This window comes from Prosopis cineraria, unplaced genomic scaffold, assembly GCF_029017545.1.
Source record: "Prosopis cineraria cultivar Desert tree isolate PC_DT_omini unplaced genomic scaffold, ASM2901754v1 PC11, whole genome shotgun sequence".
NCBI classification, from domain to species: domain Eukaryota; kingdom Viridiplantae; phylum Streptophyta; class Magnoliopsida; order Fabales; family Fabaceae; genus Prosopis; species Prosopis cineraria.
This window is the reverse complement of record NW_026555342.1, coordinates 39343894-39479837: the sequence shown is the minus strand read 5'-3', so window position 1 is coordinate 39479837 and position 135944 is coordinate 39343894. Positions and strand designations below refer to the sequence as shown.

At 29.6% G+C, this 135944-nt stretch overlaps 3 protein-coding genes and 2 long non-coding RNA genes across 38 annotated transcripts; 1 reads left to right on the top strand and 4 right to left on the bottom strand.

Moving 5' to 3' along the window:
* Nucleotides 1-83164: 83164 nt before the first annotated feature.
* On the top strand, nt 83165-87137 carry LOC129285823 (uncharacterized). Of its 34 annotated transcripts, none has more exons than XR_008587351.1 (4): nt 83165-83553; nt 84728-84834; nt 85044-85127; nt 86596-87137. XR_008587351.1 is itself a non-coding variant. In XM_054921738.1 (4 exons), exons 1-4 carry the CDS (start codon nt 83349-83351, stop codon nt 86680-86682), a joined length of 261 nt encoding a protein of 86 aa, XP_054777713.1. In that variant the 5' UTR covers nt 83165-83348; the 3' UTR covers nt 86683-87137. The 34 variants fall into 34 exon arrangements, 2 of the variants coding, with proteins under 2 accessions (XP_054777713.1, XP_054777712.1); XR_008587348.1 differs by having other exon boundaries at nt 86296-87137; XR_008587343.1 differs by having other exon boundaries at nt 85978-87137.
* A 2163-nt stretch (nt 87138-89300) lies between these two features.
* Nucleotides 89301-91231, bottom strand: LOC129284887 (uncharacterized). The gene is made up of 3 exons (XR_008586996.1): nt 90851-91231; nt 89943-89986; nt 89301-89463 (listed from the first exon to the last, which is right to left on the bottom strand). It is a non-coding gene; the product is annotated as an uncharacterized LOC129284887 (long non-coding RNA).
* Nucleotides 91232-91264: 33 nt separating this feature from the next.
* LOC129286830 (uncharacterized) lies at nt 91265-99490 on the bottom strand. Its single transcript, XM_054922898.1, has 4 exons — nt 99218-99490; nt 96958-97626; nt 94389-95071; nt 91265-91562 (listed from the first exon to the last, which is right to left on the bottom strand). Exons 1-3 carry the CDS (start codon nt 99488-99490, stop codon nt 94910-94912), a joined length of 1104 nt encoding a protein of 367 aa, XP_054778873.1. The 3' UTR covers nt 91265-91562; nt 94389-94909.
* A 12-nt stretch (nt 99491-99502) lies between these two features.
* LOC129286504 (probable disease resistance protein At4g27220) lies at nt 99503-109304 on the bottom strand. Its single transcript, XM_054922458.1, has 5 exons — nt 106530-109304; nt 105084-105491; nt 103662-104330; nt 101526-102161; nt 99503-99901 (listed from the first exon to the last, which is right to left on the bottom strand). Exons 1-5 carry the CDS (start codon nt 109302-109304, stop codon nt 99503-99505), a joined length of 4887 nt encoding a protein of 1628 aa, XP_054778433.1.
* Nucleotides 109305-116393: 7089 nt separating this feature from the next.
* Nucleotides 116394-119630, bottom strand: LOC129285183 (uncharacterized). Its single transcript, XR_008587098.1, has 3 exons — nt 119526-119630; nt 116547-116705; nt 116394-116463 (listed from the first exon to the last, which is right to left on the bottom strand). It is a non-coding gene; the product is annotated as an uncharacterized LOC129285183 (long non-coding RNA).
* Nucleotides 119631-135944: the final 16314 nt, after the last annotated feature.

Genomic DNA, 135944 nt, shown 5'->3' with positions numbered 1-135944 from the left:
GCCACTCTAATTCATTAATTTAAGCTAAAAGAGGTGCTCACTTCTCACTTACTCAAACTCTATGGCAATCACAACTCAAGAATCATGGTTCAAATCCAACCAACTCAGTCATTAACAGCTTCAAACAAAATGAAATACAACTTTTTTTTTCAAAACAAAATAAACGAAACAAATATTTAGTCCTTCCATGAATCATATAAACGGATCCTTATTTAAAGTATTGTGATTGGTATGTATAGATGTACTGTATTGGAATAGAACTCTGATTGTTGCTCGAATATTCTTTTTGGCAGGGTTCTAGAGATTTTGGAAGGACTAACTTATAATTATATGAGAGACTCTATTGAAATTTCTACAACAATGCTTGAATATTTTTGTTACTATTAGTATTTGTTTAATACAAATGATGGTTAGATGATGAGATTGGATAATTAAAATGTTAGACGTTATATGGGTTTGGACTTATGAAATATGAGTTTTTTTTTATTACAGCCGATCACAGTTTGAAAGTTCTAGGGTGTGACTATACAATATTTTAAAGTTGTTGGCGAGAGAATATAAATTTAAGTATTCAATGACAATATGTATGCACAAGAAAAGATGTAATGGATTCTGTCGTTCAATGTGAGGCATTCTTTCTAATTATTCTTAAATTGAATAATTGGCAACTAGTTATTTAAAGAACCTGAAGCTGTATTGCATATATTGCAGGTATCTTTCAACTATTATTTTTCCCAAATATTTGAAAAATACTATCATCCAGGACGTCATCGCAAAAAGTCCAGGGAAATTGAAAGATATTATGCTACATATTCTAAAACTTGATTCTCTGCAACAATTACTTCTATTTCAAACTCTTCAAGGTGACCCACATCCTTGGCTATAGATGAAGGAAAACATATACTTTCACATTCAAAAACATGTATCTCCAAAGCTTAAACTTTATCCAATGGATAACCACTGGTGGCTGTATCTCTTTAAAAATTACTCCAAATCTTCAAAATGAAACCCCACCTCCAACATGTCACATTCACTCACTTGCAGTTTTATAAATTGTTTAAAGATTTTAACACATGAAAGGGCACAAAATTTCTCAAAGCCTCAGCTCTCCGCCAAAACCAATGACTTCAAGTTCCTAATGAGTTGTGTGAAAATTGGTCTTCCATAACAATGGAATCAAATGTTTTAATTTGGGTAGGAAGCAACCTCTGTTTGAAAAAAAAAAAGATTAAATATACAAATATCACTATTGATCTGTAGGCTTGTTAAATGTTTAAAGATTTAGCTTTCAATCTCATCCACAATAATATTTTTCAAGATATCGATAAAAGTTTAATTTAAAACATATAGTAGATATAAAAATATAAATATTCAGGAAAAATAAGTCCCTGTTTCATTTTAACAAACATCAATTCCATAATTAAAAAGTACAGAACATTATCATTTGCTTAAGAAAAATAAGTGTTGTGATCCAGTGAACAAGTTATAATTAGTTGTTGTTTTTTGCGCGCACGTGAGAGTGAGAGTGTGTGTGTGTGAGAGAGAGAGAGAGAGAGAGAGCATATTCCTCATGCTGCTAAAACCGAAAAGAATATTCAAGCAACCTTTAAAATTACAAACATGGAAATCTATATAATATCATGTCTTGAAACTGCATACAGCAAGTTAGCAAAAAAGGAAAAATGCATCAACATTTTCCACGAAGCACAATAAGCTGGTTAATTCCAGGCATGCATGTTGAAGACCTTCTTGGGTATGGCATAGCTATTGGAAGGTTAAAGAGGGTTGTGATGGACAAAACCTGTTGGAGAGTAGGCAGTGGACTAAAGATCAAAAACTGGAAGGTAAAGGTAATATGGAACCACTGAGAGTTCAAAATAAAGTGTCCCCATTGATGAGCACCATTTTTTTGGACTTATCTGAGCATTCATTTCATCTTCAATTGATCTATCATGTTCATCTTAAATTAAATTTTAGATATTTTTTGATATTGTATTATAAAAATTATATAAAAAATTAATATTAAATCTATATTGTCCATATTATATTTAGATAGTTAATTATAAAAATTATAAATTTCTTAATATTAAAGTTGACCGCCCATATTATATTTGTACTGTATAAAGTACATTTGAATAATTAATTTATAAAATTATAAAAATTTTAATATTAAATCTATACTGCCCATTACATTTAGTTAGTTAATCTATAAAATTATAAAAAAATTTAATATTAAATTGGATCACTCAAATTATATTTGTACTGTATAGAGTACATTTGAATAGTTAATTTGTAAAATCATTAAAACAATTAATATTAAATTAGGTAGTTCAAATTGAATATGCAATGGCCAAATTGAATATAAGCAGATTTTTTTAAAGAGTTTTTTTTATTTTTTAATTTTTATTTTTTTAAACATAAAATAAAAATAAAAAGGTTTAACTCTGAAAAATCTACATCTCATTAGTAGTGATGAGTACCATGATACTTATCCCCATGGAAGACTGTCCAGATTTAAATAATAAAATTTTCATGTTTTTTATACATTTTTATTCTACTAACATAATATTACAAATATCTAAAAAACTAATAAAAATGAACATAAAAAATCAATTGAAGATGAAATGAAGATGAGCCCAAACAAACATGCTCATCATTGTGATAAGCACGGAATGTGAACCACTCAAAATAAAGTCAAGCGAACACAATACTTGAGGTTTTGCTGTCAACGGATGTGTGAAGATATATGAGCATGTGCTGCTACTGTGCGATTGGGCCAACCTTGCTTCAATATTGCTTTCCTTCCCTATACGTGGTCAATATATATACTACTATTTGCATACTCTAGCTAACATAGTATTGCTGGTCATATTATGATAGACCACCTACAAATGTGGATGCATTTGGAACAGATATGGATGCATTTGGAAGGTCAAATAGTGAAGGTTGAATCTAAAGCTGATTCATGGATGCTTTTATCTGGGGAAGGTGCTTAATTGAAGATGAGATTTCTGTTCTTTTCTCGACAATGGCTTTAGCTGACTTTAGTATGCTTGACTTTCCCGACAATGAGCTGATTCACCATCTAGGGTGCACTTGTTTTTCCCTTTTAGGATTCAATTGAAATAGTGGGAATTAACTTGGATCTTCTGTAGATACCTTTTTACTAACATCTATTTTTTTTTTAATTTTTTTGCTTTTTTCCTTAATTTTTGGTTCCATCTAGGTTGATGATTGGGAAAGTGATACTGCTTATGGGATTCATATGATAGAGATGATTTAGATTGGGATGGGCAGTATTCTAGTGGGAGGAAGAGAAGGTCAGAGCGTGATCCTGTGGTTATTGGCCGCAGGGAATCAGTATGCTTAGGCTATTATTGTTCGATAAATTGATAACAAACTTGTTATTTGATTTTTTTAATATGATATTGAATGGGTTTTATTGCTCATGATCCGGGAAGCTAAAGACCAACCAAGCTTAAGATTAAAGTTGTGGTGTATACATGCAAAAAAAATTAAAGCTGTTGAAGGACAACTAGATCCTTGTGTTGTGTTGCTTCTAGAGAACTTGAATAAAGATAGTGATCATTTTTCTTTAGCTGTAGCAATTTTAGATACGTGATTCGCACTATTCATTCTCTAAACTAATATTCATTAGTGTGCGCATGTCATACCTTTTGGTGACAATATCATTTATAATGTATTGTTAAGGTCTTCATCTCCTTCCATTCCATTTATCATGTGCTCTTCTATTTCATAGGTGGCAATTATGACTCACATCCTTGTAAGTGCCCAATCAAACCATAAATCAATAGATGGCAAATATATATATATATATATATATAAATTAAACAATTCATGGACTTCTGACTGGAACCTAGTAGTAAGATAGAATAGGAGGACAAGAGAAATAAATCAAAGAAGGAAATCTAAAATTGTAATTGTGAGGTCGTTGGCTGAATCATTCTCCATATTTTGTCATGTGGGATGCTAATTAAGCAAAGTTTATAGAAGACAAGGACAAAAATATAAATGATACAGAGATTAACGACAGAGTTTTAAGTAATTTAAAAGTTCATGGGCTAAGTTACACTAAGTTCTGTTTAAGGGACTTAGTTTTAAGTGAGTTAAAACTTAGAGGGTCAAAAGAAGATAATTTTTCTTTTAGTAAATTCGGTCAAGATATTTTTTTAAAAAAATTTATTCTTATTTATTGAAGATAAAATATTTCATAATTGATTAGTGATTGTTTTTGATATTTTCTAATAATTATACCCTATCTGAACCACAATATAAGTTGTTTCTAAAAACTTTGCATGGTTCAAAATATAAGACATCGGGTAAGTGTTTGTCTATATATTTTTTTCATTATGATTTATCTTTATTGAGTAATTAATGAAAGTGTTCATAAGTTCAATTTTATATTATTACATCAAGACATTAAAAAAATCAAGAATTTTAACCAACTCTTTTTTAAAAACGTAAATTAGTTAACAATGACTTACATTTTGATTCAGAGAAAGTAGTTTTATCATTAATTTCCTACCTGAAATAAATTTGATACTTTAAAATAAAAATAAAATCCTTTAAATAATTTTAGTGCCCCCTTACATTATGTACCAAAGAATACTAGTAAGAATATAATGATCACAACTATAATAGGATAACTTGTAGCTTACCACATTCATCAGCCATCATTTGCATGCAATTGGAGTGGAGCCATGTAATATGGAAAGTTGACAATTTACAGGGGTCGAGAAAATGTTGAAATTCGAATATTTGCATGAAATATTTATGAAATGTGAAATTTTAGGGGTGAGGAATTTTTGAAAAGTGGAAAATAATAAAGCGAGTAGGTGTTTTTGCGTACTGTTGAGCAGTAAAGTGATGTTAGATGGTATTGTGAAGATCGCTCATCCAAATATCTTTAACTTGTCCATATATATGCACTTTAAATTCAATGGTTTTATGGCGTGGGGTATGTATAGCTCCAAGACAGAATGTTGAGAGTTGAGGACAATTTATATAGAGTTGAGGACAATTTCTACAGTCTTGGCAAGTCATGAAGTACCAAATGTTCCAATTTGCTGAAAATGATATCTTGGCCCTCATCATCCTCTCCCTCATGCTTTGTTATTATTTCCTTTCTCTAATCGCACTAGTCAATTATGAGGCGTGTGAGATGGACTAAGCTTCGAGCTGCTACTGATGTGAGCAAAGAGATCAACTCATGAGACAACATCACGTGAAGATGTGTGAGATTTGGTACTGGTAAAGAAATAAAGGATGGTCCCCAACTTATTGTGTTGGCTATATTTTGAGGAGTAAGATTCTGAAAGGGAATACGAAGTGCAACAACATCATGCCCTCCTAAAGGATCCTTAAACTCACCCCACAGCTAGAGATTCTCTTAAATTGGGAAGCAGTTCAACAATGATCTACAGGATAGAGATGTTGCTTCATTAGCAATTACACAAAGCTCCTTTACTCTGGGGAAGCAATGCGTTGGAAACTGCCCACTCTCCATCATCTCTGCCTCTTTTCCCCATAATACCAACTTCTCCAAATTGGGAATAACCTGCACAATACATAGAAAAGCATATGCTTTAATTTTTTAATTAACTTGAACTTGCAATTATTATAAAATAAAAGTCAATACGAATTTCTAGAGTGTCAATCTTCTATTGTGCCGCACCAATGTTTTTACTCCTTCATATTTCAAAACAAAATATAAAATCAAAGCTTATAACATTTAAAAAAAAACACTATCCCCTCACCCGATTCATCATGCACCTCATTTGTGTGAAGACTCATAAGTGAGAATTGGTGCCCCTCTTATTAAAAGAAAGGATAAAACATTATTTAATTATTTTACAATGAAAGAATAAAAAATTATTTAATTATTTTTCAAAATCTATTGGTTAATTAAAATATTTATCATGCAATTTACATTCTTTAGTTTTTAAAACCTAATCATCAAATTCTAAACTGCCTTTAACTAACTATTCTAGTCATAAGAATTATTCATATGTTTAAATACTACAAAGTATCAATTTCAAGAGTTTTTTTAGGTTGTAAATTTGGAGTTTCATTACTTCATTATTGGAGCTCATTAGAAAGGTACCTTGTTATGGGAGAGCTGAGGATATTGAGTCTATTGTACTCTCTTCCTCATGTATTTCCGATGAACTTGAAACCTCTTCAAATATCTATATTTCATCACATCCGGCAGTAACTAATTGTTGAAGGTGGGGCCATTCAAATGTGTGTATAGTTCCTGAAATTTTGAAGGCCAACAAGACTACGGGAGTCAGCCTAGGAAATACAAATGTAGCATCAATAGATTCTGGAACTTAATCTTATGAATAGTTACTTCTATATCATCACAATCTTGCACCTCAAGTTATTCAAGTTGATGAAGCATGCCTTTGGCTATAGGTGCAGGAAAACAAACTCGTGAGGCGTTTACAATAGATAACTTCTATCTGTCTTAGACTTTGGAAGGAGACATTTCCTTAGGGGTGATTCACATTCTTCAATTTTGGCAAATCCCATAGTCTTAACTTCTTCAATGGCATAACCACAGCTGATGATTGTCTCTCTTTATAATCATTCAAATCTTCTAAATCAAATACCACCTCTAAGTCCTCACACTCTTTCACTTCTAGTTCTTCCAAACTATGTAAGGATCTTAGAACTTGGAAGGGCATTAATATCACAAAGCCAAACCTCTTCACAACTAGTTTTTTTCAAGTTACAAAATGAGCTGCTTGAAAGTTGATCATTCCATAGTGAATTGTTTAAATCTGAGAGTTCCAATAGCTCCAACATTGGAAATAACACATATTTAAAGAAAATATAATTATTAAAAGAAATTCCCTTTTGATCTGTAGGATTATTTTTTGAGAAAGATTGTTCTCATGTCCAAACAAAGATTTCAGATCCACGTTCATATTATCAAGAAATTGGTAAAAGGTTAAATTCAAATATAAAACCCCTAAAATAATGGTAAAATTGCAGCATAAAAAATGTCTTTAAAAGAAAAATTGAATTCTCAATTAAGTTTTATTTTTAATTCACATATATTAATCAACTACTTTCAACACTTTCTCTTAGCATAACGCAATCATCTTCTTCCCTTAGATCTACAAATTTACGTGTCTTGAGTAGCTAAAAAAGCATAGTTAAATTAACTTTTAAAAAATTCTAATCCATCTTTGTGGCGATATGTAAAATTGAAATTTATGGAGCTACAACATTGTAGAGGCGACGTAAAATATAAAATTCGTAATAAAAAATAATTAAAAAATAAAAATAATTGCAAAATTCCATAATAGCCTAATAGTAAAGTGGTGCTAGTGAAAATGAATTTTGAAGATAAATCTCAAGTTTTTAAGTTGCTAAAACAAGGAAAAATAAGAACAAAATAATTTAAATAGATCTTTTTGATGAAAGTGACTTAAAAATTTTAAAAAAAATACAAATATAAAAAGAAAATATAAAATTTCAAGTAAATGCTATGCCTACTTCATCTTCGAAAAATAACTTCTATTTTTTTTTTTTAAAGTTTGGAGTCTAGGCTTTTTAACTTCCCAGAATTTTTTCTTTTCTCCTACATTAGCTTGCATTATACATTGCTTGTTTCATAAATAAAAAAGAAAAGAAAAAAAAAAAAAAAACTTCAGAACGTTGAATTCAAGATTTTTTTTAATTTAGAATGCAAAACAAATAATTTGATGTTTAATTTTTTTTTAATCTAATGCTTACAGTTAGTTTTTTCTCTTTCATTTGCTTATTTTAAGTAATTTAGAAATTAAAAGAAAACACGCAAAGTACCACCAAAGCCCCATAGCAAAATAATTCTAGTGAAAAATGAATTTCACAAATTAGGAAGTTAAAACAAGAAAAGGTAAGAATAAAATAATCCAAACATACCTTTTACTTAAAAGTGATTCCAAAGTTTTATTGCAATTCTTATTTGTTGTCTATCACAAAGTTAGTATGCGAAACAAATCCATTACCCGTTTCATATAAAAAAATAAAAAGAAGAAGAAGAAACTCTTCATATAACAAAATTCATTTATTGGTGTAGGTTTGTAGTCTCAAGAATTTTTTTTTTTTTTTTGCTCAAGAGCTTTCTCTTTTCTTAATCCATGTGTCTTTTTTGCTATGTTGTTGATCTTTCTACCGCTTAAAATTGGAGTTGTTTTTAAAATTTACTTCAACATTTCTTTTCTTAGTAGTTTTTATAATATCAACAAAAGCTTCAAATGTTAAGGGATGAAGCATGCATGTCAATTTTTCTCTGCTTCAATAAATTGTCTCCATTGTAGTTGAGTTGAATGAAAAAAGTGAACAATTTTTATTTATTTTAGAGAGACTAGCTGTGGTATAGAAAAATAATAGTTGGCACTTTTAAAAATAAAAAAAAGAAAGAATTTTTGATAATATTCTCCCAATTTTTAAACCCAATTTTCCCAGAACATATTTTCTTGCTTGATAAATGCAGGTTTTGTACGTGGCAATGTTAACCCTTGATTAAGTAACATGACCTGTGTTATGATTGTAAGGTTTTCATTCAACAATTGTGTCGTACGCTTATTAAGACATATTGGTATCCTTGACATGTGGTTTGGATTACTATAAAAGATTCTTGATGAATGCATGGAATAATATAAGCTAATGACCTTTTGTCCTTCCATTCAGATTATCTTTCCTCCTCTGCTTCTTTGTTTTTGCTCTATTCAACATTAAAACAATGGTCATTATAGAAATCATCTAATACCTTGCATATAATTATGATAAGCCTTAAATTTACCATCCTCTTGATAAAAGCATCAAACAAATCACTTGAAACTACATAACCTTAGTAAATGCCAAAACAAACCAACACATGAATAGAAGCCACAATTTAATAGTCAACAACAAATTACTTGATGGCCCTTACATATCTAAAATTGATACAGCTAAAAGAAAAATTATCACTATCTTTATTCACTACTACAAAAATCTGGATATAAGACGCTTACAAAAATGGTGGTTAAAAAAAATACATCATCTATAGGTGAGATGGGTGATGGTTAAACAATTAATGACAGGTGTTTAAAAAAATCATAATTTATTTTCAGATAATACATGATGGGTTTTTATAACGTTCCAGTTTCTATAATTAAAAAATTAAAAAAATTTTAAACTTTATATGATGGGTGTTTTAAACACTAGTCATATAAAGGTGGAACAATAAATGAAACACCTGTCATATAAAATTTTCAAATTCTGGCTATTAACAAAATAAAAAAATTTTAAACTCACGACAATAAACACTCATCATTTATTAAGGAATAAATGATTCAAATGCCTATCATTTATTTTGTTTTAAAGTTCTGTTTCAGTTTTATTTTGTTATTGTGCTTGATAGTCTCTTTTCTTCTCTTCACTTCTCTACTTGCACGTGAAATTAATGTGATTTTTGTGCATCCTACCCAAACAATGCCTCCTATCTAAACCAAACCTTCATCAACTTCTTATTTAACGTGTTATTCGTATTTTCTGACTTCTATTTGCTTTTTTTTTTGAAGGAAACCCACTTGCATGGGCTATATAGAAAGACCAAAATCAAAGCCCGCACCCACATCAGAACTCTAATGGAAGAGATTCCCTATGGATGTTCAACTTGTACCTATTGTAATTGGTTCGATTTCATCCTGGTCGTATCGATACAAGTCTCGTCTTGATCCAAAAACAATCGAGATAGGACTTTTGTGGGACGGGACACGAGATTACCTTGAGGATGTCCTATCCCGTCTCGAATATTACACACACACACACATTTTACTTTAAAAATATACATTAAATATATTAATTATATTAATATAATTTATGCTTATATTAATTATAATTTCAATATGTGCTATTCTTATTTAAATCTAAATTTTTTTATATTGAAAATTTTAATGACATAGAATAAGAAATACAGGGTGGGATCTTTCTTTACAATATACTAATTATATTAATATAATTTATTCTTATATCTATTTATTTAATAACTTTTATTTATATTATATTTCTCTCTTTATTTTTAGAAGAGTTACTAGCTTAACATATTAACTTGATGTTTTGCTAGGCTTGTCAGTTGTAGTTGCTCTTATAGCCTATATATCACTTGTAATTACTATCATAATGTATTATATCTTATGTGTACTTGACTTTAGTTGTATACTTTTAATTGTGATTAATATAATTCAATAATTGTTGTGATTTGTGTACTCGTGTTGTTTTAATTTTAAATTCCATAAGTTATGTGATTTAAAATTTTAATTAAAGAATTTTATTATCTAGCCCTTGCTCTCATATTGTCTGCTTTATCAAGATGGTGGGATGTCCCGATCTCATCTTGATTTGTAATAGGATGGAATGACTTTTAAGATGGGACGGGACATGGGACATGGGACAAAATTCAGTCCTAATATTTTTTCAAGATGGGACACGAGATAGGGGTATCCCGATCTCATCCCGTCCTGTGAATACCCCTAAATTAATTTACCATATAAAATAAGTTCTCTTTAACTATCATTGACTAGTCAAAGAATGATTTTCTTGTGAAAAATATTTTTGTTGAATTATTTGTTTTCAAACATCACAAATTTATAAGTAAATTTTGCATATTTATAGCTCAAAATTCTTCCATTAACAAGTATGCCTTTTACAATAGTAATAAGTTAATATTTATAAGTCAACTTCACATATACAAATTAAATTCCACAAATTTTACAACATCTTAATTTACAAGTGTTAAGATGTCTCCTATCTAAAGAAGAAAAATAATGACTTAATGTTGTGCTGGGCTTGTTAGTTGTTATTGCTCTTATAGCCTATGGATCATTTGTAATTACTATTATAATGGGTTATATATCATGTATACTTGACTTTAAGTTGTACACTTTTAATTGTAATTAATGTAATTCAATAATTGTTGTGATTTGTGTACTTGTGTTATTTTGGTTTTAAACTCAATAAGTTATGTGATTTAAAATTTTAATTAATGAATGTTATTATCCAAACATTTATCTCATATTATTTGCTTCATCAGGATGCTAGGTGATAAGATACATTGTTTACACACTTTATCCATTTATTTAGGACACATTTTATATGTTATATTCCTTACTTTCGTACATTCATGGTTTTAAAAGCAAGAAAATCACTTAAGGAGCAAAGTATGCACTAGAGGTATTTTGATCTAAAAATTAAAATTTTGAGAAAACGTACAAGAAAATTATTCAAAATGTGTTTGATTCCCAGGAGAATGAATATGAAATTAGATTTTAAAAATTCAATTTTATTTGGGGGATATTAATTAAAAATCAAAATGTGTGTGCGCATTGGTTTTCATGTAGGGCAGCCCTTGAATTTTATTTTATTATTTATCTCCCATCTAAGTAATTAATTTTATATTTCTAAATATGAATTATTATACATTTATTTGATTAATTTTGTTTATTATGTGACACAGGTGACACATGTACACTTAGACTTATTTCAATTGATCAAGGAAGTGTAAGAGGGGCATTTTGGACAAAAGTGGCATGCTAAATGGTTAAAGGATGGGTAGATTAGATTTTCTAAGTGCAAAGCATGAGAATATTCATATAAGCAAATGAATTATCACCCAACTAATGAGAAGGTGCCACCTAAGAGAATGTATGTTAAGTGTGAAGCTTTTCCTTTGATTTGAATTTGTTTTTGAATTATTTTTGGAGCCAATCTGATCCTCAAACACATCCTCCTCAACTCCTCTCATTAGAATTCAGATTCAAACACATCATTCATTCACCAAATTTCACTCTCTCTTGTTCATCTCATTCTTCATTTTCTCTCCATTATTCTGCATTTTCCAACACCATAACCTCCACTTCCAGCCATCAAACCTCCACAAAACCTATATTATTCTTCATCCCTTACCTATCTTGTCCCTTCCCTTCCATTCTCATAAGGATCCAAGATCAATTTCTTCATCCAAGCTTCCATGGAGTTCGGCCACTTGGTGTTCTTCCTAGGGTTCTTGAAGATGAAGATGGTTGGCTATGTTTCTTGGTGAAATTCTAGAGAGATGAGATGGAGGATGAATCTAAAGCTTTATTTGGCTAAGGTTCTTTTGTTTCCTATTCTCTCCTCTTTTTCCTTGATGGTTGGATGTCTTAATCTAGAGTTTGATAACATGGCTTGTAAAATTTAATATGATTTGATCTTGATGTAAAGAGAAGAGGATTGTGTTGTTAAATTCTTTCTTTGGCTACCATAGATTGATTCGATTTAATTTAGTAAAATACATGTTTTGATCTTACATAATCTTGTGATGTTAATGCTTTTGATGTTGAGTAGCTTGATATAATTTTGTGACTGCTCATCTCATTGCTTAACCATGGCACTTGAGAAGGTTTTTGACTGAAACACTTGACTAATCTTTTCACCAATTAATTAAATGAACTAAGGACTTTAATATAAGACTTAGAAAATTTAGCTAATTAGGTTAATTAACTTAGAATAATTTTCTTAGGTCAAGACAGCTTTGGTCAAGAGGAAATGAAAGCTGAATTTAGCTTAATGAAAACAGGAAAATTATTTCAAAGTCAACTAATCTCTAGGGTTTCACATTCTTACATAGGGAAATCCACACCATCCACTTTAGTTAGCATTTTTAATTACTTGTCGAGTAGGTAATTAAGTAAATAAACTTTCAACTCATTGACTCATTTATTCCATCAGATAGCCTTTTCATTGAACTCAAACTATTCCTTAGGAGATAACCTAGGTTGGCTCTATGTTACATTAGGGTTAATTCTAGTTTTATTTTGAGGGTTAAGGGACAAACTCTATTAGCAGGACATCCTGATCTTGTCCCTATCTCATCCTAATTCCTAACGAGATGTGAAGACTTTCAAAACGGGACGAGACATAGGATAAAAATTCAATCCCAATATTTTTTCGAGACAGGACACGAGACAAGGGTGTCTTAGTCCCATCCCATCTCATGAATACCCTTAAATTAATTTACCATATAAAATAAATTCCCTTGAACTATTGTTGATCAGTCAAAGAATGATTTTTTTTTTGTGAAAAATGTTTTTGTTGAATTATTTGTTTTCAAACACCACAAACTTATAAGTAAATTTTGCAAATTTATAGCTCAAAATTCTTCAATTTACAACTCATCCTTTTACAATAGTAATAAGTTAATATTTATATTGGTAAAAAAAAGTTAATATTTATAAGTCAACTTCACATATACAAATTAAATTTCACAAATTTTACAACATCTTAATTTACAAGCATCACTTGTAAATTTGCAAACTTTAATTTGTAAATATTAAAATAATAATGCTGCAAAACGTTGACATGTAAAGATAAGAAATTCTATCAATATGTAAATATAAGAAATTCTATTGATATGTGAATTATTGTTAAAAATTGCTCATACATTGGATCGGATGAAACATTTTTTATTAAAAATAAAAATGATATTTATATATGCTAATTAAATAGCTCATAATTGTCCATAAAAAATATCTCATTTATAATTGATGCAATGTACACTTGCAGACAGGCAATAAAGTCTGATTCTGATATACGTGCAAAAGCAAAGTTTGTAGATAAGTGTCATAATAAATATAGTCCTTTTGCAAAAGATGAAACCCAACCAATTTTGAAATTCAAAGTACTGTTTTATGTTTCTCTCTATAATTTTAGGTTCTTGTTACTTTTTAAAGAAAATATTGCTTCTGTCTTCAGCCACAAGACAAGCATAATTATGGAAACAACCTCTTAACTTGACCTAGAAATTAGGGTTTCATTGTTGGAGCAAGACATTATAGTTAGGGGTGGGAATAGGCAGGCCCTTAACAAGGGCCTACAGTCTGGCCTACTTCAGGCCTAACCTAGCCTACTTATTAAATAGACTTAAGCTAGACTCAAGCCTTTAATTAAGCCTATTTTTTTAAAGCCTAGCTTACGAGCCCAATAGGCCGGTCTATATATGTATATATATTATGTAATATCATAAACACATCAATTTCACCATATGATTTTTAATCAATTTATCCTTTACTACTTCTAGTTATATTTTCAATCATATTTGACTTATATATTAATTTTAATCTTATTACTTTATTATTATATTATACTATAGTTAGTAAGTCTTTTCAATTTTTATATATTGCAATTGATTAGTGCAAACGTTTTTAGATGCTAAAGTCGTGAAAATATTTCAGGAAGAGAGAGTAGTCAATGGGATGCTGATGGGAAAGAGAGTAAACTCACCCCCTCTTGAAACTAATGACTAGATTTCCCAAATCATCTCTGTTGCCAGTATGCTTGAACTAGACATTTGTGATCCATTAAAACAAACTCCTTATACTGGTATGCTCTTCATTGAAAAGATCTTAATAAGACAGTAAGCTATTTTCTTTCTTTTATATTTCCAAACCTTGATTTTTCTGTTGAGCTGTTGATATATAAGCTTTATGAAGATAACATAGTCCAAGTAGTTGGTATAGGCTTTTCCATAATAAAAATTAAGAATCAACCACTATTTTAATCAGTCCTTTTTTTTTTTTGGTGGTGCCTGACTGTTAAGGAATTCTGAGGCATAACGGTAACAAGGATTCAAACATGACCTCGAGAAGCAAAGGTACAGGTTTGGAAGCATGCCAAAGACTTTGGATACTTTAATTGTGTGTTTGAATTAATGAGAATTTGGATTTAAATTTTGATCAAATTTCATATTTGGATGCACAATTTATAGACAATCCATTTTTTATAATATTGTCTTTGTAATTTTAAATTTTTTCTTTATACCCTAAGTATTTAAAATTTCAGTTAACTCAAACCTTTTGTTCTGTTTGTATGTTCACTATAATAGCCTCTAGGATTTTCGTATCTTTTCTTATATCCCATTATTGTCTCTTGTCAATTGTAAAGTAGATGTAAACTCATCCCTTTTAATTTTTTGTTTTTGTTTCCAATATTAACTTAACCCACTTATTCATTTAAAATTTTTTAAACTATCCAAACAAAAAATTTAAAATATATGAATTTTAAATGTAAGACTTGAAATGTAATATTTTAAATATAAAATTAAAATCCAAATTCACAAATCTAAACACCACCTAGCTAAAGTTAAATTTTATTCTGATTCCTTGAAAGCATTCATCAACATGATATTCTTAAAGATATAATATTGTGGCAACTCATCAATGAAATAATGAGATTAATGCTATTCGTGATTTCATCTACAACTAGTCTTAATCCTGCGCATTGCGTGGATTTGTAATTAAAAAAAAGAATTATGAAAATAATTTAACAACTCTTGTTGAAGAGGGATATTTAATTCAAAAAGTTACATTAGAAGACTTACAGTATTGATAAAGCTATGACTTAAATATTTTGCCAAAAAGCAAACCAAATTGGTTGCTTTTTTTAATTTCATTAAGTTATTTTTTAAATAATTCAATTATAAGAACTCAACATTGGTGTTAACTTCTGTTCATGCCTAATTTTTTCATATCTGAAAATTTGCTTCAGGAATTTGTTGTGGGAAGAATGATATCAACATGAATGTTAGTCTATCTCTTTAATAAATTTCATCAGAAATATCTACTCGCTTCGTACGATGGTCTCATATGCAAAGAATGAATATAGATTGCAATCATCTTTTAAATTATACTTAAATAAATGTGAACAAGTCCAATGATTAAAAATGAAAAATTACAATGGGGGATTGATTTACAATCAGCGTAGTTGGATAAATTTGAAAAAATTATTTGTTTACCCCTTTTTTGATTGAACAATATATAATCCCAAATAACTTACAATCAAGATTCAAGAGAGAAGACAATTTTATAATGTAATTCATAAAATTTACTTCAAAATAATTTCAAAGAGATAGTTTAAATACATTAGAGAGGAGCGAATATGTTTTGCTTTAAAATATCATTATTTAAATTGAGAAAAATTTCAGAACAGATAAATTTTAATTTTAATTGCATAACATGATAATTATAAAAGTTACAAATTAAATAACAACATTTACAAAATTTCAATTTAAGTAATAATGTTTTCTTGTTTAGGAAAAAGAAGATTTGTTAACACACACACACATATTCAATTTTAAAGTTAAACAATGAATGAATATTAATTTCTTTTAAAATTTAACGCGTTCTGTCAAGGAATTATAGATTTGTTAGTCACAGCTCATGTTACAATGTCGAAGAAATATTTCGTGCAATGTTGGGGGGTGGGGGAATGCTAACCAAAAAAAAAAAAAAAAGTAAGAATGTCTTATAGATTGAATCCCACACAACGCACCCTTTAGACATCATGCAAAAATATGATGAATTTTGAAAGAAAATAATGAAATTGCTAAAATGAAGTCCTAGTTGCTATATTAGACATCCACAAGGTTAGACGTCAATCATCAAACGGAACATTGAAGACGAGTAAATTCAGTTATGAAATTTCATCTCTTTTAAATCTCTTACTGATGAATGAAAATGCTCCATGCTTAAGCATGAAAACCAGGGTTAAGAAACTATCTACTATTGATTTCAACAACCTTGTGGATTTCTAAACTTACTGACTAAAGCTACATATAAAAACATTACATGGATGAATATAACTACTTTGACTTACTTAATACTCCTTTTGTCTCAAATTATAAGATACTTTTAAGGAAAATAATTATGTTGTGATAAGAATTAAATATCATTCAAAAAATGCCTTATAATATGCAGTAAGGATTGATGATGATATAAAACATTTTTAATACAAAGCATTTGTCTAACAAAAATTGCAAATCATTATAAGTTAATGTTTTTTTTAATAATTTTTCATTCAAAAGAACATTTTGTCATATATAATTCGAACAATTTTTAGCTTAACAAACTGACTTTTGAAAAAAAAAATTCAAACACAAATTTTATTATAACAATTAACTTTTACTAAATTTAGGCTCATTTGAATTCAGCTAGTTAATGCAAGCAAGCATAGTAAAACTACCATGTGAATGAAAATAAAACATAAAAGATAACATAACATCTAGAATGCTAATTTCAACAATGAGAGTATGAAAAGTAATTCCAATACACTCGATGATCATCATCAATTTGTGACTACATGATATTTTCTCTGTCAATAGTAAACTTGAGAAAATTGGGAAATTGACTACTTTAAACATTTACATATAGATGCAAGTTACACAACCATAACCAAATAAAATCATACTACCACGTAAGCTATATTCTATTTCCATTTCCAATCTCTGCTCTTGTTGGATACGCTGGAGTAAAGGAAAAATTTTCTTAAGCAAGTAAAGCAAATTTAGTAAATTGATATCAGCATCTGATTCCACACTTGCGCAGACAAATCATTCATTTTGCATTAAAATTAAGCATGTTACATGTTAGAAATAATAAGAGGATCATGTGGTTATTTGTTAGTGAATAAGACTCATTTTCTATGTAGTTAAAATTTATCAAGCCTATAGCTGAAGCGGAACTGAACTCTCCCTTAGTCTAGGTTGGTATATAAGTAAACCGAAGGAGTAGATGTAGGCTGTTATTGAATCATTGAATGAATTTCCTTGAAGCCACTTTTTCCTAAATAGAAAGAAGTAGGACAAATGCAAGCTAAATTAATCCAAACTTGAACACAGTAGAAATGCCTAGGTACAATGATAGATATGGAAATTCCTACAAGCTGATATATCATATATCTACAAAAACATAGCAAATCTTATGTTACTCGCATAAAAATTGCACAACTCAGAAATGTGCTCGTGGCTCTTGAAAGCTAATAATTACAGAGGATACAGCGATAACATTATAGTGCATTGGAGGATGAGATGTTGTTCTAAAAAAAGCAAGAAATAGAGCATATATAACAACTATTCTTCAAATCAAGAACAAAAAGTAATGCTCTCGCATTCCTTCTCTCTTCATAGAGTTGAGGGCCCAATGGGGTTCTCTGAAACCATTAGGGTTTCTCTCTCCTTTGGGAGAGTCTCTCCATTAGGGCTAGCTTTCCTTATTATGGGCGGTGGTGAACTTTAAAGCTCTTCTCCGCAGCAGTTGAGGAGTCATATGGAAGAAGGTGTGCATATATGGGTTGGGTGTGTGGACGCATCGACCCATGGAGGTGGCTTTGGGGGAGAAGGAGGGTTTGGTGACTCCAGCATCAATGGCGGCGTTGGCGAGTTTGGTTCCATGGCCATTCTCCTAGATTAATTGAAGCTCTAAAGATTGCGCCATTGAAGATCGCAATGAAGAAGATGAAGAATCTGATAGGGTTGGGATCTGAGTTTAGGGAATGGCAGGAGCGGGATCGATCAGTGACCATAGTGATTTGCCTCTGGCTTGGTTTTCTTGTTTACATAATTAGCATGGATGACATGTGATGGGTGCCCCCTAGCTCAAATGATTGGGATGAATGTCAGATTTGTGCTATCACTGGTGTGCTCAGGGGCTATGGTAATGAGGTCAATGAGAGTTCCTGAGATGCAAGATTGTCAAGATAAGTTTAATCTCATTCCTTGTTCTCCCTTGTGCTGTGATTTTGCTTGTTTGTTTACACCTTTTGTTAGCAAAGTAATTGATGGTTTGACATGGGTTCCTCCTGAATATTGACAATTCTTTTATAATATCGTGGAATGATTTGGGTTGTATTTGTTTAGAATTGAAATGGTCAATCTAGGGCACAGTCTTTTTTGCCTAGGATATCATGAGCACAGCCATGATATGTGGTAGGTGTTTGGATGCTGCAAATGACATTTTGCAATTAGTTCTTGATGTCTTGAGCAACTCTTTTGGGGCTTTTGGTAGAGTTTCAGCTTGTTTCCCACTGGTTGATGTGCTTGATGAGAAATGTATAGGATCAATCTATTCAACCCTTGTGGTTTTTTTTTTTTTTGAACCTTGGCAAATCACTAAGCTTTTGTTGCTTTATGTGAAATCAAGTACTCTTTTTCAGGATGCTGTATGATCGCCGTACTATTGGGTTGTAATGCCCCTATCACCACTGGTTTCTCTCATAGATTGATCTGTTTAGGAATCTGGCTTTCTCTTTGTTATTGCCCCTTGTTTTCCTTCCTTTTATTTCTTTCGCCACTGGTTCTTGCTTTCTTAGGATTTGGTGTAATTGCTCCGTTTGAGCTTTTCTTTGTTTTTTAATATATTTCTCTTTGTGGCCCCAAAAAATAACAATGATTCTTCTTCCATCACTAACGATCTTGTTATACAAAATGAAAATAAGTGGAATGAAAAATAGAATGAGAAAAGTAATCTTGAAGATAGAAAATGACTCCCTTATCCCTACTTCTATAAAATATAAAATACATATATTGTTAAATAATGATTATAAAGATACAATAAACATTGTACAAAGGAATTTCCTCTTTCTAACTAAATAGGCACCCGTGATGCTTCACAAGTTTCGTCAAACCCTTATCGCATTGCAGAGGTTCTTAATGACCCTGTCTTTTGTAGATGCAAAGAAGGAAAGCATTACGAAAAAAAAAAAACAGAGAAATGAAAAATGCGTAAAGAATGAGACTAATGAATGAAGACAATGAGTTACCCCTACAAAGAAGAAAATAACTTCTTTGAATAAAAGGATGAGAAGAAATAGAAATTAGAAACAAAGATTGTTAAATAAATGTAATAATGTAATTCGCTACTTGAATTTATAGATGGAAGATAGTATGTGATTGTATGAGGATGAAGAGTTTGGTTGAAACGGGTTTTTATCCCAAGAGCACTTAAAATGATTAAATGTCATAAGAAAGACTCAACCTATGAATAAGGATGAGTTCATTGACGGCCGCCATGATGTGAGTACCTTTAAACAGAGGAGTGAAATGTTCAGGATCCATCTGAGTATTGACAAATATTTCATATCAAAGAAGAACATCATTGAAGATCATAACATGGATAATAAAAAGGAATACTTCTAATGATATAAATGATGAAAGGCTGCAAAATGCAAACAAGGATGTTCAAATCCTGTTAACTGAGAAGAGAAATGGGGGGAAACTGGAAGTTGGGACGAGCGCGTGAAAATTAACAAATAGATGAGATATAATGAAAATCTTTGCATTTCAAAAATCATAATAAAATGAAAATGGAAAGCAAACCTAATCAATGGTGGGAAAACAGAGGAATCCGAAAAATAAATGAGAACTAGATTGACAAAGAATTGCAATCGCTAGAGAGAGCATGATACTTAATAAATGGATTTTTTGAAGTAAATAGTCCTATGTGTAAGTAGTTATAAAACATAATGGTGCAACAATGGAGGAATCTGAAAAGGAACTTAAATGATTTGAAGTGCGAACGGAACGATGTGCAAACTAATAGAATGGAATGGGCCTGAAGTGAAGAAGCAAATGAATGAAATGCACCAGGGAGAGAACGTGAAAGGGAGAAATTGAAGAAGCATGGGGAAGTGGAGGAGACAAGAATCATATATAAAAACTGCAAAAACATTTAATGCTCCCGTTGGAAATACTAATCACATTGGAAATTTGAAAAATGTGAACAGATATGGATGCAAAAAACCGGAACCAAAAAAATTGCATAAATAATGAAATTAGCCAGCCAATGAGGTTAGAATATTAACATTAGACCAAAGTCATTGGACCAATGAGAATGAAGATTTTTATGGCCAATTATGATGCTTCTACGTACTCCCTCTGTCCCTATATATAACATGTTTTTAATTGAATCACGCAAACTAATAAAAGTTGATTATCTAATTAAAAGCATAGCAATATTTCAATTTTATTCTTAATTATTGTAAAAAAAATAAATTTCTTTTTTTAATAAATTAATGAAAGTACTTATTTTTTTAATTTACTAAGAATATAATGGTCCATTCGTTAAAATTTTTTTAATGAATGGACCATTATACTCTTATTAAATTTAAGAATAAAAAATAATTTTAGAAGATCTCTTATATATAAAGATGAATGGAATAATTTGTAAGGAATAGTTGATGATTGATAACGTAGAGGTCAAGATTCACCATCCTTATAGAGTAGGATTATGTTGCTGATTTTATAGTCAAATAAATCTAGGGAGCTGCTCCAAGAAGATAGGCTTAACATAATGCTTGGTAATATAAATTAATAGATCATGTCATGTCTGTTTAAAATTTTAAAAATAATTTGAATGTCAAAAAATAGCATATTTTTTATTATTTTAAGAAGCTATTGAAAATAATTTAATATGATAAATGGGAGAGAGTATTTTAAAAAAGTGGGATATGTGAAGATTTCATCAAATTTTAAAACAATATAATAATAAATTATTTTTATAAAAAAATCAAAGAAGATATCATAAAAGTTAAAAATAACTAATTAATAATCACTTTTTTATTATTGTAACCTAACATAAAATGTGCTTTTATAAAATATTTAAATCATTTAAAAATTACTTATTTTTTAATGTTAAATAAATGGGCCCAAAATAATTGATCTTTATAAGCTATTTTTATTTTTTTAAATTGATCTTTATATATATATATATATATATTTATAAAGAGGTCCTTAATAGAAATGAGGGGATCTGCCTAGACTTTGGATGAAGAAAGGTGATGAAAGGCTAATATTGATTCTAAAAAATGAAAGGCCTTAATTGCTTTGTCTTTTGTTAGATAAAGATAGTCAAACATTATTTATCTTCACTCACTCCCACTTCCCAAAAAGATACCAGATAAAGGGGACTGGCTTTGCTCCACTGATGCTCCTTTGAAGCTCCACTGCACATTAATAGAGTTTAAACAGTCTAAATTTAATATTTTTTTATTTTTATTAAAATAAAGATTAATAAAAAATAAAATTTTTTAATAAATTTGATTACCAATCTGAATAGTTTAAATTTAATATTAATAATATAAATTTAATATTTAATTTTTTATAAATTAATTATCCAAGCATATATACTCTAGACAGTGCAATTTTGACATGAATGGTCCAAACTTAATATTAAAAATTTTATAAATTAACTATTCAAATATATTTTGAACAACATAGTTATTTTTGAAAAAATATTTTCATTATAAAAATTGGATCATTAATATTAAATCTAGACTGTCATTACTAACTAGATTTATTAAAATTTTATTAAATTTATTATTTTTTATTTTAATAAAAAATAAAATATTAAATCAGCATCGTCTATGTTAAATTTGAATAGCCCAAATTCTACTATTGTGCAGTGGAGCCTCAGAGGAGTGAGGCATCAGCAGAGCAAAGCCGAGTCTGGATAAAGGAAGTGTTACTATTTTGGTTTGTTTTTAACTGCTACGAGAACCAAACTGCAATTTTTTTTTTTGGGCCAAAAAACCGACCTGCATTTACTTCTTTTCTTTTTAACTAGCAAACTACATTAACTTCACTCCTATTTAAGGTTTTAAAAACTGGACATCTTATTAAATCAAATTAGATATTGATTCACGGTTTATTAATAGAACTGGTTAATACTAAATTAATATATTTTTAATTTATATATCATAATCAAATAAGAAATACATGTAAATATATAGTTTTAATAAAATATTATAAATGCTTGGTAACATGATCTATCATCTTTGGTTGATGTATACATGTTATTAATCATGAATGAAGCTTCCAATTTAGAAATTAAGAAAAATGGTGAAAGAATGGTAGTGTTAGACACTTTTCTTTGTAAAAAAAACGTGATAGACATTTTTTTGAAAGCATATTTAAGCTAAATTTAAAGTATCAAGTTTAAATTAAAAATATAGATAAATAATAGAAAGTATAAAGATTAAAAAGATTGTTTACATTGAAAAAAAGTTTCAACATATAAACAAAAAGGAAAATAAACCAAAATCACAAGAAAAAAGAAAAATGAGGAAGAATGCATTGAGTTGGGTTATGTGTGTGGATAATATTTGTTACGAAGTTTACTAGTCCCATATCAGTTGTATCATAAGAGAGAGAGCATCAATGGAGTTAGGTCTAATAGAAAAAATTAGTCAATAATCACTCACAATGTGGTCAATTAAGATTTAGGATCCTTAATTTCAGTAACTTCTAAAAATAATATGATGTGGTAGATAAAGAAGAATATTTTAAAAATATGAGATACACAAAGATATTATAAAATTTTAAAATAATTAAATAATAAATTATTTTTATAAAATAATTCAAGGAAGATACCAAAAAAATTGATAATTAATAATTAATAATTAATTTTTAAATGATCATAACTAAATATAAAATAATATATATATTTTTATAAAATCTCTACAAAATAATTTTTTTTTCATATTCCACACTACAGACCATGTTATTTAATAAATACTCCAACTTCTCTTGTCATTATTAATTAACACATGTCTGATTCCCATGGTGCAGTGTCTGAAGGAGGTAGTGAGTGGGACTTGAGCTTTTTGAAAGAGGGTTTCGTTGGACACAGGCGAGAAGACATGGTTTATCAGACACAAAGAAGACAAAGTAGGGGTCAAAGACTGAAATTTTGTCCAAATGACATAAGCTACAAATTGTTGACGTCCTTTTCTCAGCCATGCCCACAGTACAATAATGAGGGCATGGGACCTTTTGTGATTTTGTACCGACTGCTCACACTATGTGGCTTGCCCCTGCAGTGAACACCAAAAAAAGGAATCTACTCATCAGCCTAAATGACCCTATCTTTATCTCGCCTCCTGATATCAAACAAATAAAATAATACTTCTTTTCTTAAAAAATAAAAAATATTATTAATTATATCTCATCTTTTAATAAAATATTAATTACTTATTTTCAAACTAACATCATCCTTTTATATTTATCCATATTTAATAGGTATTTCACTCTAAAATAAATATGAAGTGATTCCTTTAATAAGGGTTTTTTTAAAAATAAAAAAGTAATGATAATGTTTTGAAAAACTAAAATTTTTTATATTTTTAATATCAAACCTCTTAAAAAATAACTTATATTTTTAAACGAAGGTAATACTATACTTTTTGGTTCCAATTTATAATATAATTTTTGTTAAAATTATACATATCAATCAAGCTTATTAAATATACTTTACAACTTTACTTTTTCAAAATAATAATATAAATGTTTAAGAATGTCATTAATTTAATAATTACTAAAGGAATTTTGAAAAAAGTCATTAATTGCATGTTTGAATATTTATATAATATTTACAGATTTACATTATTTAATAAGACTAAAACATATTGGTTTTTATGATCTTATGTAGATTATGATAGGTTAACCATACAAGTGAATCAAATGAATAGAGAACCAACCTACAACCTTGTAATAATCAGTTATTCCATATCCCTTAATTAATCGAGTCAAAGATAATAAGAGATTAATTTATTAATTATTAAGGAAGTTACTCATATGATATATATAATATATCAATCATTAACCAATATACGTCTCTTTATCATTCTTTCCACTATCTCTTTTGTACTCTCAAGAAACTATAGGAACTTACCGACTTAGTAAGTTGTGAATCTACTTAAATTTGAGGTAATTAGAGTCTTATTATTGACTTATACTTTATCTAGATCAATGAACCCATAGATATGCCTACTAAATTTTATCGTTCATTGTATATTGTTTATTAAGATATTTGCAACATTACAAATGAAAAATACCTTATATTTCTAAACATCTAATATAAACAAAATGCATTATATTTCAAAACCCTTTAACTTGTGTTATGATCAGCGATGACCTCTAACCTCCCATCTCGCTTTAGACCTGAAATGCACGATTAGGGGCTTTCTATTTCGAAAACTCTTAAAATGGCTATTTTGAAGGCACATTTATTCACATGTTTACCATTTTTTGGAGCAAACACTGAACAAGCAACACGCACTGCTCTGCTTTTAATTCTATAGTCTTTTTTTTTCCTCTCCAAGAAAAAGACTCATTTGATCTTATTTTTACTACGATATGAAACGATAGAATCAGATGGGACGTTTAGATAAAAAATAAAAAAGGTTGCCAGCCAATAATGGAGGAAGGAGGACTGTTCATTGCTTGTGCTTGGGTGCTTACCCTCAAAATAGTGATAAGTCTACCAACTATAAAATAGTGGCAACTTAGATCACCTTTTAAAAAGGTGTTTCAGGTCAGGTTAAATGGTTCCTAAGTGTGACAAATTAAGTGGCAAAATTGATATTGAGTTCGAAGTGTCCTAAATCAAGCTAAAAACCAAAACTAGTGAATGTGTGTGAGTTTCTTAAGGAAGTAGGTACCTAAAATTGGATTTGGACTTAAATCATCGTCAATGTGCAAGTAAGTGGGCTCTAATTCTCCCTCCCTTCCCAAGAATTCAATAGCCACTAGGAAGATTATCTCCAGCAACCTTACCTACTTAAATAATATCCTCAAGCCTAGGATTCTAGTACTCAATTAAATTACCTAAGTTAATGTTAAATGTTAGTTAGGTGTTTAGTGATTAGAATGGCTAAATGATCTAGTCAGGAGCCCATATGACTCTCAAGACTATAGTTGATTACAAGTAAACCTAACACACACTTCTCAAGAATATGATAAGGCATATGGAAGGTACAAACATCAATGAAAATACAAGATTATGCAATTCTCATCAATGGTTGAAATATACAAATCACATATCCAAATCAATCCATCAACAAATCAATCTCAGTGCTAATAGATGAACTCAAGATTATAGTTGCAAGCCAATAACATCATAATTCAAGACTATGATCTTACAATGTGGCATGCTCCTGTAGTGAACGCCAAATAAGGAATCTACTCATCAGCCTAAATGACCCTATCTTTAGCTAGCCTCCTAATATCAAACAAATAAAATAACACTACCTCAGTTAAAAAAAAATGTAAAGCATTTTTAATTAAATTTTATTTTTTAATAAAATACTAGCTACTTGTTTTTAAATTAATATCATCCTTTTATATTTATCCATATTTAATAGGTGTTTTACTCTAAAATAAATATAAAGTAATTTATTTAATAAAGGTATTTTTGGAAAACAAAAAAAGCAATGATTACATTTTAAGAAATTAAAAATATTTTATATTTTTAATATCAAACTTCTTAAAAAATGACTTACATTTTTAAACAAAGGTAGTACTATACTTTTCAGTTCCAATTTATAATATATTTTTGTTAAAATTACACATATCAATCAAGCTTATTAAATATACTTTACTTTTTTAAAATAATAATATAAATGTTTAAGAATGTCATTAATTTAATAATTACTAAAGGTATTTTAAAAAAAGTCATTAATTGCATGTTTGAATATTTATATAATATTTATGGATGTACCTTATTTAATAAAACCAAAACATATTGGTTTTTATGATCTTATGTGAATTATAGTAGGTTAACCATACAAGTGAATCAAATGGACAAAGATGCAATCTACAATCCTGTAGTAGTTAGTTATTCTCTATATCTTAATTAATCAAATCAAAAATAATAAGAGATTTATTAATTATTAAGGTAGTTACTGATATGATCTATATAATATGATCAATCAATAACTAACATACGTCTCTTTATCATTCTTTCCACTATCTCTTTTGCACTCTCAAGAAGCTCTGGGGACTTAGCGACTTAGTAAGTTGTGAGTTTACTTAAATTCGAGGTAATCAATTCTTATTATTGACTTATATTTTATCTAGATCAATGGACTCATAGATATGCCACTAAATTTTACCGATCATTTTATATTGTTTATTAAGATATTTGCAACACTACAAATGAAAAATACCTTGCATTTCTAAACATCTAACATAAAAAAAATGCATTATATTTTTAAACCCATTAACTTGTGTTATGATCAGCTATGACCTCTGACCTCCCATCTCACTTTGGACCTGAAATGCACAATTAGGGGCTTTCTATTTTGAAAACTCTTAAAATGGCTATTTTGAAGGCACATTTATTCACATGTTTACCATTTGTTGGTGCAAACATTGAACAAGCAACACGCACTACTCTGCTTTTAATTTTGTAGTTTAACTTTTTTTCCTTTCTCCAAGAAGATCTATTTCATCTTATTTTCATTACGATATGAAAAGGTAGAATGGGATGTTTACATAAAAAATAAAAAGGGTTGCCAGCCAATAATGGAGGAAAGAGGACTGTTCATTGCTTGTGATCGGGTGCTTGCCCTCAAAATGGTGATAAGTCTAACAACTATAGAATAGTGACAATTTAAATCATCTTTCAAAAAGGTGTTTCAAGTCAGGTTAAATGGTTCCTAAGCATGACAAATTAAGTGGCAGAATTGATATTGTGTTTGAAGTGTCCTAAATCAAGCTAAAAACCAAAACTAGTGAATATGTGTGTGAGTTTCTTAAGGAAGTAAGTACCTAAAATTGGATTTGGACTTAAATCATCACTAATGTGCAAGTAAGTGTGCTCTAATTCTCCCTCCCTTCCCAAGAATTCAATAGTTACTAGGAAGATTATCTCCAGCAACCCTACCTACTTAAATAATATCCTCAAGCTTAAGACTCTAGTGCTCAATTCAATTACCTAAGTTAGTGTTAAATGTTAGTTAGGTGTTTAGGCTAAGTGATCCGGTCAGGAGCCCATGTGACTCGCAAGACTATGGTTGATTATAAGTAAACCTAATACACACCTCTCAAGACTATAAGGCATACAAACATCAATGAAAATATGAGATTATACATCAATGGTTGAAATATACAAATCATATATCCAAACTAATCCATCATTAAATCAATCTCAGTGCTAATAAATGAACTCAAGACTATGGTTGCAAACCAATAACATCATAATCTAAGACTATGGTCTTACAATGTTAAATAAATGGAGAAAGACTAAGAGAAAGAAAAATATTACACAAATTGAAGATCAAAATAGTTCATCTAGTCTTTATCTTCCTTTGAGAACCAAGGAAACCTTAGCCTTCAAGCTCCATTGAGGCTTTAGATGAAAGATCAAATGGTAAGAATTGTAAAGAATGATCAGAGGAGGAGAATGGTAGTGGTTTTGTGAAGATCTAATGGTTGGATGTGGAGATGGAGTGATAAAATTTTAGAGAGAAAGAGGAGAAAATGAAAAACCCTAAGAACTAGAGAGAGAAAATGAAAATGAAATGAAGATGGTGAATAAATGAATATTTTAATATGAATTATAAGGGGATGGACATGCAAAATGGGTTTGGATCAGATTGCCTCTCAAAATTAATTCTAAAATGAAATTAAAAAGGCTAGAGAGCTTCACACTTTGTGCACATGCCCTTATGTGACATATTCTCATTGGTTGGATGATAATTCCTATGTTAATATGAAAATGCTTTGCACTTATGAATTCATATCTATCCCAACCATTCTGATTTCCTCATGCCACATATGGTCTTCCAAGTCCCCTTATATTTTCTTAACCAATTGATGCAAGTCCAAGTGCACATGATCACTTATATCACATAATGAACAAAATTTAATCAAATAAATGTATGTGACATAATAATTTATATCTTAAAACATGAAATTAATTATTTAAATGAGAGAAAAAAATAAAATGAAAATTAAGGGTTGCCACGTGTGAAAGCCATGCATGCACTCACACATGCATAAAATCCTAATTAAGTCAACAAAATTAACAAATCAAAATTATAATTTTTAATTAATATCTCCCAAATCACATTAAATTTTTAAAATCTAATTTCACATTCATTCTCTTAGGTATAAAATACATTAAATACAATATTAACCCAAATTTCTATAAAAATCACACTTTTGGACCAAAATGCCCCCTTAATGCACAAATTTGACTCTTAGATGATTTTCTTACTTTTAACACCATAAATGCACTCGATAGAGAATAAAACATGAGAAAATAGATCCTAAATAGCTAGATAAAGTGTATAAATAATATATCTTATATGATCTAAATAAGCCTAGTGCTAATTCAATCAAGCTTAAATAAGCCATGCTCATCTAAATTACTCGCTTTACCCCCCTTCTCAACCTCATTAACACATTTTTCTGCTATTCCGTCACAATCATGATTATTTTTGCAAATTTTGTTCCTAATTAAGTTTTTTTTTAATTTTAACTTGTTATTCATATGAAGATTTTTCAATCAAGTCCATCTCATCATTAACGCTCCGGTCAAATTGTAATAATTATTTTGAATTATATATTAAGTATTTTAAATAAAAGTAAGAATACAAGTTCTAATATAAAAAATAGGATTAAAAAATTAAAATATAATTATTAACCGAAAGAGATTTTTTGCCAGAATCAAACAAAAGAGATTATAAATTAAAATTTAATATTTTAAAAGCCACTAGTATTTATGTAAAGTATTAATATTGTTCAGTAAAATAATTGTAAGAAATTGTTAAAAAAACATGTTTTGAACGTTGCCTACTACCTAATGCCTAGTACCTATAAATAGGGCCTGCGTTATCTTCTCCGACAAGCTCTTGGGGTAAGTTTCTTTTGATTTGTTACGGTTACTTGGAGCTTATTTCTCTCAATGTCTGATGGTTCGAACACGCAACATGTGGCAGGATCATTATCCTTAACACCAACATGACAGTCTGCTTGGAGCTTATTTGATTTGTTTTTGTTTGATAAATCGAAAAATTTTAAATAAGGAAGTTGGTCTCAAAAACATTTAAAACTTTAATTCAGTTTAAAGAATAAAAGTAAAAATCAAAGCATTTTTTATTTATTATACAAAATTATTAATTATTAACTTTTTTACTTTACTTATTAATTTATCAATATCACTTTTAAATTACATCCATTTATCAATTATTAATTTTCTTACTTTATTTATTAATTTACTAATATCATTTATAAATTAAATCCGTTGATTAGACAAACAATAACATTGGTTGTTAGTTTGCTAATTTTACTTGTTATTTTACTAACATCAGTTAAATTAGTAATTTACAGCTGATATTAGCAAATTAACTAATTTAAAAAGCTTTAGTTTAGTCCATGGGATAAGGGTTAAAATAATTTCAACTATAAAAAGGCCAAAGTACCTTTCACTTGTCATACAGAATTACTAGTTATTAATTTTTTTACTCCACTTATTAATTTATTAATATCATAGCTAATGTTAGTAAATTAATAAGTAATTTAAAAAACTTCAGTTTAGTCCATGGGATAAGGGTTAAAATAATTTCAACTATGAAAAGGCAAAAGTACCTTTCATTTGTCATGCAAAATTACTAGTTATTAATTTTTTTACTCCAATTATTAATTTATCAATATCACTTATAAATTATATTCATTTATCATATGAGTAATAACATTAGTTATTAATTTACTAATTTTACTTATTAATTTACTAACATCAACGGTAAATTATTGACAGGTCTTGATATTAATAAATTAATAAATAAAGTTAGCAATTTAACAACTGATATTACTGCTTATGATTGAACAGTTGATGTTAAGTCTTATATAATTATTGACATGTCAGTTCATGTAATTTGCAACTCGTATTAGTAAATTAGAAAGTAAAGTAAAAAAATTAACAACTAATGATTATGCATACAAGTGAAGGATATTTTGATCTTTTTACGATTAAAATTATTTTCACTTTTTTTTTCAAGACTAAACTGAAGTTTTAATGTTATTTTAAAGACTCACCAATAATTAAGTCCCATCTTTTGTTCTTATTTGAAATTCTCCCTTGATAAATTTCCCTTTCTTTGTAATTTGCGTTGAATTCTTCGTAGTTATCTTCTCACTCACAGTCACAGACCACCGTTTCTCCTTCTCTCCTTCGGCTTCTTTGCAAAAGCTGAAAGAAATATTTCTCCTCCATCTGTGATCTGTCCTTCTTTGTGGGCTCTTCTTCAGTTCTGTTCCACGAAAAGCTTTTTGATTACCTCATTCTTCTCACCACTGGATCTGCTTCCTGTTGCCTTCATCCCCTTGCTAGGTAAATCAAAGCCCTGTTTCTTGCTATCTGAGCTTTCTTCCCAAGAGGTCTCAACAATAAAGACTAGATTCACTTGCATGTTGTTTTCGGCTCTCATTTGCTATGCTTTTCCTTGTTTTTCTCTAATCTGATTTGTTATTCCTTTGGTTGCTTGTGGTTTTGATTTTTCGATTAGAAAGATTGTGCCATTTCATCACTTGCCTCTATTTTTTGTTGTCTAAAAATAACTGGTAGAATATTATTTTTATTCCATAATGATTATGGGCATCAGACTGGTGGTTAAGTTTTAAAAGTATTTTCATATTTTGTTTCAAGTTGATAAAAAATATTATCCCTTCATTGTGACTCGAAATTGTGATTGTTTTGGTAGGATAGTATTATTGTCATTATTATCCTTATTTTGTGATGATTTTGTTGATAATGGTTTTGGCTTTGTCTAGTTTCCTTCTGATGGAATTGTAACGAAGTCTTATCAAATTCATCTCAAACTACCAAAAAAAAAATTATTTAGAGATCTACAATCATTTCTAACTAGTGAAAAATTCATTTCTCAACAAGTAGAGACAAATTTAAAGATGAATATAGTGGTGTCTTAAAAAATGGCATCACTAAATAATTAGAGACAAATTTTTTAAGTTGTCACTGATTAGAGATGGATTTATTCTGTCTCTAAATAAAAAATTTCATTTCTAATTTTTATGAAAAATTTGTTGCCATAAAATGCTCTAAAATTATATAAAAATGATAGAAACGGAGTAAAATAGTCTATAAATTCATCTCTAAAAAATAAAAATTAAATTTCTTACTCCACTGCCATGTCAGTGCCACATTACTTAACAACTCACCAGTCACTTGTACATCTGCATGTACCAACTCACAACGCATCATGTTGTCACTTCATGCTATGTCAGCTGCTACAACTTGCCACATCACATATTTGTCATAAAATATGTTATGGCTAAGATTTGATCCATTGAGCTCCTACCTTTCAAGTCTTAAGTCCTCCTTCTTTGCCAGTTGAACTGAAATACACTGGTAATTATTATATACAAAATTAAATATATGTTAATCAACAACATACACATATATAAAGTAATATGTTATTAAAAATATTACATATATTATTTTTTATTTTAAATTTTTAATATGAAAAAATTATTTACATGATTATTTATGTTGTATTTTTAATAAAATATTATTTTTGTTAGGAAAATAAACTTAAAATTTTTAATTGAAAATAATTAAATATATAATTTATTTAAAAAATATGTATTTTTTAGTTTATATTAAATATTTTTTACTTTTATATTTTCCATATTATTCTCAAAAATTAATAAATAAATAAATAAATTTTTATCTTCTCCCAAAATGGTTAAATGTTTCCCATTTTTATTCTTACAAATAAATTTTACCTGTAATTTTTCAATTATTTTTTAAAATTATTTTAATAAAAAATAATTATGAGCATATAATTTTTGTTAATTATCATTTTGAATAAAGTTTTAATTTTTTAATGAATAATAAAAAATTTTAAGATAAAATTAATTATTTAATTTAAATATACTTATATGATTTTTGTATTTAAAAATTATTTTTAAACAAAATTATTTTTTATCAAATTTATTTAATATGGACCAAATTTGAAATTTAAAATCGTATAAATATTATATATATATATATATATATTAATACATAATTATATGTATGATAAATTAGAATTTTTTTTTATATAATTTTAAGTTATACTACAAATCAATAAAATAATTTATTTTCTTATATTCTTCAAAATTTATTTTTCTTTTCTCCTTCGTATGCTGAAAATAAGAATTATTCATGTATGTATATGTGTGTGTGTATATATATATATTAGAATAAAATGAAATTTTATAATAAAATAATTAATTCTAGTCGTATAGATATTGCTTACAGTCATTTCAAATGTATTTTTATTACTTATTATTAATATTCGATTTCATATATGTTTTTGAGTTTTCATTTTATTTTCTTATTTTAATGTGCTGTCATAAAATATTGCTAGTGACTTCTTTCAAGACAATTTTATTATTTGATAAAAAATTATCAAAAATTAAAAAAGTACTAAAGGGAAATATGAATAATACAAAAGTGACAAAACATTCAATCGATTATGGTTATAGAATAAATTAATCAATAATGAATAATGGTTAAATTTAAAGAAAGAATAAAAGAAAAAGAAAAAGATTTCAATGACATGCAAAACATTTTCAAACACTCTATAAATTATAAAGATAAATTTTTTAAATATAAATATTGAATTTTTATTGTTTGCATTGAATGGAAAACTCACAAAACGGATGAAATCTTTGAAAATTAATTTTCATTTTAATATATTTCAAACATATATTAAAACAATCAATAATTCAAAAATTAAAAATATAACATTATAACTCCATCTCTAAATCAGTCTCTATTTTGAATTAGAGACACATTGAAAAATAAAAATAATTTCATCTCTAATATATTTATTTCAGTCGTCTTTAATTCTATCTCTAAATTAATAAAAATAAAAATATGAAATTTTAAAGAAATATAGAGAGAGAATTAGAGATGGTTAAATTTTTGTCTCTAAATTCATAAAAAAAGTCTCAAATTCAGTCTCTAAATTTAAAAAAATGTAAAATTAACATTAGAGATGAAATTGGAGATGGTTAGTTTAGAGATGGAATTTATTCATTTCCAAACTCTTCTCTAGCATTTTAATTTTTTTAAAATTAAAATTTTAATGAATAATGACACAAGTCAAGACGAATTTTGTGATTCTTTTTTTATGGACGTATATAAGTCATCTTTAAATATGTCTCTATACTTTATAATATTTTTTAAATTAAATCCATCTCTAAAAATATAATTACTCTTTATTAGAAACAATAATTAGACCATCTCTAATTTTCATCTCTATTTTATTATTATTATTATTATTATTATTATTATTATTATTATTATTATTATTTTTGTAGTGTATAAGCCTTTCTCTAATAGAGGACAGTGTCAGGACATACACAAGTTCTGATTAACTCAATACCGTTTTCTTGTATCTCTTAACCCTTCAAATTTTCAGTTTCTCTTCCGACGAATTTCATTTGCTTTGTTTTGTCTAAAATCCTTTTCCCTTCCTAGTATTTCTATCATACCCCTTCCTTCTCTTCTCTGTTTTCACCCCCCTTTCTTTTGCTCTCACCCCTCTCTCTTCTTCTTCATTTGATCTTTTCCTTCATCAATTTCTTTCTTAGCCTCCGGCCACTCAATCACTTGATATAATATGTCTTGTTTTTGGTTGGATTTTTGTTCTGTTTTCTTATTATCACCATGATGTTTAGGTTGTTTCTGCTTGACTGCTTGGGTAATGCAAGAAGAGGAGGTGAGATTGAGCTTGCTGAGTGTTTGTGCTTGCTCTCCTTTCCGTTTATGGTTATTGGTTTAGTGAGAATGAGAGGTTGCCTTGAACTGAATAAGTATTACTTTTTCCTTTGTTGTGGTTGATTAAGCATTGTTGAGTATACATTTCTCTTTACTCGGCTCGGCTACCAAATGGAATAATGTCTCTTGCTAATATCTATTTTTCTTGCTTTTTTAATTATTACAAGTATTAACAAGTTACATATGTCTTGTAGGCTTTTAAGAGATATCCAACTATAAGGAAAATATTTTAGGTGAAGAAATGAGTCCGGTGTGACTGAAAGCAATCTATGTTTACAAGGTTCAATTTGTGTTTCACTTTTTGCTGTGTTTTATATTCTCGCCTTTCAGAATACACAGAGCAACCAAGGAAAAAAAAACAAAGAAACCTTTATCAACCTTATTGAACGCAAAATTACTTCAGGTGTGCTCCCCTTAGTTTTACTTTGTTTCTCTCGATAACTTTTGTGCTCCTCTTCTGGCACTTTGATTTTTACCGCTCACTAACCCCTCAGTCTGATCGAACTATAGATTAGTGCTCTAGCTGTCGCCGGCCACCACTGACGCACCATCAAGCTGCCGCTGTCATTGGTCAAGCCACCACGCCATCTGAAGTGTTGGTACAGTAGCTCAATGCTGTTGTTATTATTATTATTATTTTGAATCCTTACTTTGATTTGATCATATTTTTTATTTTTTAAATTTTTTAATAATATAATTCTTCATTTAAAATAAATTTGAGATACTTGGTCATGATGTTTTTTTTTTTTGAAATAAAGATTTAATAAAATCTTTTCTTACTTTTTTATTTCAATTTGTCCATGATGTTGGATTGGATGGAACGGGTAACCAATTTTTTTTTTTTTAATATTTCAGAGATCTTGTGAAAACTTACGAAGATTTTATAAAAAAACAATTTTTTTATATTTGGTTCCCATCATAGAAAAACATAATTTATTCGTTAATATATTTAAGGATTATTTCTGCCAGAAAATGTATTTAAAGCTTTAATTTTCATGATATCTTATGTATGTATATTCTTAAAAATGATTTATTAATATTTTTTATTTTAAAATTTTGTTATTTATGTGTATCATAAATTTTTCTGGCTTTCAAACTCATATACAATATCTTATTATTTTCAAATGCTACTTTTTTTCGTAAATAGTGAGAATCATTTTTTAAATACTTTTAGTATTTTAAAAAGTTTAAACAAACATGGTACAAAATTTTTAAAAGTATTTTTTAAATTTACAAGTGATTTTTTTACGAATTTTTAATTGATAGCTTGTGAGAACATAATAATAACAAGGAAGAAATCTTAACAACTGGCGAAAATGAGGGAATTTCAATTTAATTGTATGCTTGGGATTAGGATTGGGATTTCCTTTCTAAGTCACTATTAATCAGTTTAAACTCTTTTTTTCCTGTCTATCTATAATTAGAAGGTCAAAGATGGAACAACTAGTAAACAATATTATAATCAGAAAGCTACTAATAAGTAATAACCTTTTTATATACTCCTTCCATTTTAATTTATATGAGAAACTATTATTTTTAGTTTGTTTTTTTATTAAAAAAAATCACATTTTTCAATTGGCATTTATTACAAAATTTTTAAATTACCCTTAATAATTTTATCATTCATAATAATAATTAAAAATTAATAAAAGCTTGATTAACATAATTAATAAAGGGAATTGCAATCCAATTCTTTTATTTTCATACACAATTAATATAGTTAATCGATTTTTTTAAACTGTGTGATATATTTTTTTCTCCTATAAATAGAAACAAATGGAGTAAATCCTATGATAATTGTCATACATTTTTGTTCTCGCCATATAATATCTTTCAAATGATTGGCATTAAAAATTTTGCTATTACATTTAATTTTGGTCAAGTTGCACGATGTTTCATCTACTTGTCCATTCTCACAATATACTATTTACTATTAGTACCTAACCCTTTTTTTATTAGTGGAGATCTGAAAATTAGATTTTTTGTTTCTTTTTATTAAATATGAGCTCGTTAATGTGTGCCTTATCTTTGTTAATAAGAGAGAGCTTTAGTATTCTTTTTTATTAAGTTCACTATTTTTTAATAAATGGCCACTGTTAAAAAAATAAATCAGCATGTATAACTATAAGTCTTCATCACATACACAGACACGGATTGAATAATGGAAAGTGTTTTATCATGATAAATCTTGAGCATCTTTATACAATTTTGTGTTACTATTGTTTTCTAATTTATGAAGGATTTTAATTCTGCTGGTGATGTCCAATTCAATTGCAGAGACACATTGGCCACTCGTTATCCACCCGCCCAGCATCAGACAAGCTACTTTAAGATACCGTAATGATTTTTTCAATTTCGCATCCACATCAAACCAAGCACTAGTCCCTCTTTCATTCATTGCATCAATGTGAGGCCCGTAAGCATCTTTTGTCTAAATAGAATTAAAATACTGAAGATCCCATGTCAGATTTGTTAAAGTGGTATGTCAACTGATTTAACCCCCCCCCCCCAAAAAAAAGGTGAGATGGCATAAACAGTTAGCTATTTTTTTTTTTTTAGAGCAAAAGGCATAAACAGTCAGCTTTAAATTTTTTAACAGGGATTTTTAGTTAAAATATGAAACATGAGGTTTCTTAATTTAAAATTTTAGTGGTGAAGGGAGTAGATTTGCAAATGATTCGGAGTTTGGGAAAGTTATATATTTGAAAAGGAGGCCTCAAGTTGATTTGGAATACATGAGGAAGATAATACATTTGACTCAAAATACTTACTTCTTTGCGACGAGTTAACTTCCAGCAATATGAAACATTAAATTATTTTGTTCAACCACTTAAAAATACTCTTGAAATTGATATTACTTTTTACTATTTAAATATATAAATGAATGTATATTGCATGAACAAATATTTTAATCAATAGATTTTGTTTCAAGCTGATAAAAAATATTATCATCTAATAAAACACTAAGGATAATAGTTTTGGCTTTGCATTTTTGTTTTAAATCTTGTAATACCTTTCCTTGGAATCTCTATAATATAGGAGTACTGTCTATTACTCTGCAACATGGATGTTTTCAAACACTCCCAACTCAACAACTTTATTCTTCCTGACTCAGGCAGGCACTAAAAACACTGAATGTTATTATTAAAATTAACCTGATGGGCCCTCAAGCACCCAAATCCATTGTTAAAGTTTGCCAAGACATTGACATCTTTAAACTCATTAATCATAACATCCCACACCAACTCATCCATTAGTTTGAAACAAGTGCTTTGTATTTCTATGCACTTCTTCAACCTTAAAAAAAAAAAAAAGTCCCCCACACTTCTTTTTCTATGGCAACAAGAAAATTGGTGACTACGGCGATATTGGTTGGATCAAGTATCTTATACTTCAATCTCTTCCCATTTCCATAAAAAAAAAAAAAAACCAAACACTTTCAGGTATAAACCCAAAGGCATTTGGTTTTTTCATGAAAATAGGAAGAGATTGGAATATAAGAGACTTAATCCAATCAATATCACTATGGTCGACCATTTCTTGTTGTCAAAGAAAAAGAAGTGAGGACTGAGGAGGACTTTCTTTTTTTAGGTTGAGGAAATACAAAGAAATCTAAAGCATGTGTTTTGAGTTGATGGATGAGTTAGGGTAGGGTATTATGATTAATGAGTTTAAAGATGCTGACATCTTGGCGGGCTTTAAAAATAGACTCGAGTGCTTGAGGTCCATTAAGTTAGTTTTAATAATAACATTTAGTGTTTTTAAGGGCTGTGTGGGTTAGGAAAGATAAACTTGTTGAATTAGGAGGGCTTGAAAACATTTATGTTGCAAGTATTAGATAGCACTCATGTTTTAGAGATTCCAAAGGAAGGTGGATTATAGAATTTCAGAAAAAATAATCTGCAAAGCCAAAACCACCATCAACAAAATCATCACAAAATAAGGATAATATTTTTTTGAGCCTAAAGCAAAATCTATTGATTTAAATATATATTTATGCAAACATATATGCTCATTCATATGTCTAAAAACTAAAAAAAAAAATATCAATTTCAAGAGTCATTTTAGGTTGTAGAATAAAATAATTTGGTGTTTTATTATTTCTTAGCTTGAAGTTACCTATTGCTCTTCTATCAGAGTTCATTAGAAATTAGGTAACTTAAAGGAGCAATTATTTTAAGTCAAGCATGTTGCCTTCCTCATGTATTTCTAATAAAGTTGATGTCTCTTTTTTAAATATATATATATATATATGGGAAATGAGCAGTCACAAACACACAGCAAGCTCAATCTCACCTCTTCTTGCATTACCTAAGCAGTCAAGCAAAAACAACCTAAACATCATTGTGATTGCAAGAAAACAGAACAAAAATCCAGGCAAAAACAAGGCATATCATATCAAGTGATGGGGGGAAGAGAGGTTGAGAAAAAAATTGATGAAGGGAAAGACCAAATGAAGAAGAGAGGGCACGGGAGACAGAGGAAGAGAGCAAATAAAGGAAAAAAGAGAAGAGAAGGGAGGGACATGGGATACTTGGTCATGATTTATAAAAAAAACAAGTTTTTGTTCGTTAATATATTTAAGGACTATTTCTGTCAGAAAACATATTTAAGGTTTTAACTTTCATGATATCTTATATATGTATATTCTTAAAAATGATTTATTAATATTTTTTATTTTAAGATTTGATGTTATTTTTTTTGTATCACAATTTTTTATGACTTTCAAACTCATACAAAATCTTATTATTTTCAAATGCCACTTATTTTTTTTTAATAGTGAGAATCTTCTTTTTTAAATACTTTTAATATTTTAAAAAGTTTTAAAAATATGGAAAAAATTTTGAAAGTATTTTTAATTGTGTAAGTGATTTTTTATGAATTTTAAACTGACTGCTTGTGAGAACATAACATTAACAAGGAAGAAATCTTAAAAAAATGGGTAAATTTAATTGTATGCTTGGGATTGGGATTGCCTTTCTAAGTCACTATTAATCATTCTAAACTCTCTCTTTTTTTTCTGTCTATTTATAATTAGAAAATAAAAAATGGAACAACTAGAAAATAATATTATAATCAGAAAGCTGCTCATGACCTTTTTATATACATTCAATGATAATTGTCATACATTTTTATTCTCGTCATATAATGTCAAGCTCTCTGCTTTTGTTATTTCTGTTCATCCCACATTTTCCACTATGCTGAATTGCCTCATGTCTCTTCACTGCGTCAATTTATTTGGCTAATGTATAATATCTTTCAAATGATTAGCATTAAAAATTTTGATGTTACATTTGATTTAATTTTGCACAAGTTGCAAGATTTTTCATCTATTTGTCCATTCTCACAATATATTATTCACAACATATTATTCACTTTTACTGGAGATCTGAAAGTTGAAGTTTTAGTTTCTTTTTATTAAATGTGAGTTCATTCATTTGTGCCTTGCCTTTGTTAATAAGAGAGAGCTTTAATATTCTTTTTTTTTTATCAAGTTTATTTTTTTTAATAAATGGCTACTGTCAATTTGTATGTACAAGTCTTCATCGTACACGGACCGGACACGGATTGAATAATGAAAAGTGTTTTATCACTCGTTACTAAAAACATATATAGATTAAAAAAAACCCACCAAGCCCAGCATCAGACAAGCTATTTTTAGTTAAAATATGAAACATGAGAGTTCTTAATTTAAACTTTTAGTGGTGAAGGGATTAGATTGGCAAATGATTCAGAGTCCGGGGAAGTTATATATTTGAAAAGGAGGCCTCAAGTTCATTTGAAATACACGAGGGAAGATAACACATTTGATTGACTCAAAATACTTGCTCCGTTTCCACAAGGTAACTTTAAACAAATGAAATACTAAATTATTTTGTTTTATAACCTAAAAAGACTCTTGAAATTGACATAATTTTTTAGTATTTAGACATATAAATGAATGTATATTGCATAAATAAATACTTTAATCAATAAATTTTGTTTCAAGCTGATTAAAAAAATATTATCCTGCAGTAGAACTCTAATAGAAGGATAATGGTTTTGGCTTTGCAGTTTTTTTTTTTTTGGAAATTCTGTAATCTACCTTCCCTAGAAATCTCTATAACATAGAAGTACTGTCTAATACTCTATCATATGGATGTTTTCAAGTCTCCCAACTCAACAAATTTATCCTTCATAACTCAGGCAAATCACCAAAAACACAAAATGTTATTATTAAAATTGACATAATGATCTCTCAAGCACCTGAGTCCATTGTTAAAGCTTGCCAAAATGTTTCATCTTTAAACTCATTAATCATGACATCCCACCCCAACTCATCCACTAGCTTGGAACACATGCTTTAGATTTCTTTGCACTTCCTCAACCTTAAAAAAAACAAAAAGTCCCCCTCACTTCTTTTTCTATGATAATAAGAAAATCAGTGACCATGGTGATATTGGTTGTATCAAGTATCTTATACTTTAATCTTTCCCTATTTCCATGAAAAAACCAAACGCTTTCGAATATAACTATAGGTACTCAAAAGCTTCTGGTTTTCTTATGGAAATGGAGAGAGATCGAAATATAAGATATTTGATCTAATTGATATTATTGTGTTTGACTATTTTCTCATTATCATAGAAAAAGGAGTGAGGACTATTTTCTTTTTTAAGGTTGAGGAAATACCAAGAAATATCTAAAGCATGTGTTTCAAAATGATGGATGAGTTGGGGTGAGATGTTATGATTAATTCTATTGATTAAAATATTTATTTATGCAAGCAATATACATTTATTTATATGTCTAAATACTAAAAAAAAACATCAATTTCAAAAGTGATTTTAAGTCGTAGAATAAAATACTTTGGTGTTTCAGTATTTCTTAGCTTAAAGTTACCTATTGCTCTTCTATTGGGGTTCAATAGAAATTAGGTACCTTAGAGGAGCAGGTATTTTGAGTCAAGTATTATGTTATCTTCCTCATATATTTCTAATACAATTGAGGCCTCCTTTTTAAATATATATAAATGGAAATGAGCAAGCACAAACAGGCAGCGAGCTCAATCTCACCTCCTCTTGTTGCATTACCCAAGCAATCAAGTAGAAACAGCCTAAACATCATTGTGATCGCAAGAAAATAGAACAAAAATCCAAGCAAAAACAAGGCATATCATATCAAGTGATGGGGGGAGAGAGGCTTAGAAAGGAATTGGCGAAGGAAAAGATCATACGAAGAAGAAAGGGCACGAGAGAGATGGTGCCAAAGGAAGGAAAATAGAGAAGATGAGGGAGGGGCATGAGAGCAAATGAAACTCATCAAAAGAGAAACTAGAAATTTGAAAGGGTCAAGAGATACAGACTTGATTACAATTTTAGAAGGAAATAAGACAAAGTCAAAACCATTATCAACAAAATCATCACAAATTAAGGATAATAATGAAAATAATACTATCCTGCCAAAACAATCACAATTTCAAATCACGATTAAGGGAAAATACTTTTTATCAACTTGAAACAAAATATGAAAAACACTTTAAAAACTTCACCACCAGTATGATGCCCACAATATTTCTAGAATAAAATAATACTCTACCAGTTATTTTCAAGCAACAAAAAACAGAGGCAAGTGATGAAATGGCGCAATCTTTCTAACCAAAAAACATATTAGAAATTGGAGCTGAAAACGTCATGCATGTGAATCTGGTCTCTTTTGCTGAGACATCTGGGGAAGTAAGCTCAGATAGTGAGAAACAGGGCCAAGATTTACCTATCAAGGAGATGAAGGCAACAAGGAAAAGATCTGGCGGCCTTGAACACGGTAGGCAGCAGGGATGTACAGATCCAGCGGCGAGAAGAAAGAGGTAAACCAAAAGCTTGTTGTGGAAAAGAACTCAAGAAGAGCCCACTCAAAACGACAGACCACAGATGGAGGAAAAGAAATCTATATTACTTTTAGCTTTTGCAAAGAAGCCGAAGGAAAGAGGAGAAACGGCAGTCTGAGACAGTGAGTGAGATAGCCAATGGGGAGAGAGATAACTACAAAGAATCCGACGCTAATTACAAAGGAAGGGAAATTTTTCAAACAAAAACAAATCAAGCAAGGTCCAAGTAACCCCTAACAAATCAAAAGAAGACAGTTAGGCAGTCGGTGCCCAGAGCTTGTCGATCACGCAGTCGGTGCCCAAGAGCTTGTCGATCACGGAAGAAAACACAGGCCTTGTATATAGGTATTGGGTAGTAGGTAGTAGGCAACGTTCAAAACATTATTATTATTATTTTTACAATAAGTTTAGTAAACATAAATATAATAGATTTTAAAATATGACATTTTAATTTATAATCTCTTTTGATTAGGAACAAAATTTGCAAAAACACTCATTTTTGTGATGGAATAGCATAATATTGTTAATGAGAAGGGAGTTAGAGCCAGTAACTTGGACAAGTGGAGCTTATTCAAGTTAGATTTAATTTGAGTCAAATTTATTTAGTTAATTTGAGTTAAACTTGTTTAGATCGAACTTAAAATATCTTTATAAACTAAAGCATGTAACAGTAACAGCCCTCCTTCCTCCATTATTGGCTGATAACCCCTTTTATTTTTTATGTGATCATCCCACCTGATTCTACCTTTTCATACTCTAGTGAAAATAAGATGAAATGAATCTTCCCGGATTCTAGGTGCTTAAAAAAAAAAACTTCTTGAAGAGCAAAGAGAAAGACTATAGAATTATAGATACAAGAAATTGCAGATAAAAAAAAAAAAGATATAAGAAATTGAAAGCAGAGCAGTGCATGCTGCTTGTTCAGTGTTGACACCCAAAAATGGTAAACAAGTGAATAAATGTGCCCTCAAAATAGCCATTAAAGATTTTCCATCTCCAAAGCAGGATGGGAGGTCACAAGTCATAGCTCATAACACAGAAGTTAATGAGTTGAAAAATATAATTTTTTTTTTTTGAGGTTAGATGCATGTTTAAAAATATAAGATTTTTTTTAATTTTTCAATGTGCAGTTAAAAATATTTTTAATAAAGAAATCATTCAACAATTTATCTTTTAGTAAATTAGTTTATTAAATAAGCGCAGATATATAAAAATGGTAGTAGTTTAAAGATATTTAACAAATGTCATTGGATAAAAAATAAGGATAAGTAAAACCAGATCTGGGTTCATATGCAAAATAGTGCAAGTCAATTTGAACACTATTGGCCATTAGCAGCAAATTGGCGATCGTCGTCAGCGATTTATAATGATATGGACATCCAAATTGGGTAAAAACGGTGTCGTGGAAGGGATGGGGGTTACCTGGATTCCGGCACGGGATGAAACGGAAACCAGCTTTTTCTTATTCTAATCTTTGTCCTTGTTCGCAGCTGTGGTTTTCGCAGCAAGAAGACCCTTCCCCACTTTTCCCCGCCATTTCCTACCTGCAGATTAAGTACGCAAGCCATTTCAGAGCTTGCGAAGCGTCGGGACAAAAAATAATAATTAAGAAAACAGGGCAGCAAATGTAGATGCTGGGGGAAAAAGGAAGCAAAATGAACGAGTTGTGACAGCACAAAATTATGCCGGGGAAGACGAAAGCCATAAAATTAGAGCATATAACTGATAAGGTGATTACTAATAACTATCCACACAGAGGGAAATCGCAATAGCAAGACTGGAAAATAGACCAGAGGAAAAAAAATCAGCAGAGCAAGGGAAGAAATAAAGGGTTTGACAGTTGAACGCCCACAGACATGTTCCTTCGAACAGACCAACACAGATAGAATGGGAGCAAACACCTGAGAGTGGTGGGAGGCCAGAGAGTAAAAGTGAGGTGAGGAGACGGAAGAATGGGGAAGAAGGAAGAAGCTTTAGATAATTGGTGCGTTATGGCTTTCAGATTAGATGAGATCACATTTAATGAATTAGTTGGGAAGGGCATGGCATGGCAGTAAAGGAATACTTCCTTGTTTATTTAGAGCAGTGCCAGATCGACTATGTGTGTGCAGAAGAGCAGAGAGAGAGAGAGAGAGAGAGAGAGAGAGAAGATGTTGAGTTAATCTAGCACGCATGCTTCATAGTGTTAGATGTCTATAGAGAATTAGGAGAGAGAGAGAGATTTAATTAAAAAAATATACTGTCCGTGTTTTGAATGCATGAATTGCAAATTTTTTTAAAAAATAATAAATAATAAACTTTCACCAGGAAGGGAATTGTAGTTTACGCGATTGATATAAACATTTTTCAAGGATGAGGGGGTACAATAATCAAACCAGAAGTTGTTTTCATGCAGTCTTAAAATAAATAAAAAAAGCCATTGATTAATTTATAATAAAGATTGAAGGTAATTAGATATGTTTTGTAATAAAGATTGTAAGAGTGCTTTCTTTATTAACATTAATGGATGAAGACATGATTTTGGGGATCCAATTGAATTTTATGCAGAGTAGGAAGTTTATAAAGATCGTATTTATTTTTATCAAAGAAAGACAATATAAATTGATACTAGTCAAAACAAGCATATGTTAACTAAATGGTATTCTCGTGATAATTGGGGCTATGGATTTTCAATTTATATATAAGAGGTAGTATGGAATCCATTGTAGGTGAGAAAATTATTGGTTTGATCGAGTATGTTGTCAATAAATTTTTACCTCTTATTTTAGTACATGTTTTTGGAGGAGCACTTCTGCAAAAAAAAAAACAAAAAAAAAAGTTTGAACATGATGCATATGGCTAAAATATCTGATGCTTTATATGATTAAACTTAACTTTGGTTAATTTTTGAAGTCTATGGAACGTGATTAGTCTAATAGAATGTACTCCCCCATTTTCAAATATAAAAAAAATAGTCAATTTATAAATTTAATAAAGTTGATTAAGTATAATAATTATATCTAAAATTATAAAAGTTGAATTAAATTATTCCTGTAATTAAAAAATAATTTATCTTGTAAAAATAAACATTGACTTCATGAGAACAACTTAAGAAAAAATGTGATAAATATTTCTTGAAATTTGGATCTGTGCTTATAAATAAAATTAAAGAAACACATGTATAATAGTTTATCTTATATTCGAAAGTAGAGGGGTAATTATAATGTAGTTATAACTATGGTGATATTTTGGGGTAGCCAAGCAGAAAAGAATCTCTTTTCTTTGAGAGAAACATAATGCAGTTGGTGTGGCAGGCACTTGCATTTGTTGAGACCTGAGATTATTAGTCAGACCATATTCTCAAGCAAGCATTTCTGAACCGTTGATGCTCCACGTGTACGACTCACATCACTCGGGACATGTGAGGAAGATACTTTGAGGCAGATAGATTAAGCTTTCACTTGTAGTGGTTATTTATCTTTCCTCTGCTTCATCAAAAGAGGAAAAAAGATGATAACATGCATATAGCCTGTGTGTTCCATGCATTGAAACTTTGAAACTGAGAGATACGTTAAATATTATGCTAATTCATATAATTTAATATTTAGCTTTAGCTACATATATAATTATGTTTGAAATTAAAAAAAATTGAAATAAATTATTCCTGTAATTAACAACAATTTATCTGGTGAAAATAGATACTTTATGGGGGATAATTTAAAAAAAAATATAATAAATGCTTTTTGATATTTATAATATAATTTTTCTTATAAATAAAAAAGCAAAAAGATACATGGTAATTTTTTAATGTTTTAAAAAATTGATCAGACCAGTCAATTCAACGGGTTGGCTTGAGAACCGAACTTTAGTCTGATCCAATATATGATCAAAACTGGACAAGCATAAACTAGTCAAAGACTAGCTAAACCAATCAAAATCTGGCAAGATTGGTAAAAGCAAACCGGGTTTATGCTGGAAATAAAAGAGAAAGACAACATAAAAATTACACCTTCAATCCTTTGGGCCATGAGTTGTTATTTTAACAAATCATCACAACTTAGCTCCTACTATGCGGCGAACTCAAAGACGCTACCAACCCTCATTGTCGTACTGTGGGCATGGCTGAAGGAAGGACGTCTTCATTTGTAGGTTATGTCTTTTGGACAAGTTTCACAGTGTGGGGGACAGGAACACCAACCTTCTATTTCAATGTATAAGCTCTTATGTCAATTTGAGAGTGACAGAGCCAAGTGGGTTAGAGATTGAGAGTAAGTAAATGATCAACTGAGATTTTGAGGACTGTGAGTCTGTGACACTCTGACTTCTTTTTGTGGCACTCAATATCAGCATTAAGCGTCTAATTTTTTCATTAAGCCAACGCTTGTCTAGGTTTGTCCTTTAATTTGGGATATATATTATATATATATATTTCTTCAGATACTACATCATGGGAATCGGACGTGTTGATAATGACAAGAGAAGTTAAGTTTTTTTATTAAATAACTAACCTGGGAAGTGTGGAATATTAAAAAAAATTACTTTGTAGAAATTTTATAAAAAAACACATACTCCCTCCATTAAAAAATATGAGACGTTTTTAATAGAATCTCACCCTCTAATAAAGTAGTTACCTACTTTCAAATTAACTCTATCTTTTCATATTACCCCTATTAAATACTCTATAATAAATATAAAGTCATTTATCAATAGGGGCATTTTTTTTAAAAAAAAACAATGATTACATCTTAAAAAACTAAAATACCTTACATTTTTAACATCCAACTTCTTCAAAAATGCCTTATATTTTTAAATGAAAGGAATATTATTTATTATGATTATGATAATAAAAAGTGATATTAGTTAATTATTTTTAAATTTTATGATATCTTTTTTAATTTATGTTTTATAAAAATGCTTTATCATTTAATTATTTTATAATTTTAAATGTCTTCATGCGTTTTATATTTTTAAAAGGAAAAAATAATTTTAGATTCCTGTACTTTGCTCACATTTTACTATTGATCCCTATATATTTTTTTTTGATATTTTTGGTCCCTATGCTTTTATTTTTCATGATTTTAGGCCCTAAAATAATAAAAAATAAAAGTACAGGGACCAAAAATGATAAAATAAAATACATGGACCAATAGCAAAATACGAGCAAAGTACAGAGACTAAAAGTTATGTTTTTTTTTTAAAAAACATTTTTTTTATCTACTATATCAGATTATTTTCTGAAGTTATTCAAAATAGGGATCATGAATTTTAGTAGGTCATGTTATAAGGAACTAACTCTTTTTATTAAACTCAATCCTATTAATACTCTCTCCTTTTGATAGAAGCGAGGTGGGACTGTTAGAAACTTCCTAACAAATATTATGCACACATTCAATGCATTCTTCCTCATTTTTCTTTTTTCTTGTTATTTTGGTTGATTTTGTGTTTTGCTTATACTTTGAAAACTTTTTTTAATGCAAACACATCTTCTTGTTTTTTAACCAGCAATGTCAAACATTTTTTTCATCTTTATACTTTCTATTATTTGTATATATTTTTGTTTAAACTTGATCCTTTTAATTTAACTTGAAAGTTTCCGTCACTTTTTTTTTGGGAGTAAAGAAGTAAAGTGTCCAACACTTCTTTCACCATTTTCTTAATTTCTAAATGGAAAGCTGCATTCATGATTAGCATCATCTATTCATCAACCAAAGATGATAGATCATATTACCAAGCATTTATAATATTTTCTTAATATATATATATATATTGTATGTATGTATGTATGTATGTATGCATGCATGTATTTTTTATTTGATTATAATATATAAATTAAAAATATATTAATTTAATGTCAACTTATTTGACTAATAATTGTAAACCAGTATCTAATCCCATTTAATAACCAATCCATTTTTTAAAACCTTAGGAGTGATGTAAATGCGGTTTGCTTGGTTTTTTTTTATAAAAAAAAAAAAGTAAATGCAGTTTGGCTTACGTTGCACTCAACAAGCCAAAGTAGCAAACACCTCCATTATCTGATATATTTATAGTTGGGAATTGGGAGTGGGTGAAGATAAATAATGTTTGACCGCTTTTTTTTTTTTAAAAAAATGATATTAAGGGCCTTAAAAATAGAATTTATTTTACTTAGAACTTAAATAAATTTGAAATTGTTCCATAGGCCTTGAGGCCCTAAGTGCAATATTTCTTCAGAGAAAAAATACTATTTTGCCCTTAATGGACAGAAATGAAATTGAATGCAGAGAAAGAATGACAAACACGCAGGAATGGGTATTCAACTAGAGAAGGGGAACGTTTCGATTTCTAATGGAGAGGAGTAATTTTTGAGGTGCGTAGATTTTAAAATCTCTCCATCTTAAGCAATGCTTTGATGATTTTAAGATCTTAGCTGGAGCTTTTTAGGTTTCTCACATTCTTGCTGTAGAAATGAGTTAAAATTTTTACTGTTCTTGCTGTAGAAATGAGAGGCATCCGTTGTTGCTGCATAAATCATTTAAGGGTAGAAATAATTTAAGATTTTTCATTTCTATATGTCAGTTGCTAGTGAAGTGGTGATAGAGATGATCTTTACTCATTTAATATGTAGTAGTTCATTTAATGGAAGCATTTAATGGGGGGTTTTACATGAGGTAGTAGGGTGCATATGAGATGGACTTTTTATTGTACAAAGTTAAATGTGATATTGTTGAAATTGAAATTTTATTTGTGATTCTACCACTGATATAAGGTAAAGGTTGCTGAATCATTTTGGCCATGAAAGTTTTAGAGTAGATTAATTATTGTACAATAATGATGGTTGACTTGTTTATAGTGGAGTTTTACCCGTAAACTGAATAAAATATGATCCAATATGAAAAAATCTTCTGTCAGAAATGTTGGAGTATTTGTTGTATAAAAATAAACTTTGAGTTGTTTTTGTTGAACGTTGAGATGTGCATTATGTTATGTCTAGCCTAATGATAAATTGGAATCACATGACGTTCAGGTGAGAATATATGAACTTCGTGTTGTGCATAGTGGATATTATGTTATGCCATGTTTGCCTAACTTGAGCGTTCCTTTTATTAAGCCTAGCCTAATGATAAACTGAAATAACATGGACTTTCAGGTGAGAATATATGAACCTTGTATTGTGCATAGTAGATATTGTATTATATATTATTTGCCTACTTGTGCAATTTGTTAAGGAAGCCTGACTTACTGATATAAGCTAAAGGTTACTGAACCATTAAGTTGGTTCAGGTGAGAATAAATGAACTTTGTGTTATGCATAGTGGATATTATGTTGTGCCATATTTGCCTAACTTGAGCATTCCATTTGTTAAGTCTAGCCTAACGATAAACTGGAATAATATGGACTTTCAGGTGAGAATATATAAACCTTGTGTTATCTATAGTGAATATTGTGTTATACATTGTTTGCCTACTTGTACAATTTGTTAAGAAAGCCTAACCTACTAATAGAAGCTAAAAGTTGTTGAACAAAATATTTATTCATATCTCACTCTATTGCCTTTGTTATGCAGTGATGATTTTGAAATTCATCTCATTACGTGGATCAAATTCTGGAATAATACCATCAATGTTAACCATCTTCTATTTAACATGCCTAGATATACAACATAAGAACTATTGGCTATGAGGTGTAACATATTATGCTGGCTGGTGGAGCATCCTAAAAATGTCATCCATAAACGTCTACTTGCACTTATAGGAACAGGAAAATGAGAAGAAAAATTATAAGATTGTGGAATTAGGTTCTCCTACTTGGATTATGTACACATTTTAAGATGTTTTTTTTGTCATTTGGAAATATTTTTTATTTGTAATTGGAATTATGTATATATTTGCATGAAAAGAAAATAAAATCTACAAGTCTTAGCCTTTTCATTATGTACAAGACAACATCCACATGCATGAAAAGTCCATGAATTTTGAGTAATTTAATAGCCTTGGGTTTTAACTAAAATGGCTACATAGACCATGTATGACAGAACACCCACTACGTACAAGACGATGTCCACGCATGCACACCGAAAAGTCCATGCATTTTCAGTATTTCACTAGCCTAGTTGGGAGAAAATGACAAGTTAGGCAGATCATACATGACAGAACACTCACTATGCACAAGACGATGTCCACGCATGCACAACAGAAAGTCCATGCATTTTCAGTATTTCACTAGCCTAGCTTGGAGAAAATGACAAGTTAGGCAGACCGTGCATGACATAATACCCACTATGCATCAGATGATTTCCACGCATGCACAACAAGAAGTCCATGCATTTTAATATTAATAAGGACAATTACATCATATAAGAATTTCATATTAATACTAGCCTAGGTGCTAAACCAAGTATTCACATGAAATTTGACATCATATTTTAAGTCTGATATGTACAAAAAGTTACCCACTGTATCCAAAACATCTAACAGTTGCTTCTCTATATACAAACAAAAAAATATCTATCATTTTCAATTATCCAAAAAATATTAATTAGAAATGCTTCCATGTACATAATTATAGCTGCCTATGTACACCAAAAAAGTATAATGTGACTACTTCTCATGTTGGGTTAGGATTCTTGCATGTCTTGCGACTGTGTCCAGCCTTCCCATATCTTAAACATGATAAATCTTCTTATCTTAGAATTGAGACTCTAAAACTACTTTCCATCTCTTATATTAACCTGCAATAAACAAATTAATTTAGGTAAATGTTCATATACAGAAGTCCAACTTTTATTTTACACAATACAAAGTTTAACATAAACAACTCAGTTTATTTTCGCCCAACAAATGCTCCAACATTTTTTACAAGAAATTTTTTTCACATTAAGAGTCATATTATATTCAATTCACATGTCAAAATTTAATATTAATAAGTCAACCATATATACTGTACAATAACTAATCCACTCTAAAACTCTTACAACCAACTTAATGGTTTAACAACCTTTAGCTTCTATCAGTAGGTTAGACTTCCTTAATAAATTGCACAAGTAGGCAAACAATGTATAACACAATATCCACTATGGACAAAACAAGGTTCATATATTTTCACTTAAAAGTTCATGTTATTCCAGTTTATCATTAGGCTAGGCTTAACAAATGGAATGCTTAAGTTAGGCAAATATGACACAACATAATATCCACTAGGCACAACACACAAAGTTCATTTATTCTCACTTGAACCAACTTAATGGTTTAGCAACTTTTAGCTTATATCAGTCGGTTAGGCTTCCTCAACAAATTGCACAAGTAGGGAAATAATGTATAACACAATATCCACTATGCACAATACAAGGTTCATATATTCTCACCTAAAAGTCCATGCTATTCCAATTTATTATAAGGCTAGGCTTAACAAAAGGAATGCTCAAGTTAAGCAAACATGGCACAATATAATATCTACTATGCACAACACGAAGTTCATATATTCTCACCTGAACGTCATATGATTCCAATTTATCATTAGGCTAGGTATAACATAATGCACATCTCAACATTAAAAAAAAACAACTCAAAGTTTATTTTTGCACAATAAATACTCCAACATTTCTGAAAGAAAATTTTCTTCATATTGAATCATATTTTATTCAATTCAAATGTAAAACTCTAATATGAACAAGTCAACCATCATTATTGTACAACAATTAATCCACTCTAAAACTTTGATAGCCAAAATGGTTTAGCAACCTTCACCTCATATCAATGGTAGAATCACAAATAAAATTCCAATTTCAACAATATCACATTTAACTTTGTACAACAAAAAGTCCATCTCATATGCACCCTACCACCTCTTGTAAAACCCATATTAAATGCTTCCATTAAATAAACTACTACATATTAAATGAGTGAAGATCATCTATGTCGCCAGTTCACCAGCAACTGACATGCAACAATGACAAATCTTAAATTATTTCTACCCTTAAATGATTTATGCAGCAACAACGGATATCTCTCATTTCTACAGCAAGAACAGTAAAAATCTCATCTCATTTCTACAGCAAGAACGTGAGAAACCTGAAAACCTCCAGCTGAGATCTTGAAATCATCAAAGCATTGCTTAAGATGGAGAGAATTTAAAATCTACGCACCTCAAAAGTTACTCCTCCTTATTAAAGATCAGAAACCTTCCTATTCTCCAACTGAATACCCATTCCCAAGTGTTTGTCATTCTTTCTCTGCGTTTAATTTCATTTCTATCCATTAAGGGCAAATTAGTATTTTTTCTCTAAAGAAATATTGCACTTGGGGCCTCAAGGCCTACAAAGTAATTTTAGATTCATTTAGGCCCTAAGTAAAATAAACTCTATTTTTAGAACCCTTAATGCCATTCTCCTTTTTTCCTAATAAAAAGACAAGGCAATTATGGTCTTCCGTTTTTCAGAATCAATATCAGCCATTCATCACCTCTCTTTTTCTTTGGAAGAAAAAAAAAATCAATTTATATTAACAGAAAAAGGAAAAAAAGACAAAGTCAATAAGTCAATACCAATTAAATAAAATAAAACAACTTACAAATATGAATTATTTTATTAAAGATCCCATCCCCATTCCATGATCCCATCGTGTGTTTATATTAATTATAAGTATAATAACTTAACATGAATATAATATAAATTTTATTAATATAGTTGTTCAAATTATAAAATAATTATTTTATATTATATATTAAGTAAAAAAATAAAATTAAATAATTTTAAATTACAATCTATAATTTTTGGGAAAAAATATATAATTTTTTAAACTGTAAATGAATAGGAATTTATATTTATTATTTTTATATTATTTCAATCCATGTTATTTATTTTAAAAATTATCAATATTCACATGAAAACATATAATCAATATTTGAAGGTTTAATCATATAATTTTTTTATAATCATGAAAAAGTGAAATATGTTTGTATAGATTAACAGTTGGTTTCCCTCTTCCTACAAACCTCCTATCTTCTCCACTTTTAAATATTAATTTCAATGCGCTTGAAATTTATTATTTTATAAAATTATTGTGTTAAATAGTAAATAAATAAAAATAGTTAAATTTTATAATATATTAACTAATATTATTCTTATAAATAAATTTATTATTATAATAAAATTATTAAATTTCAACAATTGAAGTTCAGATTCAAGGGTGGGGAAAATAGGAGGGAAGCCAACTTAAAAAATGATAGTTAACATAAATTATGTAGATTTTAAATTAAAAATTTAAAAATTGTCATAACAGACATATGCATATAAATTATTGTCAAGTATATTTTTCAACAATTACATTTTAATTTAAAAAAATAAGTCACATTATTTATAAAAATATATATATGAAAAAATTACGAAATAGTTATGTAGGTGTGGTTGTATATACTACATTTTACTATTATTAACTCAAAAAATTATATTACTTTCATCTCAAAACCTAACGAGACAGTTTTTGTTTTAATATTTATTTAAACTGATTATTCATAAGAACTTCACTTGGATGCCCATGGGAATACTTCTATAGGCCACTTCTACAGGAGTACTCTAGAAGTACTCCCATATGCATAAGAATAGCTAGCTATGGTAGTACTTTAAAAGCACTCTCATAAGTCAAAAATAAGCATTTTAAAAAATGTTTCTTGTAGGAATGTTGGGAGGGGTTTACAAAGGTTACAACAAACCTGGGCTATATTAAGGCTATCGCTTTGGATCATCTCCATAGATTTTTTTGATCATAAAATAAGCAACAACATAGTAGCTCTCTATAAGTATGGTGATTCCTGACCTCTGTGTTATTGTAGATGAAATCACAAGTAGCATTAATCTCATTATTTTATTAATGAGTTGCCATAATATTATATCTTTAAGAATCATGTTGATTAATGCTTTCAAGGAATAAAAGTAAAATTTAACTTTAGCAAGGTAGCATTTAGATTTGTATATTTGGATTTTAATTTTAAATTTAAAATCTTATATTTTAAGTCTCACATTTAAAATTCATGTATTTAAATTTTTTTGTTTAATTTCAGTTGTTTAAAAAATTTCAAATGAAGAAGAGAGTTGAGTTGAGTTGAGGTTGGAAACAAAAAAAAAATTAAAAGGGATGAGTTTATCTCTATTTTTTAATTGATAAGAGACGATGATAAGACATGAGAAAAGATACAAGAATCCTTGAGGCCATCATGTTGAAAACACGAAGAAAATGAGTTATTTAAAATTAACTGAAATTTTAAATAATTAGGGTATATAGGGAAGATTTAATTTGAAATTATAAAGGAGATGTTATAAGAAATGGATTGTTTATAAATTTTGTGTATCAAAATATGGGATTTGGTCCAAATCTAAATTCAAATTTTATTAATACAAACACACCATTAGAGTATCCGAAGTCTTTGGCATGCTTCCAAGCCTGTACCTTAGCTTCTCCACGCGAGGTCATGTTTGAATCCTTGTTATAATCATGCCGTAGAATTCCTTAACGGTCAGGCACTAAAAAAAAAAGAACTATAATTAAAATAAAGATTGATTCTTCTTTCTTATTGTTGGAAAAGCCTATAGTAACTACTTGGGCTATGTTATCTTCATAAAGCTTATATATCAATAGCTCAACAGGAAAATCAAGCTTTAGATATATAAAAGAAAGAAAGTAGCTTACTGTCATATTAAGGTATTTCTCTCTGTTTTTTTTTTTTTGGCCAACCTATTAAAGTATTTCTCAATGGAGAGCATACTAGTATAAGGAATTTGCTTTATTGAATCACAAATTTCTAGTTCGAATACATTGGTAATAGAGATGAGTTGAGAAATCTGGTCATTACTTTCAACAGGGGATGAATTTTCTTTCCTTCCAGTTAGCATCCCATTGACTGTGATATTAATTTCCCTCTTCCTGCAGTATTTTGACAACTTTAGCATCCAAAAAACTACATCTATCTTTTGATTTTTTTTTCTTTTTTAATGCACTATCATTAACTCTTTCTATGTAACTTTTCTTTTAAATTTTTGTTAATATACTTTTAATCTATTTTTTTTTTAAAAAGCTACATCATATATAGTCTCACAGTACACAAATTCTCTCGTTCTCTCTAACATCATCACTATAATGACTTCCTCCAATAATGAAACCCTAATTTCTTGGTTTGTGGGTGAAGGCAATATTTTCTTTAAAAAGTAACAAGAATCTAAAATTACGGAGAGAAACATAAAACAGTACTTTAAATTCTAAAATTGGGTGGGAGATTGGGGTTTCACTTTTGCAAAAGGATTGTATATATTATGACATTTATCTGCAAACTTTACTCTTGCATGTTATCTGAATCAGACTTTATTGCCTTTGGTGGTCTGCAAATGCATATCACATCAATTATATATGAGATATTTTTATGGACAATTATAAGATATTTAATTGGCATATATAAATATAATTTTTTATTTTTAATAAAAAATACTCCATCATGTCCAAAATATAAGCAACTTTTAACATGAATCCACATATCAATAAAAATTTTATTAAAAATTATATTTTAATATTTACAAGTCGAACATCATATATTAATTAACAAGTAATATTCAAAATTTACAAGTTTTTTATATTTACTAGTCAATGTTTTGCAATATTAATACCTTAATATTTACAAATTAAATTTTGTAAATTTACAAGTGATATTGTGAATTAAGTCGTTGTAAAATTGTGAAATTTAATTTGTAAATATGTAAAGTTAACTTAGTTGAGTTGTAAATGGAAGAGGTTTGAGCTGTAAATCTGCAAAATTTACTTATAAATCTGTTATGTTTGATTTGTAAATTTTAAAGCATAAATAATTCAACAAAAATATTTTCCGCAAAAAAAAATCATTATTTGATGGGTCAACACCAAGCTAGTTAAAGGAAATTCATTTCAAATGGTAAATTAATTACATCCAAATCCTAGAGGAACTAAATGTATATATTTTTACAAATATGTGAAACTTATTTGTAAACAAGTTATTCATATGAAATCTATTTGTACTTTTCCCAAAAAATTAAATAAACATATCCTATATTTTGTTAGGATCTCATAGCACGTAATATACCGAGATGCTCCCCACAAAGGGAATCTATTCCATAAGCGTTCTGAGGTGGATGTGGGCTTCAATCTGGGCCCATGCAACTGTGTTTCCTTCATTTAAAAAACAAAAAGGCAAACGAAAGTCAGAAAACGCGAATAACATGTTAAAGAAGAAACTGATAAAGCTTTGGTCCAGGGAGGAGAAATTGTTTTGGGAGGATGCACAAAAATAACATTGAATAATAAAGATAAAAAATATGACAATAGTTCTTGGTCTATTATATATTACATCACTTTTTAATTAAAATGGATACAATATTACGTCTGATACAAAAAGTGATGTCTATATGATCCTTGACTTAAAAGATATAATACATTATTAATTTTTCAAGTCTATTAATGATTTTTTTTTAAAAAATACTCTTAATAAATAAATCAGTTAACTTTTTACCTATTAAAAAAAAAAAACAATGTTGTTACAAGCAATGTAGAAAGTTATTATTAGTTTTATAACTGCTATAATAAATAAATTTCTACCTCAGTTATGAAACCAATGTACCAATATGTTAAAAAAATTTTAAAATTAATAAACGCACACTCCCCACTCTTTATCGCCGTTACATCAATGAACCACTATATAAAGTAGCCCTATCTACAATGGTTGTGATCATAACCAAGGGGAAGAGCCAAGACAAAAGCCAGGGATCACTACAAAAAAATTGACTTTCAGTGTCGCCGCTGAAAGTCAAAAAGTCGCTGCTGAAAGTTTTCAGCGGCGACAAAAAGTCGCCACAATGTCGCCGTGAGAGCTTCTATCGCTGATTCAATCTGCGGCGACAAAAAAGTCACTGCTGAAAGTTGAGAATCTGCGGCGACATTTGTCGCCGCTGAAAGTCAAATAATTTTTTTTAAAACAAATAAAAAATGCTGACAATCAGCGGCGACACTAAAAAGTCGCCGCTGATTCTCAACTTTCAGCGGCCACAGTAAAAGTCGCCGCTGAAAGTCTAACAATCAGTGGCGACTATATCTTGTCGCCGCTGAAAAGTAATGTTGGTTCACTTACACACATGGCACCACATCACCGTCCATGTGGCGCCCTACATCACTCCACGTGATGCCATGTCACCTCCACGTAAGGCCCCCCTCGCACCACGTGTCGCGTCTCCTCCAAGATTTGAACCCGTGACCTCCTCTTTTTGTGTCCAACCATTTTGCCACTAAGCTGGAATAAACTTGTAGTCTATTATTGCATAATTAAATATATATATATATATATATACACACATATTATTAAACTATACAAACACACATATATATTAAATATTAAATATTATAAAATATCATTACTATCCTTAAATACTTCAATTAATTCTTTCAATTTATAAAATTATAATTATATTATTTATTTTGTTTAAAGTAAACTATAAATATAATTGATACAATATAATTTGTATTATTTATTTTAATTTTTTTTACTTCTTGAGGTTGTTATATTATTTATTTTAGTATTCATATTTATAATTATAATATAAAAAATATCTAAGAATAAATAGTAAAAATATTGATGATTATACATTAGTAAAAAAATTATAAAAATGCTGATAATCAGCGGCGACACTAAAAAGTCGTCGCTGAAAGTCCACTTTCAGCGGCGACTTTTATATCGTCGCTGAAGATTGCAACATAATTTTTGTAAAAGAATTAAAAAATGCTGACAATCAACGGCGACACTAAAAAGTCACCGCTGAAAGTGGACTTTCAGCGGCGACTTTTATATCACCGCTGAAACTTGCAACATAATTTTTTAAAAAAATAAAAAAATGCTGATAATCAATGACGACTTTTATGTCGCCGCTGAAGCTTGCAACATAATTTTTTTAAAAAAATAAAAAAAATGTTGCGAATCAGCGGCGACAATAAAAAGTCGCCGCTGAAAGTCGACTTTCAGTGCCGACTTTATGTCGCCGCTGAAGCTTGCAACATAATTTTTTTAAAAAGAATTATAAAAATGGCCAAATCTTTCACATTTATAACAAACTATTTCTATTTTATATTTTTTAAAATTATCTTTTCTAAAGGTTTTATAATATTAATTATTTATCCATATGTTAAAACAGTAGAATTTATTGTTCTTCATTATAACTAGTAAAATAAAAGCAAAGAAAATATAGAAAATGAAATAGATAACACCCCTTTTGAAATAAATCAACAAAGATACATAACATAATATCACATATAACTTATAAAAAAAATGATATTGCCAAGTAAGTTTAGTAACAAACAGAGAATATTCAAGAAATATAATATTAAAAAATCCTGTGAAAGAATAGGAAAGTTAGGCAGTGGTGTTCCTATTAAGCTCAGGAAGAACAATATCAATAGAAAATAAAACTTATAGAAATAGAAATATGAGATGGTTCGATAAGATATTAGGATCTAAGTCAAAAAAGAAGAATAAGATAAGTCTTAAGAGTCTTAGTCTGTAGCCAAATAGGAATAGTGAATCTGAAAGAAAAGTAGAAGAGGTAGAAATAAAGAAATACATTATAAAATAATTGAAGAACAAATAAAAATCTTAAAAATAGAAAATAGAATAAATTAAATAAGAGAAAAATTTGAAAGAGATATTTGTGCAGAATATTCAAATTCTTTTTTAAATAGAAAAAGACACAAGAAATCACGGGTGAAAAACAAATATGACAAAAGAAGAAAAAGAAAAAGCAAAAGAAAAACAAGAGTTGAATGGCCCCTTCTCTATCTCTTAATATAAACCTCTCTCCACTTGTAATATTATAACATATGTATGTGTATCTATGCATACATGCATACATACATACAACTTGGTTAAATAAATGAAAATGAAAATAAATTAAAATTTAAATAAAAAGAACATCATGAAATTGGTAAAACAAAAATATATTTTTTCCTATGAAAAATACTTTAATCTATTTTTGAAAACACAAAAAATGCTGACAATCAGCGGCGATACTAAAAAGTCGCCGCTGAAACTTGCAATGTAATTTTTTTAAAAGAATTAAAAAATGCTGACAATCAGCGGCGACACTACAAAGTCGCCGCTGATTGTTAGACTTTCAGACTTTCAGCTGAAACTTGCAACGTAATTTTTTTAAAAGAATTAAAAAATGCTGACAATTAGCGGCGACACTAAAACTTCGCCACTGAAAGTTGACTCGCCGCTAAAGCTTGCAACATAATTTTTTGGAAAAGAATTAAAAAATACTGATAATCAGCGGCGACACTAAAACGTCGCCGCTGAAAGTCGACTTTCAGCACGACATAAAAGTCGCCGCTGAAGCTTGCAACATAATTTTTTGAAAAAGAATTAAAAAATGCTGACAATCAGCGGCGACAGTAAAAGTCGCCGCTGAAAGTCTAACAATCAGTGGCGACTATATCTTGTCGCCGCTAAAAGTGTGACTTTCAGCGGCGACGTTTAGTGTCGCCGCTGAAAGTCACACTTTGAGCGGCGACTTTTTAGTGTCGCCGCTGAAAGTCATTTTTTTTGTAGTGGATGGACGCTTCATTCGTAGATGGTTGTGATCTCCACAAGCTTTTTTCTACACACAAATGTAAATAGATGCGGTGATTTCTTTCTTTCTAATATGTTCTTTGCCTATTTTTGCTTCCTTTCTCTTCAATTTACATAAAATACTTAGTGAATTAGTAATATATTCCTATTTTTCCCATATTATAAGCCATAATTATGCAATTTGAGACCCAAAATCCTATTATAATCTATGTATAAATTGGCCTTATGAATAATGAATATCTAATTTAAAAAAGTACCTTGTCGCAAGAGAGTAGATGATATTTTGTGTTAAGTTTTCTTTCTTCCTCTTGTGTATCTTTGATAATCTTGGAACTTCATTTTCAAATATCTCTAATTCATAACTTCTATTACTATCTAAAAATTGAATGTGTGTCCATTTTTTTTTCACATTTATCCATATTTAATGAAGTGTCTCCTTTAAAAAACATTATTAATTACACCCCTTAATTAAAGGCATTGTTAAAAAAAACCTTATTATTACACCTTAAAAGGCCTAAAATGCCTTACATGTATTTTTTTTTAAATATGGCATACTTTAGAAAAATGTTTTACACCGAATGAAGAGAGTAACAAATAATTAATACATAAAAATGCATATCCTTTTTTATTAGCTTATTTTTATAATAAATAAATAATGAATAGTTGATGTAGAAAGGTAGTTTAGCACGGGAGAGTAAAGAATATTTTGTTTCAAGTGTGTTGTCTTCCTTGTGCACTTTAGATAAACTTAATTGAGTTTTCCTTTTTAAATATTTCTAATTCATAACATCTTGTAATATCTAACATTTGAAGGTGTGGCCATTCTAATGCGTGCCTCTTTGTATAGAAGTTCCTCAAATTTGGAAGCTTAGAAAGCTCGAGGGAAGTCAGCCGAGGAAACACAAATGTAACAGTAATAAATTTTGAAACTTGATCCTTTGCAACAATTTCTTCTATTTCAAGCTCTTCAAGATGACACACACCCTTGACTATAGATGTAGGAAACATATATACTTTCACATTCAAAGCTTAAACTTCATCAATGGAATAACCACTAGTGGCTGCATTTTTTTAAAATTACTCATATCTTCAAAATCAAACACCACCTCTAACATATCACATTCAATTTACTCACTCCCAGCTTTTGTAAATTGTTTTAAAGATTTTTAACACATGAAAGGGCACAAATTTCACAAAGTCTCAGCTCTCCACCACAACCAATGACTTCAAGTTCCTAATTGAGTTGTGTGAAAGTTGGTCATCCCATAACAATGGAATCAAACGTTTAATTTGGGTAATTTTACTATATCAATCTTTGGAAGCAACCTCTGTTGAAAAATAAAAGATTAAAATAAACAAACATTACTATTGATCTGTAGGCTTTTTTAAGTGTCTAAAAATATAGATCTCAATCTATTCCACATAATATTTTTCAAGATATTGATAAAAGTTTAATTTCAAATATGTAGCAGATAGAAAATATATTAAATATTCGGAAAAAAAATGGCTGTTTTATTTTAACAAGCATCAATTTCATAATTAACAAATACAAAAAATAGTCATTTTGCTTGAGAGAAAGAAATGTTGTGATCTAATGAACAAATCATTATTAATTATTGTTGAGAGAGAGAGAGAGAGAGAGAGAGAGAGAGAGAGAGAGAGAGAGTGAGTCACATATTCCTCATGCTACAACCGAAAAGAATATTCAAGCAACCTTCAAAATTACAAACACAAATCTATATACTATCATGTTTTGAAATTGCATACAAGAAATTAGCAAAAAAGGACAAACGCATCAACTTTGTCCACAAAGCACACAAGCTGGTTAATTCCATGCTTGTTGAAGACCTTGGTATGGCATAGCTTGTTGGAAGGTAAACATAAGTAAAAAAAGTTTAAGTCTGAACAATTTAAATTTCATTATTCGTGATGAATACTATGATATTCATGCCCTGCTAAGCATGGAAGACAATCAAGATTTGACATTCAAATTTTCATGTTTTTTTATAAATTTTTATTTTATAACATAATCTTAAAAACATCTAAAAACTAATTTCAAATGAACATAGAAATCAATTGAAGATGAAATGAAGATAAGCTCAAAAAATTGATGAGCACCCATGCTTATCATTATGGTAAGCACGGAATGCAAACGACTTTTTGGACCATGAGTTGTTATTTGAACAAATCACAACTCAACCCCTACTATGCAACGAACTCAAAGAAGCTTCCCACTCTTTTTTAATACAAAAGCTATTGCCGCAAACACTTCCCAGCTCGTTGACATGGGACTTTGCAATTGAACCATTTACTTTTCCAGTTCTTTATCTTATTCTTTTGTTTTTGTCATATATTTTTTAAATACCTCAACCACTTAAGCATAAAAATATCATCTTCATACGAGGCTAGCTAAGGATAGGATCATTTAGGCTGATGTGTAGATTCCCTATTTGGCACTCACTACAGGAGCAGGACAGATAGTGTGAACAGTTGGTGCAGAATCATTGTACTGTGGGCATCGCTGAAGGAAGGACGTCTTTATTTGTAGCTTATGTCTTTTGGACAAGTCTCACAGTGTGGGGGACCTGAATGCCAACCTTCTATTTCAATGTAAGCTCTTATGTCAACTTAAGAGTGACAGAGCCAAGTGGATTAGAGATTGAGAGTAGTTAAATGAATTGAGATTTTGAGGACTGTGACATTCTGCCTTCTCTATATCAGTATTAAGCCTCTAATCTCTTTATTAAGCCAACGCCTGTCTGGGTTTGTCCTTTGGGGAATATATATATATATATATAGTAAATAACTAACCTGGATAGTGTGGAATATTAAAAAAAAAATACTTTGTATAGAAATTTTATAAGAAAGCAGATATTATTTTATAATGGTTACTATAATAAAAAAAAGTGATTACTAGTTAGTTATTTTTAAATTTTATGATATCTTTTTTAATTTATGCTTTATAAAAATGCTTTATTATTTAATTATTTTAAATTTTTATGATATCTTCGTGCATTTTGTACTTTTAAAACATTTTTTTCATTTATCATACTAGATTATTTTTAGAAGTTATTCAAATTAGGGATCACAAACTTTAGTTTGTCATGTTATAAAGAATTAGCTCCTTCTACTAAATCCAATCATGTTGGCACTCTCTCCCCTTCGATACAAGCAATGTGGAACTACTAGAAACTTCCTAACAAATATTATGCATGCATGATAACAAAATTCAATGCATTCTTCCTCATTTTTCTGATTTTGGTTTTTTTTTTCTTTTTGCTTATATTAATTTCTTTCCAATCTAAACACATCCTTTTAATCTTTATACTTTCTATTATATTTATTGTTTAAACTTGATCCTTTTAAGTTAACTTGAATATGCTTTCAAAAAATGTCTATCACAACAAAGAAAAGTGTCTAGCATTATTATTCTTTCACCATTTTTAAAATTTCTAAATGGAATGCTTCATTCATTGATTAGTATGGTGTATTCATCAACCAAAGATGATAGATCATGTTACCAAGCATTTATAATATTTTCTTAAAAATATATATATTAACATTTTTTTATTTGATTATGACATATATATTAAAGTATATTAATTTAATGTCAACTAATTTGACTAATAAATTGTAAACCAGTATCTAGTTTGATTTAATAACCTGCCCAGTTTTCAAAATCTTAGATATGAGTGAAGTAAATGCAGTTTGCTGGTTTAAAAAAAAAAACAAAAGAAAATACAGTTTGGCTTACATTGCACTCAACAAACCAAAATAGCAACACCTCTTTTATCTAATTTCTTGTTGGGAAGTGAGAGCGGAGTCAAGATAAATAATGTTTGACTTCCTTTTCCTAACGAAATGACAAAGCAATTAGGGCCTTTCATTTTTTAAGAATCAATATTAGCCTTTCATCACCTCTGTCCTCCAAAGTCTAGGCAGACCCTTTTATTGACTTTAACCCTCTTAAAGAACTTTTCATATATATATATAAAGACCAATTAAATTTTAAAAAAAAAGGCTTATAAAGATCTCACTGCGCCACCCTCCCCATCCACGCGTCAGTTTACATTATAAGTATATAATAATATAACATGAATATAATATAAATTTTATAAATATAGTTGTTCAAATTATAAAATAATTATTTTATATTATATATTAAGTAACAACATGAAATTAGATAATTTTATATTGCAATCTATAATTATTGGAAAAAAAATTATAATATTTTAAAATGTAAATGACAATAAATTTATATTTATTATTTTTATATTATTTATTTACGTGTTATTTCATTTTAAACATTATCAATATTTATATGAAGACATATAATTAATTTTTGACATTATTTAATTATATAAATATTTTTATAATTAGGAACGAGTGAAATATTACTTGTATAGATTAATGGTTGGCATCTCTCTTCCTACCCACCTCCAATCTTTTTCACTTTTAAATATTAATTTCAATGCTTGAAATTTAATATAATATAAAATTATTGTGTTGAATAATAAATAAATATAAATAGTTAAATTTTATAATATATTAATTAATATTATTCTTATAAATAAATTTATTATTTAATATTATAATAATTTTTATAATATATTAAATATTAACAATTGAAGTACAGATTCAAGAGTGAGGAAAGGTAGGAGGAGGGAAGCCTACTTAAAATAAATGATAGTTAACATTTCCTCTATTAAAAAATATAAGATATTTTTAACTAAATCTCACCCTTCAATAAAATAACTATCTACTTTTCAACTAACACTATCTTTTTATATTTATCCCTATTAAACACTCTATAATAAATATAAAATCATTATTAATATGGACATTTTTGAAAAAAAAAGGCAATGATTACAATTTAAAAGACTAAAAATGCTTTATATTTTTTAACAGCCAACTCCTTAAAAAATACCTTAAATTATGTGGATTTTAAATTATAAATGTAAAAATTATCATAACATACATATGCATATAAATTATTGTCAAGTATGTTTTTTAACAATTACATTTGAATTTTAAAAAAAATAAATTTCGTTATCTATAAAAAAAATATATATGAAAAAAATTACAAATATCTTGAAGAAATCTCGTGTTGAAGGCAAAGGCAAAACAATAGGATGATGCTGAAGTGTTATCTAGCTGATTGTTTATACTACATTTTACTATTATTAACCCAAAAAATAATATTACTTTCCTCTCAAAACCTGATGAGGTACTTTTTATCTTTATATTTACTCAAACCAATTATCAAGTGATTAATCGTGTCATTAATGTTTTTTAATAAAGGGGCAAGCATGAAGCTTGGGAGGAGTTTACAAAGGTTACAACAAACCTGGGTTATATTAAGCCTATCTTCTTGGAAGCTCCATGGATTTCTTTGACTATAAAATCAGCAACAACATATATAGTACTTCTCTATAAGCATGGTGAATCCTGACCTTCATGTTATATTGTAGATGAAATCACGAGATGCATTAATCTCATTATTTCATTGATGAATTGCCAAAATATTATATCTTTAAGAATCATGTTGATGAATGCTTTCATGGAATCAGAATAAAATTTAATGTTAGCTATGTAGCATTTAGATGTGTCTATTGATTTTAATTTTAGATTTCAAACCTTGCATTTTAAATCTCACATTTAAAATTTATATATTTAAAATTCTTTATTTGAATAGTTTAAAAAATTTCAAATGAAGAAGAGAATTGAGTTGAGATTGGAAACAAAAACAAAAAAATTAGAAGGGATGAGTTTACCTCTATTTTTCAATTGATAAGAGATGATAACAAGGTATAAAAAAATACATGAGTCCTAGAGGCCATGATAGTGAAAAAATGAAGAGAACGAGAAATTTAAATTATCATAAGCAATGGATTGTCTACAAAGTCATGTTTGAATCCTTGTTACCATTATGCTTCAGAATTCCTCAACAGTTAGGCACTTAAAAAAAAGACTGTAATTAAAATAATGGTTGATGCTTATTTCTTATTATTGGAAAATCCTATACCAACTACTTGGGCTATGTTATCTTCATAAAGCTTCTATATCAACAATTCAATAGGACAATCAAGCTTTAGAAATATAAAAGAAAGAAGGTAGCTTACTGTCTCATAAAAGTCTTTATCAATGAAGGGCATGCTAGTGTAAGGAATTTGCTTTATTGAATAACAAATTTCTAGTTCGAGCATACAGATTTGAGAAATCTGGTCATTAGTTTCACTAGGGAACAAGTTTTCTCTTTTTCTAGTTAGCATCTCATTGACTATGATATCTCTCTCTTCCTGAAATATTTTGATGACTTTAGCATCCGAAAAAACTACATTCATCTTTGGCTTTTTTTTTTTTCTTTCTTTCTTTTTTAATGTACTGTCATTAACTCTTTCTTTGTAACTTTTCTTTTTTATTTTTCTTTACTTTTAATCTTTTTTTAGAAAAAGGCTACATCGTACATAGTCTCATAGTGCACAAATTCTATCTTTCTCTCCAACATCATCATTATAATATCTTCCTCCAATAGTGAAACCCTAATTTCTTGGTTCGTGGGTGAAGACATAAGCAATATTTTCTTTAAAAAGTAATAGGAATTTAATATTACATAGAGAAACATAAAACTGTATTTTGAATTCCCAAATTGGGTGGGAGAGTGGGGTTTCACTTTCTGCAAAAGGATTGTATTTATTATGAATTTTATCTACAAACTTTGCTCTTGCATGTTATCTGAATTAAACTTTATTGCCTCTGGTGTTCTGCAAATGCATATCACATCAATTATATATGAGATATTTTTATTGACAATTATTAGATATTTAATTGGCATATATAATTATAATTTTTATTTTTAATAAAAATAATCCAACCAGTCCAAAATATAAGCAACTTTTAATAATAATCCACATATTAATAAAATTTTTATTCTCAAAAATTGATATTTTATTATTTACAAGTCAAACATCACATATTAATATCTTAATATTTACAAATTAAAGTTTGAAAATTTACAACTGATACTTGTGAATTAAGTTGCTGTAAAATTGCAAAATTTAATTTGTAAATATGCAAAGTTAACTATAAATATTAACTTATTAATATTGTAAAAGGTTGAGTTGTAAATGGAAGTTTGAGCTGTAAATCTACAAAATTTACTTATAAAACTGTTATGTTTGATTTCTAAATTTTAAAACATAAATAATTCAACAAAAATATTTTTCACAAAAAAAATCATTATTTGACAAGTCAACGCCAGTTAAAGGAAATTCATTTTACATGATAAATTGATTGCAACCAAATCTTATGAGACCTAAATGCATTTTTACAAATATGTGAAACTTATTTGTAAACAATATTCTTATATGGAATCTATTTGTAATTTTCCAAAAAATTAGATAAATAGATCCTATATTCTGATAGGATCTTGCAGCACACAATAACCAAGATGCTCTTCACGTAGGGAATCTCTTCCATAAGAGTTTTGACGTGGATGTGGGCTTAATTTGGGCTTGTTATACAACCCATGCAACTGTGTTTCCTTCATTAGAGGACGTGAATAACATGTAAAAGAAGAAACTGATAAAGCTTTGGTACGAGGAGGAGAAATTGTTTGGGTAGGAAGCACCCAAATCACATTGAATAGTAAAGTTTAAAAAGATGATAATAACACTAAATGCTCACTTTGAGAGTGATTTTAGAGTAAGAAGCTCCACCTTCTTTCTAGATTCTTGGAGAGAAGGTTCATCTTCTTTTTCCTCTACCTTACACTTCTTACTTTCATGAATCTCAAACAAAGTCTAAATCCTAATTTCATCTTCTCTGCTTCCTTCCAAAAGGAAACCATGAATCCTACTGCTTCCAAAGAGGAAATTGATTTACTCAATAGGAATAGTTCCAAGCCTGATGAAGAAATGATAGACAAGGGCTCAGAAAATCATCAAATATCAGGAATAAAAGTCCAACAGTGCTATCCGAACCAGTCAAATAATTCAAACAATCAGCCACAAGAACAACTTACGAACACTCAACCAATGAAAGCCCAGAAAATCACGTACAGCAAAACAAATCAACACCATTGTCTCAAGGAGTCAAAATACCCATTTCTTATAAAGAGTCACTGATAGGCTATAATGGGTGTTATGGAATCCAGTCAGGAAAAGAAATTAAACATAGAAATGAATTTCTTGCTTTAGAATTGGAGAAAGAATGGCTGCCCTCTAAAAGAACAATGAATTTGATGAACCAGTACCCTACTTTACAAATATCAAACGGAGAATGGAAGAAAATATGTATGCCCTGGATGGATGCGATAGTTATCATCACATTGAGACTTTAACTCAATCCTAGATCACTCAAACCAAGGTTAGCTAAAATGTGACAACTTAAAGACTTTGAATTGAATGATCTGGTTAATAGCTACTATATAGTTAGAACAAAAGACCCCTCTACTTACAATAAAATTCTCACCAGGGGGCCCTGGACCATATTTGATCACTGCATTTTAGTTCAAAGGTGGTATCCTACTTTCAATCCTAACTCAAATATATTAGGCAAAATTGCTCTATGGGTTAGGTTATTGAATATCCCTATTCAATGTTATGATAAAGAAATCCTCTGAAGAATAGACAATTGCATAGGCAAAACATTAAATGTGGATTCAAATTCTCTATCAAAAGCAGACTTTATAGACAAGAATGGCAAGACCGAAAGAGGGAAATTTGTAAGAATAAGTGTGAAAGTGGATCTACAAAAGAAACTCATTCCCATAATCCTAATAAGAGATGAACTTCATAATGTAGAGTATGAAAGTCTCAACTTAATTTGCTTCAGTTATGGGTGCTACAAGCATAACAAAAGCTATTGTTCCTAAAATTTAAAGAATCAAAACCCAGAACATATAAGAAGGACCGAAAGCAACAGTAAAAGCTCATTTCCAGACCACAATCCAGTTGCTTCAAGGAATCATGAGAGAGAAAAGGAGAATTAGATTCAAAACACAGGTGGCCCGTCGAATGTGAATGGAAACTTACTGGAAGAAGAATTTGGAGACTTCATGCGATTCTAGCAAGACGTTCGACACTCCAGAAACACACAAAATTTGAAAAATCAGTCAGATAACCAGGCGATACGTCACAATCAAGGTCCTAAGCCTACTTCTGGGACACGATTTAAGGTACTTGCAGATCTTGAGTAAGAAACTGTCGGACAAGGGAGTGATGAAGATAGAACAAGCAACGATAGACTTAAATAGCCAGTCCTACGAAGAGTGTTAGACAGGTATGGAGGAAGAAGGAAATAGTAGGTCTGAAGAAGGATAGACCGATTGACCAAGACTCTAAAGATGTGGTGAAATATACAAAAGGGAAAGAAAAACTGACTGGAGAGGAAAAAGGAAACAAGTTCACGTGTTTTGGGCCTTAATTCTCTTGGAACGGCCTAAATGTTGTCAATGTGGAGAATTCAGCCCAATCCGGGTTGAAGGCTAAAATCGAATCCATCAAACCTAATAAAAGAAATCACACTATTGTGAAAGGAAGCAAAAGGAATCTGATATCTTCAGAAAGGCCCAATACCGTGAATAATTCAAAGATCATCTCTGATAAAGCTACAAAGATTAAAAGCGACAAAGGCTCTATTTTCTCCCCAAATTTAACTATTTAAAAAAATGGTCAGCATAGAATATCTAATCAAAATTCTCTAACCCCTTCCAATCATCAGCTTGACTAGAGAGAACCTTATGACACTATAGACAGCCAAATTTTTGTTCTAGAAACAAATTAAATATAGCTGTTGCCATAGAGTCAAATAACAATTCAACTGGACTAGATAATGCTGGTCACACCTCTCCAGTAAACTATAAAGATGACATTATAGATGATGATCTCTTAGATGAAGATTACTAAATTCACGCTCAAAACAATGATCTAGAGGATGATGAATTCAATGATGAGGATATTGAAGACACAGATGCCTAATTTCATCTAGGTTTACCTAATCCTTTTAATTATTTTATGGATATTATTTATTGGAACTATAAGGGTCTTTGTACTAAAAGCTTTCCTAAACGCATTACAAAAATAACTGCTACTTATAATACTCAAATACTAATTCTTTTAGAAACTAGAGCTAATGGCTCTAGAGCTAATAATATTGTTAAAAAATTAAGCTTTTTTGATTGGATTCGTATTGAAGCAACTGGTTATGCTGGAGGCATTTGGCTTTTATGGAATAATGATATTGTTAATATTAATTATATTTACTCTAATCTCTAACTTCTCTATTGCAGGGTCACTTTTAAATCTACTAATAACTATTATATGCTTTCTTGTGTTTATGGTAATCCTAATCCTTTTAACCATGATCTTCTCTGGGATTCTAATTCTATTGCTCAAAATAATTCTGAGCCTTGGCTTGTTGTTGGAGATTTTAATGCCTATCTTTTCTGTGAAGACAAATCTGGTAGTGATAACTTTAATTGAAAATCCATGAAATAATTTCAACAATGCATAAATTCTTCTAATATTCTTGAATTAAATTTCCATGGAGATAGATTTACTTGGGAGAAAGGAAAATTAAAAGAACATTTGGACTGGGCTTTCTGTAATACTAGTTGGAGACTCAAATTTCACCAAGCTAATTCCTTCCATCTTCTCAAATTTAGTTTTGACCATTGCCCGATTAGAATCCAACTTACGAAGAGGAAAACCAGAATCACAAGATTATTCCTTTTAGATGTCATGCTACTTGGACTCTTGAAGGCTCTTTTCACTCTCTTGTTAAAAGATTCTTGGAGCACAGATGACTGGAATGAAGGGGTCTCAAATTTACCTCATCTGCTCCCCTTTGGAACAAGAATAAAATTGGTAATATATCTTCCGAAAAGAAAAGAATCTTACATCATCTAGAAGGTATTAACAGGAGCAAAATCTAAAGAGATAATTACTTTCTTAAGAACTTAGAAAAATCTCTATAGGAAGATTACAATAAAGTCCTATTACAAGAAGAGCTGATTTGGTTCCAAAATTTAGATGCAAATGGCTAAAATGGGGGGATCAAAACACCAAATTCTTCCATGCTATATCTGTTATTAGAAGAAGAGGAATTATATTCTCTCGCTCCAAGCTGAAGATAACTCTTAGGTTCAAGACTATGATAATTTGAAAAATATGGTTGTTACCTATTTTGATAATCTCTATAAGGACAATCCTCATGTCAAACCCAAGCTTATTAATAATAAAAATTTTCCTACTCTGTCTTTCATTCAACTTCAATCTCTTCACAAAGAGGTGACTAATGAAGAAATCAAAAATGCTACTTTTGAGATTGGGGCATTTAAAGCTCCAGGTCCTTATGGCATCAACGCTGGCTTCATTCATACCTACTGGGACGATCTGAAGCATAGTATTATCAAGCTTGTCAAAAAAGTGTTCAAGGAACCCAAAACCATTGATATGATTAATGACACTTTCCTTACTTTTATCCCTAAAATTGATCATCTTACCTCTATGAAAGATTTTTGTCCTATTTTCCTTTGTAATGTGAGCTACAAAATCATCACCAAAATCCTTTCCAATCGTCTTCATACTTGTATGAACCATCTTATCAGTGAAAACCAATACAGTTTTATTCAAGGGCATCAAAGCAGTGATAATATCATTATTGCTTAAGAAGTCATCCACACCATGAGAAACAAGATGGGTAAAAAAGGATTCATGGCTCTTAAGATTGATCTTGAAAAGGCCTTTGATAGATTGTCATGGAACTTTATTGATGATACTCTCAAATCTATTGTTATAAATAAACATTTCAGAAATTTGATCAATGCTGCCATCTCTACTTCTCATATGCATGTCCTCTAGAATGGTGAACCTACTAAGGAGTTTAAACCTTCCCATGGCATCTGACAGGGGGATCCTCTTTCTCCTTATTTCTTTGTTCTTTGTATTAAATGTTTAAGCCACTATATTAACAGTAGCATTGGAAAAAAATGAGTGGAGACCAATTAAATTAACAACCAATGGTTCACTTATTTCTCACCTTTTTTTGTTGATGATCTTTTGCTTTTTGCATAATGTTCCCTTATGCAAGCTGTCATCATCCAATAATATCTTTCTGAATTCTGTAATACCTCGGGACAGAAGATAAACACTGTAAAATCTAAACTCTTTTGCTCCAGAAATGTCCATATTAACAGAGCTACACAGATTAGTAGTGAACTAGGGATTCCTCTTACTTAAAATCTTGAAAAATACCTTGGCATCCCTATTATACACGAAAAGGTGTCCGAGGTCACTTTTGCACCTCTTCTTGATAAGACAAACCCCCGCTTGGCGAACTGAAGGAGTAGATATTTGAACATGGCAGGGAAATTTATTCTTATCAAATCTATTCTTTTAGCTCTTCCTAGCTATATTATGTAGACCATACTCTTACCTGATAATGATTTATCTAAATTGGAGAAAATCTTTAGAAATTTTCTTTGGAATTCTTCTGATGAAAATAAAAAATCTCATCTCTTGTCCTGGGATAGAATTATTATGGATAAGAAAGAGGAAGGACTTGGCATTAAAAAACTAAAGAACCAGAATATTGCCTTCATCATGAAACTTTGTTAGGGCTGCATCAACAAGCCTAACTGTCTCTGGGTTCGTAATCTTCATAAAATATATAAATTTGATAAGCCCAAGATTTTGATGGTTGTCAAACCAAACAACTGCACTTATACTTAGAGTAGTATTTATAAAGTTTGGGATAAATTCATGCTCTATGTAGGCTGGAAAATTGGTAAAGGAAATCAAATATCCTTTTGTTATGATAAATGGTTTTCATTTTCCAAACCTCTTGTTAAGCATTCTTTTCCTAATGCCGACTTTATTTTTCATGCTAGGGTCTCTACTTTTTGTAACAATACAGGAGGATGGAATTTTGATCTTTTAAGCCATTATCTTAATTCTGATATGATCAAATGTATCTCTATTGTTCAACCTCCTAATCATTAGGGTAAGGAAGATGTCCTTTTTTGGTGACCTTCTTCAGACAGCAATTTCTCAATTAAATCTGCTTATAAGGCTATGGAGTCCCATAAAGATTAACATCACTCTGATTTATGGAGTAAGATTTAGAAATGACTTACGTATGAAAAATAAAATACTTTCTATGGAAGGCCACCTTAAATTGTCTCCAACTCAATCTCATCCATACAATTGGGAATTCTATACAGCAATGCACCTACCCTTTTAGTTGTAACTCTCTTGACTCCTCAATCTATATTCTCTGCAACTGTGAAGAAGCTAAAGAGGTTTGGAATAAACTTGTCAATCATACTAAGCTTAACACCTTATTCTCTCTTAATATACGGGATTGGATTACTTGGAATGCAAGGGTTGAAATAAGAATCTTAAAGACTAAAAGAACTCTATGGCACAGACTTTTTGCACAAGCTTGCTGGAATATTTGGAACAATAGATGCAAAAAGTTATATTCAAAGAAGATACAATGAACAATGACGTTGCCTTTTCTAGCACCCAACAAATAAACAATGACATAAAGCTCCTATCTAAAGCCCTCTGCTTGAATAGAAGAGATATTACTAATAAGGCTAAATGGAACCCTCCAGAACATGGATGGGTTAGGCTTGACACTGATGGCTCAGTCAACAAGAATGGAATTGCAGCTTGCAGAGGCACTATCAAAGATGACAAAGAGAATTAGATTAAAGGATTTTCCAAGCATCTCGGTTATCAACCAAGTATTTTAGCCGAACTTATGAGAATTCTTAAAGGTCTCAATCTCTGCCGAAATATGAATTTAACTAAAATCAATATTCACTCTAATTGTATGGAAGCATTGTCTCTCATCAAAAGAGAATACCATGAAAGTCATCCATTATCAAGCACCATCAAGAAGATCAAAGATCTCACAATAAGAGACTGGATTGTTACCTTTGACCATATTTATAGAGAAGCAAATAGATGTGCTGACCTATTAGCTCATCGGTCAATGCATGACACTTTCAACGTTAAGATTTTGGATTTTCCTCTCATAGACTATAATAACCTCATGATTTTATATATGACTAGACTATAGTCCTTTTACATGGCTTTATCATGGCCTTGTATTAAAAAAAAAGAGATGATAATAGTTCTTGGTCTATTATATATTACATCTCACTTCTTAATTACAATGGATACACTATTGTATCTAATATAAAAAGTGATGTATATATGATCATTGACTTAAAATTATAATGCATTTTTAATTTTCAAGTGTAATTAAGGATTTTTTTTATAAAAAAATTACTCTTATAAATAAATCAGTTAACCTTTCACCTTTATGTGAGGTACAAAAAAGCTTTTTTTAATGAACAAAGGAAACTAAGGCAAGCTAATGCCTAGCATCAACTACAACCAATTACAATCGGCTTGTAGGAAAGGAATGAGCCTATGAGGAGCCTGATTAATGGCGTGAAACCCAAGATAAATAGAGAGGGCCCACTTTGCGAGGAAGTTCGGTTGATTAAATTCACGAGACACATGCTACATCTTCACTTCCTAAGCCTGATGCAAAAAATCTCATGCCAATTCAATGGTGACATGATCTTCATGCTCAACAATAGATCCCATTCTCATCAGTTCTAGAGTCTCCATAGAATTTGTTTCAAGAATCACTTTTCTGTAACCCAAGTCCCAAGCCATTTTTTAACCCATGTACACACACAATAATTTTCACTAAGAGGCTATCTCTCCTAACCAACTGATAAATAAAACTAAAAATGAATTGACCTATAGAATTACGGAGTAGACCTCCACATGCAGCCATCCATTCCTCCATTGCAAATGTCCCATCCACATTGACTTTTATCCATTCATCGGGTGGGCATTCCTATCCTAGCACAAGGTGTGTTATGATCTCTCTCCCAAATCTAACCTTCTTATATGCATCTTTCAAGCTTTAGATAGTTACTGCAGCCTAAGTTACGATAGCTTGAAGAGGTGTACTCATATTGTCAAAAATAAAGAGGTTTTGTCGCTTCCATAACTCCTAACATACAATGGTGAAGAGTGCACTTCAATCCTTAAACTCTTTCATTTCCTTAATAGTAATGTTCCATCTTAGCCAATCATCAAGCTATATTATAAAGAAACAATCCTGTAGTACAAGCTAAATCAGTTTCTATTACAGGCAATGTGTTCGCACACAGTCACGTAAAACATGAAGAATATCTTCAGAGCCATTTATATAGATTGCATATGTTCTCACCATATAGTCCCTTCTTCTTTTGTGAGACATTTGTCAATAGAAGATTTCGGGTAGCCATCCATAAGAAAGTTTTACATTACTGCAGAGCCTCAATTTTCTAAAGCTTTTCCCAGAATTTATCTACTTGACTTCCAGGTCATGAATATAATTTTTACTTTATCCACTGTTTCCTGGAAGGCCTCTTTAATGACATATTTGTGGAGAAAAAGAGCTCCCAAATATTTTCCCATGTTAGCTGATTGTGTGAAGTCTAAAAAATAACTAATCTCACTATGCTTAGTAATAATAGTATCAGCTGAGAAAAACATACGCATTTTGGAAGAGTTGACTTTCATGCTTGAAGCAACACAAACTTTATCAAGAGTTTCCTTGATTATCTGTGCTTGCTACATAGTGGGTTTAGAGAACAAAATAATATCATCAGCAAAAAAAAACAAATGGAAAATAGGACAACTAGTCTTTATGAGACGAATGAGCTGCAAATCTCTTAAATTCACCTATCCCTAAATTAAGTGGGCAAGCTTTTCCATGAAAATTGCAAACAAGTACAGTGACATAAGATCTCCTTGTCTTACTCCCCTTGAAGGGATAAATTTATCTGCCTTTAATCCATTCAAAAGTAATTGCATGTGGACAATTGAAAGAGAAGCATAGACCAAGTCCATAAAAGAGCTAGCTAGTTCTAATTCATTTAGACAATTAGGCATGAACTCTTAATTAACATAGTTATATGTCTTTTCTAAATCAATTTTGATAGCCATAAACTTGTTTTCCTCCTCATATTATGCATAGAATGCATGATCTCTTAAGCTACGATGATATTATTAGAGCTATGGCGTATAGGAATGAAACTACATTGGTTAAGGGAAATAATTTAAGAAATATACAAATTCTCTTAGCAACTACTTTCATAATAATTTTATATATAACATTGCACAACCTAATTGATCTTAAATCCCTCACAAAAAGAGGATTTTTCTTTGGGATAAGCACAATAAGAGTACCATTTACCTCCTCAATAGTATGTGGATTAAAGAAGATGTGTTGCACAAGATTGACAATTAAGTCACCCACAAGTTCCCATTGATTCTAGTAGAACAACGCATTAAATCTATTAGGTCTAGGACATTTCAAGGGCCCATATCAAAAAGCACTTGTTTAATTTCTTCTTTGATAAATACATGGGCACATATCGACCATTGGATCTCTTCAAGAGTGGGGTACAAAATAGAGTAGGTAAAAGTTCCTCTATCAACCTCATCCTCTGTGAATAAACTACTAAAGAAATCGATCGTCATCTCCTAAAGTTCTATACTATCATAAGACTAACTCCCATTGTCCCTCTATAAAGCTACAATCTTATTAATCTTTTTACAATAATTAGTACAGGAGTGAAATAGAGTGGACTTTTTGTCTCCATATATTTGTCGTTGTAGTCAAGCTTTCTGAGCCCATAGCAATAAATCCTGGATGATCATTTCTTCAAGCTCTTTCCATAGCTAGAATTGAAGCTCTTCAAAATAATCAGCATCCCATCCCTTAGTAATAACATTCGGGATGCCATCTAGTTGTCTCAATAAACATCTTTTACATGCTTCAGTATGTCTGAAAACAGTTTTATTCCAATCCTTATAGGCCTTCATAAACTTAGAGATGTTCATCGACCAATCAACATGCTTTGACCAGCTCTCTCTCACCATATCCTTAAATTGATTATGAAGGACCCATGAGGTGATGAATTGAAATTGTCTTTCACTTCAGGAGCTACATGAGCTGTCATTTAAGCTCAAAAGGATCAGCTAGTGATCAGACTTGAATCGAGGCAGGTTCGTCATCGTGGCATTATTATAAACCTAAAGCCATTGGTTATTAGCAAGAAAATGGTTAATACAAGCTTTTGACCCTCCCTGTTTCCAAGTGCAAGTACCACACAACCCAGGTCAGTGACATCAATATCATTTACTAACCTCTTAAATTCTTTATCACTATAAGTTTTCTTAACAAATGTTGACTGCCGTTCTTTATCAAGTAAGGTCACATTGTAGTCACTTCCAATGACCCAAGCCCCGTAGATATTGCTACTCAATCTTCATAACTCATTCCAATAGCATATTCGGACTATAGGGTTAGAACTAGCATAAGTGATAGTCATGAACCAGCTTACATTTTAGAAAGCAGTAACATCAAGATGAATAAACTACCATTGCTTTTCAACCACCATCACCTTCTTTATAGTACTATCCCACAGAATCCAAATTCCTCCACTATATCCTTTTGCATCAATCATATCAAAGTACAAAATGTTGGAAATTGTGCCTTAAGGCCAATCATTGTACTATGCACATTGTTATTTAATGAATTTCTCTTTTGTTATCATAACAATTGTATGTTCAATATGATAACTGTATCCCTTAACAAACTACAGTGATTGTCCTAAATGTTCCTGGTTGGTCATCTTTGAGGGATCATAGATGAGACAAGACTAATATGACTTTGATTAATTATAGAGATACAAATTAAAGTCATAGGTACTTGAAAGAGTACAAGATACTGGATCGACCCGCTATGAGAAAGCTGCATGGTATAAGCCATAAGCTTATCTCATATATAACTACATCACTAAGCCCTTTGACCTGAGATCATCATGGATTCTTACATGATGACCACTGAACTTTAACCTAGTCAAAAGTCACCTTTGATCGGGTGATTATAAAGGCTATGATTGAGTTTAGTGATATTCACACAGAGGAATATAAGTGGTCAAGATAGAATTTATCCCTCACATTAAGTGAGAGATATTATTAGGCCCTTTGATAAGACTGAGAAAATGTATGGCCATACTATAATGGAAGGGGTTTTTCCATTACTATTGTCAGTATATTCAGAGAGTGAGAAAAGTAACGGTAAGGTAAAGAAGAATGACAACTCCATGTCTCATACTTGACCGAAATATCGCGTGATAAAAGGGACGTGATATGATTACATAATAAGTTACATTGGATCATCGATCTCCATGTGAATTGGGTAGTTGCAATGTTTTGCTAGAGGCTACTTATAACTTGTGGACTAATAACGTAATTAGCTCACTGCCAATTTCATATAGGCCTACAAGATCACACACAAGAATAGCCCAACTCGAGCTATAATATCCAAGTTCGTTGAATCTGGAATATGTCTAGATTCAGTGAATATAATATAGGGTGAATGAATTATATATATATATATATATATTTAAATATTTATTTGATAAATGTTTATATACATATATATATTATATAAAATTTCAAATATAATTATATATATATATTTTCAAAATATATATATCATATATATATATAAATGATATACATATATGATATATAAAATTAAATATAAATAATATAATATATATGTATATATATTTTTTGAAATATATATGTATATAATATATATATATATATATAATATAATATGTATATGTGATATATATTATATTATATTATGTTAGTTTTAAATTTAATTTTATATGATAGATTAAATTTAATAACTAACATGATAAGAGAGAATATCATGTCAGCTTTATAATTTAAATTTATAAGATAAATTTAAATTAGATATGATATTATGGATTAAATTTATGAGATAAATTTAATTAAATTTTCGTGAGCTTTTAAGTGGAAGACGAAAACCCTTATCTACATACTATATATAGATAAGGACGTCCTTATAAAGGAAGAGAGAGTTAGAAAAGTTTTGACAGCAAAAACATTCTAAGATCCATGAAACACCCTATAGAAAGGAAAATTAACATTCAAAGAAGAACAGACATTAAGAGCGCTAGCATGCTGTTCGAGTTAGAGAGATGTTCGTGTAGATATCGGTAGAGGGGGCAGATCTACGTTGTCAGCTCCTGAGATCCAATCGTGCGCCAACTTTAAAGAATTAAAAAGATAACTCTTCTATCCACCTTGACTTAAACGAGTTCGTTCGGTCCATATCAGGATAGGGACTTTAAAATTTTAATCTTTTGATGTGCCTCCCTATCCAACACAAAAATCCCAGCTTATTTTGGACACTCGCTTGTGTTTCAAAAATAGCTAAGAAATCAAGTGTATAATGTTTTTTTAGATCTTGTACAAGGTAGGAAAAAGACTTTGACCCTATACCCCTAGAATTCCAAATCATATAATTCATGGGAAACTTCTTGGAGAAGGAGTGCTCTTTGAGAATGATGTACCTTATGTTTCCATGCATGCATCCATATGAATAGTAGTCAAAGTTTGCATGATCCATTTACTTAGAGCATATTTTTCAACCTACCTCAACCTCACCATTCATATGGATATTTGCATTCATGTTTGGAGGCCCGCTATTACAATCTTCCATTTAAGCGTCCACTCGCCCTGCTTCAGTAATAATTAAAGCCCATATCCATTTTATTTGAATCTAATAATTTTAAAACCTTAAAAGAATTTAATCCATGTATAGGCCCATCATTTTGAGCCACCATAACAGCCTTTTTTATCCCATAGCCTACTCCTCCGATCATTCTTTCTTTTATGTCCTATTGGGACCTATGCACTTTTTGTTTGATTAATTTCCTTCCCAAATATCCTACCATTTGACCCCTTTGAATATCCTTCTTGCTTCTAATTTGACTTTGCCTTATAACTAACATGTGTTTCCATTTGATTTTCTCGTCCTACATTCTCAATCAACTGATTCTTTGAATAAATAACCCTGTCAAATCCCTTAGAATCTGTGGTTTCAACATTCCTATAGAAATCCTGTATTATCAAATTATTCAGACTCAACTGCATCTCCTTCTTTGATCAACCTATCTCCATCATCGGCAATGATATTGAGACCATCTTATTAACCATTTTATTCCTATTTTGCCTCCTACTCTCATCTCTATTTTCCTCCTTTACCATTGAGGTTACCTCACCCTATTCACTCTCAGTGTTTGTTAATGGGCAATCCTTACTGAGATGCCCATACTTTCCATAATGGAAGCACACTTAATGCAACCCCTCATACACAAACTTTCATACTTTACAAAATGCAGCAAAACTTAATAAAAGAGGTTTATGAAGATCAATCTCCACACAAATCCTCCTTTATCATATATTAAAGTGGAGAGGTTTACCTTTAGAGTTCTACCTACCATGTTACCTATCCTTCTTAATCATTCCGCATTATAAAGCTCAAACGAAAATCCAGTATATGCACACACACAGCAATCTGCCATTATGTATCAGCCTTTCACAGATTGAAATTTGGCCTCCATCGTTGCACCAAAATATAATGATCATCAATCATCCATGATCAAAAGTGAAACAACAAAATAACCATTGCTCAAAGGTGAAACCCTCATTGTCCCTTGTGGTTTCCCCATGTTTTGTATCCTTGCTTGTAACAGACAGTTTGGATTGTCATGCCTAGTACTTTGATAATAAGAGAATTCCACCATGGCTTACATCATCCCTCATACTCCTCCACCATGACTTTTCAGTGTAGGAATCCGCACCCTTTCTACCTCCTCTTTGATTAAATCATCAACCTAATCTTTATTTGCTTTCTTAGCCCCCTCCTCTTGGTTTTGTTTGCCAAAGTACACTTTCCATCCATCAATGATATCTTCATCTTCTTCATGCTTAGCAAAAAATCAAAACAGCTAATAGACATTAGCTTTTCCCTATAAGATACAGCCACAAGTTTTTTCCTAGTGTTATCAATACTTTCATTCTAAATCATCCCTTTACCCTCCATTTTCTCCTCGACCCCACCCTTAAACATGAACTCCAGTTGAGGAGAAGAATCCTCTGACATATGCTTATCTCTCTCTCTACCACCTCCACAGTCACCAACATGATCCTCCTTTCCTCTATTGCTCTCACTTATCTCATCCATCTCACTCTAGTAGAACATAACAACAATACAAAGTGATTAAAAAATACTGATAATAAATTTCTACAAAAAAGCTTTTAACAATGATTAAAAAAACAATGTTGTTACAAGAAATGTAGAAAGTTATTATCAGTTTTGCAACTGCTATAATAAATAGTTTTCTTATCAGTTATAAAACTGATGTAGGAAGATGTTAAAAAATTTAAAAATAATACACACTCCCCACTTTTTGTTGCAGTTACATTGATGAACCACTATATAAAGTAGCCCTATTTACATTAGTTGTGACCATATATAACCTATGAAAGAGTCAGGACTACAAGCCAAGGATGGATGCTTCATTCGCAGATGATCATGATCTTTACAAGCTTTGTCCATGCACAGATGTAAATAGACAGATTGATTATTGCTTTTTAATATGTTCTTTGCCTCTTTTTGCTTTCTTCCTCTTCAATTTACATAAAATACTCTTTAGTGAAGTAATATATTCCTATTTTTCCCATATTATTAACCACAATTATGCAATTTGAGAGCCAAAATCCTATTATAATCTATGTATAAATTGATTGTGAACAATGAATAGATAATTTAGGAAGATGCCTTGTCACAAGAGAGTAAATGATATTTTGTGTCAAGTTTTCTCTCTTCTTCTTATGTATTTTTGATAACCTTGAAACTTCCTTTTCAAATATATCCAATTCATAACTTCTATTAATATTTAACAATTGAAAGTGTGTTCATTTTTTTTCACATTTATCCATATTTAATAGAGTATCTTTTTAAAAAACATTATCAATTACACCCCTTAATTAAGGGCACTGTTAAAAAAACCTTATTAGTTACACCTTAACAATTTAAAATGCATTGCATGTATTTTTTTTAATATGATGTACTTTAGAAAATGTTTTATACTGAACAGAGAGAGCAACAAATAATTAATGAATAAAAATGCATATCCTTTTTTATTAGCTCACTTTTAAAATAAATAAACAATGAATAGTTGATGTAAGAAGGTACTTTGTTGCAGGAGAGCAGATGATATTTTGTTTCAAGAATGTTGTCTTCCTTGTGTATTTTTAATAAACTAAATTGAGTCTTCCTTTTCAAATATCTCTAATTCATAACATTCGTGTAATATCTAATATTTGAAGGTGTGGCCATTTTATACTATAAAAAAAACTCAATTTAAAAACAGATTATAACGCGTCTCTAATAGAAATGGAATTAGAGACATGTAATAAATATTTTAATTATTTATATAACTTGTTTTTGTAAAAATAATTTAAAAATGTTAGACACAAATTTGGAAACAAATAAAAAGGTATCTAAAATCTCCGTCTCCAACATCGTAGCTAAATTTTAATAGAGACAATTTTTGAGACCACTTGAGTTTGTCTCTAACTATTCAAGTTATTTTTTTTTATACCCATCTCTAAATTTACTTCTAAAATAATCATCGAGACTTTTTTAGAGACAGCAAGAAATCCATGTGTAATTATTAACAAATCTGTCTCTAAAGTTATCTCAAAAATTTTATAAAATATTTTTATAAAAATTAGGAAATTGTTAGTTTTTTATTACCTGTAGTGTTAACATGGATCTTTGATTTTCAATTAAAACTCCCTATCTCCTTAAATTTTAGTCATTTCTCGAATCATTTTTTAGCCCAAGCTCCCTAATACATTATATTTTTATCCTCTTCACTTGGTCATTTTATTAATGAATTGTGACTAATTGAGATTAAATAGATTATATTTTATTAATTAATTAAATCTTGAAAATTATGATAAAATTATCCATTTAATATTTTTATACATATGGCTATTGAATGTTATTTTATTTTGTGTAGATTTTTAAAGCTAAATTGAATATAATTAGTGGATATCTGTTAGGTTTGAAGTTGTAATAACCCAATAAGTTGAGTTAAATCAAAATTTATGATACCTTAATTTATGTACATTTTCATTCGTTTCGTATAGCATGATGTGTTTGTGGTTTAGTGAAAATTCTTGCTGTTGTATGGCCCTGGTTCGAATCTTGGTGGTGCGAGGCCAGGAATTTTTTATTTGCCACAACATCGTAAAATTACATTTCTATCCTATAAAGAGAAGAGGGGCAAAAAAAGAAGAGTGATCAGATGGAGCAGGATATTTCTTTCCCTGATCCTTCTAGCTTTAGCAGGGAGAGACTAAGGGAGTGAGCTCCAAACCCTATCCCTTTTGTATCTTCTGCAATCTCTCTTCTCCGCATTCCTTTTCGTCCACCGCCGGAGACCACAGACAAGCTAGAGATTCCTCTTCCTCCTCGGTTCATGCAAGAGGTATGAGTGTCGCTGTCGGTTATTCTCCTTTCTCTCCCGTATCATGTCTGTTGCTGAGGCGTACTTCATCCATCTCTATCGGCGACTCCTTCCTTTTCTGTTCCAGTTGCGGTGAGGGTGTGTGACGGACCTTTTTTTTTCCCCCATGGTTGCACTGCTAGTTGCTGCTGCTTGCTCTTTCCGCCGCTGATTGAAGGTGAGGAGCTTTGAACTCCCTGCTCCTTGTTGGTTCTGTTCGTGTATGTCTGTTTAAATTGCAGAAATTGTGAATTATTCCCTTTCTTTATTGCTATGTGTGTCGTATATATGAGGAAGGAAGGATAGTGTTGATTTGAATTTTATTTGAGCTTAATCTGATTCTTAATGGGCTATGGGTTTGAAAAGTATGATAAATCTAAATGTTGATGCTGAATTTTTTTTTGGCAGATGATTGATGGATAAGAAGCTCCATTGAGTAAATTAGGAATTGATGCATATTAGGTGTTTGTTGAAAGGTTTGAGGGAGGATTAGATCTCATTTAAATAACTAGTTATGGCTAGAGTAGTATATATGAAGGAAATTGGTGATAAATAATGATGCTTGGGAAAACTTTAAGATAATGAATTTTGGTATTCTTTTTGAATTTTCCTGATTATGTGACAATTGGGAACCTTAATAAACTCATATATTGACATTAGAATATGTTAGGATGAGACTGAGGAGGAAAGAACTTAGATGTACAGTGTGAACACTAATGTCTAGGAGGTGTTTGATAAAATGTTTGTGAGAAGAAATTTTGAATTATAGTGGTAAAAAAATATTGTGATGATTTTATTGCTGTAAATTAGGACTATGGAAGGCAATTGTTTTCTACAATGAAAGTTAGAATGGAATTAGAGATCTTTTTTTTTTTTGGGGGGGGGGGGGGACCGTTTGGTTTCTAAATTCAAGCTCCAAATTGTTTACACACAGACACACATCTTGAAGATGTCTATGGAATATTCGATGCGATGTCTGAAAATGGTTAGAGTTAAGATTTATCTATTCTATGCCTCTGAATTTTTGGACTGTAGATTCTTGGTTGTAAAGTGTGATGTGTGTGTGTATCCATGATTTAAATTTAACTACATGTGCTATAGAAGAGTTGGAAAGTAAAAAGATTATTATATAAACAAAGTGCTGGATAGAAAGTATATATACACAATACTTCAAGGATTGAAAGGTCAAAGTTATAAATTGGGCTGATTTGAGAATTTAGTTGATTACATTGTTGTTAATATTGGAAAAAAGTTTATTAAACTTGAATATATGTCATTAAGTTTTCTTTTTATTTGTTAATGGTATTTAGAGGAAGGAAGATTTGATTAGAGCTCTAAAGAGTGAATTTTAGTGCTTGAGAACGTTACAGGTAAGATGAGGATGAGAAGACTATGGGAAGGTGAAAATTGATGCTGACTGTGAAGATGAGGATGTTGCAGCTGCAGTGAAGTCAACCTTGTGCTTGTCTTTCTCCAATCATTTTTAATTTCACTTGTGCTTTCATATGCATAAGTTGAGTCAGATCATATTAATTATATTTAATGTCTCAAAATATGGTGGCCTAACCTTATGCTTAAATCTGCGCTTGTTGCTACAACCAATAACTGTCTTTCTAGATTATGTTTAAATAGTACTTTCATAGTAATTCAAGTGAGCTTTTATTTTAGATTACAATCATTCATGTCCTTCACACGAGCTTGTGGCAACGGATCTGCATGGCTTGGAGTGGAGGTTCAAGCATATATATATGGGTATGCCGCTTGTGCCTGTTTTATTTTTTTCATTCTTAATATGCATTAGGATTTAATTTCTAGAGTTGATCGAAATACTATATCCTGTTTTTGTTTCTATTTTGGAATACAAATGTAATTGCAGTGCAAATGTAGAGTTGTTCCTAAGTTTAGGCACTTTTCGGGGACTGTTTTTTCTTTTCTTTTTTTTGTGGAGTTTGCAGATGTCTCTAAGAAAAATCGAGCTTGCAACTCAGGAAGCTGATCAAAAAAGGAGAGAGAAGCTAGTATCTCAGTTTTTTGAAGTTAGTAAATTTTATGTTAATTAGTTGGAGTCTAAATATAATTTATGTATTTTTAGTACTTAATTACCAGAGGTATGGATATACCTAGTTTTGGCTGAGGTTTTTTAGTTATTCATTTACTTACCTTATATGCATTTAAAATCTTTTTTGTTGTGCACTTTATTTCTCAAGAGTGTTATCATGCGCTCTTCTTTTTCTAGAGGTACTTCGGGATGGTCAGATAGATTTGTCTTAGCTTGGAATTGATCCAAGGACATTTAAGTGACCTGCACGTTAAATTTTAAAAATGTTATTTAGTCTTTGATGATTTTGGACAGTGTTAATACTTAACAGAGTGCCAAATAGAAATGAAATAATGAAATCACTGTTAGAAGTGAGTTATTTTATGAGTGGATCAGCAAACATTAGTGTTTGCTGAATTTTGTGTTTTCTTAACCACTTATGGCACATAGTAAGATTGAATCAGCAAATTAGTTTGTGTTTTTTGTGTTGGGGGCTGAATTTTCAGAATGGAAAAGAGTTGTTCTCATTTGTAGAGTAATATTTACTTTTCTTTCTCTTTGCAGTGACTTCTGAAGTAATGGCAAGGTTACTTTATAAAAGTGCTCTTTGGTTCACTATTTTGTATTTTGCACATGTGTGACACCAGGACAAACGGTGGATGGAAATTAACTTCACATCTTTTAGGTGCCATATTAGTCTTCTTTGTTTTTTTTTTTAAAAAACTTTACATAAACTACTTAAATAAAAGGCATGAATGTTATGATTTACACGTGGCATGAATGCAGCATATGTTCTTATTGCTTGTCTCATCTACTGAACTCATTATAGATTTTCATCTTGAAAGATCTTTGAGGACAATCAAAATTGAACTTTTTGTGCAGATGCAAGTAATCTGTGCTGTTTCTATGTCAATTTTATCTTCACGGTTAGAACAAGTTCCAAAATTCTGTTACCTAAGTGTAAAAATAGATTTCACCATGGCGCATGTGCATTTAGTAATCTCTAATTTTTTTCCTGCCCCTTCGTTGGTTTTTATATTCTTAGTGTGACTGTTGAGTTGCAATGACAATGTTCAAAGGTTTTGTACATATATGTTTCAAGGGAGTTGTTTTTTATATTCTTAGAGTGACTGTTGAGTTGCAATGATAATATTCAAAGGTTTTGTACTTATATGTTTCAAGGGAGTTGACTACTTGAAGTATGATAATTGTGAGGATGCACATGGTCTTAGTCCAAAGGAAAGGTATCAATGTGAAGCATTTAAGTGAACATAAGAAGCAGTTTATGGAAGAGGAAATTGATAATTACATTCATTCTAATAAAACATGGAAGGTCCACCTTATTCTCTATTTATGAATGGTGAGTATTCCACATACTCCTTGCCTTAAGGTTTTATATTTAATATATATTGATGCAAAGTTGGTTTAGTGTTTATTTTTCATGTTTATGTTACAGGAGATTTGCGTCAAGTATATAGTGATGATTGCATTTTGTGAGTTTTGTACCTACCATTGCAGTTCTTGCTTTTTAAAAAAAAAATTAGGAATAAGTGTGTGCTTGGAGCTTTTCATGCAGATAGTTTTTTTTTTTTTTTACCTTGTTAGGTTTAGTCTGAAGAATTTGCAGAACAATGATATCTTTTATTCTGGCAGGAGAAGACCATGTAACATCTTTTATGAAATTATATGTTTTTTATTTTATTTAACGCAAATCATTTGTTCTATGTTGAAGGCAATATCTTGTTATGAATTTTTCTTTCTCGCTATTAAATTGGATGTTATTAATGTCAAAAATTTGCAAAGGATTAAGATAATGGAGGAATGAAGAGAAATATTTTGTTTAAAAAATATATATTTTTGAGACGGATTTAGAGTGGGAGTAATCCGCCTCTAACAAATATATGAATTATATATAATTATTTTAATGATGGATTAAAACTCATCTTTAAATTTAGAGACGAATTTTGAGGTGAATTATATCCTCTATAAGATTCAAGGTGGTGATTTTTAAATGAAATTAAAGACGAGTTAATTTTAATTTAGAGACGAAAGCACGTCATCTCAAATTAGTGATGAACAAGAAAAATCTGTCTCGGAATTATTTGACGTCACTTTTAGTAAAGTCGTCTTTAAATAATTACAGATGGATTTCTAGCTGTCTCTAATTTTTATTTTTATTTTTGGGCAATGCTAATGCGTCTCTTTATATAAAAGTTTCTCAAATTTGGAAACTTGGAAAGCTCAAGGGAAGTCAACCAAAACAAAAATGTAAAATCAACATATTTTAAAACTTGATCTTTTGCAATAATTACTTTTATTTCAAGCTCTTCAAGATGACGCATACCCTTGACTATAAATGTAGGAATAACTACTAGTGGTTGCATTTCTTTGAAATTACCCAAATCTTTAAAATCAAACACCACCTCTAACATATCACATTTAATTTACTCACCTCCACTTTTTGCAAATTGTTTTAAAGATTTTTAACACATGAAAGGGCACAAATTTCACGAAGTCTCAGCTCTCCACCACAACCACTGACTTCAAGTTCCTAAATGAGCTGTATGAAAGTTGGTCATCCCAAAACAATGGAATCAAAATGTCTAATTTGGGTAATTTTATTACATCAATCTTTCGAAGCAACCTCTGTTCAAGAAAAAAAAGATTAAAATAAACAAATATCACTATTAATCTGTAGTTTTGTTTAAGTGTTTGAAAATATAGCTCTCAATCTAATCCACATAATATTTTTCAAGATATTGATAAAAGTTTAATTTCAAATATATAGCAGATCAAATAGAAAATATATTAAATAGTTGGGAAAAATAAATCACTATTTTATTTTAACAAGTATCAATTTCATAATTAATAAATACAAAAAATATTCATTTTACTTGAGAGAAACAAATGTTGTGATCTAATGTACAAATCATCATTAATTATTGTTTATATATATATATATATATGACAAATACACACAGTTACATATTCGTCATGCTACAACCGAAAAGAATATTCAAGCAGCCTTCAAAATTACAAACATGGAAATCTATATATCATCACGTCTTGACTCTGCATACAAGTTAGATAAAAAGGACAAATGTATCAACATTGTCAACAAAGCACACACAAGCTGCTTAATTCCATGCATGTTGAAGGCCTTGGGTATGGCACAGCTTATTGGAAGGTAAATATAAAACAAAAATAAAAAAAAGTTTAAGTCTAAACAATCTAAATTTCTTAATAGTGATGAGTACTACGATACTCATGCCTTGCTGAGCATGAAAGACAATCCAGATTTAATATTAAAATTTTTATTTTTTTATAAATTTTTATTTTAATAACATAATATTAAAAACATCTAAAAATTAATTTAAAATGATTGTAGAAATTGATTGTAAATGAAACGAACATGAGCCCCAAAAATTGATGAGCACCCGTGCTCCTTATTATGATGAGCACAGAATGTGATCGACTCAATAATGTCAAGCGAACACAATACTTGGGGTTTTGTTGTCAAGGGAATGTGGGGACATATGAGCATGTGTTACTACTGCATGATTGGGCTAATCTTGCTTTGCTTCCTTGTAATTGTCAATTGTATACTACTATTTGTATATTCTAACTAACATTAGTATTGCTGGATAAAGTGCAAGAGAAGAAGAAAGCAAAGATATTTGAATTTGACTCTGGGGAAGTATAGGGAACTACTTCTGGTTTTCCAAGGATCAAAATATACCAGTTTCAAATGCCAGTGGTGCATGCATGCAAAAAATAAAAGCAATTAAAGGACAACTGGATCCTTGAAGTTTTGTTACTTTTGGAGAATTTTGAATAAAGATCATCTGAATCGAAAGACTTATCTCCGTTGTTGTTATATCATTCCATGCATTCATCAAAAACCAATCTTTCATAATAATCTTAGCCACATGTCAATGATACCAATATGTCTTAATGAAGCAAACGATGCAGTTGTTGAATGAAGACCTTGCAATCATAACACATTGGTCATCTTATTTAATCAAGGGTCAACATCACCACATACATAACCTGCATTTATCAAGCAAGGAAGAAAAGATGTGAGTATGTTATGTTTATATCCTACCAACATCCATGTATAGTATATATTGTGAAAAAATTGGGTTTAAAATTTGGGAGAATCATTATCAAAATCATTCCTTTTTATGTTTTTAAAAGTGCCAACTGTTATTTTTCTAAACCACAGCTAGTCTGTATAAAATAAATAAATAATTGTTCACTATTTTCAATCAACTCAACTACAATGGAGAGAATGTATTGAAGGAAAGAAAAATTGAGATGCATGTTTCATCCCTTAACATATGAAGCTTTTGTTGATATTATAAAAATTACTACAAGAAAAGAAATGTTGAAATAAATTTTAACAAGAAACTATAATTTTAAGTGATAGAAAATATCAGACAACATAAGGGAAAAAAAAAAAGATGACATGTAGATTAAGAGAAGATCTCTTTAGCCAAAAAAAAAAATTCTAGCTTGAAACTACAAACCTGCACCAATAAATGAGCATTCCCCTTCTACATATAACGCCATCCTGCAATACCAAACCATCATATTAGTTTACTTGTAAAAAAATTGTAATTTTAAAACAAAGAAGACATTCCATATCTTGCTCTTATATTTCAATTATGACTCAGCATCCTTGTGACTTGTGAGTGCCAAATTAGACCATCAATCAACAGGTGGCAAAAAAAAAAACTATATAAATAAATTAATTCTTATTTTATTGAAGATAAAATCTTTTATAATCAATTAGTCATCTTTTTAAAATTTTTTAATGATTATATCCATTTTGAACCACAATATAAATCGTTTCTTAAAAATTTTGTATGGTCCAAAAATTAGGACGTTGGATTAGGTGTTATATACTTTTTTCAATTACATTCTTACTTTATTGAGTAATTAATGAAAGTGTTTTCAATAAATTAAATGTTATATTTGCTACACTCAAGGGCAGAATTGAAAAGATGTGAAAATTTTTAAAAAATAAAGATTTTAACCAACTTTATTTAAAAATATAAATTAGTTAACAATGACTTATATTGTAGTCTGGAGGGAGTAGTTTTTGTCATTAATTTCCTGTCTAAAATAAATTTGATTCTTTAAAATAAAAATTAAATATTTTAAATAATTTTAGTGCCCCCTTAATTTATGTACGAAAGAATACTAAGAATGATCACAACCATAATAGGATTACTCGCAGCCTACCACATTCATCAGCCATCATTTGTATGCAATTAGAGTGGAGCCATATAAGATGTAATCTTTATAATTTATAGGTGTCAATAGAATGTTGAAACTTGAATATTTATATGAAATATTTGTGAAATGCTAAATTTTGGAGGTGAGGAATTTTAAAAAAGTGGAAAATAAGAATGAAAGTAGATGTTGTGTATACCTCTTGAACCAGTGAAATGATATTGGATGGTCTCGTTAACATCGCCCTTCCAAATATGTTCGTTTTGATGACCCGCTTTAATGCTTTGAAGGCGCGGGGTATGTATAGCTCCAAGACAGAATGTTGAGAGTTGAGGACAATCCATTATAGTGACATCATCCAATAATGGAAACTTGAAGGTATAATTATAGCCACAAAATCTCTTCAATTTGTCAAGCCATAAAGTCGTAAATGCTCCAGTTTATTGAAAATGATATGTCTTGGTCCACGTCATCCTCTCCCTCTTGCTTTGCTATTATTTCTCTATTTCCTCGCACCATTCAATTGTGAGGTGTGTGAGATGGACCAAGCTTCGAGCTGCTGATGGTGTCAGCAATGTGGTCACCTCATTTCGCACCAACGGAGATGTGTGAGATTTGGTATTGGTATTGCCAAGCTTATCGTATTGGCAATATTGCAGAGAAAGTTTTTGAAAGGGAAAACGAAGTGCAGCAACATCATGCCCTCCAAAAGGATCCTTAAACTCACCACTCAGCTGAAGATGCTCTAAATTTGGGAAGCAATTCAACAATGATCTGTACGATATAGTTGTTGCTTTCTTAGTAATTAGAAAAAGATCTTTCACTTTGGGGAAGTGATACGATGGAAACTGCCCGCTTCCCATCATCTCCACTTCTTTTCCACATAAGCTCAACTCCAGATTGGCAATAACCTGCACAATACATAAAAAAGCATATGCTTTAATTTTTAAATTAACTTAAAACTTGAAATTAAGATGAAATTAAAGTCAATATGAATTTCTAGAGTGTCAATCTTCTGTTGTGCGATACCAATGTTTTTCCTTTATATTTCAAAACAAAATATAAAATTAAAGCTAATAATAATTTTCAAAAAAAAAAACCTCCCCCCTCCACATTCATCATGCACCTCTTTTATGTGAAGACTCAAAAGTGAGAACTCCTCTTATTGAAAGAAAGAGAAAAAAATTATTTAATTATTTACAAATCTATTGATTAATTAAAAAATTTATCATGCAATTTACACTCTTTAGTTTTTAAACCTGATCATCAAATTCTAAACTACAATCTACTAAATATTCTAATCATAAGAATCATTCGTATGTTTCAAACTACAAAGTATCAATTTCCAAGAGTTTTTTTTTTAGGTAGGAAATTCGTGTTTAATTATTTTTTTAATGCTTAAAGCTAGTTCTTTGTTCTTTTATTACTCATTGGAAAGGTACCTTGTTGCAGAAGAGCGCAAGGATATTTTGAGTCTATTGCACTCTCTTCCCCATGTATTTTTGATGAACTTGAGACCTCCTTTTCAAATATCTCTATTTCATCACAATCGAAAATAACTAACTGTTGAAGGTGGGGCCATTCTAATTTGTGTCTTTGTGCATAGAAGTTTCTCAAATTTGGAAGCTCATCAAGCTTAAGGGAAGTCAGTCTAGGAAATAGAAATGTAGCATCAAGAGATTCTGAAACTTGATCCTTTGCAACAATTACTTCCATATCAGCACAATTTTCTACTTCAAGTTGTTCAAGACGAAGCATGCCTTTGGCTATAGATGCAGGAAACACACTCGTCAGGCTTTGACAATAAGAAACATGTATCTGCCTTAGACTTTGGAAGGAGACATTTCCTTGGTGGTCATTGCTCCAACGTTCTTCAGTTTTGGCAACCTACATAGTCTTAACTTCTTCAATGGTGCAACCACTGAAGATGACTGTCTCTCTTTACAATCATTCCAATCTTCTAAATCAAACACCACCTCCAACTTCTCACACCATGCCACTTCTAGTTCTTCCAACTTGTTAAGGATCTTAGAACTTGGAAGGCACTAATATCACAAGCCACAACCATCCACAACTAGCTCTTTTTACAAGTTGTATGAAAATCGATCATCCTGTACAAATGAAATCAAATTGTTTAAATTTGACAGTGCCAATAACTCCAACATAGGAAATAAAAACTATTTAAAGAAATATGAATTAAAAGAAATTCAGTTTTGATCTGTTGCTTACTTTTAATGAAAGATTGCTTGCATGCCTAAACAAAGATTTCGATCAACTATCATATTCTTCAACAAATTGGTAAAAGTTTAAATTCAAACATCAAGCCAATAAAGTAATGATAAAATTCCAGCACAAAAAATATCTTTAAAAGGAAAATCAATCAGTAACTAATACATTCGTTAATTAAGTTTTCTTTTATCTTTTTAATTCACATATAGTAGTCAACTACTTTCAACACTATCTCTTAAGATAACACATCATTTCCTTCCCTTAAATCTACAAATTTACGTGTATTCAGTACAGTTTAAGTTTAAAATGCATAGTTAAATTAATTTTAAAAAAATTATTATCCATCAATTTGTGGCGATAAGTAAAATTGTAATTTTTAGAGCTACAACATTGTTGCAGGGAAGTAAAATATAAAGTTATAATTAAAAATTAAAAAAACTGTAAAATTCCATAACAGCCTAATAGTAAAGTAATGCTAGTAAAAATGATTTTCGAAGATAAGTCTCAAATTTTTAAATTGTTGAAACAAGGAAATATAGGTAACAAAATAATTTAAACAGAATGTTTTTATGAAAAGTGATTCAAGAATTTAAGAACAAAACACAAATATGAAAAGTGAATATAAAATTTCAAATGAATGCTATGCCTACTTCATATTAAAAAATAAACTTTATTTTTTTTTCAAGTTTTTAGTCTAGGCTTTTTAACATCTCAGACTTCTAGAGAGTTTTTCTTTTCTCCTACATTAACTTGCATTATACATTGCTTGTTTCATCCGTAAAAAAGAAAACAAAACAAAACAAAACCTTCGAAAAGTTTAATTCAAGCTTTTTTATTTTGAATGCAAAACAAATAATTTGAATGCTTATTTCTAAGTAATTTAGAAAATAAAAGAAAACACGAAGTGCCACAAAAGCCTCATAGCAAATTAATTCAGTGAAAAATGAATTTCACAAATTAGGGAGTTAAAAAATGAAAACGCAAGAATAAAATAACCCAAACATACCATTCGGTTGAAAAGTGATTCCAAAGTTTTAATGCAATCCGTATTTGTTGCTCTATCACAAAGTTAGTGTGGAAAACAAGCACTGCCCGTTTCATATATAAAAAAATATATATATAGAAGAAGAAGAAAAACATCAAATAAAATCATGACTCGTTTTTTTTCAGAATGCAAAACAAATAATTTGTAGTTTGCATTTTTTATTTTAACGTTAACAGTTAATTTCTCTCCTTTATTAGCTTATATTAAGTAATTTGAAAACAAAACCTGCACAATGCCAGGATTGCCACGTAGCAATGTCATACTTGTGAACACGAATTTTGCTGACAATTAATTTTCAATTTTTTAGGAAGTTAAAACAAGAAAAAGTAAAAATAAAAAACAAGTTTATTGTTCAAAAGTGATTTCAAAGTTTTTTCTTAGGTAGTAAATCCGGTGTTTCATTATTTTTTTAACGCTTAAAATTAGTTTTTTATTCTTTTATTACAGCTTAATAAAAAGTTACCTTGTTGCAGGAGAGCAGAGGATATTTTGAGTCTATTGCACTCTCTTCCCCATGTATTTCTGATGAACTTGAGACCTTCTTTTCAAGTATCTCTATTTCACCACAACCGTCAATATCTAATTGATGAAGGTGGGGCCATTCTAATTTGTGCCCTTGTGCATAGAAGTTTCTCAAATTTGGAAGGTAAGAAAGGTCAAGGCAAGTCAGCCTAGGACACATAAATGCAGCATCAAGAGATTCTGAAACTTGATCCGTCGCAACAATTACTTCCATATCAGCACAATTTCGTACTTCAAGTTGCTCAAGACAATGAAGCATGCCTTTGGCTATAGATGCAGGAAACACACTCGTCAGGCTGTCACAATTATCAACTTCTATCCGCCTTAGACTTTGGAAGGAGACATTTCCTCGGTGGTGATTGCTCCATACATTCTTCAGTTTTGGCAAACTCGATAGTCTTAACTTCTTCAATGTCGCAACCACTGAAGATGATGGTCTCTCTTTATAATCATTCAAATCTTCTAAATCAAACACCACTTCCAACTCCTTACAGTCTTAACTTGTAGTTTTTCCAAACTGTGTAAGGATCTTAGAACTTGGAAGGGCACTAATATCACAAAGCCACACCCATCCACAACTAGCTTTTTCAAGTTACTAAACAAGTTGTTTGAAAATCGATCATCCTATATAAATGAAATCAAATTGTTTAAATTTGACAGTGCCAATAACTCCAACATAGGAAATAACACCTATTAAAAGAAAGTTGATTAAAAGAAATTCACTTTTGATCTGTTGGCTTACTTTTAATGAGAGATTGCATGCATGTCTAACCAAACATTTCAGATCTACTATCATATTTTTCAACAAATCGGTAAAAGTTTAAATTCAAACATAACGCCAATAAAGTAATGATAAAATTGCAGCATAAAAAATGTCTTTAAATGGAAAATCGAACAAGTAACTAATACATTCTTAATTAAGTCTTCTTTTATAATTCACCTATAGTAATCAACTACTTTCAACACTATCTCTCAAGATAACACAATCATTTTCTTCCCTTAGATCTGCAAATTCACGTGCATTGAGCATAGCTAAAAAGGCATAGTTAAATTAATTTTGAAACAAATTATAATCCATCAGTTTGTGGTGATATGTAAAATTGAAATTTTTAGAGCTACAACACTGTTGCGGAGAAGTAAAATATAAAGTTCATAATTAAAAGTAATTAGAATTAAAAAAAACTGCAAAATTCCATCATAGCCTAATCGGAAAGTGATGCTAGTAAAAGTGATTTTTGAAGATAAGTCTCGACTTTTTAAATTGCTGAAACAAGGAAATATAATAACAAAATAATATAAACAGATCCTTTTGACGAAAAGTGATTCAAAAATTTAAGAACAAAATACAAATATGAAAAGAAAAAATAAAAATTCAAGAGAATGCTATGCCTACGTTTTATTCAAAAAATAACCTCTTTATTCCATCATAGCCTAATAGTAAAGTAATGCTAGTAAAAATGATTTTTGAAGATAAATCTCAAAATTTTAGATTGTTGAAACAAGGAAATATAAGAACAAAATAATTTAAACAGAATGTTTTTATGAAAAGTGATTCAAGAATTTAAGAACAAAACACAAATATGAAAAGCTAGTATAAAATTTCAAATGAATGCTATGCCTACTTCATATTCAAAAAATAAACTTTATTTTTCTTGAAGCTTTTAGTCTAGGCTTTTTAACTTCTCAGATTTCTAGAGAGTTTTTCTTTTCTCCTACATTAACTTGCATTATACATTGCTTGTTTCATCCATGAAAAGAAAAGAAAAAAGGAAAAGAAAAACTTCAGAACGTTGAATTCAAGCCTTTTTATTTTGAATGCAAAACAAATAATTTGATGTTTAATTTTTTTTTTTCAATTTGATGCTTATTCTGAGTAATTTAGAAAATAAAAGAAAACACTCAAAGTGCCACAAAAGCCCCAATAGCAACATAATTCTAGTGTAAAATGAATTTCACAAATTAGGAAGTTAAAACAAGAAAAGCTAAAAATAAAATAATCCCAACATGCCGTTTGGTTGAAAAGTGATTCTAAAGTTTTAATGCAATCCTTATTCGTTCCTCTGTCACAAAGTTAGCGTGCAAAACAAGCAATACCCGTTTCATAAAAAAAAAATAGAACAAAAGGAAAAACTTCATATCAAAATCATGGCTCATTTTTTTCAGAATGCAAAACAAATAATTTGTAGTTTCCATTTTTTATTTTAACGCTAACAGTTAATTTATCTCTTTTATTAGCTTATATTAAGAAATTTAAAAAGAAAACCAGCACAATGCCACGAGAGCCTCATGGCAATGTCATTCTTGTGAAAGCGGGTTTTGCCAACAATTAATTTTGAACTTCTTAGGAAGTTAAAACAAGAAAAATAAAAAATAAAAAAACATTAAACATAACTTATTGTTCAAAAGTGATTTCAAAGTTTTTTCTTAGGAAGTAAATCCAGTGTTTCATTATTTTATTAATGCTTAAAGTTAGTTTTTTGTTCTTTTATTACAGCTCATTAGAAAGGTACCTTGTTGCAGGAGAGCAGAGGATATTTTGAGTCTATTGTACTCTCTTCCCCATGTATTTCTGCTGAACATGAGACCTCCTTTTCAAATATCTCTGTTTCACCACAACTGACAAGGTGGCGCGGTTCTAATTTTTGTGTCTGTGCATAGAAGTTCCTCAAATTTGGAAGGCCAAAAAGCTTAAGGGAAGTCAGCCTAGGACACACAAATGCAGCATCAAGAGATTCTGAAACTTGATCCGTTGCAACAATTACTTCCATATCAGCACACTTTCGTACTTCAAGTTGCTCAAGACAATGAAGCATGCCTTTGGCTATAGATGCAGGAAACACACTCGTCAGGCTATCACAAAGAGAAACATGTATCTGGCTTAGACTTTGGAAGCAGACATTTTCACCGTGGTGATTACTCCACACATTCTTCAATTTTGGCAAACTCCATAACCATAACTTCTTCAAGGGCAAAACCACCGATGATGACTGTCTCTCTTTACAGTCATTCAAGTCTTCTAAATCAAACACCACCTCCAACTCCTCACACTTATTCACTGTTAGTTCTTCCAAACTGTGTAAGGATCTTAGAACTTGGAAGGGCACTAATATCACAAAGCCACACCCATACACAACTAGCTTTTTAAAGTTACTAAACAAGTTGTATGAAACTCGATCATCCTGTATAAATGAAATCAAATTGTTCAAATTTGACAGTGCCAATAACTCCAACATAGGAAATTACACCTATTTAAAGAAATATGATTAAAAGAAATTCACTTTTGATCTGTTGGCTTACTTTTAGTGAAAGATTGCTTCCATGTCTAACCAAAGATTTCAGATCTACTATCATATTTTTCAACAAATTGGTAAAAGTTTAAATTCAAACATAACGCCAATAAAGTAATGATAAAATTGCAGCATAAAAAATGTCTTTACATGGAAAATCGAACAAGTAACTAATACATTCTTAATTAAGTTTTCTTTTTTCTTTTCAATTCACATATAGTAATCAACTACTTTCAACACTATCTCTTAAGATAACACAATCATTTCCTTCCCTTAAATCTACAAATTTACGTGTATTGAGTATAGTTTAAGTTTAAAATGCATAGTTAAATTAAATTTTAAAAAAATTATAATCCATCAATTGTGGCCATAAGTAAAATTGTAATTTATAGAGCTACAACATTGTTGCGGGGAAGTAAAATATAAAGTTCATAATAGCCTAATAGTAAAGTAATGCTAGTAAAAATGATTTTCAAAGATAAGTCTCAAATTTTTAAATTGTTGAAACAAGGAAATATAAGAACAAAATAATTTAAACAGAATGTTTTTATGAAAAGTGATTCAAGAATTTAAGAACAAAACACAAATATGAAAAGCGAATATAAAATTTCAGATGAATGCTATGCCTACTTCTCAGATTTCTAGAGAGTTTTTCTTTTCTCCTACATTAACTTGCATTATACATTGCTTGTTTCATCCGTAAAAAAGAAAAGAAAACGAAAAAAATACTTCGAAACGTTTAATTCAAGCTTTTTTATTTTGAATGCAAAACAAATAATTTGATGTTTAATTTTTTTCAATTTGATGCTTACAGTTATTTTCTCTCTTTCATTAGCTTATTTTAAGTAATTTAGAAAATAAAAGAAAACACACGAAGTGCCACAAAAGCCTCATAGCAAATTAATTCCAGTGAAAAATGAATTTCACAAATTAGGGAGTTAAAAAATGAAAACGCAAGAATAAAATAACCCAAACATACCATTCGGTTGAAAAGTGATTCCAAAGTTTTAATGCAATCCGTATTTGTTGCTCTATCACAAAGTTAGTGTGGAAAACAAGCACTGCCCGTTTCATATATAAAAAATATATATATATAGAAGAAGAAAAAAAACATCAAATAAAAATCATGACTCGTTTTTTTTCAGAATGCAAAACAAATAATTTGTAGTTTGCATTTTTTATTTTAACGTTAACAGTTAATTTCTCTCCTTTATTAGCTTATATTAAGTAATTTGAAAACAAAACCTGCACAATGCCAGGATTGCCACGTAGCAATGTCATACTTGTGAACACGAATTTTGCTGACAATTAATTTTCAATTTTTTCGGAAGTTAAAACAAGAAAAAGTAAAAATAAAAAACAAGTTTATTGTTCAAAAGTGATTTCAAAGTTTTTTCTTAGGTAGTAAATCCGGTGTTTCATTATTTTTTAACGCTTAAAATTAGTTTTTTTATTCTTTTATTACAGCTTAATAAAAAGTTACCTTGTTGCAGGAGAGCAGAGGATATTTTGAGTCTATTGCACTCTCTTCCCCATGTATTTCTGATGAACTTGAGACCTTCTTTTCAAGTATCTCTATTTCACCACAACCGTCAATATCTAATTGATGAAGGTAGGGCCATTCTAATTTCTGCCCTTGTGCATAGAAGTTTCTCAAATTTGGAAGGTAAGAAAGGTCAAGGCAAGTCAGCCTAGGACACATAAATGCAGCATCAAGAGATTCTGAAACTTGATCCGTCGCAACAATTACTTCCATATCAGCACAATTTCATACTTCAAGTTGCTCAAGACAATGAAGCATGCCTTTGGCTATAGATGCAGGAAACACACTCGTCAGGCTGTCATAATTATCAACTTCTATCCGCCTTAGACTTTGGAAGGAGACATTTCCTTGGTGGTGATTGCTCCATACATTCTTCAGTTTTGGCAAACTTGATAGTCTTAACTTCTTCAATGGCGCAACCACTGAAGATGATGGTCTCTCTTTACAGTCATTCAAGTCCTCTAAATCAAACACCACCTCCAACTCCTCACACTTATTCACTGTTAGTTCTTCCAAACTGTGTAAGGATCTTAGAACTTGGAAGGGCACTAATATCACAAAGCCACACCCATCCACAACTAGCTTTTTCAAGTTACTAAACAAGTTGTTTGAAAATCGATCATCCTATATAAATGAAATCAAATTGTTTAAATTTGACAGTGCCAATAACTCCAACATAGGAAATAACACCTATTTAAAGAAATTTGATTAAAAGAAATTCACTTTTGATCTGTTGGCTTACTTTTAATGAAAGATTGCTTGCATGTCTGACCAAAGATTTCAGATCTACTATCATATTTTTCAACAAATTGATAAAAGTTTAAATTCAAACATAACGCCAATAAAATAATGATAAATTTGCAGCATAAAAAATGTCTTTAAATGAAAAATTGAACAACAACTAATACATTCTTAATTAAGTTTTCTTTTTTAATTCACCTATAGTAATCAACTACTTTCAACCCTAGCTCTTAAGATAACACAATCATTTTCCTCCCTTAAATATGCAAATTCACGTGCATTGAGCATAGTTGAAAAGGCAAAGTTAAAATTTTGAAACAAATTATAATCCATCTGCTTGTGGCGATATGTAAAATTGAAATTTTTAGAGCCACAACATTGTTGCGAGGAAGTAAAATATAAAGTTAATAATTAAAAAGTAATTAAAATTAAAAAAAACTGCAAAATTCCATCATAGCCTAATCGGAAACTGATGCTAGTAAAAGTGATTTTCAAAGATAAGTCTCAAGTTTTTAAATTGCTGAAACAAGGAAATATAAGAACAAAATAATTTAAACAGATCTTTTTGACAAAAAGTGATTCAAAATTTAAAAACAAAATACAAATATGAAAAGCAAATATAAAAATTCAAGTGAATGCTATGCCTACTTTTTATTCAAAATATAACCTCTTTAGTTTTTTTTTTTAATTTTGAGTCTAAGCTTTTTAACTTCTCAGACTTCTAGAAAGTTTTTCTTTTCTCCTACATTAGCTTGCATTACACATTGCTTGTTTCATCCATAAAAAGAAAAGAAAAACTTCAGAACGTTGAATTCAAGCTTTTTTATTTTGAATGCAAAACAAATAATTTGATGTTTAATTTTAATAATTTGATGTTTAATTTCTTTTTTCAATTTGATGCTTATTCTGAGTAATTTAGAAAACAAAAGAAAACACGCAAAGTGCCACAAAAGCCCCATAGCAAAATAATTCTAGTGTAAAATGAATTTCACAAATTAGGAAGCTAAAACAAGAAAAGGTAAAAATAAAATAATCCCAACATACTGTTTGGTTGAAAAGTGATTCTAAAGTTTTAATGCAATCCTTATTTGTTCCTCTGTCACAAAGTTAGCGTGCAAAACAAGCAATACCCGTTTCATATAAAAAAAATATAGAAGAAAAAGAAAAACTTCATATCAAAATCATGGCTCGTTTTTCTCAGAATGCAAACAAATAATTTGTAGTTTTCATTTTAAGTAATTTAAAAAGAAAACAAAGAAAACCTGCACAATGCCACGATAGCCACATAGCAATGTCATTCTTGTGAAAGCAGATTTTGCCAACAATCAATTTTGAACTTCTTAGGAACTTAAAACAAGAAAAAGAAAAAAATAAAAAAAAATTAAACATAACTTATTGTTCAAAAGTGAATTCAAAGTTTATTTCGTACTAAATACGGTGTTTCATTATTTTTTTAATGCTTAAAGTTAGTTTTTTGTTCTTTTATTACAGCTCATTGGAAAAGTACCTTGTTGCAGGAGAGCAGAGGATATTTTGAGTTTATTGACACCTCCTTTTCAAATATCTCTGTTTCACCACAACCGTCAAGGTGGCGCCATTCTAATTTGTGTCTCTGTGCATAAAAGTTCCTCAAATTTGGAAGGCCAAAAAGCTCAAGGGAAGTCAGCCTAGGACACGCAAATGAAGCCTCGAGAGATTCTAAAAATTGATCCTTTGCAACAATTACTTCCATATCAGCACAATTTCGTACTTCAAGTTGCTCAAGACAATGAAGCATGCCTTTGGCTATAGATGCAGGAAACACACTCGTCAGGCTGTCACAAAGAGAAACATGTATCTGGGTTAGACATTGGAACCAGACATTTTCATGGTGGTGATTGCTCCACACATTCTTCAATTTTGGCAAACTCCATAAGCTTAACTTCTTCAAGGGCAAAACCACTGATGATAACTGTCTCTCTTTACAGTCATTCAAGTCCTCTAAATCAAACACCACCTCCAACTCCTCACACTTATTCACTGTTAGTTCTTCCAAACTGTGTAAGGATCTTAGAACTTGGAAGGGCACTAATATGACAGAGCCACAACCATCCACAACTAGCTTTTTCAAGTTACTAAACAAGTTGTATGAAAATCGATCATCCTGTATACATGAAATCAAATTGTTTAAATTTGACAGTGCCAATAACTTCAACATAGGAAATAACACCTATTTAAAGAAATATGATTAAAAGAAATTTACTTTTGATCTGTTGGCTTACTTTTAATGAAAGATTGCTTGCATGTTTAACCAAAGATTTTAGATCTACTATCATATTTTTCAACAAATTGGCAAAAGTTTAAATTCAAACATCACGCCAATAAAGTAATGATAAAATTGCAGCATAAAAAATGTCTTTAAATGGAAAACCGAACAAGTAACTAATACATTCTTAATTAATTTTTCTTTTTTAATTCACCTATAGTAATCAACTACTTTCAACGCTACCTCTTAAGATATCAGTCATTTTCCTCCCTTAGATCTGCAAATTTACGTGCATTGAGCATAGCTGAAAGGCATAGTTAAATTAATTTTGAAACAAATTATAATCCATCAGTTTGTGGCGATATGTAAAATTGAAATTTTTAGAGCCACAACATTGTTGCGGAGAAGTAAAATATAGAGTTCATAATTAAAAAGTAACTAAAATTAAAACAAAACTGCAAAATTCCATCATAGCCTAATCGGAAAGTGCTGCTAGTAAAAGTGATTTTCAAAGATAAGTCTCAACTTTTTAAATTGCTGAAACAAGGAAACATAAGAACAAAATAATATAAACAGATCTTTTTGACGAAAAGTGATTCAAAAATTTAAGAACAAAACACAAATATGAAAAGCGAATATAAAATTTCAAGTGAATGCTATGCCTACATCATATTCAAAAAATAATCTTTTTTTTTAGTTTTTAATTTTAATAATTTGATGCTTAATTTCTTTTTTCAATTGGATGCTTATTCTGAGTAATTGAGAAAACAAAAGAAAACACGCAAAGTGCCACAAAAGCCCCATAGCAAAATAATTCTAGTGTAAAATGAATTTCACAAATTAGGAAGTTAAAACAAGAAAAGGTAAAAATAAAATAATCCCAACATTCCGTTTGGTTGAAAAGTGATTCTAAAATTTTAATGCAATCCTTATTTGTTCCTCTGTCACAAAGTTAGAGTGCAAACCAAGCAATACCCGTTTCATATTAAAAAAAATATAGAACAAAAAAGCAAAACTTCATATCAAAATCATGGCTCGTTTTTTTTCAGAATGCAAAGCAAATAATTTGTAGTTTCCATTTTTTATTTTAACGCTAACAGTTAATTTCTCTCTTGTATTAGCTTATATTAAGTAATTTAAAAAGAAAACAAAGAAAACCTGCACAATGCCACGATAGCCACATAGCAATACCATTCTTGTGAAAGAGGATTTTGCCGACAATTAATTTTGAACTTCTTAGGAAGTTAAAAAAAAGAAAATAAAAAAAAATTAAACATAACTTATTGTTCAAAAGTGAATTCAAAGTTTTTTATTTGGTACTAAATTCGGTGTTTCATTATTTTTTTAATGCTTAAAGTTAGTTTTTTGTTCTTTTATTACAGCTCATTGGAAAGGTACCTTGTTGCAGGAGAGCAGAGGATATGTTGAGTCTATTGTACTCTCTTTCCCATGTATTTTTGATGAACTTGAGACCTCCTTTTCAAATATCTCTGTGTCACCACAACCGTCAAGGTGGCGCCGTTCTAATTTGTATCTTTGTGCATAGAAGTTCCTCAAATTTGGAAGCCCAAAAAGCTCAAGGGAAGTCAGCCTAGGACACACAAATGCAGCATCAAGAGATTCTGAAACTTTATCCTTTGCAACAATTACTTCCATATCAGCACAATTTCGTACTTCAAGTTGCTCAAGACAATGAAGCATGCCTTTGGCTATAGATGCAGGAAACACACTCGTCAAGCTGTCACAATTTTTAACTTTTATCTGCCTTAAACTTTGGAAGGAGACATTTCCTCGGTGGTCATTGCTCCACACATTCTTCAGTTTTGGCAAACTCAATAGTCTTAACTTCTGCAATGGCGCAACCACTAAAGATGATTGTCTCTCTTTATAATCATTCAAATCTTCTAAATCAAACACCACTTCCAACTCCTTACAGTCTTTAACTTGTAGTTCTTCCAAACTGTGTAAGGAACTTAGAACTTGGAAGGGCACTAATATTACAAAGACACACCCATCCACAACTAGCCCTTTCAAGTTACTAAACAAGTTGTATGAAAATCGATAATCCTATATAAATGAAATCAAATTGTTTAAATTTGACAGTGCAAATAACTCCAACATAGGAAATAACACCTATTTAAAGAAATTTGATTAAAAGAAATAATTTGATGTTTAATTTTTTTTAACTTGATGCTTACAGTTATTTTCTCTCTTTCATTAGCTTATTGTAAGTAATTTAGAAAATAAAAGAAAACACGCAAAGTGCCACAAAAGCCCCGTAGCAAAATAATTCTAGTGAAAAATGAATTTCAAAAATTAGGAAGTTAAAACAAGAAAAGGTAAGAATAAGACAATCCAAACATAGCGTTTTGGTCCCAAGTTTTATTGCAATCCTTATTGTTGCTCTATCACAAACTCAGTATGCGAACCAAATACATTACCCGTTTCATGTAAAAAGAAATGAAAAATGAAAAACTTCAAATAATAAAATTCATGGCTCTTTTTTCTTTTTTTTTTTAGAATGCAAAAAAATGCATTGTAGTTTGCCTCATTTATTTTAACGCTAACAGTTAGTTTCTCTCTTTTATTAGCTCATATTAGGTAATTTAAAAAAAGAAAGAAAACCTGCCCAATGCCACGACAGCCACATAGCAACGTCATTCAAGTGAAAACTAATTTTGCCAATAATTAATTTCGAAATTTTTTAAAATGAAAAAAAATTAAACATACCCTACTGTTGAAAAGTGATTTCAAATTTTTTTTTGGATAGTAAATTCGGCGTTTCGTTATTTTTTTTAATAGAGCTCATTAGAAAGGTACCTTATTGCAGCAGAGCAAAAGATATTTTGAATCAATCTGGCTTAGATTTTGGAAGGAAACATTTTCTCTATGGTGATTGCCCCACACGATCTTCAGTTTTGGCAAACTTCGTAAGCTTAACTTCTTCAACGGCACGACTATTGAAGATGACTGTCTCTCCTTACCATCATTCAAATCTTCTAAGTCAAACACCACCTCCAACTTCTCACACTTTGTCACCACTACTTCTTCCAAACTATATAAGGATCTTCGAACTTGGAAGGGCACTAATACCACAAAGCCACAGCTCCCCACATCCAGTGTTTTCAAGTTACCAAACGAGCTGTCGAAAAGCTGATCATTCCATATAGATGAAGTCAAATTGTCTAAATTTGACAGTTCCAGTAGCTCCAACATCGGAAATAACACCTGTTTAAAGAAAATATGATTATTAAAACAAATTCACTTTTGATCTATAGGCTTATTTTTTGAGCAAGATTGTTTACATGTCCAAATAAGATTTCATATCTACTCTCATATTTTTCAAGAAATTGGTCAAAGCTTAAATTCAAACATAAAACCAATAAAATGGCAGCATTGAATTGTCTTCAAAAGAAAAATTGAACAAGCAACTAATACATTCTAATTAATTTAAGTTTTCTTTTCTTAATTCACATATACTAATGAACTACTTTCAACACTCTCTACACGATAACAGAGTCATTTTCTTCCCTTAGATCTAAAAATATAGGAGTCTTGAGTAGTTGGAAAGGCATCGTTAAATTAGTTTTAAAAACTTTATAATCCATCAGTTTGCGACGATGTGTAAAATTGAAATTTATAGAGCTACAACATTGTAGAGGGGAAGTAAAATATAAAGTTCATAAGAAAAATAGTAATTAAAAAAAATCAAAAAACTGCAAAATGCTATAATAGCCTAATAATAAAGTAATGCTAGTGAAAATTATTTTCCAAGATAAGTCTCAAGTTTTTAAGTAGTTAAAACAAGTAAAAATAAATCAAAATAAACATATCTTCTTGATGAAAAGTGATTTAAAATAAAACAAAATATAAATCTAAAAACGAATATAAAATTTCATGTGAATGCTATGCCAACTTTATATTCAAAAAATAATCTTTCTTTGTTTTCTTCAAAGATTTTAAGTTGTCGGTCTTCTGGTTTGTTTTGATATTTCTTCTTATTAGCTTGCATTATACATTGCCCGTTTCATTAAAAAAAATCATAAAAACATAAACTCCCAAACATTGAATTCAAGCCTTTTTTTTTAGGATTCAAGACAAATAATTTGATGTTTCATTTTTTTTTTAATACTTACAGTTAGTTTCTCTCTTTTATTGGCTTATTTTAAGTAATTTAAAAGTAAATGAAAACCTGCAAAGTGCCACAAAAGCCATATAGCAAAGTAATTCTAGTGAAAAACTAAGAATAAAATAATCCAAACATACCTCATCGTTGAAGAGTGATTTCGAAGTTTTATTACAATGGTTGTTTGCTGCTCTACCCTTGATGCAGAAATCTATAAGAGCTGGCAATCCAACCATCTTCAAAGTGCGTAACTTCTTGAAAACAATGACGTCATTAGCAAATTCTGGCTGATCAGATGAGCCTTCAATCGCAGATGTCACAACCTCTTTCAAGGAGTCACAATCTTTAATTTTAATCTCAACAAGCTGCGAAAATGATCCAATCATTGAAGCTGAGAAAATCCACTTCAACTGTCGACAACCTTCCACTTTGATTACTTTCAGGTTTCGGAAGGCGGGAGCAATTGGTCCTTGACATAACTTCTTCAGCACACTCAACTTTTCAAGGATCAAAGTTTCAAGCATTGGAAGGGCAACTTCTTGATGGGTGGAGCTCAAAACAATATATTCAACATCGCAATTTCTTTCAATCCGAAGATGCCTTAAACATGGACATCTATTGTGAAGAACATTTTCTAGTCCGTTGGATCCACGCAAGTGCAAATATTCAACTCTTTCTAATAACTTCCAAACCCCATGCTTTAAATGGATATTTCTATTTAGCTCAAGTTTCAACGTCCTTGAAGTTTCATAATTGCAATACCAACCCCAATCGTCTCCAATGATTATTTTGTATCTCTTCAATTTCATATCTAAGAACAAGTTCTCTGGCAAAATAGAGGGATCAGGAATATGAATATCTAGAGAAGAGATTGGCAAGTCCTTTAACTCAACAAGACTTGCATTTTCATTACCTTCACTAGATCCTTTGGCTTCCCACTGCTTAAAGCTTTCTTCCATGCTCAGAACCTCCAATTTTTTCCAGCTAGATAGGAGTTTTGGTGGAATCACTTTGAGTTCGGAGCAATGGGCTAGATTTAGCATTTGTAATGAAGTCAACATCGCCAATTCAAATGGTAGCTGTTCAATTTCAGAGTAAGCAAGACTCAAGATTGTTAACTGTTTCAAGCTTCCAACCTGAGTCATGTCTTCCAACAGACAAGAGTGGAGGCACAAGGTTTTGAGCTTTTTTAGAGAATTAAGAAATGACAATGATGAAAAGCACACATTGTTAAAACTCAATAGTTTAAGTTCTTTTGTAGATTTGAAGAAGGTATCTGATATGGCCAAATCACAGCTTTTACTATTTAATAAGAAGAATTTTAACCTTGGAGCAAGTAACTCCTCTGGAAGATCACCAATGTCACTTTTTTCCAAGGATATTCCCCTATAGCCTTCTAGCACTGTTTCTTCTGGCCATGCATTTAACCTTGTGTCTCTCACAATGAATGCATTTAGATCATTAAATGCAACTGATAGGGCAAAATCCCGAACAACGTCATGCATTGTAAAATGATGACTGGAAAAGCTATCAAGTAATAAATTCAAAGATTTTAGCCTGCTTACAACAGCAAATATTCCAACTTGAGCATTTTCCATGTTCTCGACGTGTCCGAGAAAATCTAACCCCATGGAGTACATGAGCAAGTCTTTAATTAAGGGGTCATGAGACAACATGGCAGCAAGCAAGAAAATACTTTTGTTCTCTGAGCTCAAATCATCATAGCTTAGTTTTAAAACGGAATCGATCTCTCTAATTCCTGTTAAGTTTCTCCGTAAAGGATTTCTCAATCGTGCAAGGGCATTTTCCCATACATCCAAATCTTTTTTCCTCAGCACTTTTGCAGCTGAAACAATTGCTAGCGGCAAGCCTCTACACATTCGAACAATCTCAACGGCTATAGACATCAAATCAGGATTGCTTGATTCAATAGAAATTTCAGCAATCCTCTTGAACAACTCATGTGCTTCATCCTCTGGCATAACATCCACACTGATGATCTTTTCACATTTCATTAAGTCTAAAAGTAGTGTTTCATCTCTTGAAGTTAGTAGAAGTTTACAACCTTCAATCTTTTTGTTATTATTTTCATCCCTAGTAAAGGGAATTCCTACTTTGCCCAAATCAAGTTCCTCCCAAAGATCATCCAATATTAGGAGCATATTCTTCGCATGCTTCAAGCTCTCATGCAGACGAGAAGATCTTACATCTATAGTATTTTGATTGAGTTGCATACCCAACATCTCAGCAATCTGACTTTGAATGTTTACAATATTCATATCTTTAGAAACAGTTGCCATGATCACCTTTCCAAATATCTTTTCATTCTCCACCTTCTTTGCTACTTCTTTAGCTATTGTGGTCTTGCCAATGCCACCAAGCCCGCACAATCCGATCATATTAACACTCGGATTCCGCAAAGCCTCCATAATTTGATCTACAATTAGCAGCCTTGAATCAAGCCCTTCACTCATTTTGTCATCTATTGAGTGCGTGAATTTTGGAGAAGGAAAATATGAAACCCTGTCGAATTGTTTCTTTGCAAGTTTTTCAACTTCCAGTGCCATTTTCTTTGCTCTTCTACGCAGCTGATAACATGAGCATAGATTTGGGCATGAAGTTCTGCTACATCTAGTTTGCGATTGGCTTTCTTCATCAAAGAACTGCTCTGCTAGTGTTTTTATCTCATCCACTCCACTCATCCAATTTTCAACTTGCGTTTCAATTCTTGCACCGCTTCTTCTATCCTCGTCGATTGAATGTTGCACAGCTTCTTGTTTTTCATTGAGATTATTTATTTGTTTCCTTAGCTCAGAAATATTGTTGCGGTAGAAAATCATATACCCAAGTTGCCGTCCCACAGCTTTTATTGCATAATCTAGAAGCTTTTCAGTAAAACAAGTAGCAGGATCCATCTGAATGCTGTTGAACAAGAATAATACACTGGATTAAAAATTGAAAAAGATATAGCAAATCAACGGATATTAACAATCTTTAATTTGAACGAACATGTATATGCTCCCTTACCTCTTTAACGTAGGATTGATCTGGGAGACTTTAAAAGTGGTTGCCTCTTGCAAACGAGAAGAGGAGGTAAATGAAGTGTTTCAACAGCACTGCCCCACAATGACCTATAGTCATCACTTTAAACCAATTAGTTGAAGTAGACATCACCATAAGAACTCACGTCCTTCATAAATTAGAAAACAAAAGTAACATAAAAATGTAGAAGGGTGCTCAAAATTTTATCATGATAAAACATTTTCCAAAAAAATTCAATCTTTCTTTATAGCTACTGATTAGCTTTTATTCTCCAATAATGAAATCAGGATCATTGAAGCTTGGAGGTTTCATCAACAGTACCTCTTTCCAATATCCTAACTGGGTCTATACCGATACTTCCCAAGGATAATTAATCTATTTATCTGTGTGATGAATGCTTCTAGTTGTACATATTTACTTATTTTTTCTATAACACTGGCCATTTATATAAAAAAGAAATTTGATTAAAAAAAAGAATATTAATGCTCTCGCATTAACAAAGACATTTAAAAAAGAAACTAAAAATCCAATTTTTAGATCTCCAACAAAAAAAAAGGGCTTAGGTACTGGAAATAAATGAAATTTTGTGAGAATTGACAAACTAATGAGATCTAGTAGATGAAAGATCGGAAGCAAATCCTCTTAGTGTCTCTTTTCTCAAAATCTCTCAGTGTTCCAAAATCTTATAAGTTTAAATAATATGTAGGCTCATAACACACCACGTCACATGTATTTAAGAAAAAGAACGGAGAATGACAATAAAGTTTTAAAAAAAGAAATTAATTATTGTTAGATCTCCGACAAATTTTTTAAAAAATTAATGAGTTGTAAAAATTGATTCAGACAATTACAAATAGAAATTTTAATTGCATATTGAGAGTTTCATTTAGAATTTAAATATCTTATTTGTAATTGAAATTTCTAAATTTTATATTATTTGAATAAATATTTGTAACTTATTTTTTCAAAAAAAAAATTATAGACTTAACTGTCATTCTCCCTTTTTAAAAATGTTTGAATAATGAACAGTCTATCTTTTAATTTTTAGTACTGTCATTCCCCTTTTTTAAAAATCTCGTAAAATTATAAAATAACCAAATATTAATAAATCACTTTTAAGAATATACATATATAACAAAAACATAATTATTAGTTCTCATAGTTTTATCACATTTTGGTATTAGCCCCTAGTACTTTTCTTTCAAAGTTCCAGGTCTCTCTAATATTTTCTACCTACAATGTTAGTCACTTACTTTTAAAAAAATTATAGAGACTAAGAGTTATGTTTTCCTAATAAGATACGACAAAAGTTAAAACCTTGAATATCTCAAATAATAAAGGAAAAACACAATCATTGGCTCCTATAATTTTATCGGGTTTTGGTTTTAGCACTTATAGCTTTTTCCAATGATTTTAGTCCTAGGGACTAAAAACAGTAAAAAATTGAAATTATAGGAAATATAAAAAACAAACATTACCCAATCTTTTTAAAAGGATAGGGAATAAAAAGATTGAAAAAACTACAGAGACTAAAAGAAAAATTCAATGAAATTACAGAGACTGATAATTTTATTTTCCCACTAATAAATAATAAATTATTTTTTATGATTGGTGGTTGGAACCAAATATCATGCAATTTTTTTATTAAATCTCTATAACATTTTTTCACCAACAATCTTTATAACTCTTCACATGTCCAAAATTAAATTAAAAAAATTCAGTTTTCAAACTATCTATCGTCCTTCCAGGTTCCTGGTGACCTCGGTAGACTCATAGTTTGTAGCTACCTGGTTCTTCCAAGTTCCAATCCAACATCATGACCAAATATCCCAAATTTATTTTAAATGTAAAAGGACAACAACAAAAAATAATCAAAGCAAATCACAGTAAGGAACCCAAAAACTACAATTCCAAGGGAATTCTAAATTTATACTGTCTAAATTTAATTTTGATAATTTAAATTAAAACATTTTATTTACTGTTTGTTAAATTGATTGAAAGTGCATAGTTAATATAAGCGGTCCAAACTTAATATTTAATATTTTATAATTTTTATAAATTAATTATTTAGATATACTCAGATCAATGCAGATTTAAAACTTTTAACTCAATTATTTTTAAAAAATATTTTCTGAAAGGAGCGTGTTAGAATATTATCTTCATTTTCAATATTGTATTTGCAGAACTAAATTCATAGAAATTACAAAAAATTAATATTAAATATGCACAATTAATCTGCATAGTCATTTTATAAAAATTATAAAAAAATTTCATATGGGCCTAGCCCACTTGTACTCAGCCATATGAACTCAAACCCATTAGCCGGTTATCCCATTTTTATCATTTTTATTTTTTTAAAATTTTAAAAATTAAAATTTTCAATTATAATAGTTCATCTTTTTTAAAAATAAAAATTATAATTATAATATTCAAAATCAAAATTAATAATAAAAATTTTAAAGAAAAATATAACTTCAAGTCCTGTACTTTAATCAAAATTTATTATTAATTCATGTATTTTTTCAATATTCTAAGTCCCCTTACTTTTTTTTTCAATGTTTTAGGTCTCTCTCATGAGTGATTATAGGAACCTAAGGTACATTAGAAAAAATGCCAAAAAACAAACATTATAGGAAACAAAACATAAAGGATTAAAATGCCAAAAAAAATGTATAGAAACCTATAATAAAACTCGAATAAAGTGCAAGAACCCAAAAATATGTTTTTCTAAATTTTAATTTTAAAGTGAATAGACAAAGCTAGGCTAGGTTTGGGAGGAGGTTCTTCCTTGCTCCCATCTTGCCCTCACAAGGGTAAGTGAAAAATTAAAAAAAGAAATTCTATACTTGTGAGGACACGATAGAAAAAATCAGGGAGGGGCAGGATTGGGTCTGCCAGGCTTCGGTAATATATATACATACATACATATATATATATATATATATATATATACACACACATATATATATACATACATATATATATTACGCTTATTGTTCATCTACAGTTGGATGAACAATACCATGATTTTAAAAAATATATATATAATTTATGTGGGACCTATAACAAAAAATGTGAGACCCACAATAAAAATATTTGTATGAAATTCGTAATAAAAATAATACAAGACTTTTTATTTTTGTAGATGTAAGAGATTTACTCATCATTTATTACTTGGATTTTGTATATATATAAGATAATTAATTGTTTTAAGAAACATTAATTTAACTAATAATTATAAAATAAAATATTTTATTGCAATCAAATTACAAACTTAATTTATATAAATAATAAAAAAATTATGTGTACAATTTAATGGATAATTTTCATTGTTTCAAATCTCAACTCACATGGAATAACAAATTCTACATAAAATACTTTTTAAATTTTACTTTTAAAATATAAAAGATAATAAATTATAAAATAAAATAAATCTATATAGGATGAAAATTGGCTTATTTAGGAAAAACAAAAAGCATCTTTTAAGGATCATGTGTGGCTTACAGTAATGCATAGAAGAATAAATTACAAACCTAAATAACAATTTGTAAAAGAAAAAATTTTATTATTTAAATTTTAATTTAGTTATGAACAACACATTTAAGAATAATAAATTATTCTTTATAATTTTAACATATATAGAGTAACAAATTTTTTATATATAATTCTTTTAGTATTTATGGGGCATATTATTTATATTTTTACTGTGTACATAAATAAAAAAATTCAAATAAGACAATGTGTTATTTAAATTTTAATTTTTGGTAGGTAACACATACATATTAAAATGGAATTTCATTTTCTTACATGCATTCCAATATTTCAGGTTTTCGATCCAATCTAATCCAATTGACAATTGAGGGGCACCTTTGTAGTTGCACAAAATAACAACTTTTGAAAAAAACTTATTTTTCATGTATATCTCTGAACTTCTTTTAATTTAATTGTTGTTTTATCTTGTCATGCAATACATATAATTGATAAATAATACTACCATAAAGCTATACATGAATTATATTCTATAAGGTATATTTGATTTTTATTTTTTTTCCATGATAAGCGGATCATTAATTATTATTTTTAATTTTACACTTTACTATTATTTATAAACAACGAAAAAGTTACATATAAAAGAAAAATTATATTTTAAAAATAATTCATTTAATAAAGGTAATTATAATGCGGTACTGCCTCCCTCTGGCTTTATATGTAAAATGTTTTAAATTAAATCATACATATTAATAAAAGTTTGCAGTTGAAAAAAATTACAATTATTTTTTAATTTTACCCTTAATAATATCACAATTAATATCATAAAGGTGCATAAAACCCACAATTAATGTCCCTTCCTCCTTTTCAAGACAAGGATAAAATTATCCAATTATTTAAAATTATCATGACATCTTTTATATTTAAGAACAAATTAAATTTCTTAAGAACATCCTGTATACAAGAACGAAGGTAATAGTTAAAAATGAGTACTATAATAGTCGCCACGCTACTTGCATAATTTAAAATCATTATTTAATATATACATTCTTTTATTTATTTTTAGTTTTGGCAATAATTATAATTTATAAATACTATTATGATAAAAATTATAGTATAGAATTTATTATAGTACACATTCTATTTTTATTAGAATAATGCATAGGCCAACAAATTCTGAAAGAACATAAGTTAATTATATTTTAATTTGCAGGTGAAAATTTTTTTAAAAATACTATTTATATTTTTTAATATACATAATGCCCTAATGTATATTAAAAAGTTATCCTTATGATAAGGGTAGTGCATTGCAAAATAGAAAGTATTTCTTCAATTTTAATTTATATGGGATAACCAAAAATAGATTCAGGAATATTTCTTGAGGGCAATTGTTTTCTTTTATTAATTATAGGGGGACTTATTTTTTGAACTTGATTTTAAAATTTTTCCATATATTAATCAAAGGAAAAATACAAATGCATATTAAGAATAACATACTTTAAGATAAAAATGAGTACTTATTTTTATCTTAAATATGTATCCGCAAAATCAATATTTACAGTAGAATAAATTATTATTTAAATAACAAAATATGTTATTTTGAGTATACAAAAATAAATTTTTATTTTAATCTTTTAAATATTAAAATATCTCATGCACCACACACGAAAATAAATCTAGTTAAAAAAAAAGCTCAGTAATTGTAAAAACCACAAATAGTGGAAGAAAGGCCACGCATAAATGTTGAGCTACTTGTCACGGATGATATTTTCGCGACCGTGTAAAGACCAAGATAATGAACGGTCCGCTGGTTAGCCTCGCACAATATGGGTAAAGGGGGCGACATTAGCATTGGGGGTGTTCTGCCTCAGTCTTCGGACTGTGTGCACAACTGGTCGGGGGCTAGTGCCGCCTCCCTGATGAGCCCATGGCAGGGCGAAACCAGTGTGATCCGTATGTGGTAAGGCTTGTCTTGAGGATTATGGGGGTCCTCCAAGACGCCGCACGGGCGCCGTGTGCTGCGCCAGACTCTCAGCCCGTGACAGAGTAGTATCAGAGCAGGACGTACTTTACTGTCGTGTGCGCGTGGGGTCCCACGTTGGGACTGGTCGGCCTCGGCACCGCTCCAGAAAGGCCTCCGAGCAGGTGGGTCCAAAAGTGGGGACTCGGGCGGGAAGGTTGGCCGTTGTCGACTCCACTCCTGTTGGCTCGCGGGTGGGAGTGGGTCCGAAGAGTGCAAGACTCGGGTGGCCACTCAGCAGTAAGCTGATGTGTTTGTGACAGTACTGTACGTACGATCCTTGGGCGGAGTCGTTCTCCCCTAGCACGAGGGCGTGCTAGATTGGGTGTGGGAGAATGTCACGGATGATATCTCCGTGACCGTGTAAAGACCAAGATAATGAACGATCCGTTGATTAGCCTCGCACAATATGGGTAAAGGGGGCGACATTAGCATTGGGGATGTTCTGCCTCGGTCATCGGACTGTGTGCACAACTGATCGGGGGCTAGTGCCGCCTCCCTGATAAGCCCATGGCAGGGCGAAACCAGTGTGATCCTATATGGTAAGGCTTGTCCTGAGGATTATGGGGTCCTCCAGGACGCCGCACGGGCGCCGTGTGCTGCGCCAGACTCTCAGCTCGTGACAGAGTGATATCAGAGCGGGACGTACTTTACTGCCGTGTGCGCGTGGGGTCCCACGTTGGGACTGGTCGGCCTCGGCACCGCTCCAGAAAGGCCTCCGAGCAGGTGGGTCCAAAAGTGGAGACTCGGGCGGGAAGGTTGGCCGTTGTCGACTCCACTCCTGTTGGCTCACGGGTGCGAGTGGGTCCGAAGAGTGCAGGACTCGGGTGGCCACTCAGCAGTAAACTGATGTATTTGTGGCAGTACTGTACGTACGATCCTTGGCGGAGTCGTTCTCCCCTAGCACGAGGGCGTGCTAGATTGGGTGTGGGAGAATGTCACGGATGATATCTCCGTGACCGTGTAAAGACCAAGATAATGAACGATCCGCTGGTTAGCCTCGCACAATATGGGTAAAAGGGGCGACATTAGCATTAAGAGTGTTCTGCCTCAGTCTTCGGACTGTATGCACAACTGGTCGGGGGCTAGTGCCGCCTCCCTGATGAGCCCATGGCAGGGCGAAACCAGTGTGATCCGTATGTGGTAAGGCTTGTCCTGAGGATTATGGGGTCCTCCAGGACGCCGCACGGGCGCCGTGTGCTGCGCCAGACTCTCAGCCCGTGACATACTGTACCAAAACTTCTGACGGCTCGGTGGCCTGATCGATGGCGGCAGCTTCCTGGTGGTGAGTCAACGCCGGCCGGCGACAACTAGATCCCGCCCTGATCCATAGTCCGATCAAACTAATGGGTTAGTGAACGGTGAAACGCAAAGCCCCGGAAGAGAAGCACAAAAGTTGTCAGAAAAATAGACTAGAACTAGGAAGATCGAGCACACCTTAGTAAACTTTTCGTTCAATAAGGTCGGTAAATGTTTCTTTCTTTTTTCTGGTCGCTCTCTATATTCTGAAAGGTGAGAATACACTGCAAAAAGTCAAACACAAATTGAACCTTGTATATATAGATCAATTTCTGACTTTAGCATGAGTCTAGATTTTCAAACTTACAGTAGTTGATGTGGAACTTTGCGATTTCAAGGTATTAACCTTCGATCTCCCAGCAATAATCAGCTTTCCTTATTGCTCCAACACAGATCAAGCACGAGACTATCTTTCTATGCAGCAACAGCAGATTCAAGAAACTTCTTCTTCTTCTTCTTTTAAATGCTGGACAGACATGAAAAAACAGAAATCAGGAAATACAAGTAATCCAAACAAAGTTGCAGAAAAGACGTTTAAGAAAAAGTTGAGAAATAAAAAATTACAGAAATCGAATTGCAGACTTCAGTTTGTTTTTTTTTTTTTTTTTTGGGTCGTGAAGAATACGAAGGCAAAAGGAAAATCAGAGAAAGCAAAGGAATAGAGAAGAAGGGCAAGTCGGAGAGATATGAAATCAAACCATGAAAGACTAAGCAAATCTGAAGCTTTAGTAGGGATCGACAACAAAGTTACGGGCTCTATTAAGATGGAATGCTTTATCAAAAACAAATAAATAAAAATAAATAAATAACTAAGATGGGAGGATGATGTGAAATGATAATGAGAGGACCAAATTCCTCAATTGTAAGATGGGACGAAGTCAATCATTTATGTTTATGTTACACCAAACGTCGGACATGTTCGCATTCTGTATTTATCTCTGTGAATGTGACGGCGTGTTTATCAGCCTTTAAAAAATTTCTACAACTCATTTTTAAAAAATTTGTTAGAGATCTTACCGTCATTAATTTTTTTTTTTCCTTTGAGATTTTATTCCCATTTTTTTAAATAAAAATCTTGTGATTTGGCACATTAAACGGGTAGAATTTAAGGAAGTCAAGGGACACTGAGAGGACCCGGACCCATGAAAGATCTTTGCAACTTGAGCAAAGTTAAATAATAGAATCAACACAATTGAAATAACAAATGCAGAGAGGTTGAAACTATATTTAAATGGCTAGAATAAAAACGCACGACAATTATCACTCTATTCTATTATATTAAAGGAGCAAAACTTAAAAACTTAACCTTATATATTTAATACACTTTTATCCAATTAAAATAGGTGAATTTTAATATGTTAATATTTAATATATTTTTATCCAATTAAAATAGGTGAATTTTAATGTATTAAAAATATTAATAACAATCATTTATTATAGGGTAACTAATACATAAGGAAACCACATATCTTGACCTAATTCTGAAACAAGCAGCATAGAAGTTTGAATTTATAAGTTATTCCCTATTAAAAAAGAAGAAAAATCCAAAGCATACAATTTAATTAGAATTCCCTTGTTCTCCCAACTTTCTAAGATTTCTTCATTGGTCTGTTCTCACATGCTGCCTGTCTAAAATTCATTAAAATAATGTCTCGTTAAATTTTTAAAAATATTAATAATATTAAAAAAAAAGCATATTCTTATCATTTAACAAATGATTTGGGTAGCATTTGAAAATAATAAAATATTATTCATAAGTTTGAAAATCATAAACGTTATCTAAAAATCATTAAATTTATCCAAAAACAAAATTAATGCATGTTTTTTACTTTTTTTATTGATAAGTTAAATTTTTTTAGTTATATAAGCATATTTTTTTAGTAACATTTTCAAAAATTTGAATGCATAAATAGGCTAAGATAATATTTCAAACATGCAGTTAAAAAAATAAAATAAGAATTTCATATAATAAATTATTCATTATAATTTATATTTAATTTTAAAAAATATATTAATTTTTAACAAAAAAATTAAATTATTTATTTAAAATATTGACACAGTAAATTATTTAAAGTTTTTCAACGTAGGGAAGAGATTAGACAGATTATAAGAGCAAAATAATAATTTTAAAATATTCAACACAATAAAAAACAATAAATTAAGTATATAAAATCTTCAACAAAATATTCCTCACTGTGTTAAAAATTGAATTAAAGGATATGTATTGAAAATAGAAAGGAGGTTTAATTTTATCAAAACTGGAGAGCGGTCACTATATTTTGTCTTAAAGATTTATGGGCAAAAGTGCATTTCTTCCCTGAAATGTTTTTCAATAAGCACTTAATATCCTAATATTTTATTGAAATAATTTTGACTTTAAAGTTATTAAAATAAAGTATTTTTCCCATTTTATCAAATTTTTTTAACAGTCAATGTTTAAAGTTAATATTAAAATTTTAGGACAAAAATGCTTTATTTTAATAACTTTAAAGATAAAATTGCTTTCATAAAAAGATATTAGGATGCTGGACGCTCCTTAAAAAATATTTTAGAGGCAAAAAATGTTTCATAACCCAAACTTAAATACATTAGGTATTAAATAAAAAAAATTTGATTAAATTTTTATAACTTTCCCCATGTCTAAACTTTTTTTTTTTTTTAAGAAAAAGCAGTCTTCAAACTATCTAGACCTTATAGTTGTAGCACCCTGGTCCGTCTAGATTCCAAGTCTTGACCTTGTAAACTTCTAGTTGTAGCTCCCTGGTCCTTCCAAGTTCCAATCCAACATCATGACCAAATATCCCAAATTTATTTTAAATAAAGAATTAAAAATTTAAAAATGAAAAAAAAAATCAAATCAAAGTAAAGAGCACAAAACTACAATTTCAATTTCAAAGGGATAAAGCCGCAAACTCACCCTCATCCAGCACCATTAAATTTAAACTGTCCACATCTAATCTAACAAATCACAATAAATGTTTTAATTTTAATTTTATATTTATTTAAAAAATTTATATTCAATCTGATCAACATCCTGAATAGTCTATATTTAATATGAGTGATCCAAAATTTAATTATAATTTTTATAAATTAATTATCCAAATATATCATGAACCGATTTAAAATTTTTAACTCATAATTTATTTAATAAATATTTATATTAAAAGATTATCTTTATTTTTAATACTGTATTATTAAAATAAAAATTATAAAAAAATTTAATATTAAATGTGCATAGAATGAATCAACAGGGGCAGGAGAGTGAGAGTGGCGGAGGAAAGCCAACCCCAAAAGTGGGACAAGACAAACGGCTAGTCACTCATCTGGGTTCCATTCCACTGTAAACATGTTAGTAGTGACAACTTCCTGGTGGTGGGTTAGCGGCAGCTGGTGACAACTAGAGCCCGCCCTGATCCATATAGTCCAATTAGACTGATGAGGTTAGTGAACGGTAAAAAGCAAAGCGCCGGAAGAGGAACACAAAAGTTGTCAGAAAAACATACTAAAACTAAGATGATAAGCACACCTTTGGTAATTTTGCGTTCAGTGAGGCTGGAAAATGTTTCTTTTTTTTTTTTTTCTGGTTGCTCTTTATATTCTGAAAGGTGACAATACACTGCAAAAAATCAACCACAAACTGAGCCTTGTAAATACATATCAATTTCTGACTTTGGCATGAATCTATATTTTTAAACTTACAGTAGCTGATGTGGAACTTTGCGATTTTAAGGTATTAACCCAGACTCCTAGTAATAATCAACTTTCCTTAGTGCTCCAACACAGATCAAGCATGAAACTATCTTTTACAGGTGTTTGGAACAACTTTAGGAAACAGTTTTGCTTCTCACAAATGCAGAAGCAGCAGGTTCAGGAGCTTCTGAACTTATTTAATTATTTTTTTTAAATATTGGAGTTAAAAAAAAAAGAAATCAGAAAATACAAGTATCGCAGAAGAAGTTGCAGAAAAGACGTTTAAGGAAAAGTTGAGGAATAAAGAATTACAGAAAAAGCAGGGAAGAAGTGTTTTTAACGCTGAAAAGCTAATGAGAACAATAGATGAAAACATATCAGAAACTAAATTGAAGAAGTGCCAAGCAAAGCAGTAACTTCAGCGTTTTTTTTTTTTTTCTTGGGTGTTGAAGAATACGAAGGCAAAAGGAAAATCACGGAAAGCAAGGGAATAACAGAAGAAGCGCAAGTCGGAGAGCTATGAACTGAAATTAAAGCAAATCTGAAACTTTGGTAGGGATGGACGGCAAAGTGGGAAGTGGATCCTTCTCACTTTCTTTTCCTCCATTTCTCTTCACTTCTTCCATCCTCACCGTTCATTAATTTTTTTATTTAAAAAAATTATTTAATAAAAAATTTGGATGATGGAGATGGAAGAAGTGAAGGAAAAGGGAAAAAAAAAAAAAAAGAAGTGAAGGCAAAGTGACCGGCTCAGTTATGAAGGGAGGGGAGTCAAAGTTTATGTCGCAGCCAGCATTGTACGGTTTCGGAAATGAGGACCTGCGTCATGTCATGTCAAGCATTTGAAGACGACGAAGAAAAAGCATTCACAGCTGCTTGCATTTGGTTGGTGAAAATGCTAAAGAAAGAGTTAAATGACAAAGACATGTTCAATAAAAGGACAACCATACTCATCTATTTGTTATTATTGACGCAGCTAGGAAACTAGATGATGCAAAATAATTTAGTATAAAATTAATATTTTTAAAAAATAATAATTATATTAAGATTATAATTATAATTATAATTATATAAATAAATTGATTATCATTTTCTATTTTAAAAAAATAAATACCTTCATTTTATTTACATATTAAAAGTTACATTTAAAATTTAAATACTTTATTTATAATTGAAATTTTTAAATTTACAATTATTTAAATAAATATTTACAACTTATTTTTTTAAAATAAGTTATAGATTTCATTGTGATTCTTCCTTCTAAAAATATTAGAGTTGGAATTACGCGCGGGCCCGACCTTGAAGAGCCCCCTTCCCTCATTTTTAACCTCATTTTTCAAGTTCAACCCTTATGTGAAAGGCTCACGCCACGGTCAGGCCCCCAAGTCATTTTTTGAAAAGTTAAAAAATTAGAGTAAAATTAAACATTATAAACTAATTAAAATATTTTAAAATTAAAAAAATTTACATCCTCATAATTTTTTATAAATTAAACAACATACATTTAAAAATCTAATATTAAAATTTAAAGCTTTGATGAAAAATATTTATTTTTTATAAAATAAAAACATAATAATTATAGAAAAATAAAAATATCAAAAATTTTATACCATACAGTAATATTTATTAAATTAGTTTTAGAATAAATTAAAATTAATAATAATATAATGCATATAAAATCAGGTGAGTAAGTCATTTAGCTTCAAACACGTATTCCATCAAAGAAAATAATAATAATAATAATATAACAAGGCTTAAAAGACCGCTCGAGGCCGAACCTTTTTTTACATGACTTATTAAGGCCAAGCCTTCAAACTCGATTACTCTAAAAAAAATTATTTTCAAAATCCAAACCTTTATATAAACAAAAACTCCAAGCCACGCTCTTATTTTCAACTCTAAAAAATATGATGGAATAATGAACAGTCTATTTTTTAAATTTCAATACTACCATTTTCCTTTTTGAAATACCTTGCAATATTTTAAAATAACTAAACATTAATATATCATTTTTTTAGAATCTGCATATATATATATAAGATAAAAAAATAATTATTGTTCTTCGTAGTTTTATTCCCCTTTTTTATTGGTTCGTCTACTTTTTTATGTTCCAAGTCACTTTATTTTTTTCCTACCTACAATATTGATCCCTTGATTTTAAATATGTCCATAAAAAATGATGACGTGGTACTAATAACCTTTATATTACCTAATGTTTCACTAACATCATTAATGAGAATATCAACACATTTAAAATACAATGAATTAGTAATTTGAATTAGAGGTTAAAAAAAAAAGAACAATTGCTTTTTGACAAAAACTATTACGATGATAGCACTTGCCAGCATCGTGCGGATCAAACTTTTTTATCTTATGCATAAAATGTTTTGATAAATTTAATACAGTTATTGCCACATCATCATTCTTCCTGGGCATATTCAAAAAATTAAGGACTAATGTTGCAGATTAAAAAATTGATAACAACCTATAATATTTAAAAAAAATATATAAAAACTAATAACTAAACACAATAAAATTATACTCCTTCACTCAAAAATGCAAAACATTTTTAACCAAATTTTACCCCTCAACAAATTAATTATCTATTTTTTAATTAATCTTATCTTTTCATATGTACTTTTATTAAATACCCTACAATAAATATAAATTGATTATTAACAAAAAAATTTTAAAAATAAAAATAATAATTACATTTCAAAAGACTAAAAATTATAAAAAATTTAATATTAAATAAGTACAACTAATTTGTATAGTCATCTTATAAAAATAAAACAAAAATTTCACTTGGACCTTAACCCATACAAACCAGATTACTGTAAAAACAATTATTTTCTAAACTCCAACCATTGTTTAAAAGGTTAAGAGAGCAGGCATAAAAGCGCATTTTACTATTTTTTATTTTTTAAAATTTTAAATAAAAACTAAAATTTTAAATTATAAAACTAAGGAGATCGAACACACCTTTAGTAATTTTGCACTCAACAAGTTCGGAAAATGTTTCTTTTTTTATTCCCTGGTTGCTCTTTATACTCTGAATACACTGTAGACAGTAAAACACAAATTGAACGTTGTAAATATTTCTGACTTCGGCATGAATCTATAATTTCAAACTTACAGTAGTTGATGCGGAACTTTGTGGTTTCAAGGTAGTAGCCTTAGATCTCCCAGCAAAAATTAGCTTTCCTTAGTAGTTCAACACAGATCAAGCAGGAGACTATCCTTTTATGGTGTTTGGAACAACTTTAGGGAACAGATTTTGCTTCCCACAAATGCAGAAGCAGCAGGTTCAGGAACTTCTTTAATTTTTTTTTTTTTAATATTGGAGAGACTAGAAAAAACAGAAATCAGAAGATACAAGAAATCCAAACGAACTTGCAGAAAAGACGTTTAAGAAAAAGTTGAGAAATAAAGAATTACAAAAAGAAAAAGCCGGCAAGGAGTGTTGCAACACTGAAAAGATATTGAGAACAACGGATGAAAATGTATCAGAAACCAAATTGAAGTGCCAAGCAAAGCAGTAACTTTTGGGTTTTTTTTTTTTTTTTTTTTTTGGTCTTTGAAGAATACGAAGGCAAAAGGAAAATCAGAGAAGGCAAGGGAACACAGAAGAAGCGCGAGTAGCAAAGCTATGAACTGAAATTATCAAAGACGAAGCAAATCTGAAGCTCTGGTAGGGATGGACGGCATCTTAATGTTACAACCAACAGTGTACTGTTTATTATATTATATTGTGTCATATTTATTATATTTAAAAAAAATTATCAATTATTAATGCTTTCAAAGAACGCCTTGTACGGTTTTGGAAATTAGTGACGGCGTCATGTCATGTCAAGCATTGAAGAAGAAGAAAAAGAAATCCCTGCTTGTATTTGGTGGGTAAAAATATTAAAAAAATAGTTAAATGACAAATACATCCCTTATCTTTTGTTGAATTAAGGAAAAATAATATTTATGAACCATTGTATAATATTTATATTTTATAAGAATCAAATCATTTCATAATATTACTGTAGCGCTCATCTTTTTAACATATAAATTTCATATGCAAAAAAACTGAAATGTTCATCAATTAAAAATAAAAAAAAATCCACCGTCATCAATTATCAAACCACCATCAACCAACAACAAAGGGTCTGTTTCGTTCGAGGAGAGAAAAAGGAAAAGGAGGGGAGGGGAGGGGAGGGGAGGTGAGGGAAGGGAAGGGGAGGGGGAGGAGGGGAAAAGGAGGAGAGGGGAGCTCCCTCTCAATTTGGAGGGGAGGGGAGGGAAAATTTTAAAAATTTTCCCTCCCCTCCTCCTAACCAAATGAGGCCCCTCCCCTCCCCTCCCCCCAACCAAACGAGGTCAAAGTCTCCAGAGTCCCTACTGCTGGTATTTTTTATTTTAGAATTAAAATTTTTAGGTGGTTAAAGATGGGTTTAATTCTATGACTCTCATCACTAAACCACCTAAAAAGCAAATAGTGACCACCAAACTCTTCAATATATATATGGCAAAAAAAATTATAAGTAGTAAATCAAGCATAAAACCACTTCTATATAATAACTCAATGTATGTTGTTAATTTTTAAACGAAATTTATTATTTTACGAATATCAATTGTTAATCTGACATGAAAAATTATAAATTAGAGGTTTCAAAATTTTATTTATTTTACTTATTAAATATTTCAATATCTTGTTGTCAATCACAGATTGTTGTCAAAATTAAATAGATACTTGTTAGCGAATGACTAAACCCTTCCTATTATTATTATTTTTACTTGCTAAAACTATAATAGATTCTTATTAATTTTAAATGAATTGTTGTTATTTTATGAATGTCACTTGTTAATCTGACATGGACAATTACAAATTAGGGGTTTTAAAACTTCACTCATTTTACTTGTTAAATGTCTTAGTGTCTTATTGTCAATTATGGATAGATTGTTGTTAAAATCAAACAAATACTTGTCAGCAAATGACTAAACCCTTCATATCATTTTTCTAACTTGTTAAAATCACAATAGATTCTTGTTAATTTCGAATGAATTATTGTTATTTTATGAATATTACTTGTTAATCTAACATGAACAATTATAAATTGGGGGCTTCAAAACTTCACTCATTTTACTTGTTAAATGTCTTAGTGTCTTATTGTCAATTATGAATAGATTGTTGTTAAAATCAAACAAAAACTTGTCAGCAAATGACTAAACCCTTCATATCATTTTTCTAACTTGTTAAAACCACAATAGATTCTTGTTAATTTTGAATGAATTATTGTTATTTTACAAATGTCGCTTGTTAATCTGCATGGATAATTACAAATTGAAGACTTTAAAACTTCACTCATTTTACTTGTTAAATGTCCCAATGTCTTGTTGTCAATCACGAATAAGATGTTATCAAAACTAAATGGATACTTGTTAGAAAAATTGATAAGAAGGGTTAGTACGTATTAGTCATTCACTGACAAGTATCTGTTTGGTCGTGACAACAATCTATTCGTAATTGACAACAAGTTATTGGGACGTTTAACAAGTAAAATGAGTGAAATTTTGAAACTCTTAATTTACAATTGTTCGTGTCAGATTAACAAGTGACATTTTTAAAATAATAAATTTCATTCAGAAATTAACAACACACATTAATTATTACATGGAAGTGATTTTGTGCTTAGTTTATTACTTATAATTTTTTTACCCCACACACACATATATATTAGGCCCCCAAGCTATTTAGGTTGCTAAGGGTCATGGGATCAAATTCACCCTTGACCACCTAAAAACCTCAATTTTGAAATAAAATGTCGCCGGAGCTCCGACGACGGTGAGGGTTTCTTTATTTTTTTTTCAAACTGAAGGACATTTTGGTTTTTCACGTGTGAAATTCATATGTCAAAAAAAACCAGAGGGCTACAGTAATGTTATAAAATTATTTGGTTCTTGTAGAATATAAATATTGTATAGTAGTCTTTGAATGCTATTTTTCCTTGAATTAAAGGACAACAATGCTTATTTTTATCTATTTGTTATTATAAGTCATATTTTAAAAAATTTATTTAATCATATTTATAAATTATGAAAAAAAATTTAGGTAATATTTAAAAAATATTTTTAAATATTAAATTACTTTTTAAATTTATTGTATAAAGACATATTTAAAATTTATATTTTTATTTATTTTATTTTTTTACTTTGATATTGATAAAATTGATAGAAATAACTTATAAAGAAGATCGAAAAAGAATTAGTGACGAAACTAGGAAACTAGATGCTGCAGAATAATTTAATAAGAAATTTTAATATTTTTAAAAATAATAATTATTTTAGAACTAAAATTATAATAATATAAATATATTTATCATTATTTTTTATTTTTAAAAATTATATTGAAGATTTTGATATGGTATTTTAATGTAGATATGTTATTTATATATTTCCTTCGTTAAAAAAATATAAAGTATTTTTTTAAATATTAAATTTTTAAAAATTTAAAATATTAAAAATATTTTAAGATGTAATTGTTGTATTTTTTTAAAATATTCTTAATAAATAAATTATTTTATATTTATTTTAAAATAAAATACCCTATTAAATAGAAATATATATGAAAAGGTAATGTTAGTTTGAGGATAAATAACTATTTTTTTGAGTGGTGAGATTCATTTATAAACGAGAGGAGTATTATTTAAATTATTAAAATATTATATATTTAATAAGAATTATATGAATAAAAATTTATCCTTTAATACAATAAAAATATGATATTTTACAATTTATTTTTAACAAAATCGATACAAATCACTAACAGAAAAAAAATCTTATTCTTAAAAGGCACACATTTCATTTATAATATGCCAATAATATATATTTTTATTTAAATAAATATTAAAAACTTCATTCAAATGAGGAAAATAATAGCTACAAGCAAATAAAAGTTTGAAAAAAAATAAACAAAGCAAATAATGAAATTGATAGGACTTTTATCAATAATAGCTCTTAGATATTTTTTCCCCTTTGTTTAATATAAAAGGCTATTGTAATTTATAAATAATAATAAAATTATATTTTTTTAAAATTGTATTGCCTGTAAATAATGAGAACAATATTTCAATTAAAAAAATGAGAATATTGTCACGTGTTTTAAAAGTAGAAAAATACAATTTTAACCCTCCTTAAATTTTTTAAAAAAAAAAAAAAATCATGTTATATGTCATGTGCATTACATTAATATGACATGAAAATAACTATATTAATAAAATAATAATTAATTAATAATAGGAGTTTTTAAAAAAATAAAATTAAGTGATGTAGTTATGTTATAGGAGTCACAAACTTAACAAGTAAAGTCAATTAATTAATAAGAGTAAAGTTAGGTAATTAACAAGTCCCTTTGAGAAATTAACAAGTAAAATTATATGATTAATAAGTAATGTAGTTCTGTTGAGATAATCACAAACTTAACAAGAAAAGTTAAATAATTAACAAGTCCCATTAAGATACTAACAAATGCATTTATACTATTAACAAATCATGTAGTTTTATTGCAGAAGTTATGTACTTAACAAAAAAAAGTTAAATAATTAACAAGTCCTGTTAAATATTAACAAATAAAGTTACACGATTAACAAATAATGTAATAATTAAATGGTTTGGAAATGAGGTTTATTATATATATAATTTTATGTATTACATAATTACCTTTTTAGTGAGCCAAGAGATCATGGATTCTAAACTCACCCTTAGCCACCTTTGAAAATTTTTAATTATCTATAATTCTTCAATTACCACTGATAGTCAGAGCTCCAGTGACGGAGGTTCAGTGGTTGCCATTGCTCACGTGGCTCCAGTCACGGCAACAGTGATTGGTAGTTTTTCATTTTTTTTAATAAATGAAGGGTATTTTGATCATTTTTTTAAAAAATAATTTTAATTTAGTCTTTAAGTTTTGTAGTGAAATTTTAGATTTTATGGAGTGTAATTTGAAGATAAATCACATCCCTAATCTTTTTATGAAATTCTCCCAAATGAAAACTACGAAGGAAGAAAATAAATAAGAGAAAGGACAGCGGAGTCCCTGCAGTATGGTTCACGTCTCAATGCTACACAGTATGGGTAATAAATACTACTTAACGATTAGCATTCATGTTATATTTGAAATAACACTTCGTATGGTTTGTTGCAATATTTCTCGCAAACAAAATTTAATTACATTATTATTTTCAAAGAACACGATGCTGTGTTGGGGAACATTAGTACCTGCGATATGCCGTGTGAATTAAAGATAGATTATAATGTAATCGAACAATGTATAATTTAATATATTTTTACTTTTATTTGTTAAACACAAAATTAAAGGTCATATTTTTATGAAATATTATTTCATAAAATTAAATATTTAGAAGGGTTGAATGAAAAGTTGGACCCCGAACCATAGGCATGGGGCAATTTAAATTATGAATTCATATATGGTACATTTTTTATATGAACAATTAAAATTTGGAACAATTTTATTCCTGTCATTAAAGGCATGTTTGAGTAATCTTTAAAAGTAAATTCAAATTACATTTAAAAACATGCTTTTGACAAATCTAATAAAACTAGATCCTGTAAATAAATTTTTGTCAAATATAAATTGAAAACAAAAACACATATAAATTTAAATTTTTGAATCTATAGTTTAAAGTTTGAATGATCATTTAACCTTTTTTAAAATGGATTTAAATAAATTTAAATTTTTACTATTAAGTATCTTTTTTAATATATAAAAATTGGAAGGAAATAAAATGAGAGGTTAGCTTCAATTTAACAAAAATGTTATCATATACCTTTAAAAATATAATTTAATAAAATTATTCAATATTTTATAGTTTAAAACATATTATGTGATGTAATATTTATACAAGTTTGCCAATTTTACCAATTGAATATTAGTTTGAACCAACTCTAGATTATGAGCTCAAAATGAAACCGGATATCAAGTCAGTTTTTAGTTCAATTAATCAAACTCACTAATCTATTATGATTTTTAAAATATTACGTTTGATTTAAAAAAGAAATCCTCACCTTCAGTTAAAAGAAAGGTCTCTCAAGTAAATAGTTTTCATAGTATTTACAACTTATCACCAATTAGGTTCATATGAGTCGAGTGCAGATTACTAAGATGATTAAACCACCCTTATACATGTAAAAACTAAAATAAAAATTATCATAGAGTCATATTCTTTTTTTTTTTTTCCGGGTAATCAGAATAATATTCTTTTAAATTCAAGAACAATATTTTTTTTAAAGAAAATTTATATAACTTTAGATTTTTTTGGTTCCAAAGTGATAGGTAGTAGGTAGGGTCGCATGATGACCTCTTATTACAATATATTTTTTGACTTCTTACAAGTATTTTGAATAACAAGTATTAGGAAAGGAAGAAATATGAATAATGAATAAATTAATAAAAAATGTGTATTTATGTATGTGTATCAAAGTTATAAATTATGAAATAATTACATCCAAAGTAGGTTACAAAAAGGCTAGAGAAATATATTTTTTTAATATATTATATTACTTCCTTCAATTTTTAATACAAGAGTTATATGGGAATTTTTTTGGCTTTAATTGTAAGTCTCAAAGATTTATTATTTTCTCAAGCTACTTTAATTTTACCATCGATTTGAATGGGAAGATAAATAAAGAAGAAAGAAAAATAGAATAAAATATTTTTAAAAATAGTAAAAAATTGATAATTTTAAAACTTTTCTCTCATAGTTCTCCTTCTTTCTATTTTCTTTATCTTTTTTCTCCATCCATATCAATAATAGTTAGTTAGATTTTGCATAATATATACTTCCTTTGTGTAAAAATATAAGATATTTTTAACCGAATCTTATTCCTCAATAAAGTAATTACCTACTTTCTAACTAACCCTATCTTTTTATATTTATTTCTATTAAATACCATACAAAAATATAAAATCATTATCAATAGGGGCACTTTAAAAAAAATAATGATTACACTTTAAAAGATTAACCAAATCTCATCCCTCAATGAAGTAATTACCTACTTTCCAACTAACACTATCTTTTTATATTTATTTTTATTAAATACCGTACAAAAAATATAAAATCATTATCAATAGGGACACTTTTGAAAAAAATAATAATTACATTTTAAAAGATTAAAAATACCTCATATTTTTTAATATCTAACTTCTCAAAAAATGCTTTATATTTTTAAATAGAGGGAGTAGATTATGTTAACAATACTTAAAGTAAATAATTGAAAGAAAGAGCATTTTGAAAAAAAAAAAACCAGCACATATTTTTCTTATAAAAATAATTTTTTTTGGTCTATATAAATTAGTTAATAATTAATGTTAACTCTTAAATTCAAGGAGGGAACAATATGAGAGTGTGAAAGGAAAAAAGAAAATGAGATGACAATAGTGGAGGATGTAGTGGGTTTTTTTCTTTTATTTTTTCCCACTACCTCTCTATTGTAAATCTAAATCATTTAAATTAATTATATATTTTAAAAATTATTAAAATTAATTTTTTAAATTCAGCTTAACTATTTAAATCTGAGTTGATTTCTCCTTATTTTTAATTTTGGGGAAGAGTACAAAACCTAACTCCGTGGAGCGCTTGTCTATTTTTAGAATCTAAAGAAGCTTTTTTTTGGGAGGGTGGGCCCAATTTTAGGGTAAAGGAAGATCTTGGTCTTTGGAATAGGGAGAAAAAATTTGGAAGCAGGGAAGAGCAGCAAGCCGACAAGTTTTTACTTTTGTGATATTAATCAATTTGGTTTTCTTTGGTGGAGAAAGACATGACAAATTTAAAATTTCAAATTATATTTAATAATTTTAAAAATATAAATTAATTTATATTATCAAAATTTAATCTAAACAATTAAGATTTACAGTGACAATGCAATGGAGAGAAAATACAAGGAAAAGAAACCAAGACCAATCAATCTCATGCTTGATTGCAAATATATATAAGGAGGTTATGACTGCAGGGCGACAAAAACAAGAAGGAAGGACATAAGATTCTTTAAAGTGGTGATAGTAAGGACACGAATTGCAAATATAACTATGAATAAGAATTGACCTAATCCTCAAAGATAGGTTGGTCTTTAAAAGTACAAGTTCATAAAATCTTTTATTTTAAAATGAATAAAGATATATTTTTATCTTTAAATATTCTTTTAAGAGTATATATTAATTGAAATAACTTTACACACTTAAAGTAATTAAATAAAACATTTTTAGTTTTTCTAAAAATGCACATTGACCTTTTTAAAATTAGTATTTTTTTCAAACCTGATTCCTATTGATAAGGCTCAAGGTTGGCCCAAAATCTTACATAAATTTTTTTATTTTTTAAATTAAAATTTTTAATATACTAATACTTATATAAATTAAAAAATATCTTAATTAAATACCTAAAAGACAATAGTAAGCTCCCAAGTATAATTAAAATAATATAAATCACAGAATATAATACAAAACATATAAATTCAAATTGTCTATCATTCAAAATGTAAATATTCTTTAGTTTTTATTATTATCAATTTTTATTCAAAAATAAAACATTCCCCTTTTAGAGGAAAATCTGCTTGAAAGATGTAGTGCTATTACAACAACATCACAAACTTTATTTTCATCACTTAGAATAAATATTTAACAAACTATCCTATTCTCATGTATTAATTCATAACTTTAAGCAAATTATATGACTAAAGTTATAAAATATTATAAGGGCTCAAGGGCTAGCTCAAACTTATTTTCACAGAGCTCATAAGAGCAAGGTCTAAAATCTTTTTATACCAAAATCTCCTATTTTTACTCTTCTTTTGATTTTAATTGTAAGTCTCACATATTTATTGTTTTTTCTCAAGCTACTTTTACCCTTCATTTGAATAATGAATGGGAAGATAAATAAAGAAAAAAGGAAATTGTGATAAAATTTTTTAAAAATGGTAAAAAAAATTACTAATTTTAAAAATGTTTCCTCCTAGTTTCCCTTTCCTTTATTTTCTTTGTACTTTTTCCTCCATTCATATCAATAATGGTTAAATTTTGTATGATATATAAACTATGTTAATAATACTTCAAAGTAAATGATTGAAAGAAGGAGCATTTGAAAAAAAAAAAAAACACATATTTTTATATAAAAAAATATTTTAATCTATGTAAATTAGTTAATAATTAATGTTTCTTCTTAAATTCAAGGTTCGTTGGAAGCAATATATGAAAGTGTGAATGGAAGCGTGTGAATGAAAAAAAGGGGGTGAGGCGCTGACAGTGAAGAGTGGGGCCTGTCTATTTTTGGATCCAAAGGATGTTTTCTTTTCTAGATGGTGGGTCCGGTTTTGGGGAAAAGGAAGACAAGACAGAGAGAGAAGGACAAATTTGGAGCAGGATTGGCTCAGCTAGGTTTTGGATAAAAAAAAAAAAAAACTCAATAACTGTAAAAAATAAAAACCCGAAAAGATCATGGATAGCAGAAGAAAGGACAAGCATAAATATTGAGTGAAGCAGCTTTTCTTAATGCTTCAAGTCTTCAACACAGATCACGCATGAAACTATCTTTTCACGGTGTTTGAAACAACTTTAGGAAACTGATTTTGCTCCCCACAAATGCAGAAGCAGCAGATTCAAGAACTTCTTTAATTCTTTTTCCTTTTTAATATTAGAGTGACAAGAGAAAACAGAAATAAAAAATACAACTAAGCAACCCAAAAGAAGTTACAGAAAAAGCTAAGAACTAAGATCATATTTGATATATTAGAATTGGATTCAAGAGAAATGGAATTGAAATTAAAATCATACTTTCAATTGTTTGATATACATGAATCCAATTCCTTATGGATTTCAATTCTATCAAAATACCTAGAATTCAATTTCATCTCCATCATGATGGAATTGTCACAATTCCATGAAATTGTCATAAATGTCCCACATACACACTCTATCATGATGGCTGAGTTTTTTATTTTTTTTACAAGGGCATTTTGGTCTTTATCTATTTTAAATACATATATTTATTAATATTATATTCAGATTCCATTTTCATATCAAACACACTTTTAAAACTCAATTCTATTCTGATTTCGATTCCAATTCTAATTCTGATTCCAATTCTAATTTCATTAAAAACTCTACCATCATACCAAACGAGGCTTAAAGAATTACAGATAGAACAGGCAAGTTGTGTTGCAGCATGCGCTGGGAAAAAAGATAACGAGAATAACGGATGAAAATATATCATAAACCAAATTAAAGTAAGTGTCTAGCAAAGCAGTAACTTCAATTTTTTTTTTTTTTTTGGTCTTGAAGAATACAAAGGCAAAATAAAAATCAGAAAAAGCAAGGGAATACAGAAGGAGGGTAAGTCGGAAAGCTATGAAATGACAGCGCAGTTAAGATGGGAGGGAGTCAAGTTTACGTTGCAACAAACATTGTACGGCCGAGTCTATGGCATTTATTATGCTGTAATTTTTTTAAAAGATTATTATCATTAATGCTTTTCAAGGAACGCGTTGTACGGTTTGGAAAATTAGTACCTGTGTCATGTCATGTCAAGCATTGAAGAAGAGGAAAAAGCAATCTCAAACACTTGCGTTTGGTTGGTGAAAATATTAAAGAAATAGTTAAATGACAAAAACATCCACCAATTTTTTTTTTTTGTTGACTGAACATCCATCATCTTTAGTTGAATAAAACGACAACAATACTCCTCTTTTTTTTAGGACAATCATCTACTCTCTTCATCCTTATATATAAATTAATTTTTTTTATTTATAAATATAAAAAATTATTAACACATTGTTTAATAAATAAATCATTATGCAATTATTAAATTTAAAAAATAAATATCCTCATTAATTAACTTTAAAATTTTTTTTACTTATAATAATTAAGAATAAAATTAAATATTATTATATTTTTAATTAAATAATTAATTTTTATTAATTTGTGTGATTTGATTAAAAAATATTTTATATGAAAATAAAAGGAATATTAGTTGTTAGTGATAGAACTAGAAAACTAAATGATGCAAAATAATATAAATATATTTTTCATCATTTTTCCTTTAAAGAATTATATTAAATAGGTTAATATGATATTTTATTGTAAATATACTATTTATATACTCTTTTTATTTAAAAATATAAAATATTTTTTGAAGAGTTGTATATTAAAAAAATATAAGACATTTTAAGTATTTTGAGGGGTAATTATTATCTTTTTTTAAAAGTGTTTCAAATGAATACATTATTTTATATTTATTTTAAAATAAAAATCTCATTAAATAAGGATATATATGAAAATATAGTGTTAATTTAAAAAAATAACAAGTAAGATTTCGTTAAAAATATTTTATATTTTAATAAAAAAAGTATTTTTAAATTATTAAAATATTATATATTTAATAAATTCACTAGAAAGTACTAAAAATAGAAAGAAGAGAGTATGGATGATAAAAAGACTTGAATGAAGGTTGAAATTAATAAGATATCTATTTATATTCTCATATTTTATAACTTTATGTTTATGAGTGATTTTGATTTTAAATTTATATTTATTATTTTAAATTTTAAATAATTAAATTTGAGATAATTTTGCTCTCACCACTAAATTAAATCAAATGTTTAAAAAAATGAAACTTGATATACAATTTTTTCTCAAATTCTATTCTCCTTCTTCCTTCTACTTCTTTTAAGAAAATTTGTATATCACGCTTCATTTTTTTAAATTAATGTGGTTTAATTTAATGGTGAAGGTAAAATTATTTTAAATTTTATTGTTCAGATTTAAAATATATTAAATATTAATTTAAAATTTAAATTATTTCTGAACTTATAATTAAGAGTTGGTCAAAAAAACTTATAATTAAGAGTTTAAATTATATATTAATTTTTTATTTTAATAAATGGCGGAATCACATTGTACTTGAAGGGAGCCGTGGCTAGTGGGCCATCCATCTGCAAGGTGGCGTCTGATTGTGACGTGGGATTGCAAGATAATAAGATATGCACTTAACTTTGGAATATGATTGAGAGCTACTCTCTCATTTATAAAGTATATTTTTAAAAAATTTTATTTAATTTTTTTATAAATTAAGATATAATTTTTAAATATTTTTTGTAAAAAGAGAAACTGAAAAAACATAAAATTTTTAAAATTTTAAATAATATTTAAAAATATTTCAAAAATCACACTTTATAAAAATAATATAATATTATTTTTAAAAATTTATTATATAAAAATATATTTAAAATTTTACACGATTGATGAAATTAATGAAAATAATTTATAAAAAATTATAAAAGTATAAATTTGTAAGGATAAATATATTAAACTCAAATCCAGCTTCACTCGAACAAAGCTTGGCCTGTAGGAATCAGTTCACCGACTCTGAAAAGGAATAGAAAGCAAGAAATAAAACTATGAAAGAAGGAAATAAATAGGATGAAGGACAGTGCAATAACGTTCACGTTACCATGTCTGAATACACAGTACTGACATATTGTACGGTTTTTATTATTACACGGTGCTTTTTTCTTTACTTGTTTATAAGTATGGAAAAAGCTTATTTAAAATATTTTTTGAATATTTATAAAAATTTTATCATTTTAAACTATGAGAATAAAATAAAAATGAAAAGTTTAAAATAATTTATTTTTGTGTATTTGGGGTATGTTACGTCATGTGATTTAAATTTAAATAAAAATTTATTCTATTTTAAAAATTTGTTTTACTTAAATATAAAAAAATAAATAATAATTTATTTTTGTTTGAAAAATATGTTGCTCTCATAATGGATTTAAGAATGCAACACCTACGTTGTGCTCTTTTGTCATTGATGTGAGGAGAAGCTTTTGAAATTATGTTAAAGGATAATTTTTTGTTGAATTCTACCTCATAATTAATTGAAAAAGAAAATTTATTTTTAACAAATACTATTAGATGTGTATTTTGCTCTGTCTAAATTTCTAATCATATCATGCAAAA

Coding starts and splice junctions, on each gene's coding strand:
- LOC129286504 (XM_054922458.1), bottom strand. CDS start 109,304: ATGGATCCTGCTACTTGTTTTACTGAAAAGCTTCTAGATTATGCAATA. Junction 105,492..106,529: donor AATCACTCTTCAACGATGAG/GTATGTTTGGAT, acceptor TTCTTTAAACAG/GTGTTATTTCCGATGTTGGA. Junction 104,331..105,083: donor TTTTGCTCTGCTGCAATAAG/GTACCTTTCTAA, acceptor TCATTTATATAG/GATTATCGATTTTCATACAA.
- LOC129285823 (XM_054921737.1), top strand. Junction 85,128..85,330: donor GTTCAAGCATATATATATGG/GTATGCCGCTTG, acceptor TGGAGTTTGCAG/ATGTCTCTAAGAAAAATCGA. Junction 85,412..86,295: donor TAGTATCTCAGTTTTTTGAA/GTTAGTAAATTT, acceptor CTTTTTGTGCAG/ATGCAAGTAATCTGTGCTGT.
- LOC129286830 (XM_054922898.1), bottom strand. CDS start 99,490: ATGGAAGTAATTGTTGCGACGGATCAAGTTTCAGAATCTCTTGATGCT. Junction 97,627..99,217: donor CTCTGCTCTCCTGCAACAAG/GTAACTTTTTAT, acceptor TCATTTATACAG/GATGATCGAGTTTCATACAA. Junction 95,072..96,957: donor CTCTGCTCTCCTGCAACAAG/GTACCTTTCTAA, acceptor TCATTTATATAG/GATGATCGATTTTCAAACAA.